The 112808-nt window shown below is 38.5% G+C and overlaps 11 protein-coding genes across 21 annotated transcripts in view; 6 read left to right on the top strand and 5 right to left on the bottom strand.

Annotated features, from left to right (window-relative positions):
- Positions 1 to 3104: 3104 nt before the first annotated feature.
- Positions 3105 to 26581, bottom strand: myo5b (myosin VB). Of its 2 annotated transcripts, none has more exons than XM_020926173.2 (39): positions 26460 to 26581; positions 20705 to 20815; positions 20464 to 20635; positions 20250 to 20394; positions 19445 to 19601; positions 19207 to 19350; positions 19037 to 19118; positions 18840 to 18947; positions 18628 to 18737; positions 17997 to 18262; positions 17839 to 17920; positions 17617 to 17757; positions 17272 to 17394; positions 16530 to 16613; positions 13003 to 13137; positions 12825 to 12922; positions 11934 to 12020; positions 11441 to 11552; positions 11037 to 11248; positions 10802 to 10958; positions 10463 to 10702; positions 10151 to 10387; positions 9182 to 9275; positions 8626 to 8762; positions 8421 to 8540; positions 8214 to 8348; positions 8034 to 8099; positions 7689 to 7928; positions 7513 to 7607; positions 6906 to 7104; positions 6724 to 6817; positions 6512 to 6655; positions 6280 to 6431; positions 6114 to 6203; positions 5888 to 6038; positions 5347 to 5641; positions 4750 to 4924; positions 4592 to 4672; positions 3105 to 4454 (listed from the first exon to the last, which is right to left on the bottom strand). In XM_020926173.2, exons 1-39 carry the CDS (start codon positions 26487 to 26489, stop codon positions 4302 to 4304), a joined length of 5454 nt encoding a protein of 1817 aa, XP_020781832.1. In that variant the 5' UTR covers positions 26490 to 26581; the 3' UTR covers positions 3105 to 4301. The 2 variants fall into 2 exon arrangements, with proteins under 2 accessions (XP_020781832.1, XP_055009754.1); XM_055153779.1 differs by lacking the exon at positions 26460 to 26581 and adding an exon at positions 25028 to 25439.
- Positions 26582 to 27053: 472 nt separating this feature from the next.
- On the bottom strand, positions 27054 to 36330 carry cfap53 (cilia and flagella associated protein 53). Its single transcript, XM_020926389.2, has 24 exons — positions 36091 to 36330; positions 35826 to 35974; positions 35602 to 35752; positions 34995 to 35264; positions 34803 to 34923; positions 34589 to 34719; positions 34355 to 34500; positions 34132 to 34276; positions 33857 to 33918; positions 33557 to 33779; positions 33303 to 33482; positions 32933 to 33034; positions 32706 to 32864; positions 32502 to 32630; positions 31861 to 31954; positions 31716 to 31782; positions 31158 to 31361; positions 29406 to 29635; positions 29157 to 29330; positions 28771 to 29077; positions 28435 to 28653; positions 27728 to 27944; positions 27421 to 27523; positions 27054 to 27353 (listed from the first exon to the last, which is right to left on the bottom strand). Exons 1-24 carry the CDS (start codon positions 36215 to 36217, stop codon positions 27104 to 27106), a joined length of 3960 nt encoding a protein of 1319 aa, XP_020782048.2. The 5' UTR covers positions 36218 to 36330; the 3' UTR covers positions 27054 to 27103.
- Positions 36331 to 37409: 1079 nt separating this feature from the next.
- LOC110161782 (rapamycin-insensitive companion of mTOR-like) lies at positions 37410 to 47251 on the bottom strand. Of its 4 annotated transcripts, none has more exons than XR_008632239.1 (37): positions 47158 to 47251; positions 47030 to 47094; positions 46829 to 46960; positions 46677 to 46740; positions 46446 to 46572; positions 46197 to 46366; positions 45553 to 45620; positions 45418 to 45485; positions 45247 to 45329; positions 45084 to 45171; positions 44922 to 45012; positions 44780 to 44846; positions 44591 to 44671; positions 44417 to 44517; positions 44180 to 44345; positions 43599 to 43700; positions 43488 to 43534; positions 43276 to 43411; positions 43000 to 43199; positions 42803 to 42929; positions 42555 to 42719; positions 42306 to 42382; positions 42159 to 42237; positions 41973 to 42082; positions 41751 to 41838; positions 41473 to 41565; positions 41284 to 41390; positions 41013 to 41212; positions 40211 to 40949; positions 39925 to 40090; positions 39768 to 39849; positions 39489 to 39671; positions 39262 to 39420; positions 39046 to 39172; positions 38835 to 38973; positions 38359 to 38750; positions 37410 to 38255 (listed from the first exon to the last, which is right to left on the bottom strand). XR_008632239.1 is itself a non-coding variant. In XM_020926611.2 (37 exons), the coding sequence occupies exons 1-37, from the start codon at positions 47191 to 47193 to the stop codon at positions 38700 to 38702; spliced, it is 4374 nt and encodes a 1457-aa protein (XP_020782270.2). In that variant the 5' UTR covers positions 47194 to 47251; the 3' UTR covers positions 37410 to 38699. The 4 variants fall into 4 exon arrangements, 3 of the variants coding, with proteins under 3 accessions (XP_020782270.2, XP_020782271.2, XP_055010153.1); XM_020926611.2 differs by having other exon boundaries at positions 37410 to 38750; positions 40211 to 40496; positions 40707 to 40949; XM_020926612.2 differs by having other exon boundaries at positions 37410 to 38750.
- Positions 47252 to 50285: 3034 nt separating this feature from the next.
- Positions 50286 to 53081, top strand: derl2 (derlin 2). The gene is made up of 7 exons (XM_020926299.2): positions 50286 to 50389; positions 51257 to 51322; positions 51399 to 51472; positions 51590 to 51683; positions 52117 to 52312; positions 52380 to 52470; positions 52558 to 53081. The coding sequence occupies exons 1-7, from the start codon at positions 50297 to 50299 to the stop codon at positions 52661 to 52663; spliced, it is 720 nt and encodes a 239-aa protein (XP_020781958.2). The 5' UTR covers positions 50286 to 50296; the 3' UTR covers positions 52664 to 53081.
- A 265-nt stretch (positions 53082 to 53346) lies between these two features.
- Positions 53347 to 56531, top strand: smarcb1b (SWI/SNF related, matrix associated, actin dependent regulator of chromatin, subfamily b, member 1b). Its single transcript, XM_020926464.2, has 9 exons — positions 53347 to 53675; positions 53993 to 54104; positions 54182 to 54290; positions 54363 to 54500; positions 54583 to 54710; positions 54790 to 54956; positions 55083 to 55273; positions 55354 to 55485; positions 55560 to 56531. The coding sequence occupies exons 1-9, from the start codon at positions 53583 to 53585 to the stop codon at positions 55597 to 55599; spliced, it is 1110 nt and encodes a 369-aa protein (XP_020782123.1). The 5' UTR covers positions 53347 to 53582; the 3' UTR covers positions 55600 to 56531.
- Positions 56532 to 56658: 127 nt separating this feature from the next.
- LOC110161862 (stromelysin-3-like) lies at positions 56659 to 65945 on the bottom strand. Its single transcript, XM_020926699.2, has 8 exons — positions 65767 to 65945; positions 63384 to 63667; positions 62890 to 63033; positions 62235 to 62368; positions 59188 to 59402; positions 58910 to 59114; positions 58129 to 58389; positions 56659 to 58054 (listed from the first exon to the last, which is right to left on the bottom strand). Exons 1-8 carry the CDS (start codon positions 65860 to 65862, stop codon positions 57939 to 57941), a joined length of 1455 nt encoding a protein of 484 aa, XP_020782358.1. The 5' UTR covers positions 65863 to 65945; the 3' UTR covers positions 56659 to 57938.
- A 1569-nt stretch (positions 65946 to 67514) lies between these two features.
- On the top strand, positions 67515 to 70385 carry ppp6c (protein phosphatase 6, catalytic subunit). Its single transcript, XM_020926137.2, has 7 exons — positions 67515 to 67677; positions 68129 to 68224; positions 68295 to 68360; positions 68642 to 68783; positions 68863 to 68942; positions 69203 to 69412; positions 69526 to 70385. The coding sequence occupies exons 1-7, from the start codon at positions 67603 to 67605 to the stop codon at positions 69772 to 69774; spliced, it is 918 nt and encodes a 305-aa protein (XP_020781796.1). The 5' UTR covers positions 67515 to 67602; the 3' UTR covers positions 69775 to 70385.
- A 97-nt stretch (positions 70386 to 70482) lies between these two features.
- scai (suppressor of cancer cell invasion) lies at positions 70483 to 79997 on the top strand. Of its 2 annotated transcripts, none has more exons than XM_055153460.1 (17): positions 70483 to 70719; positions 71678 to 71799; positions 72353 to 72448; positions 72566 to 72652; positions 72728 to 72826; positions 72894 to 72990; positions 73879 to 73977; positions 74064 to 74216; positions 74690 to 74791; positions 74961 to 75062; positions 75138 to 75216; positions 75292 to 75391; positions 75507 to 75588; positions 75675 to 75747; positions 75811 to 75984; positions 76564 to 76664; positions 77270 to 79997. In XM_055153460.1, the coding sequence occupies exons 2-17, from the start codon at positions 71693 to 71695 to the stop codon at positions 77414 to 77416; spliced, it is 1698 nt and encodes a 565-aa protein (XP_055009435.1). In that variant the 5' UTR covers positions 70483 to 70719; positions 71678 to 71692; the 3' UTR covers positions 77417 to 79997. The 2 variants fall into 2 exon arrangements, with proteins under 2 accessions (XP_055009435.1, XP_020782311.1); XM_020926652.2 differs by having other exon boundaries at positions 70483 to 70758.
- A 1250-nt stretch (positions 79998 to 81247) lies between these two features.
- On the top strand, positions 81248 to 88039 carry odf2a (outer dense fiber of sperm tails 2a). Of its 3 annotated transcripts, none has more exons than XM_055153597.1 (19): positions 81248 to 81389; positions 81657 to 81773; positions 81890 to 82003; positions 82075 to 82251; positions 82386 to 82549; positions 82653 to 82788; positions 83079 to 83204; positions 83404 to 83478; positions 83550 to 83621; positions 83708 to 83824; positions 83932 to 84117; positions 84184 to 84293; positions 84387 to 84522; positions 84797 to 84907; positions 84988 to 85251; positions 85956 to 86056; positions 86197 to 86359; positions 87228 to 87353; positions 87473 to 88039. In XM_055153597.1, exons 2-19 carry the CDS (start codon positions 81669 to 81671, stop codon positions 87638 to 87640), a joined length of 2451 nt encoding a protein of 816 aa, XP_055009572.1. In that variant the 5' UTR covers positions 81248 to 81389; positions 81657 to 81668; the 3' UTR covers positions 87641 to 88039. The 3 variants fall into 3 exon arrangements, with proteins under 3 accessions (XP_055009572.1, XP_055009573.1, XP_055009571.1); XM_055153598.1 differs by having other exon boundaries at positions 82386 to 82567; positions 84988 to 85092; XM_055153596.1 differs by having other exon boundaries at positions 82386 to 82567.
- Positions 88040 to 90290: 2251 nt separating this feature from the next.
- sptan1 (spectrin alpha, non-erythrocytic 1) lies at positions 90291 to 110650 on the top strand. 4 transcript variants are annotated; one of them, XM_055153580.1, is made up of 55 exons: positions 90291 to 90420; positions 92013 to 92249; positions 92329 to 92454; positions 92816 to 92956; positions 93044 to 93324; positions 93414 to 93558; positions 93631 to 93785; positions 93873 to 94008; positions 94085 to 94186; positions 94377 to 94514; positions 94609 to 94719; positions 94814 to 94891; positions 95005 to 95160; positions 95246 to 95450; positions 95587 to 95768; positions 95850 to 96099; positions 96329 to 96445; positions 96514 to 96731; positions 96850 to 96942; positions 97054 to 97188; positions 97409 to 97557; positions 98497 to 98695; positions 99029 to 99133; positions 99201 to 99233; positions 99323 to 99358; positions 99584 to 99631; positions 100011 to 100102; positions 100444 to 100588; positions 100663 to 100844; positions 100926 to 101025; positions 101102 to 101299; positions 101371 to 101517; positions 103045 to 103148; positions 103253 to 103415; positions 103562 to 103576; positions 104201 to 104332; positions 104419 to 104556; positions 104644 to 104748; positions 105093 to 105301; positions 105405 to 105525; positions 105639 to 105760; positions 106091 to 106223; positions 106330 to 106428; positions 106517 to 106676; positions 106760 to 106836; positions 106906 to 107115; positions 107193 to 107489; positions 107577 to 107689; positions 107832 to 107849; positions 108466 to 108520; positions 108605 to 108801; positions 109695 to 109748; positions 109822 to 109968; positions 110037 to 110184; positions 110255 to 110650. In XM_055153580.1, exons 1-55 carry the CDS (start codon positions 90367 to 90369, stop codon positions 110378 to 110380), a joined length of 7437 nt encoding a protein of 2478 aa, XP_055009555.1. In that variant the 5' UTR covers positions 90291 to 90366; the 3' UTR covers positions 110381 to 110650. The 4 variants fall into 4 exon arrangements, with proteins under 4 accessions (XP_055009555.1, XP_055009556.1, XP_055009557.1 ...); XM_055153581.1 differs by lacking the exon at positions 103562 to 103576; XM_055153582.1 differs by lacking the exon at positions 107832 to 107849.
- dync2i2 (dynein 2 intermediate chain 2) overlaps positions 110186 to 112808 on the bottom strand; it is a 3803-nt gene continuing 1180 nt past the window's right edge. The window contains exons 5-10 of the mRNA XM_020926135.2: positions 112567 to 112724; positions 112171 to 112280; positions 111926 to 112090; positions 111618 to 111850; positions 111141 to 111298; positions 110186 to 110948 (exon numbers count right to left, since the gene is read on the bottom strand). Of these exons, the coding sequence (XP_020781794.1) occupies positions 110710 to 110948; positions 111141 to 111298; positions 111618 to 111850; positions 111926 to 112090; positions 112171 to 112280; positions 112567 to 112724 (1063 nt within the window). The 3' untranslated portion in view covers positions 110186 to 110709. The remainder of the gene's footprint in view (positions 110949 to 111140; positions 111299 to 111617; positions 111851 to 111925; positions 112091 to 112170; positions 112281 to 112566; positions 112725 to 112808) is intronic.

Below are 112808 nucleotides of genomic sequence, written 5' to 3'. Positions count from 1 at the left end.
TTTATATTTCATATTTTTATTGAGAGTTCTTCACATGCTAGGGGAGGAAAATCCTGCAGTTTTACAAAGCAGACAAGAAGGTTATCTCTTGATATATAGTGTGTTGGCAGTACTTGGGCAGTATGTTTGACAACTTTGTGACGATGGATACTGCTGTGAAGTGAACTCTGGTTCAAAATAGATCAGCCACATTCATTATACTGGAAATTGAGGAAAGATCATTATAGTTGTATTGCAAAACATTTATAAATTATCTTATATTCTATTCCTGCTACAATAGTAGACACTCTGAATGTCTTCTCATCACAATACAGGCAAGAGTGCTGCTGCAGACAAGTCTCCCTCTCATCAACAATAACATCACAGTACCTAAACCAGTGCCTCCAAACCACTTCCCGTATAGAGTGATCTACTTTGCTTTGGGGCCAGAGTGTTTACCATGAGTACACTGAACTCCACGCGGGGACAGCGGCCACGACTGTCACCTTTGCATAAAGCTTCCCACCCGCATAAATAAACTTCAGTAAAGAGGAAATCACAATATCTACACTTACTATGTTATGTTGGTATTTCTTATGCACAAAACAACAAACTGTTTTGTTCAATAATATCAATGTGTTTTACAATAGCCATTCAAAATCAGACCCACGGCTATGTCCTTTAGTTGCTCTTGAGTATTCATTACAGTAGTTCTGTTAGGTTCTTCACTTAGGCAATTGTTGTTGGTAACAAATGTATATTTTTCTTCAATTCTACCAGTATCTGTTATGTAAGTTACATCCTTGTAAAACCCATAATGAGCTGAAATACTGTGTGTAAAACAATTTCAACGATTGTATAATATGTTCATTGATAATACATTTCAGCTGTTCTGTTACTGCTTCAAAGAGTTAGGGTTCAAGTCTTTGGTTTCCCCTGTCTAAATTCTTTCATAATAAATAATAATATAATAATAAAATTGATTTTTTTTATTTCAGAGTAACCCGCATTTTCAAGAAATGTGGTTTATTGGTATTACTTCGTTACTCCTTTAACGATAGCATGCACCTGTTTTCTGTTTTGGACAGTATCCTTATGTGCTATAGATAGAGGCTCAGCAGAGAGGCACCCGTGGGTGGGAGCAGGGCTCAGTGGGAATGAGGGGTGTTTTAGCACTCGAATGCGTGTGTGGGTGACACTTGTGGTTCACTTGCAAACAGAAAGTTTAGTTTGGCAGAATTATGTATGTTGCACAAGTGCCTTTAATTACATGTGACTGTGCCTAATACATACACAGTAATTGATTGTTTCTTTAATATAGTTCTGAACAGAATTGAAGAAGCCACTTGGATGACTGAGATTATACAGACATATTTCTTTAATATAACTTTATATATATATATATATATATATATATATATATATATATATATATATATATATATATATATTTTTTTTTTTTTTTTTTTTTTCACTTTATTCAACTTTATAAAATTTATTGACATCAACCTTTCAAATTATAAAAGAACAATGAATATATCAGTATAACATAGAATTTTTTTGCTCTAGAGATGACTGGAATGTTTTCTGTATCACCTCGTGTTTCTTTTGGCCCTGAATTTAATATTATATAAATATAAAATTTGAATAGTGATTTAAAGAATGATGTTTTGAAGATACACTGTGACTGCTTTAGACCGCATAGCTGAGGTTGTATCTCTGCTCACATCTCATAACACTTTCTGTGGTTCAGATTGGTATGGTTGACTCCCGCTGAAGCAGAGATGGGAATTCATATTACCACCTTTTAGCAGAGTAAGTTCACTCAGAGTTATAGTGTGTCTTGTGCATTAAGTCCTACGACGTAAATGCAGACTCAGGATGTCCTTACTATACTGATAAGTTCCCATATCTGCCTGGAGCATCTATTTATGTCAGATGTCTTGACACCTACGCCCGAACCATCAAACCACAGCGTAAAATCTTGTAGTGATGAATGCGAGCAAAGCCACACCAAATGAGGGCACCTTTAAAGCTGCCACATGAATGTTTTCCCTCTCTGTCTTCTGAAAGTGTGCATGGAGGGTCTGTACTCAGCTCGTTTCAGCCCAGTACAATCCACGTCTTCAAAACTCTACACAGCATCTTAACAGTACTAAGCATTGCAGATGCATCTTCATTTCTATAGAAAGGTGTTGCAGGTTTTGCAAATGCTTCAGAAATGACTTGTCACCACATCCTCTTCCTTGAGTCATATTATTTATCATCATCCTTTAAAAACACCTAAAACTCCACATCACCTTCATTTTAACATCTGGTCCTATTAGTTTATACGATTTTAGCAAAATTAACCCTTTGTTTGGGCCCAGTGTATGTAGCTATAGTAGTTAAACCAAGCTGACTCAGGTGCAGATGGCACAGAGGGAGTGCATTAGTTTCTGTTTGTGGCCTTGTGGAAGTGTCCTAAAGCGCCTGCCACCTGAACAAACCACGGCCTGCCTCACAAACGGCTCTGTCTCACTCACCCTGGGAAGCACCCTCCAAACCTGCTCACACTACACACTGTAATGGGAAATACTGCTGAGTTTCATATGATATCACACCGTTCTAGGTTAATATTATTTAATACAGATGGGGGACACCTAAAATTTATATTGTTCAGCTGCAGATTTTTGTTGTAATTTCGCATAGTTTTGGGTCTAGTCAATAATAGAAATGATCAGGTTTGATATTTGTGAATTTACCTTTCTGATATTTCATGGCAAAATAGAATGTAATTAATAGGAAACACTGGCTCTTGCCCCCCATCTGGAAGTATGACATCGGCACATGCATGAATCTGAAAACCACCAACAGAGGCTACCACTCGTACTTCTAGATGACTGAAAATTATTCTTACGTTTTGATTTTCAAATACCTTAAAAAAGCATTGATATTTTTCTTTTAAAAGTGCACTACATAATTTTTCTGGTGAAAGAACCTGCTTATCTCTATAGAAATGTTATAGCTATGTCTGGAATTTACAACAGTATCGCATTTAGCATGTCTATAGCCATAAAGTCAAGCAGGTGACACCACAAGGCCAAATTACAGGTAAGATATTGGAGAGATGACAGTACTCCCAGTAAGAACATGATATTCAGGTTGTTTTATTGAAAAAATAAAATCAAAGAAAAAGAAAGAAAAACACTTGTATTAATAAAGGCACTATGTCATATTGTGTAACATTCCAGACTGTCAGGTGTCGGTCCCTCCACCACAAAAGTTACGTAGTGCACGTTAAAATATTAAAATATAAACAATCTACAAATCGACCAATAAAGTAGAGGCTGTACTCATCCGATTTATTTTCACAATTTTAAGGCAGCTGTAAAGATTCCTTGATTTCTGAACAGCAAAGTATTAGTACAGAGATGACAGCATGACATAAGTAATTATTTAAAAAGCATTTTTGCAAATATACAGGTACTTAATTTAATCACATTACTATTAAGATTACCCGTATTGCCTCTGATGACATGCAAACATTTTGAAAGACCTTCTTTGCAAAAACTGACAGAAAAATCTGTGTTAAATTATAGAAACTACATTACTGATGGATGCAGGCATGCATTTTATAAAGTAGTTTAAATATTTCTATAAAAGACATCTGTACAGCAACACTATTCCACACACATCTAGCTTTGTTATTTTACTGAAAATAAAGTTATTCGAGTACCATGTACATGTGCATGTCCTCACAGAATTCAATGTCTGAGAGGTGAAAACCATTAGGACTGGGCAGCAATTCTAAAACATGCCAGCAGAGGGCACTTTATCATAGAGGCAGTCAAACAGATTTGTATCATTGTATCAAGCAAAAGTCACAAATGTATGTAATTGGCATTTTAAAGAGATTATAACTATTCTTGGACAAGGCAAGACAACAAAGAAAACTGGGAAATGTGCCTTAGATTTGTTTTTGCATATAAATGGCCACAACGTATCACTACATCATACACCTGCCTTGATCAAACATACAGCTTTCATTCATTATTCTTTCTCCTATATGTCTCTTTTTCATTTGTGGTTTAAAAAAAAAAAAAAAAAAAAAAAAAAACTTTTCGGAAGCAATTATCAACCTTCTTTCCATGCATTTCACCTGCCCTTTCTTTCTGGTATAGCGTCCAACTGTTTGTTTAGGCCACCTTGTACCTTTTACACTGGAGACTCAACAGCACTGAACATACCTAGTGATGTAAACTTGTTAGTCCACTCCACAGGAGCATATGACATACTTTCTCTCTGTATCTACGGTTGTGTCCACTTCAGTTCAGCTTGGGTCAGACTCGGTTGATGAAGTCCAAACCAAGGGATGCAGGGATGTGCAGAGAGTCCAGGCTGAGAGCAGAGGGCGTGTACGGGAAGAGTACTGGGAAAATGTGTTTGGTGTCCACCAGGAGCTGCTGAGGGTCATTCCTCTCCTGTAGACGACTCTGTACATAGGTGTTCGTCACATGTTAAAAGTGTAACTTGCTGTCCTACTTTGTGTAACACTGTCCTACACTGTCCTGCACTCTCATACATTGTGTAACATGGTGGTGCAAACTTTAATAGACTGATAGACTCTTACCTGGATGTCACGGATGAATGACACAGTGACTCTTTCTTCGAACTCATTTAGTGGTGTATACAGGTTCAAGATTTTTACAATCTGTGAAAATAAGAAGATGTTAGTATATTAGAAACTTAGTTTTAATCAAATTTTTTATATGGTTTATCATCGTGAACCTGTTGTGTGGTGAGGGCAGTGCAGAGAGAACAGATAGCCTCTGCGTCCTGGGACGTCTTCTTCTTGACCTGCAGTAACTGAGCAGCCTGAATGATGGCCTCCAGCGTGGCAGCAGCTTTACTCTGGTACAAGTTATTTGCTCTGAGCCACTCCTCCATCTGACTGGTGTTATACCTACACAAATCAAAACATGAGCACTATGTCTGTCTGTGGGACTATTAAATGATCGTTTCACCTCTTTATGTCCAGGTCTAGCCCCAGTCACTATAATGACATTTTGGCAGATTTTAACAGGAGGCGTTGCTGTCTGAAGCTTTGCTGCTCAAGTTATTTCGAGCTGATGTATGCTGTTAAACAAGTCTCTCTTAAATAACACTGAAGATACAAGCTAGCAGTAGCTAACATCTTTTTTTTGTTGAACACACCGAAAAGGGACCATGACTGAAAATATGTGGTTTAGAACCATATTGTTAGTTTGTTTTTAGATGACCTAAACACTGGTTTAATAATGCATGCATTGAGTCGTTACCATAATAAATGGGAAACTGCCCCCTTCCCCCCATAATGTCACACTTAGGAGCTCCATTTTCAAGTACCTGAGCTGCATGCCCGTACTCCAGGAGCACACGTCTTTGCGCAGCAGCAGGTTGTTGAGTGTGACGGCATTGATGCAGTGGAACAGCTGTCGGACCACCTGCCCAACAATCTCTGGGTCCAGGCCGTGATCCCCCATGATGCTGTGGAACTGGCCCAGCTGCCGGATCAGGGCGTCCAGAGTGTAGCTACTGGGTCCAGTCCCGTCATTATCCATACTTGAGGATCGGTTCCTGTATCCCGTGGGCTTCACAGCAGCCAGGCTCGGGATGCTTTCACTTTCCAACATGGCCGACACTGAATAGAAAAATGACAGTAATGACATCAGTAAAAAAAACTTACAGAAAAAATTATTAAATTAAAATAAATTAAACCGTATGCAATAATATTCAAAGCCACAAACTAACTAAATTAATAAATCAATCAATTTAAAAAATTCAACCATAAATTACAAAAAAATGTATTATTAGTGGAGCAGGGTTAACAGTTCATATTTTAGTATTTCATACAATGATCAGTAAAACATGGTGATAATAAACCTACCGATCATAGGTTGAATGATGCCCTCAGCCACTTTGACGAGCTGCTGGTAGATCTGAATCGAGAGGTCGCTTAGCACCTGTCTATACTCGGCCAGGTCAAAGTTTTTCAAACAGTGCTCGTTTTGTTTTGGAGAATTCTGGGTCATGAAAGCCTGGATGACAAAAGACAAATTATTAAAAGTGTGATTGAAACCTCATTAGTTCCAGTTTAACTTTCTTAAGCTTACTTCATCACCACTGTACTGCTTCAGACAATGGAGAAGGCGACTTGTGTTGGCCAGCCAGAAGGATGTCATTTCAAAATCATCATTGTTTTTCTACAGTATATACACAATGGTTAAATTCTAGAATACATTATGATAACAAATAAACAAGAGTCTTGTTTCTCTTTACCTTAAGGACTTTCTTGATTGCATTAATAGTTGAGGTGAGCAGAGACTCCACTTTCTGGTCATCATTAATGTAATCTGCATGTCGAATGCACATGAAGAGAATATATGCAGGCAAACAAGGAACTGTGGCTGACACAACACTTGGTCTGATATCTGAAAATATGCATATAACACCAGAGTTGAAGCAAAAAAGCTCTTTTACTAAATGGTAAATTACTCACAGTGTTACTCACCAGTGATGAGAGACTTGATTAGAAGAGCCTCGTCATCTTTGCTGTACTCCAGCATCCCCTCAAAGTCTTTCTCCTTACGCTGCACTGTCACCTGTCGACTCAGCTGAGGTTTAGCTCTGCTAGCCTGAGCCGCTGCCTGCAATGCTGTACAAAACAGTGACATGCAATGTGAACTGTTGTCCAAAATCACATTTTCACACTCTCACTCGTACCTTCAAGCTCCTGCACTTTCTTCATGTAGATCCTCAGTTGCTTTTTCAGCTTCTTTTCGTTCTTTTCCAACTTTTCAACAAGCTCTTTGAGATCCTACAACAACAAGAGAGACCACACAATGAAAGGTGTGTCTTACAGTCTATTCAGTGCGGAGTGTCCTGGGACAGGGCGATGACCTCACCAGGTTGTCATTGGTGAGACGAGTGATTTCTTGTTGGACGCTGTACTCCACCTGTGCCTCAGGGGACAAAGACATGGTGTAGTTCAGCATTTCCTGTTTCTTCTCAATGTCATCCTTTAGCAATTCAATCTGAGTGTGTAGCGCCTCCAGCTCATCTTTGTGCTGCCTGGACTGAGACTGGAGCTGAGCCTCCAAGAGTCTGATGGAGAACATAAGACAAGGCAGGTGTACCAAACTTGGTCACAACATTGAAATATAACATGCAGGATAAAAGTACTAGTTTCTGTATATAATTGCTATTTTGTGCAATAGAAATTGTAATGAAAAGTGAAAAGAAGACGGCACACAGCATCAGGCAAACAGCAGAGACCTTGCTACTTGCTTTAGGCCCTGGTAAGCCAAACCGAGCTCCCCATCTTCATTCAAATAACACCAGTCTTGTGCTTTACTGAAGTCCCAGCAGAGAAGCAAGAAAAACAGCAGCACCAGATAAAATTAATTAAGAATGATTCATGAGTGTGTAATCACAAGAAACAGGCATTAAGAAGCTCTTAGAATTACTACGACTACGAAGTACTATCACTACTGCATCAGTTTGTGCACTTACTTTTTAGACTCACACAATCCCTGATAAGCTTTCATTGCCTCCTCTTTGTCAATGGGCTCTTTACTGTTGTTTAGTTCAGGCATTTCAGTGCACTCCTGTAAAAGAATAAAACATTTTTTGTTGAATTAATTTATTCCCACTGTGCACCTTTGGTAACATTATAACTACAAACGTACAATATGCCCGTTCTTCTCCAGCTGCTGGGCATTGCTGACGATCTGTGTGCGGAGAATGAGCACTTCTTCCTTTCGTGCATCCAGTTCCTCGTTGGCGGCCTTTAACTGACTGAGCAGTACATTGTAGCCATCTTGTAGCTCATTGGATGAGTTGTTTTGTGAGGCCTTCTCTGCTACGGTCTTCCTCAGCTCATTCAGGTCATTCTTCAGTTTTTTGTTCTCAGACTCCAACTCTTGTCTCTGCAGCAGCAAGATAAAAAACAAAGATGAGGAAAAAATATTATAGTTATTAATGTTGTGTTATTTTAAAGAGGACAAAGCTGAAGAAGTGATACTGGACTGTACCTTCAGATTATTATAGGCCAGATCAGCATTTTCCTGCTCAGTTGTTGGGCTTCTTGGCTCCGGGCCCTTTTGACAGAAATAAAAAAAACACAACAATATAACCATTACATAAAATATAAGAACAAAAGTGAAGAGTACAAAAATATAAAAAGGTGGCTCTGTAGTATTCTGTATTTTCACCTTGCGTTTGTTAAGTTCCTCCATCTTGTCAATGTGAGTTTGAAGTCTCTTCCTCTCCTGCTCCAGCTCTCGCACTCTTTTCTGCAGCTTCATAAAGAGACTGATGTCCATTGCAGCTTTTTCTATTCCCATGTCCTGCACAGACACACAAGGTCAGCTTCTGCCTTATCTGTCACCATGATAATTATCTAATTACTAAAAGCCTACCTCCATTTGTTGGATGGCATCCTCTGTGTCCCCAACCTCTGAGGTGGAAATAGACGGATAATTACTGTCTGACTCTAAGCTGCTCTGATTGGACGGGTTCCTTCTGTGGCCTGGCTGAAACTGAAACAAAAGCAAAGATTTAGCAGTAGAAATAATGATGTTATAGAGGTGCACAGTTCAAATGCTAAAATGGTTGATAATAAACCTTAGATAGTGACATCTCCTCTTTGAGGTTGTCATATCTCTGCTCCAGTCTTGAATACTCCTTCACAAGATTCTGGTATCGCTGTCTCTCAGCATCAAGCTCAGACTGTAGCACGCTTTCTCTGGTATTTTGACCCTCTGGAAAAAGAGAATATGTGTAATTAATTTAAAAAAATATATTTTAAAAAATGTATTGCTCATTATCCAATACAGATATTGATGACCACAATGATAATATAATAATTATAATATATAAAATAAATAAAACAATTTATCAGACTAAAAATAAATAAATAAATAAATAAATAAAAAAATTAATTAATTAATTAATTAAAATAGACAGGTAATTACTGTCTGACACTAAGGTCTAAGCTATATTTACAAAAAAATTAACTTGATAATTTCCTCTGTGCTCACAAAATCAGTGTTTTCAGAAAAAACAAACACAAAAGACCACTGTCAAGAAACCTGATTTAGTCCATACTTTAAAACAGAGGAACGTTTGTTCAGGAGGACAAACCTTCACTGTACAAGCCTAAGTAACCAGCTATACTCACCTTCAGTGCTCTTTGAGTACAGCAAAATTCTCTGGTTCATATCTTCCTTTTCACGTTTTAACATAGCATTTTCCTTCTCCAGCTCCACAACTCTCTAAAGTCAGACAAAACAACAATTGGGTTCATTTACAGGGGCAGTCAAAATCAGATAACCCAATAATCAGATACAACTATTGCTGCCCAAGAAGAAAACATCTGATGATATCTGATAGTTAATTAGTAGATTTTTAGAGTAACTGCAACTGGAAGACAACATATAATGAATGATTTAAAATTACTACCTCTTTCAGTCTTTCACATGTTTAGGTGTGTCACCATAAATACTATATCGACTTATAATTAAATATATGAAAGCTGGAACAATATTTTTTGGGGATCAGTATTTATCATGAAAAAATAAGAACCCAAGAAGTTAATGTACATAAGAAGACAAAATGAAAGTTTTTGGATTGGCTAATTTGTGGCTATTTTTTGGCAATACAATAATATTTAAAGCATAAAAGGTTGAATTAATCTATGATCTTCTATGACTCATTAGTACTTTAGTTTGCATCTGTAAAGTGTTTCATTGTGCTGTTTATTTATTGCAGCTCATGATTTTTTAACAATATTGCACATTTAGAATAGTTTTGTGGTATAAATGTGCTCTTGGGTTATTGTGTCAGTAACATGTATTGTGTATTGTCTATATTTTCTGCAGCAATATATCGCACTTCAAAATTTGTTATAGTGACAGGCCTACACATGTTCTCTTTCATGTTTGTCTTTGCCATTTTTGCATAATTTTCCTTATGTTTACATGTGCATCTATAATCTGAGTTTTCAAGAGTTGTTAAAGTGACAAATCTAAATTTGATGTAGGTGTGATGTACACACTCACCCATACTCAGATCTCTAGTTGTGTGATTTAACTGGGCACAGATTGCAGTCAGAGTAAGGTGAAAACATTCAAATCAGATTCCCCCTCACCTGCTCCAACCCCATCTTTTCTGTGCTGTGTTCCTCCTCCATCATCTTCCTCTGGGCATAGGCCTCCTGCAGAGCAGCCCTCAGTCGCTCCAGTTCATCTTGTAGCGAGGTCACCTGACCACTGTCGCTCTTTTGACTTCTGATCTGCTCCAGCTCCTTCTGTAGCTTGGTAACTTCTGTGCCCAAAGATGTATTGACTATAACAAGCTGCTCATTCTGCTGTTTGTAGTCTTTACTCTAAAATATAAGAAAGACAAAATTACTTTAATGAAAATTTTAAAAGCTCCTGTCTCATTTTTAGAAATGTTTTACCTGTTCATCCATTTTCCTCTGTAGTTGAACAATTTTATTTTCCATTCCTGTGTTGAGCTTCTTCAGATGCTGAGCAGACTTTGCGTCGATCTTGAGATGTTTAAGTTGTCGTTTAGCGCGTACGCGCCTGAAAGCACATTGTATGATGATGGCAGCATTACGCGCACGTCGGAATTTCTTTCTCTGCAGCCAGCCACGGACATGTTTCTGGATAATCATTGCCTTGTGGTGCAACATGAACTGAAAAGTAGTGCAAGTTGTCAATGCCAAGCAAATTATATTTAACAAAATCTCAACAATATGGCTAAACTTTAGAAGTCATTAAAGCTTTTTACACACCTCCCTGAAGATACGTCGCGTGTACATGCCTCTTGTGTAGGCCTGTATAGTGACCACGGCCCTTCTCACTCTCAAAAACGCCCGTCGCTCTCTGACCATACGATATCGTTTCTGGCAGATGATGGCAGCACGCGTGAGGCGCAGGTATTCTGCATATCTAAACAACACAAGAGTGTGTTAAGAGTGGAATCATAGAAGTACTTTAATGAAAAAAGTATTCTGTCCATGAACTTACCGTCGAGCCAAGTATCCTCGCCCGAATCTCTGAAGGAGGATGGCAGATTTGCGGATCTTTCTGTACCGCACTCGCCCGAGCCACCCACGCACTGTCTTCTGGATCTTGATACATGCCGCGCGAAACTTGTCTGCTCTAAGTTTCTCCAGATAAGCCACTTGTCCCGCACGAAAGAAGATTTTACTCTTACCAAACTGAAACATGTCAGGCTCCTGGCAAGAGAAAATTGACATGTTAACAGTACTTGAAATAAGTCTTCTAAAACATTTCTAAGAAAGAGCTTAAAATTCTGTATAGGACTGTATTGGATTATGATATTCACGGGCCTGTACAAAGTTTTTTACCTTTTTAGTTTCACTTAAGTTTTATATGTGTGTGTGTGTGTGTGTGTGTCAGTAATTTACCTTTATTAAAGTCTCAAGGAGGTTTTTGCATGACACCTTTTTGTCTGCTACTGACAAGTCTGACTTTTTCATCAGAACTCTGTATCTGCTGAAGAAATCTGGGTATGTCCATCTGTTGATATAGAAAAAGCCACATTATATAACTGCAAGCGTTGTGTCAAATTAATATTTCAACTAAAACTCTGTATTTACTGTGCATCTTTTTAAAGCATCTAAACTTTCTGACTGTCAACAGCAAATTAAATAAATGTTTTCATGTCCCTTTATCTAATACTAATTTAATAACTTGTGAGACTTGGGGGAGTTAACAGTGATGAACAAATTGGATCACTGAAATGTACAGAGCTTTAAAAAAGTAAAAAAAAAAAAAAATTGGTTAAGCTTTCTCAAATCAGATATTATAATAACTAAGTATACAACAGTCAATATCAAATCTTATTTCTCTACTCTTGAAATACATAGAGCTCATGAATGGGGCTGTCAGGCGACTCACCGTGAGGGATATCCAGCAGCACTAATGCGAATCGTCTCCAAAACTCCACACGCCCTGAGCTGCTGCACAGCCCGCCGTGAGTCGAACCTGGACAATAACACAAAAATAGGAATGTAACAGTTTTAAAACCAACCAACAACAGTGAGTGTGGACACATACCTTATCTTTTTTCTTGGCATCGCACCCACACGCAACACACTCACAATGCATTCAGCTAGTAATGCTAGCTGTGACTGACTGTGACCTCAGAAAACATGTGACTCTGACCAATCACTTAACTTGACCAACTTCAGACTGGCCTTTGTATAAAATGTCTCTTCAGATTTCAGTACTACACACTCATCACAAGTCTATATTCTTATTCCTTCCAATTTTAAAATTAAATAAGGGGACAAATTAGGTAAAATAGTAAAGACATTTATGAGCTTTCAACTATGTTGTAACGCTGAGTAAGTGAATGATGAGAGAAACTTGTTATATTTAGTTACATGCATTGCCCTGCACTTGAGGCCTGAGTGCTCAGAAAATGTGAATATTCTCCTACACCTCATCTGCACCTACAGCTCTGTACTTGCTCCAAAATGTCAGCCTAAGGGTCAATGCTAATTTTAATTGATTAATTTAATTAAATTGATTCCTCAGTTAAGGTTAAGATGAGAGTTAAGTTTAGGAACAGATGTTTTGTTTAAAATAAGGGCTTTAATGGGGATCGGTTTAGGAACTGCCATTCACAAATATAAAAAACTTTAAGTAAAGAGATTTTAGGTGAACTAAATGCAATACAATGATCTACGTGTGTTATATTTAAATATCCACAAAACTAACAACTGTCTTGTGTGCCACCAGTGTTGAAATGCTATATGCTTTTGACATAAACAGAGAAGGACTTACGAGAATGCCTCTTTCAAGTCATTGGGTTTGATGCAGCGCACATAATGAGGGGTGGTGGCATTGAGCGTGTCCATCAAGAGGTGCAGCGAGCTACGAAACTAAACAAACAAAAAACAAATATATTAGTACAACAGCAAGGAGCAAGGACACATGTGGGTTAGCCTGGAACAGGGCAGACCTGGTGTCCAACTGTTTTCTTGTGTTCCCTGTTGGGGGCTTTTGGGGCGGTCTTTGCTGCTCGAACATTCACTCTGGATGACTTCGAGACAGGAGCGGCGTCTTTGTCATGGAATAAATCTGCCACAAGCTGAACCTAAATAAAAAAAACAACAACATAATTTTAGCTATTTTTAGATCAGATCAAACCTGCTCCCATTTACGTAATATGAAATTGGCCTAAATCATTTTAACAGCAAAGGCACAAAACCAAGTAGTAATTTAACCCTGAATTTATTAAGTAGCCTTTATCTTGAAACCTAAACATGACAAAATATATAGAAATAATATTAGGCACTCACTCCTTGAACCGTCACCTTATCGTGGTGGAGGGGTTTGAGTGCCTGAATGATCCCAAGAGCTATGCTGTCAGGGGCTTTATGCCCCTGGTAGGGTCACCCAAGGCAAACAGGTCCTGGCGGATGGGTCAGATGAAGAAAGGTTCAGAAGCCCCTTATGATGAGTGACATACGGAGGCCAGTTTCGTCACCCAGAATGGAGTTACCAGGGCCCCACCCTGGAGCCAGGTCTGGGGTGGGTGCTCGACGGCGAGTGTCTGGTGGCCTTCCCCCATGGGACCCGGCCGGGCACAGCCCGAACAAGCAATGTGGGGCCACCCTTAAGTGGGCTCACCACCTGCGAGAGGAGCCATATGGGGCTGGTGCGAAGAGATCTGGGCAGCAGTCAAAGGCGGGGCCCTCAACGACCAGATCTCCGGACATGGAGACTAGCTCTGGGGACATGGAATGTCACCTTGCTGGGGGGGAAGGAACCTGATCTTGTGCAGGAGGTTGAGCGTTACCGACTAGATATAGTTGGCCTCACCTCCACGCACAATTTGGGCTCTGGAACCCAACTCCTTGAGAGGGGCTGGACTCTTTATTTCTCTGGCACTGGCCGCGGGAAGCGGCAGCGGGCTGGTGTGGGCCTGCTCATTGCCCCACAGCTCAGCTGCCGTGTGCTGGAGTGTCTTGGACACTCAGATGAAGAGGGGTGCTGAGCAGTCAACTGATCACCACCTGGTTGTGAGTTGGGTTCGCTGACAGAGGAGGAAGCCGGAAAAACCTGGAAGGCCCAAGCGTGTAGTGAGGGTCTGTTGGGAACGTCTGGCGGAGCCCTCTGTCAGAGGGACTTTCAACTCGCACCTCCGGGAGGGCTTCTCACAGTTTCTGGGGGAGGCTGGGGACATGGAGTCCAAGTGGGATTCGTTCTCGGGCTCTATTGTCAATGCAGCCACTCATAGCTGTGGCCATAAAGTCTGTGGTGCCTGTTGCGGCAGCAATCCCCGAACCTGGTGGTGGACACCGGAAGTAAGCGATGCCGTCAGGCTGAAGAAGGAGTCCTATCGGGCCTTGTTGGCTCGTGGGACTCCTGAGGCAGCTGATGGGTACCGGTGGGACAGGCGTGCTGCAGCTCGTGCGGTTGCTGAGGCAAAAACTCAGAGCTGGGAGGAGTTCGAGGAGGCCATGGAGGAGGACTATCAGATGGCTTCAAAGAGATTCTGGCAAACCGTCCGGTATCTTAGGAGGGGGAAGCAGTTCTTCACCAACACTGTTTACATTGCGGGGGGAGAGCTGTTGACATCGTCTGGGGACGTTGTCCGGCGGTGGAAGGAATACTTTGAGGATCTCCTCAATGCCACCGTCACGTCTTCCGAGGAGGAAGCAGAGGCTGGGGACTCGGAGGTGGACTCATCCATCATCCTGGCTGAAGTTACTGAAGTGGTTGGCAAGCTCCTTGGTGGCAAGGCTCCAGGGGTGGATGAGATCCATCCTGAGTATCTTAAGTCTCTGGATATTGTGGGGATGTCTTGGCTGACACGCCTCTTCAACATCGCGTGGCGATCGGGGACGGTACCCTTGGACTGGCAAACCGGGGTGGTGGTCCCTCTGTATAAGAAGGGGGACCAGAGGGTGTGTTCCAACTACAGGGGAATCACACTTCTCAGCCTTCCCGATAAGGTCTATGCCAGGGTACTGGACAGGAGAATCCGGCCGATAGTCAAACCTCGGATCCAGGAGGAGCAGTGTGGTTTTCGTCCTGGCCGTGGAACACTGGACCAGCTCTACACTCTCCATCGGGTGCTTGAGGGTTCATGGAGTTTGCCCAACCAGTCCACATGTGCTTTGTGGATCTGGAGAAGGCATTTGACCGTGTCCCTCGTGGTGTCCTGTGGGGGGTGCTCTGGGAGTATGGAGTCCGGGGCCCTTTGCTAAGGGCTGTCCGGTCCCTGTATGACCGGAGCAGGAGCTTTGTTCGCATTGCCGGCAGTAAGTCAGACCTGTTCCTGTTGCATGTTGGACTCCGCCAGGGCTGCCCTTTGTCACCGGTTCTGTTCATTGTATTTATGGACAGAATTTCTAGGCGCAGTCAGGGGCCGGAGGGGGTCCGGTTTGGGGACCACAGGATCTCATCTCTGCTGTTCGCAGATGATGTTGTCTTGTTGACTCCATCAAACCAGGACCTGCAATGTGCACTGGGGCGATTTGCAGCCGAGTGTGAAGCAGCTGGGATGAGGATCAGCTCTTCCAAGTCCATGGCAATGGTTCTCGACAGGAAAAAAGTGGCTTGTCCTCTCCAGGTGGGTGGAGAGTCCTTGCCTGAAGTGGAGGAGTTCAAGTATCTAGGGCTCTTGTTCACAAGTGAGGGGAGAACAAGGCAAGATTGCTAGACGAATCGGTGCAGCGTCTGCAGTAATGCGGTTGCTGTATCAGACCGTTGTGTTGAAGAGGGGGCTGAGTCGAAAGGCGAAGCTCTCAATTTACCGGTCAGTCTTCGTTCTTACTCTCACCTATGGTCATGAGCTCTGGGTAATGACCGAAAGGACGAGATCGCGGATACAAGCACTTGAAATGAGTTTCCTCCGCAGGGTGGCTGGGCGCTCCCTTAGAGATAGGGTGAGGAGCTCAGTCACACAGGAGGAGCTCGGAGTAGAGCCTCCCTCGGGAGGTGTTCCGGGCATGTCCCACCGGGAGGACATGCTGGAGGGACTATGTCTCTCAGCTGGCCTGGGAATGCCTAGGTCTTCCCCCGGAGGAGCTGGAGGACATGTCTGGGGTGAAGGAAGTCTGGGAGTCCCTGCTTAGACTGCTGCCCCCGCGACCCGGCCCCGAGTAAGTGGAAGAAAATGGATGGTTGGATGGATAATATTAGGTACAAAGAAGATGTGGTAGACATAACTCAGATTAAGATGACCCATATGTCTTAACAGAGGCCACTTGTACTTTGACATCCCCATTAAGTTTCATTACTGTTACACCAGATAATAAACTAAGCTGGAGAAGGTCATGTAAGCCTTAGCCTATTTTGAGCAATAATAATTAAGCAATGAGAGCGTGAGAGTGTGATTACAGCCTCTGTTTGATCTCTGTGTAATGCTGATAATCTCATCTTAAAAAAACTTCATTGACAGTCAAGCATACAAGTAAAATATTTACTAAAGAAAAATACAAATAGCATTGTTATGTTGTTTTTGGAGTGTGGTCTTACCTCACTGGCTTTGAGAATGTTTATCTGCTCCTCATAGACAGTATCTCTGTTTTTTTCCAGAAATCCCTCACACTGATACTCAACCTAGAAACCGATAAAACATAATTGAAAACAATACATTTATTACATTTTCATCTGTAAAGTGAAATGGATTGAGCCATTATAAAAGAGTGGATATACAGATCTACATTAAATCTAAATAATCTGTTATAGATCAAAGTACAGTGCTGTCTACAGTTAAGTGTTGTGAATCTATAATACAATAACATAATGACATGAAACCCATTTATGGAGCAGAGGTTTTGTATTTAACCAGGACACACTCCTTTATACAGAAAAATGCATGAACCCCCGAGGCCATGAGAACTGAACTAAGACTGCATTGAATGAGTTAATACAATGATGTAAGAACAGTGTCAGTCTGCTTGTGTCAGTCAAATAGTGTGATGGATATGTAAATAAATTATATTGAATTGAATTATAATTATAATTATAAGGAGCCAATGTATGAGTTTCAGAATGATATACGACTGTACGACTGTTGCCACAGCAATTAACAATTTAAAACAAAATATGTAACTGCATTTAACAACCATTTTAGCATCATATGGATGTTACTGGCCATTATCTTAACTATCATCAGTACCATTATTAAAACTATCATATGTAAATAATCACTAACATTCCAATTAGTTAGCAATTAATATTTGGTTCCAAACCACTTTAAGAGGATTTTTATCACCTTGTCGGCAAAGTGTATGATGATGAAGGAGATATTGGACATGCGTGGTTTCTGAAAATGAGCACTGTTGTTGTGTTGTTTGTACAACTTCTGAGCCCAATTTTGGTCTGTTCCCTTCGGCACCTGAAGAAAACACAAAGAGCAAAATGTTTTGTTTTTATTCAGGTTAAGAGCATTGAGAAATGCAAATACAAACCCTAAAGATTACTGCTAGTGACTTCAAAGTGGATGGAAGATGTGAAAATAAATCTACCAACTAAACAATCATGATGTATGGCAGGTAAACAAGGTCATTGTTGATTATCTGGAACTATACAATGAAGTTACATATGTTATTCCCCCTACTTTGCATTCTTCATCCAGCAGATCCAAGATACCCAGTTTTGCTTCAATCAGATCAATGCAAGGCTGGTTATCATAAAAATCTATCAACGTCCAAGGGATCAGCTCCTTCATGTACTCCTCCTGCTCCAACTTGAACACGTGCTACAGGGACACAAAATTATTAAGTATGCTTTAATTTTCAACTCACTTAAAACTCATTCCTGACTTAAATTTTATACTTACTGAGTTGAATTGTTGTTGGAGTTTTTCATTGGCATAATTGATGCAGAACTGCTCGAAACTGTTCACTTCAAATGTTTCAAAGCTGTCAGGGAATATATAGGAATAGTCATAAGCTTCATGTGATCACAAATTGGTTCATAATACACTTTTGTACACACCCATAAATGTCCAGGACACCGATGAAGGAGTGCTGTTTAGAGGATGTCTGCAGGGATTTGTTGATATGCTCCACGATCCAGTCGAACATGCGTGCATAGATGTGTTTCGACAGGGCATCCCGGGCATTGACAGCCTGTTTCAAGGACATGGTCTTCACGTACGTCTCTGACGCTGTGACCAACTTCCGGTGACAGAGCCAGTGCTCCATCTGCTGCTGCTCCACCCCGAGAAGTCTGCAGAAATGTTTCAGGTGCGGGTCATCTTTCTGGAAAAGAAACACCATCAACACAAATGTGGGTAAAATTATAACGTAGCAATTGTACTTTAAGGGGCATTGTTTTGTGGTGAAGGCAATGCCTTCTGCTTGTAGATGTTATTGCTGGGCCAAGAATGTTTCATAGTATTGAGGTAAGCTAATATCTCCATGAAGACAAGTAGGCAGTGCCAACAGCACAAGCTACATGTCACAGCTGTAGAGAAACAAGCAACCCCACTCAAGAGATGTGTGCATTTCAAGGTATTTTTGTACAATATTAAAATCTGCTATGCTACATGGATGCATGGAAACAAGCAGAAGGCAGACCCTCAATTAGAAAAGCTCCATAGTGCAGCTATAAAATTAAAATGTACCAAGATGCGACAGGAGTCACCGTCCCTCTCTGAGCAGATCTCAATATTTCCTAGATGCAGGATTGATGCCATAATTTTAAAAATACCACTTTGAGAGCTCTCTTTTACACCTGTGAAAAAACAAGGTCAGTGTGTGTTTAATACAAGCAATATATGTATTAACAATTAACCATGTATTTACACCTAACACTAAGAAGAATTGTTAATTTTACCCAATAGTGTAAATGCTTCTCTTGTCTTTTTAAAATCTTCTGCATCATCAACCCCTTCAATGAAAATATTTTCCCCTAATGAAGTGTAGGTGAAGTCTTCTGCACTCCCTGAAGAACACACATCATTTTGCTGAATAATTTAAAACAGAAAAAACATGGGTAAAATAATACTGTATAATATTGAACTGCAAACTCACCAAGTCCTAGATCTTTGAATTCCGGTAAACTGGAGGAGGCACACAGCTGGTAGAAAATGTGGTAATTTCTCTCATCCTCTGCCTACAACACAAAATATAATGAAATCTAAATCACAAAACTGGCCTGTCACACATTTTAGCTTGTTTTACTTTCATGATTATATTTTTACCTGAAAGACCACTCGAGACTTCTCAAGCAGATATGTTCGCATATTAGCCCCAATTATATGGTAATGTTTGCTGAAACCAATCTGAATGTATTTTCCAAAACGACTGCTGTTGTCATTTCGAGTCGTTTTTGCATTTCCAATAGCCTGAATTTAAAAACATACAACTGAGCTACTTCTTATAACACATTAGTTTATGTTTATATTTATGTATTATTTAACTATAGATTTGAATTCTCACCTCCATGATTGGACTGGAAGCCATCACTTTCTCCTCAACATTTGTGTCACTGGCCGACCCCCCAACAGTGGCAAAGTACCTCATGGCGTACTTAGCAGAGACAGTTTTTCCAGCTCCAGACTCACCACTCACTATAATGGACTGGTTCCTCTCATCTCTGTAAATGTACACAAGAGGAAGATAGTGTTTAGTACAATCATTGAGGTCAAATCACATATTACTTCATGTTCAATATTTAAACAAGAGGAACACTGCATGGCAAAATAAGGAAACTAAATGTGCATATTAGGCTTAGTGCATGGGTTGCGTTCACATTCTACATTCTACATCTGATGATAATAGGGATTTACTTTTACTTTTTTTACTTTTTGAAAGAAATATCCACATTCTTATTGCTAGTATTATTATTTCACTTTTTTTCCTTTCTGTTCTCCATTCAATTCAATAAAAAAAAAGTTGGGGAAAAAAAAAAAGAAATATTCAGATTCAGTATTGAGCTATAGGCCTTCTACAATGTTCTGATCTCATCTATGACTCCAAGCTGAGTTGTGATGCGTAGGCTGCACTGTAATTAGAGTTTGGCTGATTAACCGTTTCCAACTGTTATAAAGAGAAGAGGGATGTGCTTGTGTCATGGTGAGGACATGAGCATGGCAATTATCAACCTACATCCCAAATAACAGTCACTTTCAAAAGTGGTTAGTATCAGTAAAACAAGTGAATTATTTTTAACATATTTGGCCATACTTGACATAAATTTAGGGTAATTATAACATGATATAGTTTAAAAATCTGTTGTTTCAACCTGGCCATTTGCTTGTATGCCTCTTCAGCTACTGCAAATATATGTGGGTCCATGTCGCCCATGTTTTGGCCACTATAGGCATCGATGACCTCCTCTCCATAAATGTGAAGCTGCTCATACGGGTTTATAGCAACAAGCACAATTCCTGTAAACGATAAAAATGTTTTAGGATTCATTTTGGGTAATAAAGGTAATTTTGTAATTACACACTTACCACAGTACGTGTAGATGTGGTTGGACTCAAGGAAGCGCACTCGCAGGTTGTGCAGGACTGCCGGCTCATGCAGGTAGCTGAGAGCCGTGAGGTCATTCTCTCCGACCAGGATGTCTGGGTTACGCAGGAACGGGAGGGGGGTTTTGGGGGGATTAACAGCATACTCCAGTGGCTAAGAAAGACAGAGCAACAAAATATCAGCATGAACTGATAATCTAAACAGTAAATCTTGTGGTCAGACCGTTTCATCCTCTAGTTTGAGGTGCAGAATGGTGTCTCCTTCTTTGAAGTCTTTTGTGATCTCTGCGGCCTTCCACACCTCGTCTGGGTCTGGGATCCATACCCGAGTATACTGCAGCAAGCAAATATAAGATACAATTAGGCACTGAAAACATCACCCTCAGGTAATGATGGCACAGAGGTGGTTTCTTTTATTGTTATGTTATGTGAACACCCACAAAACAGATTTTTTTTTTTCAATCTCTGAGCTAAGTATAAAAGTACTGACGTAATGTCAGTGCCTTGTGTTGAATTCATGCAAATTGGCTTCATTGGACCTCGAATCATTTGCATAGTAGTCATAGCACACATACTCACTGTTCACCTTAGATGGGAAATACCGGAAGTCACATGACACGAATGTGGACAACCTAAGACATGCTAAATTTGCATTTATGTCTGTACTTGCGTAACAAAGTTCTAACTGAAATATTAATGAGCACAATATGATTGTAAGTTGCTCAAAAATGTAAATAATATACCTCTCCCACCTGCAAAACACATGCTTGAGTTGGGTGAGCTAAACTGCATCTTTGGAATGAATTGTTCTGCGTGCAGCTCCAGTGAAGCCCAAACACACATAGGAGGATGAATTAATGAGAGAATAAATACACTGGACACACTGATAGTGATGTGGTTTAGCTGTGACGTTAGCAGGCACAAAGGCAGACCTGATGTAATACAGAAACTGGACTTTGTCTGTGAGGGTTGGGCATACGCCTGTTGTGTTCATGAGAGGTTACAGCAGAGCACTAAGTTCTACTTAATATCATCGTGGAACGAGTTTGTACATAAAAATACCAGGCATTTCTGTCAATGAATGGAAAACTGCATCAATGGGGGTCCCCACGGCTCTTGTGTGTTTATCTGGGACACTACTATGAGCGGTTCAATGGCTGCATATGGCTTAATATAGAGCATCTCAGGAAACACAATCAGGCTGAAAATAGGACAAACTGAAAGGCCGTCACCACAGAGTGTACTCAAATCAGTTTTGTGAGTTTTAAGTTTGATGTTATGTGCTTTTGAGGGAAAGCAAAATTATGACAAGGCCAAATGCTAAACAGCTCAAATTTGACCTAAATTTATGAAAAAATGTTTTTTATATCTACATTGTGCAAATATTACACCAATTTGAACTGAGTGTTTTCTTGCCCACAGTTGTCTTAATGGCAGTAACACAAACTCCAGATCAGCAGGAACCTGCCTGGTCCAGATCAGGGAGCACAACAGGTACAACAGGTTTAGTATGAAACCAGTGCCGGTGAATTGGTGCTACTTAGAAACTGTGAATCTCTCTCAAATAACAGCTTGTTTCATGTATTAAATGTTCATTTGTGGATCATGTCTGTTGTTTTGTAGTAACACTACAGGTAGTTGCTAAACACAAGTAGAAATTTGAAAGATGTGCTTTTTCAGTGAGTCTGCCAGTTACAAGGAGAAACTGTATCATTTGTCTCGAGTGTCCTCTTTGCTCCTCACTAAAAACACAGTAAGCTGCTTCGGTCAGGTGTTGAGTTCACCTCACAACAAGGCCCCACCCCCTCATGTGTGTGCACAGTGGGCTCTGACACAGGCCAAAACTGGGTGTGTCAACACACAGGAAGTACGGCCTCTCCAGGAACTTTGATCTGTCTCACTGTTTTACACCAGCTCCGTCAGAGAAACCCTTGAAGAGGGATAGGCAGACTGGTCTTCTGACCACTAAAAATAACACCTCTTATGTTTTTAAGTGATGTGGCATTAAAAACATGCTTGTAAATACACACACTTAAATCCAATATTCAAATGAGTAATCACTTTTCAAAGCTATTTTCCCACAGCCTATAGCCAGTGTGCTCGATGTGATGTGTCCTCTGAGACCTCTATGGGTCCTACATGAACACAGCAGCAGCACCTCCCAACAATAGACAGACCATGTTTGTTGCAGCTCAGATTACAGCTGCACTATCACAAAAAAACAACATTTCTATTGATATTTGAAATCCACAATAAGAATAATCGTGGCATTGTGCAAATGTAACATGGTGTTAGATTAGAGTCTTATCTTTGCAGTACAAAGTGAAAACGGTTATGGACAGATATTGGATAGTGTATAACCATTAAAATCAGGTTCACTCAATGTTTACAATAGGCTGCTAAAACTCTAATTACTGAACTTTTTTGTATCATAATCACATAATCATGAGGCTGTATATTTTTTGCACTAGCATATGAACCACAAATAATCAATATGTATCCAGTAAAGAACAAGACAAAGAACTGACAGCCTTGACCAGCACAGAGAGGCTCAGGCTAATCCTAAACACAAAGTCTGTCTCAGTCTAGTGACATGTTCAAAACATGATGTCATTTTAACTTCATGATCAACGGCAAAGAAAACAACACAGACAAAAGTGCATCTCTAACACATGCCAACACCTTGGACCAAACAGGCTCAGACTGACTCTATATAAGCAGATGGAGATGCAGGGGATTATTTGGTGGTAGCAGGCAGCAGGTGGCCCTACTTACTGCATCCAAGTCCACTTTTGTGTCTTCTGGATTATAGAAGGCTTCAACTGTAAACATGCACTGACATAACCATATTGCTGTTGAATTATTGATCACTATTCCTTTCCTGAGCAATACATTTTTAATCTTTTTATAATTTAACACTAAACATTCAAATTTCTAACTCCTAATTCTGCTCTAAACCACAAGCTTTTCTGACAGACTGGCTCTAGACCTCTTAATTAAAAAGATGAGCATTAACAATAAGAACTGATTGAAGGTCGATTCAAATTTGATTAATTGCTCGGCCATATGTGAATTTTTAAATTAGCAAATAAATGACAATGTATTAGAGTTTCACATATAATCAATTGAATTTATGGAAACATTTTGCATTGGTAGATTAGGCAGACTATGAAAACGAACACCACACCACAAATCAGGGCTGAGTGATACTGGAAAAAATGAGCACACTTCTTTTTTGTTTGCATTATCTTAGTAACAGTATTCAGATAATACTATGAATGGACTGTTCTACACTTAAAGTTTTTGCTCTTTTTTTTTTTTCATCAGCTTTTTGAAGCCTTTTCAATTTGTTTTTACTGTAGACCATGAATATACCTAATTATGATTTTCCATAACTCTAAAATAATAGCAATACCGTTTTCCGGTACATCTCTCACCTCTAACAAATACACAGTACATATACATACCATAAAAACTGTTCAAATATTTCTCTCATATATAATTTTGCCTGAACTACCACTGTACACTTAGGGCTATTAAACACACATAGATTTTCTGGTTTGGCATTTAAACTATAGGCTACTTCCTCAATATGACCTGGCTAGTAGGTATGTAAGGCTTGGCGCAATTTTTTTTGCTCACAGCTGATTAAGCCTAAAGTTTTGGTGTATACTTTTCCTTTGCTTGTGGTTACAAATGAAATACTGGAAGATCCCAAATGGTGTGGCAGACTTAAGTGTCTCATTTTGGAAAGACTTTTGCATATTCCTATTGTGACTGTTGTGATGGTAAAAAAAAACAAAAAAAAACAACTATATGATGAGATACCCAAGCAGCAATTCTACTACCATTTGGCTAGTGTCAAAACAAACTGCCAAGTTTTATTAATACCTTTTGACAACAACATTATTAAGGCTTAATTCAAGAGGCAATGGCAGGACAATGTCCTTCAAACACACACCACATAAATCTGGCTCAATGGTTTTATCACCAGAAAAGAGTGAACGGTAAAAGGGCATGCTGGCTTACATATTCAAAAATTAACTACTAGCTGATTCTGACCTGGTCATAAAGAAAAATAAATCTGATTCAAAGTGTAGGTAGATAAACTGGTGCCAGATTTATAGTGTGACAAACCTCAGTAATCACCACACCACTACTACACTTCTTACTTGATTAAATATTTATATTTACTGAAGTTTAAAATGCTTAGAGAGCTCTTGTTACAGTCTGGCAGAGAAAGACTACGTCACCTGGCCAGTAGGGAACAGGTGAATCACTCTGAAGGATCACTGTATTTGATAGGTAGTATGTTCCAAATAAACTCAAATATACATATATGAGTCTAATTCATATTGATTGATTAATAAGATTTAAAACATATCCCAACCACTGACTATCCCAAAGGATTAGCGTGAACTAACAATGATCAACAGCCCCTCTCTTTCCCTCTCTCTATGAAATCCATGGACAATTAAAACAATATTATTTTGGGTTAAAGGAAAATGTATCCAAAGTGTAGGCACAGCTGTGGGTCTCTACTCACCTTTGTGTACAACTCGTGGACAGACATGCCCTGGTAGGATATGTCCCTCTTTAATGAAAATAAAAACTACAGAACTGTGGCAGACCGCATCATATTTTCAGTGTGATCACGCCTTTTACATGGTGTATAATAAGTTGTCCACCACAAGAACAGGTGTCCGTCCGGAGGAGTTTGTCAGATCTCTCTCTCTGTGCCCCTTTTCCTGGTGGCGGCAGGTGTTTTCCGATTATTAGGAGACGTCGTTGTTATTATTATTATTTTTTTTTGCGCAGGTAAGCCCAAAGGAAAGGAAAACTTGAAAAAAGTGCTTAATATCCCAGGAATGTGTTTCCAAATGTGAAATATAAAAGTATCCCACTTCCTGACAGGGCTATTATCCAGAGCCCGGTGAAGTGTGGCTTCCTGGGGCACGGCCAGGTTTGTCCTGCACACACGCGCTCCAACTGGCCTGAGAGAGAACTGCAGCGAGCAGAGCCAGGAGACAGGCTCAACAATAAATAACTAACATCAAACATGAAGGGGAAAGGCCAAAAATAAAAATAATCTAAAATAAAGGTGAAATGATACAAACAAATAAAAAACACATAATATTGTTGCTTGTTTCTATCATCTATATATATGTATATATATAGATGTGTATATATATATAGATGTGTGTGTATATATATATATATATTATATATATATATATATATATATATATAAATATATATATATATATATATATATATATATATATATATATATATATATATATTATATATATATATATATATATATATATATATATTCCATACTGTAAATGCTATTTGTTGCTCAACACATCACAGAAACCTTATTTCAGTCTTTTTGTTTTAAATCATATTTACATTTTTGGTACCACAGTGCCTAAATAAGTGATCGCCTCACGCATATTCATCACCTGACCTATCAAAACAGTTGAAACAGCTCATAATGCCACAGTTTTGCCTTATTGTAAACACCTTATAGGCAGAAGAGTGATGCCACTTCAGTGTCATTAAGCCCATTTCCCCTAATTTCACCACATGAAGATGGGCAATACATTTAAAGTAGAACGTGCTATTACTGCCTGGTTTTCTGTTTACATTTAATATTAAATTTGTTAATACTATTATGAAACCATCTATCATTAAATATTTTTGTAGACATTAAGTATTTTTAAAGTGCCAGTTATTTGGTTGTTGGAGCTAGAAAATACTTAACTCACTGGCACTCACTCATTAAGCCATAGTCACCCTACTTTACTTTGTAAAGCTGTATAGCTATAGAGCCTCATGTACACTTGAATAGTAATCCACTTATAATTTTGTCTTATTTTATAGAATTTATGGTAGGGATAATGGTTACAACTTAAGAATTTAACCAATAACATAACTCAATACCAGGTACATGATTTACAAAAAGCCTTTACCTTTGAATATGGATAGTAGTTGGTTGCCATCTTTTTGTATAAGTGGACGCTTTATGTAGTTTATCCAAGATAAGTCCGGAGCATGTTTCAGTCTTATGCCATATTCAGTTTGGTGTGGAGTGTGTTAACATACCTCAAACTTGTCTGAGTTAAAACCATTATTCTTACATCAGTGACTGAGTCCACTCCCAAACCACTCCTTGAGTTGGAATGAGTTAACCTGCCTGTGAAATTGATGTTGATCCACCCATGATAGACATTGTCTTTGTTACAACTAAATAGGTTTAAAAATACTCGACCTTAGTGACACTAAACACCGTCTTTACTTAGACGTCTGTAGTAGGTTGCTCATTTTTCTCTTTTGAATGTTGATGTGATGTAATGCTTACAACTCCCATTATAGCACCTATTGGCCAACATTTTCTCATAGTCTCTCAGAGCACCACAAAAACTGTTGCTGCATCAAGTAGTATTTACTTATGTTATTAGCATATCAACACTATGAATCAGAGGCTACTATCACTCTTTACCCTCAACTATTAGAATTGTGTGTTTCTCCATTGATATTTATTGACAGCATTCAACATTCCTATGTTTTTGCATAACATTTATTAAACAGATAGGTGTTTGGTCAGACCTCCAAGTTATTCTCTCTGACATCGGTGTGATGAAGCAGACTTAGCACCCTCAGTGCGTCTAAATGGGTGAGCCACAGTGGTGTGAGAGGACGGTCTGGACAGAATCTTCTCTTTCATCCTGTCGTACTCCTGCTGCACAGCCAGACCGTACTGAACCTCTCTCTCCTCCAGAGCCTTCTCATTTCGCCTCAGCTGCTGCTTGTGCTGCATCTGGGCCTGAAGGTCGGCCTGGTAGGCTCGGCATAACTCCTTATGTCTGCAGGCAAGAATATAATACAGTAAAATGCCTCTTGTAAACAAATTAGCATAATGTGAACTATTACCGTCTTTTCTCCTCCAGATCTAATAATTTTATTTCTTCTGTCATTTGGGTGAGTTCTTCCTTGTCTCTGGCCAGCTGATCCTGTTTCAGCTTGTTCAGTTCCACTGAAACACATGTCAGAGACATGTCAGATATAGATATAGATATATATATGTATATGTATATATGTATGTGTTTATATGTGTGTGTGTGTGTGTGTGTGTATATATATATATATATATATATATATATATATATATATATATATATATATATATATATATCATACATACTACTATATATGAAACATTGCTTTTGTCTTGTCTTACATTTGTGCTGTATTTGCAGACTGCGGGCCTCCAGTACATCTTTCATGAGTCTGTTCCTGGCATCTCTCTCCATTTCACTTTGTTTTTCACGTTTGGCCCAAGTTTCTCTCAGTTTTTCTTCAATGAGCTTCTCTGTCTCCTGCTCCAGTTGCTTCTGCTTCTCCAGCTCATCAGCCAAGAACTGTCTGTACCTCTGCTGCTCCTCATGCAACTCCATCTAGAGAAAATACAGAAATTTTTAATACAAGCTTGTTTTTACAATTAGTTAAATGTAACTCGCTAAAGCCATCTAGTGTTTTAAATTCAATACTGCTAGTGGTTTCCCCATCTAGTCAAAAGAAATTTGCCAGCTGAGTTTTAAGACATCCAGGTGTAATTCATTCATTCATTCATTCATTCATGGTCAAAGAAGAATGACAAATGATGATATTCTTTCCTTTTTTGAATCATAATTGATATATTGAAAAAAATACTTAAGTTATCAAATAAACATTTATTTTAATTTGAATTTATTGATGTTGACATTAATGGGTTTCAGAATGGTGAAAATTTACAGATGCCAGAGCAATTAACAATTTAAAACAAAATATGGTGGTGAAATGGTGAAACGCTCTCAAAATGTCTCCCATAAGAGGAAGCTGAAATTAATATGTTGCGAATTATAGTTAGGCCTTATTTGATTACTGATACAAACATTTCTGTCTTACTTTTCTTTGGACAGCCTCCTGTTTCTCATCTCTATCCTGGCTGAGAACCTGTTGGAGGATGCTCATATCCAGAGCCAGCTCCTCCTGCTGCTCCTTTGCGAGACGCTTCATCTTCATCCTGTAACTCTGGTCAAGCTGCCTCCTTCTCGTCTGTTGAGCTTTGAGCCTTTGGTGCTTCTCTCGTTGTTCTTGGAGCATTAGCATTTCTTTGTGTTTGCGCTGACAGATCAACACAATCATTTAGAATTCAGATATGCATAAATGTAGATAAAATTATGTGATAGATTAAATATATAATTAAACAGATAAAATAACATAAGAAGTGCTGCCACCCACCAGTAGCTGTGCTGCCTCCTCCTCTTTGAGCTCTTTTGCCTGTTGTTTTTGTTGCTCTGCAGCATCTATTTGAGCTCTCAGGTGAGTCAGGTACTCATTGGATTTCTGCTGTTGCCTTTCAATGCGTTCACTCTCTTTCTTCTCCTCTCTTTGACAAATGGTTTCCCACATCTCTGCAAACTGTCTGCCCTTCATCTGCTCCTCTTGCTGCTGCTCCTGCTTTGACCGCACCAGAGCCATACAGTCCAGACGGGCCTTCTCTTCTCTGCGCTTGGACAGGACAGTTCGGAGTTCCTCACACTGGTTTCTGTGAACACAACATGGATCCCTCAGTCTTCATATGCTCCATACACAAATGTTATTAATACATGAATTTGGACATTTACATAAAAAGCTGTTCCATTTTTTCAGAAACCATTTGCTGTCTTTTGGTCTCTCTTATATCCCTCAGAACTTTAGCTCTCGCTCGCATCTTGGTTTGTCTTTCCAGAGCGGTCTCCCTTCGCTCCTCTGTTTCTTTGAGGAGCTGTTGTTCTTCTGTCTCCAACATAATACGTAGCCTTAAAATAGTAAACATAAATATTAGGAATTTTAGTTTGACACATCAATGTGGATCTATGCTGTAGCAGTCAGACCTCGCTCTCCTCTCTTCAATGCTCAGCTCATACTGGTTAATAGCAGCCTTAACTTGTCTCTCTGTGGTGTTTCTGACATAGTTCCGATCTGAACTCTTGATCCATGAGTTTTTAATATCCCATGACCGCTGATACTTTGTGAACTCTGCAAAGTTTTCTCTCTCAGTCTCCTGTTTCTTTCTCTCCAGAGTCAGGTAATCTGGGGGCTTCAAGGAGGGGAATTTTGCCCTCTTTGGCAAAAGACAAAACAAAACACTTAACATTTAAGTACAATTATTTAATGCTGTGTTAGTTACCAGTTGAGGAGGGTACATACTCTACCTGCTTTTCTCCATGGAAAGGGTTAATGCTTGTTCCACAGTATTCATTAGGGTTTTTTATTGTTAAAAAATACCTTAAAAACAATGCATTCTTACCTTGAGCAGGAATGCTTTTTCACTGATCCGACCTAGCTTACTTATCTTCATGGAGTTAGACCATTTTAATACTATACTGTGGAACATTCCAGGGATCTCCATGCAGACAAACAGGTAGAGTACACACAAAGTTACATAGTACACCTTAAACAACCACAGGATGGAAGTAAAAGTAACACTACTTGGCAATCGCTACAGACCTATTAAGTCCTATTTTTTTAGGCTTCTATTATTAGTTTCACAGAACAAACACAGCCAGACACAACCATAGTTTGGGCTATAGTTTATAGTTAAATTTTTCAGCAACCTTGTGGAATATTTATGTATAAACAAACAACATTAACATTACCTACAATATACGCGGCTAGCTATACAGGCCTCCCAAAGTCACTATTTGCCTTTAGCTTCAGATAAACAGCGCTAAAGTCCCTGAACGAAAGATAAGTCTTTTGTCTTACCACAGCCACAGAATGCGGAGTTGGGCCTCTGAATTCCCGGCATCTGGCTTTATGAGTAACAATCATTTTGATGATAAATATTAAAATGGCCCTAAAGTGTGATTGAAATGCCTTTGTAATAAACTACATCGCCATGCAAATACAGTAGCTGAATTACCATGGCAACGGTAAACACACGTTGAGCCGGGCGAGCAAAAGGGGGCAGGTTTAAGTGTCATTATCACGACAACATAGCTATTTGTGGTTTGGTCATAAAATAATAAGAAATACGGTGAAGACAAAAGAAAAGTTATATTTTCCTGCACTAAACGGTGTTGTTTTTATTTACATTTTTTCTATAGCCTACAGCAAAACAGCGTCATCTACTGGTAGTCTACTGGTAAAGTGAACTCTAGAGATAGCCTTTATCCACTTTATCTGTCCAGATCACATTATGTGCACATTATTACAATAAAAGAGGAAGTGTTTCAGTGTGTTAATTCAGAAGAAGATGAGAAATGCATTAGCTGTTTTGTAATATTGGTGAGTGACTCATATTATCGGAAATCTGCATTTCATTTACATTCGATTGTGGGTTTCATAGTTTGTTCTCAAGTACAATGCCAGCTCATTGTCATCATTAAGAAATGACTACATGACAACAGTTACTGTAAAAATATAACATATTTTGTCAAAAATGCATAGTTTTAGGGTGAACATGGTAAAACAATATACGTTGATACACATGACATATTGTCTGCATTATTTTCAGTAAAGTCTTGAGGCTGATAATTGTTTGAGACCTCTTCTTCAAAATCCTGAAATTTAGTTTCCAACTCAGTTTGGGTATTGTTCCCCAGAAATACCAAATTGTATACTGGGTTAGGAAACATACTTACTTTTGAACATATGGTGCTAGAAGCTGGGGGTAAAATAACTTCACAGGGTATGTATTTTTTAAGAGTTTGATTTTGTGCTAAAATTGTGCTGTAACTAGTGCACTTGTCCTGCAGGATGTAATCGTCCTTATATGATGGATATTTACAGCGAAGCTCTGGGACGGCCATGATGAGCTCTTCACTGGGACAATATAGTGCCACACGCTGATGACAAAATGAACAGACACAGAAAACAATAGTCAAGCAACAATACTGGCAAAGTGGTGGACTAAAGTCCCATAATAATATAATTAAAGGTACACTTTATAAGTTGTCTGGCAGGGGTTCTGCTACTTGCTTGTCTCCATGAAAATGTTTAATGCTCTACTGTGAAACATTGTAGATAAAGAAATAACATCTCCATAGAGACTTGTGGGTAGTGGATGCACCATGGGAAAAGTTACACAATACACTTTTAGTGTGCAATAATTAATAATAATATAATTAAAAGTTTGGGCATTACTGAAATAAATTTTAAGCATAAAATTCCAAACATTGGTTCAAATGTAACATACACACCTGAGAAGGTAACCACTTTCCCGACAGCATTGGTTCAGGGATGGGGGGATATACTTTCTGTTTGATGCTGTAAAAATATAACATTAGATATTACATTTAGCTCTCTGCTTCATGTTCAAACTAATCTCAAGGAAAAAAAACATACCAAGCCCAGTGCCTGTAGCAAATCACAGTGATGACCAAAAGTAAAGCGGATGCCGTAAACAGAGAAATCAGGAAAGCACTGACCAAACTATCAGCTGAAAAACATTAATTATTGCTTAGTTTAAAGGTCCTATAATATGCAAAATTTACTCTTGTGAGCTTTAAGCCATGTTAGCACATTGTTATCTCATCAAATGTACCTGGAATTGTGTTTTGTTTCATTCACACATGACTAATCCTTTATTATTAGTCTGTCTACATCTTCAAAGCTCAAAATGCTCTGTTCTTGCAGTGTTCATGTAGTGGTAGTTTTCATGTTAACAGCTTCCTTTTATCTTTTGTTCAGTAGAGACTGGCAATAACAGGTCTGAAACCATCCAAATTATTCTAATGAAGGTGTATGCACAGTGGAGCACTTTCTGTATAACGGTATGACATCACAAGGTGAAAACAAGTATTTGTTTGAGAGAAAAACTCAGCCTAAATATGGAGGGTTTGTGTGTTAAAAATATATGAATGAAGCAAAACCCAACTACAGGTATACTGTATTTGTGATGAGGACACAACATTATAACATAGAGGAGAAAATCGTGTATTATGGGTCCTTTAATATAATGTAATATTATAGTGAATGATACGTACAATGTGAATTTAAGGTAGCGCGTAAAGTTGTCAGACCACATTCTCCAACTGCAGTCAGCGCATAGACAGAAAATGCATATGTACCAATAGTGAGATTTCTTGCAGTCAGACTAGTGGCCTCAGGATCAGCTGTACAGAGTATTTTGAGCACGTTTCAAAGTTTGCTGAAATGTTGTTTGTCAAAATTTTTTGATTTATTAATACCTGTGCGGATCTTAATGGCTGAACTTTCTTTTGTGCAATGCAGGACATAGCCTTCAATAAAAGCACTCTGTTCTTTTAAGTTGATTTTGTCCCATGATATTTTCACATCTGATGCATGCTGCTCCCACCTCAAGTTTTTAAACAGGTCATCTGGTATCCCTGATAAAACATGACATAAGTTAGAGACTAACACATCTGAAAATAATCAACATTAAACCTCAGCATACTTTGTTCCCTCACATATCCTTCTTTCACGTTGAGCAGCACCGGAGCATCCACTGTGCAGATGAATATTGATACTTTGTATCTAACACCATCTTTTAAGTTCTCTGTAATGGTAAAAAAAAATATATATATATGGTGACTATTTGTATACATGTATAACAAAATATATAACAGGGGTGTCCAAACAGTACCCAGGGTTAAAGCCTGAGAGCTTTTTGGTGAATTGAACCAATTATCATGAATAATACTTTTGATTGCAAATTTAAATTATAACCTCAATATGAAACATTTTAGTGTGATATAGGCAGTCTACAAGTTTACAGCCCATGACAAAATTAGACATCCCCGATAGACCTTTTTAGAGAAGCATACTTGAGTATATGGTGGCACTGGTTTTACTAGGTGGCACTTTGAGCCAGTCCAGATTACAGGCTCCAGACACGGGACACCAATCCAAAATGTACCCACAGCTTGCATTGGGACTAGCTGCCCACGACAACCTAAAGCCACCTTCAATGCCACTAACCCGCGTAGTGTTGCATTTTGGTGTAGCTACGAACAACACAAAACACCATTCATTATCAAGTTACAACAATGCCACATAAAAAATACAGAAAATATCATACCTTGAGCTTGACTGGGAATAATAATTTGTGAGGGGACAGAGCTTCCACATGCATTTCTGACAATCACGTGGATAATGTACTTTTTAAATGAGTTGAGGTTTAGTGCAACGCTGTGATTGGGATGAACAATGCGCCGTGTATTCATTTGTTCTTTCGCCACTGAGTCTGTCCACATCACTTCATAGTCTATAATGTGACCATGGCTTTGGTGGTCTTCAAGCAACTACAAATGTGAGCACGCATTAGACAAGGTTATTCTTTAAAAACCTCAATGTAAAACATTGCTGTTTTTAAACTTACTTTCCATAAGATAAGAGTTTGGTTGCCTTCTTTGTGCATCCACACATCTAGAGCATCAGGAACTGTGGGACAAATATAACTGATATTTTACCCCCGAAAAAACACATATTATCATGTATGTATTAAATAGGGAGTGAGTGTCTTGTTGTAAGTTTGAAGCATAATTGATATAACATTGGCTAATGATGACTAAAAAATATTATATATTTAAATGTCATAAAGACATATATGAATGCGTGTTTGCAAAATATAACATTAACAGCATCCATGCTCACCGTCTCCTTTTGTGGAAAATGAAGTTTGTTGGCTCCAGTCGCCCCATTTCCAAAAATCTGACATTGTTGCACATCGCACCATTACAGTGTAAGTCCAATTAGGTGTCAGGTCATTTAACACAACTGATGTAAGGCCAGTGCCATTCTTTTCATGTTTCAAAGAAAGAAATGTAAAAATGTGTAGAGAACTTATTTTTTCAATGTAGAAAATGTAGAAACGTACTTGGATTTTGGTTTCTCTATTAGTGATATTTATTTGACAAGTCAGATTCAGTAGTTTGTACCTCTGGACAGTCCAAAACCATCTTACACTTGCATTTCTTGCATAGAGAGGGGATATCGTCACATTCTGTGGTGCATACATGTACACTGAAAGGTAATTATATTTAATTTTAATTTTAATGAAGTTTAAAATATGTCTTCATATTGTAAATATAAAGCTTTTTAGAGATGATACCTCTCTTTGTTAGATCAGCTTCATAATTAAGTTCAATGGTGCCAAGAACATTACTTGCAGTTAATGTCCAGTTCCTCTCGCCACAGTCTACTTCAACTTTCTGTGAACATTTGCCATTAGTCGGACATGATCTGAAAAGTAAATACCAAGAAATGTTGAGACAATTATGTTCAGAAATAATATTAAACAAATATTAACTAACTAGACACATAACTGTTCAAGCAGCCTGTAGTTAGTAGTCAGTCTTTTGAAGACTTGGAGGCCAACTCTCCAAAAACATTCAATGGACAGGAAATCTCGAGTTTCACATGTAAGGTTACTGTCAATAGGTCGGTCTAAAACAATGATTTGTTGTTTAGATTTTTATTTCTTTTTCTTTTACTCAAATTTATGACAATATACTCACAGCCAATGACTGCAGATGCTCCAGTCTCATCCGTGTATGTTTTACATATGACATCAGCATCAGACATTAGAGTGGGCTGCAGCAGCTCCATGGTCAGGGCGTATGTGTGATAGTTAAGCATTGAGGTGTTGAAAGGGGCTTCATAGTTACCTAGAGACATTTCCCTGAATGTTTCCCCCACTGGGATAATGCAGCAGAAACTGGCTCTACTTCCCACCTCAAATATATGGTCCTGAGGAAACACCTGTATCTCATCTGAGGGCTTCTGACCTGAACAAAAAATGGGCAGACACTGGTTAAGGGGAATTCTGGCTTAGTGACTCCTTCTCCTGATGGTTTAAACTGCCATAGTATTATCCAAAGGCAGGGCATCCTCCTTGAGTATGAGGTGGAGATTTTGAGCACAACTCACTATCACCAGATATTGCAACATGCAGGGGATTACCACTGAATGTGACTAAATGGAGTAATTCCTCTACCATAGCAAAACCTCTTAATAAAGCTAGATTAATAACCACTACGGCACTAGTTGAACAACTTATACACAATATATAATATCATAATGTATAATGTAATATCAAAAATATATATAATATATACTTTTTACCTGGCAGAATCTCAGTTGTCCACAGACTTGTTTGTTTTTTGCATCTGGACCTAATTTTGACAGAATGAGACGCACACTCAAGTGGTAAGAACGACCTCCAGCTCCACCAATGACTAGACCCCATGTGGTCAGCCATCACTGCAACCTCTTCCTAAACATTTAACCAACAGCATTTTAGCATTTGTTTGGGTTTCTTTTACAAGAAGATTCGTTGTGGCTCTTACATGGTGCACTTGTTTGTCTTCGACTAGCACTACCAGCTCATAGATCAGGTTTTTCTCACACAAACATGATGGGTGGCTGTCCCATGTGAGCTGAAGCTCCTGACTCACATTAGAAAGCTGCATATTCTGTGGTTCACAGTGCAGTGTGCCTGCATTAGGGCAAATCACAATAGTTTAGTAATTGTAATGGTATTTTTCATTTTAGTTTTAAGTTTTAATCTAAATAGGAAATGCATATTTGAACTATACACTGTGCTGCACTCACCGTGTTTGTCTCCTGTCCCAGGTTTGGCAAACATTAGAAAAACAAGTATTATCCCTCTAAGAAGTCCAATCATTGTCTTGGGGAAAACTCTCACAGCCACATTATTTGTTGAAATAAAGTTTAGCATTGCATACAGACGTCTTGAATGAAAACAGGTCCTTACGTGCAAAACTGTGTGAGAGAGATGTGAAGAGCAGACCTAGAAGCAGTTCCTTAGAAGGGGTAAGCTCTCTGTGTAGGCAATGATCAGTGGCTTAGAAATCCATTAGCCACAAAGTTATTATGAAATCCATGTTTGGATGAAGCAGGAAGTGTGTGTGTTTCTGGTAAGAGTGACTCATAGCTGAGCTCTTCCAGACAAGTGAATTGGACCATTTTAATGTGCCTGGACTGTTAAGATAATATTCATTACATATCATTAAAGGCTGTGCAGTTTTTTTTAGTTTTTTGTAGATTTGTTTGGTTTAAGTTTAGTTTCTAATCAATAATATCACAGTGGTTTGTTACATTATACTAAACTGAAACAGCAGCAAGAAAGCAAATACCAGCAGAAGCTGTGTCTGCCAGGAAAGGTCAGAAGTTCAGGAGTGCCTGCTTACACGCAAGCAAAATATATTCAGCATTAACAGGGAGATTGTGACAACTGCAAAACGTGTTACATAATTCAATTTAAAAAAAATAAAATATACACATAAAATATAATACATATTAGGGCTGGGCGATATGGATCAAAAAATATATCTCAATATATTTTGCTATATCTCGAAGAAAAAATAACCCCCTAAAACTGAAAACTGCAAAAACAAATCTGCCAAATTCCACAAGGTCTTTTTTTTTTTTTATTGAAGTGTCAGAGGTCAGCAGTTCATATAGGAACATTTAAGATTACAAAAAACCCTAAGTACATAAATAATAATTTAACTGTAAAATAAAAGAAATAATACATATTTCCTTCTTTTCATTCATAAATAAAACAACTCAACACAAGTTTATCTTTGCATTAACTCTGTTATCCAAACCAGAACCAGAACCATGAGCTCATTTAGCAGAAGAAGCTCAGGATGTTCCTTATTTCAATAGATCGATGTTATTATCCAGCAGTGAGGAGCTCTGAGGTTTAATCCCACAACCCACTGCAGATCAAACCCAACGTTTCCAAACAATATTGTACAAGTGACACTGCAGCAGATTATTAATTAAAATATTCTGCATAAATAAACTTTACATTGCTAAACTTTACAATATATAAAACATAACGACTCTAGAGCCACATCAGCTCGTTTGCGATGTTTAATGCAGTTTTGCTCACGTGTGTTTATATTTTACAGAAACGAAACTTAAGCGAATGGCTCATTTGCATAAACAGCGGACTTCTCACGCAGCTCAGCTCGTTTAGCTTCTTTCGGGCTAAAGGACGAGACTCGGTGGAATATGAGGATGTGCTGCTGATGGTTTTGTCTGTAAATGGTGGAAAAGGTTCGTGGTGCTTGAAGCTTTTCACTGGCACCAACTTTCGGTGTTCACGGCGATAGTGACGAGTGAAGGAGACACGAGCGAACAAAATCAGGGAGGCGGGGGCGCGGAGTCAAGAGAGAGAAGGTAAACAAGTGAAGCGGCGAAATCAGAATTTAATACAAGCTTTATATCGATATATACGATATGTCAGAATTCATATCGAGTTTAAAAACTATCTCGATATATTTAAAATATCGATATATCGCCCACCCCTAATACATGTATTTTAAAAATGATAATACTAAGACCTTTGATTTATTATCCTTTCTTTACACTGCACTGGGGTAGACAGACACGGCTGCCAATGTATGCAACTGTCATCATTAATTAACAAACAATCACTTGCCCACCCTAAATTCTGAAATTATTTTTTATTAGCAGTATATCCAATCAGTTCACTGATGTTAAAAATATAGATTTATCAAAAGTCTATAAAATAAACATCTGCTGCAACAGTTTAGAAAAGCAGTGAAGTATAAAACACTAGTAAATGTCCTGAATGTTAGCAGAGGAAAAAGAATAACGTGACAAACTACTTAGTAACAAGCTCTGTCATAAAAAGTTACCTGTTGATTCTTGACAGTTCCATACAGTATCAGTACTTGTTTCAGTGAATATTTGTTCCATCATATGAAGCTTGTGTTTTAAATCTTTTTAAATTAAAAAAGCTAAATGTTAAAGCCCCATTTCATAATACTGCAGTCAATGAATGAATTACATTTCATTACAGGTGTTTTTAATGCTCATGCATACCTTCACAAACATCCACAAAGCTGACTTCTAACTTGACCTGCTTGTCCCCATCAAGATCTTGTTTCTTTGTCAAGAAGGTTCCAATAAATATCCATGAAGAAAAGAAGGTAGTAGGCCCACCACCAAAAATGTTATGTAATCTTACATTATCTGTGACATTAAGGCACAAAACATTTGAAAATCACTTGAAAGGCTGAATTTGATATGGAGATCATATGCTTCTCTGTTATTACTTATATTTAACTTAAAATTGCTTTGTAAAAGGTCTTCATGTTTGGGACATGTGTTGTGTGACGTTGACTCAAGAATAAGTAAAATTATTATTATTCAGAACATGGGTTTTATGTCCTCTGCTGTGATGTGGACAGGACACTCTCAGCAGCTGCATACATCTGACAAAGAGGGCAAAAATTTGTAACTTTAAAAAAATTATAATAATAAATCAATCACTTAAAAATATCAGATTGTTTTCTCACAGGCACAAATGGCACATCTTGAAAGAGCTCCTGTATGAATCGGCGAGATGGCAGTCGGAATGTGCAGTGAGCAAGCAGGTGTGACACCTCTGAGTACAGACAGATGTCATCAAAGGCACATGGGAACTTCTCCTTTATCCTACAAAGACACATCAACAACATTCAGAAGATGACAGGGATGAACAGAAAATAATGATAATAGGATGCTTACGTTAAGAGGTTGGACTCATGGTTTTTGGTTCCCACAGATGAGCTGAGGTTTATAATTAGACGCAGAATCTCTTTCCTGTGGAGGACCCTACAGGCTGGAGTGTCTGTGGACATAGACTTTCCTCCATCTTAAGATCAACAAGTCCAAGTGAAATATTTAGTCTAGAGTACATGCAAGTTTGTTTGGAAAGAAGAATGCTATGCTAAGCACTTATACCTAAAACAATTTCTGTGCTATGTCCACTGCCAGTGGATCCATGGGAGAACCTATCACTGCAAATTGACTCTTCTGTCAGGTTGATTCGGGTCAAGGTGTCTATGTGGTTTGCTGGAGGTGGAGTGGCCCTCTCTGCAACAGAAGTCTCTTCAGATAGCTCTGAATAATACACTGAAAATTACACTTAACTTCAAACATTAATTTCAAATTCATAAAAAGTGTCCCACCTGGGTAACTGCGGCGAGAGTTAGAGCCAAGCTTGCAGAAGGCAGCACAATACAGACAATTGTTATCATTGTGTTCTTGGAGACCAGTGTCCTCTGAGCTCAGCATCTTAAGTGGGTCTGATAGACTCATTGCCACTAGCTCAGCGAAGTGGGGCCTCGCTGGCTGAAGTCCATTGGTGAACCCTGAGAAAGCAAAGAAAGAAATGGAGAAATAGAGAATGAACAGTGAGCTACCGAGGGCCTACTTTGGGCACTGCTCATGTCCATGCTGGCTCTCACCACTGTCACCAGAGGAATGTTTGGCAGAGAAAGCTTCAGAAGAAGGGCTTGACATTTTTTGGAAGTATGGAGTTTCTCTGACCTGAGCCCCAGAAAACAGCTTTTAGAGATAATGATACTGTATATGTTATTCAAATATAAAGGAAGTCATGGTTACCTGGAACATACAGTTTATATCAACAGGTAAGGCAAGCCCAATGTAATCTTCAGAGGAGGTGGACACTAAAGAACGAACAGAGGAGGAACGCTGCAGTGTGCTTTGGTTAATTGGACTTAGTAGTTTCTCCTTGTCATGAGATGCAAAACTCATAGCTTTTAAGAATCTGAAAACATAAAACAGCATCTGATTATGCACCAGGAAATATTAATTTATTACAAACATATTTGTACACTAGAACTACATTCATCATGTTCATTTTATCTTACTTAAATCTGGGTCATACCTCTTTGAGGTGAGCTTGGAGTCCAGGCTGCCTGTGTTCATGGTGATGGCATCAGCGTATAGTATGTCTTTGGCTGGTGACACCAGTGCCTCATTATGGGACAAAGAAGGCTGGATGCGCTGGTGCTGCAACCTCCTGAGGGTAGCATATCCCAGAGCATCCCGGGGACTTGTGTAGGCATAATGGGCACTACGGAATCGAAGGCTGCAGCTGCTCAGAGGGGTAACAGAAGGGGACCTGAGAGACTGGGCCCTGCGTGGCAGAGTATGGGATGCTCCAGGAGGAACTAGAGAAATGGAGCAGGACTTGAGAAGGGTCAGAGGCTGTGGGTGTAAGACAATCTGGTTGTTTGTTATGCTGTTTGGGCAGAGACAGTCAGTGCTAGACACCAAGGTTTCTCTTGACTCACTGAAGGAGCTAACGTGGCTGGTGGCAGCACCTATGTTCAGACTCTGACTGCGTATCTTCAAACAATCAATATCCGAAACATCCTTACTCTGCTCAGCTGACTGAACTTCTGTCTCTCCACTGCAATGAGTGCGTTCATTTGATACATCGATCTCATCATTTGAGCCATCTTGAGATTCATTCCCATTTCTGTACAAAAGAAGAGAGTGGTCTCCAAACGAGTGGTGGCAACTCAGTGTCTGGGGATTGTCTGAAGTTGGGTCCACCAGTCTGTACAAGGCTTTTTCAAGAAACTCTCTACTTTCCACTTTCTCTCCATTAAGTCCGATATCTGAAAGTCATTAGATGAAATTAGCTCCATATCTTTTTTACTTTTCCAATAGTTAATTCCTACCTGGATGCCCAGTCTGTGTGCCATTGTGCACAGAGCTGGTGTGGTGTAGAGTGATGGGTTTGAGATGTGCCTCAAACTCCTCTGGGACCACCGGCCACAAGGTGCTGCGACTGTGACGCACCGAGTCCCAGCCCTCCTGCTTCAGCGTCTCACAGCCGTGTTTAGTTTTACTCATCAACCCCAGCACATACACACATGTCCTACAGAGGGGAATGAAGGGGCTGTCACTGAGGTTTTTACAATATGATGAGACATAATTGAAGAGCTTTACCCTCTGATTGAGAGGACCTCACAATGATACGCCAGGGCTACAATGTCAGGAATCACGCTCTCCTCCAACAGCAGGTTCAGACCCCAGTTTGTGGAGCCAATATTGCCCTGTTGGGGAATTAATAATAGATTTTTAAATTGTTTTCAAAATAATTAATTTGAATGATTATAATTTTTAAATGTTTCTCACCAAAGCCCAGAGGGCAGCCTTCAGTTGTTTGATTCCATCCCAATGATCCAAGTTTGGAGATCGTACATGGCAGCTTAGATCATACACAACATTCTGCGGTGAATAAAATAAACGGAATTAGTAAGTAGACCTAGACCTAAAAACTAAAGATCTGGATTCTGGTCTCTGAGTGGTGCACTGCAGGCTGCCTCAGTAGCATGGGTCTAATGCAGCAAACTAATTTGCACATATGATAATATCTTATACGACCTGTAAAATCTAAATTACATTTAAAGTACCTGAGATTCCAGAAGCTGGCAGCCAGATTTACTGTGAACAAGCTGTCCATACAAATGCACAGGGAGATAAACATGAGGCTTAGGTTTCCTGACAGACACAAATAATAAAGATCCCAAAACATGAATGATTCAATCTTCTAAAAGTCACAATGGTCCAAGAATCTGCAATTAATATTACAACACATAACATAAATATGTTATTATAAATAAATATGTTGTTACCTTTGACTGCTGCGCCGGACATAGTTATCCCCATTTACAGGCTTTCGATAGGTGGTCAGAGCCTCATTGAGTTGTTCCTCAATGATGTCCACATACCTTAGGTTATAGGACTGTGGCAAAGCACAAGGACATGCATAAAACAATATGCACAATATATAAGATATTAACATTTACTCTACTGTTCACCTTTTGCCACTTTTCCATCTGGTATGTAACAAATTCTTTGTCATTGAGATACGCAAAGCCCTTAGGAATTGACAAAAATCTGATGGACAGAAGGAGCTGTACAACAACTGTAACCTTCAATAGACATTTTGAATAAAGTAAGTGTACCTCAGCAACAATAGAAGACCTTTGTCCCCCAGATGAGTGAGTGCAGGTTTCATCTCAATCAGAGCATGGAGGTTTGCCTGGAAAAACACAGTAAAACAACACAATACTTAAACCAATCTAGTGGTTATAGACACATATACACATCACTCAGTCAATCTTTATTTATAGAGCCCTTTACATCACTCAAGTGCTTTACATTAAAATCAACACAACATAATGGCATAATATGAAGATTATATTTCCTGTCACCTTGTCTCCACAAGCTTCATCCAATATGTCCAAGGCCTCCACTGAAACAGCCCTACTGCGGTCATGAAGTTGGGTGACCAGCAGCTCAATGCCCCAGCTACTGAAGAACTCCACATTTGCTCTCAGAAGCACACGCAGATGTTTAGTGGCATATAACCTACAGGACTATATAATGACACAAAATAAAGGTCCAAAGACATGCAAATGTGATTTTAAGGCCTATTAATTTTTAATATTCATCATCCTACATCTGCAGCAGCTGTGAGTATTTTGGACAGAATAACACGAGAAAGTCCATCGCGACTGTAGTTCAAAGAGGTGACTGTCAGCTTCAGGAGGTGCTCTTGGTCCTTCACAGTACATAGATTGAGCAAACTAAGGCAAAGGACACCATATTAAAAAAAACAACATATTTTGAGTTTTAAATGCAACATCAGATATTAACCATTGGAAGACACTGCATTTTTCAAGCATTTTGACCCCACATGGATAAGATGACAAGGTGCCCAAGAAGAGGAGGTAGTACTGACTGAGTGTAGTTAAAAGACTACTGCTCTGCATGCATTGATCGGATCTAGGGCCAAGGTAGGAGACCAACCACTGGACAATGTCTCTCACCAAATCTTCCAGAAAGCCCTGGCCCTCCTTGTAATTGAAAAAGTTATTTAGTAAATTTGATAAATTAAGAATGTAAGAAGAATGAATGTATCAGTTACTATACCTCTTCAGATTGCATGAGGAACTCGATGAACTGGCAGCCAACAACAGTAATCTGTCTCGCCTTGGGGTTGTCCAGTTCAAGACTGCAGAAAATATTGCTACTGGGCTTGTAGAAAAACAGCAGTCGACGCACAAATCTGACAAAACACAAACAATTTCAAGAAAACTCAGCGGTAAAGCTCTTATTTTTAGTTCAGTGGTAAATCTACTTACATGTGCATCTGTTCACCTTTATTGCTTCGAAGACTGGCATTTGGCCACTTTAACAAGGGAAAAGGTGTCAGCAAACTTTTAATAACACAGTTTAAAATCAAAAGTAAAAACCTTCAAAATTGTTCCAATCAGGCTCCAGTCCCAGTCAAGACTCTCCTTGTGGTTAAGGATATGGCTTTCCTTTAGTGTGGTCATCAAAGCATCCTCAGTGTCCTACAGCAAACAAAAAAACAAAACAAAGATACAAAGAAAATAATACATTTTGTACTTATAATTTATGTAAGTATATGTGATCGCATATGCATCATCATTTTGAGATTTTGTCTCAATAGCTTATTCCACAACAACAATATAAAAGGAGTTATAATACGCCTTTTTTCAGTGACATTTAGAAAACTTTGTCAGAAGAGACCCAGTTTTTTCTGCCTGAACAGTAACCGTGTTATTGGTGGTAGAAGGGGTAAGATTACAAATACCATAGGATCAAATTCACTTAGAGGAGAATAATGCCTTTGATTTGTCTGCTGGCTCCACATAATTATTGTCATGGTCAGCTAGGCATCTGTGACAAAGCAAAAACCCTTTTACATCATTTAAACTTAATCTAATAATTACATAACAGAACACACTATCCGTGGAACAACTTCATAACAATTCAAAACAAAAGCAGTTTGATTTAAAATGAATGGTACCTTGATAATGAAAATGTCTTTCTGAAGTCTGCAGTGCTGGTCACGAGTGTAGTGTGATGCGCCTGATGTACGCAGGATGTGATCCAAATACAGACTACAGGGTTTAGGTTGAACTTTCTTCTTTTCATGGAAGCATTTCATATTATTGACTGCGGCACTTGCTCGCCTTCAGTTGGAAAAGCTGTATTTTGACATATTGTTTGAATGACTATACGGAGGTTAAAATATTTTACTTACAGGCGCTTGTCATGTGGGATATCAAAAGAGGCAGCGACGTTGACAAGGGTGGGTAAGCAGTGCAGATGGAGACTTTGACTGTGTGGAAGTATACGGTTGGCCTAAATTAAGAAAAATTCACACATTTTAAAATACATCTTTTTGTAATAAGATTACCTATAATATGGTTCTTACCATATTAAGCAGCTCTTTCAATAAAATGGTAGCCCGTATAGATATAATATCATCACTGCTTGCAATCACTTCCACCAAACCCTGGGCAGTTCACAATGCATTTTAAATAATAAATCCAAACATGTATATGTCTATTACCTATTATGTACTATAATATTTATTCTTAATTAGGTTGGTTACTATTCACACCTCTAACAAACCACTCTTGATGAAAGCTGAAAGTACAAAAGCCAGGTAGTTGTGCATCAGGTCTGGCCTACAAAAATATTTTGAAGCAAATTATGTTACTACAATAACAAATAAATATATTTCATTTAGTAGTGTAGTTTACCTTGAGCATGATCTGTGTGGAAGAAGTGCTGTTGCTTCAGAAGCCACAAACCCATCAGACAACCTCCAGCTGTCCTGAAATCTGCTCGGGTCTTACAAAAAACAAACAATAATTAATTTTACTTTAGGACAGGACAAGTTATGGTCTCGTTAGTGTACTGACCTACACTACTAAGAGCTTCCATAAAGTTCATGCTGGGGATAGGTATTGTTAAATGAAAAATGTCATATAAAACTTCTAACAAAGCTTTCTGAAAAACAAACAGTATAGTTTTAATACAATAATAACAGATGACAGAGTACCAATGAAAATCAAGAAATTATACCCGCACTTCCATGTTTGGTATACACAAGAGCCCAATCAGGGACTGAATCCCAGTACTGCCTGACTTACAGAGGTTAATGATACCTAGAAGGACAAAATGACAGGAGAAGTTAACTCAATGACAGCCAATCAATGACCAGGACTATGAGCTAATGTAAACCAAGTAATTTACCTGACCAGGAACGAAATGAAGCCACTATAGACATTTTGCTGGCCATAAATCGAGTCTCTCTGTCTTCCCTGTTCAAAAAAAGGATTAATTGCTGTAAATGTTTTTTCAAAGAAAAATTCACACTCACTCACTCACTTTGACTGCCCTTCCTCCACGTCTGGGTTGTGTTTGTAGTGAAAATCTGTATATGGAGCCAGGATTTGCTAAAATGCCCCAAAACAAAAGTGTGAATTGCACAATACACAATAAAGTAGCTGATCCACTTAAAGTACCCATATTACACTGTCTTCTGATCTATAATATAATGTTATTTCCTCATCACAAACATACCTGGAGTTGTGTTTTGTTTCATTCGCAAATGTTTAACACACAAACCCTGCGTATTTAAGATGAGTTCTTTAAAACAGAAAACACCTTGTCACCTTTTGATGCCATGTGGCAATACAGGAAGTGCTCCACTGTGTTTTTAAACTGCATGCACTTTCACCAGAATCATTTGGATGATTTCAGCCTTGGAAATACCAATCTCTACTGAACTTAAGGTAACTTAAGGTAAAAGGTAGCTGTTAACTTGAAAACTATTGCTTGATGACATCACAAGGTAGAACACGGCATTTTGAGCTTTGGAGATGTAGACCGACTAATAATAAATTAGTACTCAAATACGTGTAAATGAAACAAAACACAACTCCGGTTATGTTTTTGATGAGGTAATCACAATTCAACATGGCAAAGAAGTCTCAAGAGTCAATTTTGCATAATATAGGACCTTTAAATACCTCAAACTCTACGTCAGAGCGCACAAACTGGCGTGTGTGTGGGTGGTTGAGGAGGTGGAGGATGGTAGTGATCAGAGCCTCATTGATACGACTCAGCTGACAGTCAGTCACGCTCTTCAGGATGGTGCTGAGGCCACCCGCCTGCGCGACCACAACAGGGTTTTTCAGTGCTGCACAAAAAAAGGCCCACACAAGATTTACCACAACGTCCCTCTGATGGACACCAATGTTTATGTCATTCGTACTCACCGAGTTCACAAATGATCGCCACACAGGCACGAGACAGACGGTCACGCTCATTGTGTCCATCATTGCCTACGGCGATTAGTGAGTTGGTGATAGATGAAGGAAACAGCAGTGGATTTACAGTGATCATCTGTGAGACAGGAGGAAAAGGGTTTTGTTCAGTCCCCATATCTATCCTGTGTGTAACTAATTCTCCATAAGAAAAGAAATGCACTTTATTTAGGCCAATCTCACCTTTCGAACCAGTCTGAGGGCCTGTGTCCTTTCTCCTTCATTATTTTGCTGAATGTCAATGCACCTTCCCAAAATATTTCAAAAAGTAAGTTCAAGTGCAAAATATAAAAAAATATTAGTGAACAAGTGACCAACATCACTTTACCATTTACCTTGCTATGAGATAATCGACCTTGAGATGCAGCACCTTCTCCAGTGTGCTGCTGTCAGTGATGAGGTAGCGTAGGGCTCGCAGTCCTGCAGCCCGCACTTCTTTAGCTTCATGCAGGAAGACTAGGCGCAAACTTACAGAGGAACAAAGACATTACAAAGCATACTCTAAATATTTTTCTTTATATAATGTTCAGACTCACCAAATAATTATCTGCTCCTGTGTAAAGCCAAGCTTCTCTTCAGAAAGACCAACACTGCAAAGAAGCTGAAGCAACATATCAAGAATCTTGTATGTAAAAAATTATGTTTTTTACTTCTAAGATGTTACCTTTACAAAGTTGTTTAAGTGAGCAAGCTTACACATGGGAGAAACTCCTTTCTGCTTTGTGACATTTTTAAGAATTTCAAGAATATTGTCTGCTGGGTCTGAAACAATAAAAAAGCAGCAGCATTATCATTCCTGGTTAGTTCATAGATAGATAGATAGATAGATAGATAGATAGATAGATAATTAGATAGTTCATTATGGATTGCATGTTTCACTTTATGTTGTCATGTTGCATGCTTGTTGTCCTCTTTGACCCCTGGGGTTCCTTTACATGAACTAGTGACCACAAAGTTTAGTGTCAAACAGAAACAAAGTCACATCATGGGGTAAATAATGGCACCATCACAGAAATATCAAAGCTGAAGGTACTGCACGCTATTCAGTACATGTAATTTATAATAATAATAATTTAACACATAGCATAAACTAAATATAGAAAAATATCTATTTGATTTATTTGATTTATCTTAAATAAAATGGTTGATTCAACATGTTAAGTTCAAAATATGCTCATAAAGAAAAATTTGTGAAATCTTGTAAATTTCTGCTCTAACATGCAGACACGGTTCCCCAAGTAAGTTTGTTTCTTGGTGTTATAGGCTCATTAAGTAAATGTGTCTCCAATTGATCATTGACCACACACTCAAGCAGATTACTCCAAAGGACTTTACACTGCAGGAAATAAAAAAATTAAAAAAGGCAATAGGACATCGCGTACACATCAAACGTTGGTCATTTTATGATATGGAGTTTGACTTCCCATAACAAAGGTGACAAAATTACATCTTGGACGTACCTTTGCAAAGATCCAGTGTGACGTTTTCCTCGCCGCCGTCATCGCGACCTGTCAGCAAAAATAACAGCCAAGAATGAAGTCTACTCAGTATTTCGGGAAGCGTAAACAACAAACTTGGTATAACTTAAATGTGTCTCTCACATCTCATCCGAGCGCTCCGCGGCGTGCGGCTCCGGATGCTGCTCACCGCCATCTGTGCTGCTGACACCGGTAAACTGTTGAAAGTCTACACACCAAGAAGGTGCGCTGAGTGTCGCACCACTTACCAGACTGGACAAACACTATCGCGAGAACCTGGCTTGCATCTTACTTTAATAGGCCGCTAAACTGTAATGTGACCAAACCGCCAAACCCTAGCTATGACACGGCTTAAAGGTGCACTATGTAACTTTTCTGGAGGAGGGTCCCTCACCTGCCTATTTCCTTAAAAATGTCATTACATTGCCTGGCATGTTCAACAGTATGGCATTGGACGTATATTCCATGTAGATAAGCATGGCGAAACCAGGGAAAGTTTCAGGTCAGATTTGTGAAGAGGCAAGTCACCACCCCACTTGCAGTAAGAATAAATGCAAGATAGAAAACTTTAATGCCATACTGTGGAACATGCCAGGAAAGTCAATAACATATGCATATCAACACAATAAGAAAAACGTTCTGGTAGGTCATCCACAAGAAAGATTGCACGATGTACCTTTAGTAACTTTTGATGAAAAAATTTCACAGAGGTTGTACATTTTGACTACAATACCTAAATAAATTTTAAAATGTCATTTTTAAACTACAACATTATTATCTTGATTTGTCTTTGAGTGGGAATTTAAATGCAGTATCTGAACATTTCTAGCAGTGCTCGCTTCTTTGCTGATAATATCACCATTCTGTTATCATGATATCAAAAGTTACATATCTCCACTCTGTTTAATTGTGTTATTGTATCAAACCATTTGCCCTGTAGATGCACTGTTAACATTAGATATTACTCACCAAGTTGTTTTAAATGTTAACCTACTAAGAGGTTTATGTGACTTGTAAAATGTATGTATGTATTTCAGCTCTTAATACAGAATGTAGGCCAGGGGTGTCCAAACTTTTTTCTTCAAGGGCCACATATCTAAACACAGATGAAACAGAGGGCCGATCGAGGGCTGTAGACTGGAGCTCAGTACAGTGAATAAATTAAATATGTGCATGTTTAACACATTAGAATGAACCATCAGTCTTTATTCATGCTGAGATCCTTAAAATCACACACTAAATATTAAATATTAGCTTTATCAAGGTAGATTTTCAGAAAAAACAAGTATTTTTATTTGATGCAAGGTAATTTGGGCCATTTCACCTGGATGTCTGAGGGCCAAGAAAAATTTGTCTGAGGGCCACATTTGGCTCCTGGGCCATAGTTTGGACATGCCTGATGTAGGCTATCTAAACCAATGAGAAGATAACTGAAAATGCAGGAACTATGCATAGTTGCATTGAAAATACAAAATACTACTTGTTATTTGGTCGGGAGAGTGCCTGTTAATAAGCATATGTATTAAATGCAGGGGCCCATAGACTAGTGTAGAGTCTTTGCATGGGACCAGATTGGCACCAGTAAAAGGGCCAGTTGGCATCTATAAAAGGGACATTGGGCAGATTGACAAACTGAGCTGTAAAGCTGGTCACGTGACTGGCTGTGAGCTGGAGACATTTGTCACAGTGAGGGACAGGAGGACACTGGACAAACTGCTCTCCATCATGGACACTCCTGCTCACCCACTGCACCAGACTATAGAGGCACAGAGGAGCTCATTCTCCAACAAGCTCCCACAGCTCTTCTCAAACAGTGAGAGATACAGGACTACATTCATACTATACTCAGTAGAACTGTACAACAACTCACCCTTATGTAACAGATAATACTCCCTACAACTGTACAACTCACCGTTATGTAACAGATAACCATATGTCCTGTCCATTATCATACTATTGTTTGCACAGTCTTCCTATGACCTCTTGTGTATAACTGAGATTTTATATTTGACTTATGTTTCTATTTTATTTTGACTTGTACATATACACTTATACAATTATGCCTTATTTGACACACGTTTCTTGCTATCTTTTTTGATAATTGTTTAGAATTTATTATTATCATTTATATTTTTTACTCTTTGTTATAATATTATATTGTGATGTGTGACCCATTGTGTCCAAATCATTTCCCTTGTGCATCAATAAAGCTTGTCTAAGTCTAAGTCAGAGTTAGATCAGATCCGCCCCTGACCCCGCCCCCTAAATGGCTCTCTGAAATGACGTGTCATGAAAGTCCGGAAGTGCTCTCTGTTTCAGTCCAAAATGGCTTACCAAACCCTACAGCAGGAATATTTACAGATTCCTGTTGTGACTAGGGCTTATACCACAGCCTGTGTCCTCACTACAGCAGCGGTGGTAAGATTTTGTGTTTGTACAAGATTTTTAATACAGCTGTTTATTAGTGTTGAATCTTATTGGAGAGAAGGTTTATTTTGAGGATAGCTAGGAAGGTTAGCTACAGCAACAGAGGGGTAATGTTACGTGTCCAAAACATGATCAAAAATCTCTGTGTATGAGGGGGGAGAGCTACCTGGATGTCGAAAATAGAGAGTGCTTTTAGAACATTATTAACGGTAATCAAAATTGCATTCAAGCTAGCAACGTGAAGTGAAAGTTTCTGCTGTGAAATGACACCTATCATCTGTGTGTTATCATAACTCATAGAAAAAATCATAGTGATAACTCAGCTTCACTCAGCATCAATAACGCTACGTTACACTACAGTTTAATGTATTTTTATTGCTGTAGACTTCAGTGGGGTGAGTCCAAGTTACGGTTCAAACCAGCGTTTATTTTAGTGACGTTTGAATAAAGTTTGGTTATCAAGATTCACTGTCATTACATTGTTATATTTAAAACAGGCAATCCTGTGTGTAACTCTTGCAAAAGTTTTGTTTTTGTGAGTCACATTCATTATATTCAGGATATTTTTTTTAATCAAAAAACAGTGCTGGTAGTTTGATGTACAGATAATTTTGCATCAGTGACAGGTGCTGTAGGTCCATTGGCTGGTTTGCACTTTCAGATGCAGTGGCGTGCGCTGAGTGGTTCTCCATTTGACTAACGCCCATTTGTAATACTTTGATTTAATTGTTATTTTATACATGAACAAACTGTTATTTTCCATTCATATATTGTTAGAAATATTTTACCATGGCGTGTCTTTCAATTTAGTGTGAATTGGGGGTGATAATAAAGTTTTTTTGGTTTGTTTGTTTGCAGCAATTAGAGATCATTACACCCTTTCAGTTATACTTCAATCCAGATTTGATTTTAAGGAATTATCAAGTAAGTAACTGCTATGTATTACTTATCACAACATTGAATCTAGCACGTTGTATAAGTGAATTATTTGTTTTCACAGGTATGGCGACTAATAACCAACTTCCTCTTTTTCGGTCCTGTTGGCTTCAATTTTCTATTCAACATGATATTTTTGTATCCTTTTGTAATTCAATACATTTAGTCAAGAAGTATTTATTGCAATTTAAACTTTATGTAAGCAGCTGAATATGAGTATTGTTTGGAATATTTTATCTTAACATCTCTTTTTAGATACAGATATTGTCGAATGCTCGAAGAAGGATCTTTCAGGGGGCGGACCGCTGACTTCGTCTTTATGTTCCTTTTTGGTGGCCTACTGATGACTGTATCCTTTTCAGTAAAATATATTTATTTAATACAACTAATATTTCAAAACTAGCATCTGTAACTTTTTTCTGTTTTTTTTTTAACCAATAGATGACAATTGTGAATCTTGCCCCCCCACCCCCCCACCCCCCACCTGGCCTTTGTTCAGGTTCACCTGTGCACTCTGGTCTTCTTCTGTCACACCAAAGCTGGCACACAGTCAGGCAGCACTAACATAGGTAGCATCAGGTGGTGTTATGTACAGCAGGGCTTAATTACAAATGGTAGCTTTAATCATGATTATGAATAATAATACATATATCATTGTTTCTTTGTAAAGCCTCTTTCAAATAACTCAATGATTGTTTTTGACATGCATGTTGTGATATCTATATTACACAGAAAAGTATGTAGCAGCTGTTCAGTAGCATTGTTCCTTAACAAAACATTAGATCTTTGGCACATTTGTGAGCTTGGTTTTCCTGGGCCAAGCCTTTACTATTATGCTGGTTTATGTGTGGAGCAGAAGAAACCCTAATGTTCGCATGAATTTCTTTGGCCTGCTGAATTTCCAGGCTCCTTTTCTGCCCTGGGTTTTGATGGGATTTTCACTTCTGCTGGGGAACTCAATTATTGTGGATCTTTTAGGTATGCATAATTGTCAATAGTGCTTGTATTTCAATAGTGCTTGTATTTCAGATGTTCTACATTCTAGGTATTGCTGTTGGACATGTGTACTTTTTCCTGGAAGATGTTTTTCCAAACCAGCCTGGAGGTGGACGTTTGCTTAAGACACCATCTATCATGTAAGCTTCAAAAACAACAACAATAGCTTACAACAAAATAAAAAACAAAACAAGAAAAGACAGACACATTATTTATTTATTTTGCAGAAAGATGCTTTTTGACACTCCTGAGGAAGATGCCAACTATAATCCTCTGCCTGAAGAGCGTCCTGGAGGATTTGCCTGGGGAGAAGGACAGCGACTTGGAGGCTAACAGGCCTCTGTGCCATCCCTGGTTTTAGGGGCACTGCGGACATTCCCTCAAGATGAAGGGACGAACATGGTCTTATGACATGTTTGTGAAGTTCTGGACTATGAATGCCAAACCAACCAGAACTTATTTGGGAGTAACCGTCTGTTGTTTTTGTAAATGGGCCCAAAATCATCCCGAGAAACTCTTCTTGAAGCCAGATTGATGCTCCATGAATATTAGAAAGAATGCAAGCTTCTCTGAACTGTGAATGGTGACTCTTTAGCTTGGTGATGTTTGGTCTTCATCAAAAGTGTTGATGAAAAAAACGAAGGATGGCAGCAACTAAAATAATTCAGGATTACTTGTCCTGTTCATATGGCAAAGTGCTTTTTTTTTTCCATTTCACTTTTATAAATAATAAATCTCTGTGGCAAGTGAAGGTCTCTTTTTTTTTGACTGTGTGGTTTATGGATGGGGGTCGGTAGGCACAGTGGAATAAAGTAGGATATAAAGAAAGATCTAATTTATATTTTGTTTAATTCCAACTCCTACATCCATGATGCATACTAACCTCGCTATATCAAGTTTGTGGACTTTTGTAGTGCATTTGCGCAGGTCAGCAGTAGGGGGCAAGCATGAGCTGTATTGCATGTCCGACCACAACGAGAGCGCGCTGTTGCATTTATAAAAATTGGATAAACGGAGTGTTCAATTACCTCAACTTTTAGCCTTTTTTGAACAATATTTTGGCGCACGAGTTATTTAAACACAGTGATTTATTACTTATTTTTAGAGGCTAAACGAAATAAAATGGTCGTAGTGGGTTCTATAGTAAATGGAAATCAAACATAGCACCGTATTTTCCCATTTTGTTCCGGACATAAACACAACAGAAAGGAAACAGGCTATTGCTCTCGGTTAACTCGTTGGCACGATCAAAATGATGCCATTAGCTCTTAGTAAAACATTTGGGCAAAAGCCAGTCAAATTTCAACTTGAAGAAGATGGAGATTTTTACATGGTTGGCTCTGAAGTAAGTGTACTTCAATCCATGTTTCTGTTTTGCCTTGCGTATGCTAACTGGCTAGCCACATGGCATCCCATTGATCTAACTGTGCCCATTGATAAACAAAGAAATGTCCAGACAACAACAGACACCAAAGGGGGGAAAGTACTGTTTGGAAGTTTTTTTGTTTGTTTGTTGTTTGTTTGTTTACAGAAAAGAGAAGCTTGCTATACAAACCTTTTAAAATGTATTTATTTGTTTGCAAATTGACACAATTGTTACCATGAAATGCAACGCTTCTATGCATACAGTGTTTTAACATTTGGACCTGTGGTGTTCTTCAGGTTGGAAACTATCTGCGTATGTTTAGAGGCTCCCTGTATAAAAGATATCCGTCTTTGTGGAGAAGACTTGCGTCAGTAGAGGAGAGGAAAAAGATAGTTGCATCTTCACATGGCAAGTAAAACATTATACATAAGTATTTAAAAAATCAGCTTAACATACTGCTTAATTTGTATTTATTACATTGATAGCCACCAGTGTAACTCTTCTGAAAGCATCAGAGTGTGAAGAGATCTTTGAAGGGAATGATGAGAAGTATAAAGCCGTGTCTATCAGTACTGAGCCCCCAGCCTATCTCAGGTTAATACAAATTATTTGCAGCTTACTTTCACGTAACATAATTGTTTAATATATTGTTATATGCTTTCATAGGGAACAAAAGGCAAAGCGTAGCAGCCAATGGGTGCCTACATTACCCAACAGTTCCCACCACCTTGATGCAGTGCCTTGCTCCACCACGATTAACCGCAACCGAATTGGTAAAGACAAGAAAAGGACATTCCCTTTGTGGTATGTTTACTCAAAATTTGGAAAAGCAACTCTTGTGTTGCAGTACTTACTAACCACACTTAAATGCCATGATCAAATTTAGCTTTGATGACCATGATCCAGCAGTCATTCACGAGAATGCAGCTCAAACTGAGATGCTGGTTCCCATTCGTCTGGACATGGAGATCGATGGTCAGAAGCTGAGAGATACCTTCACCTGGAATATGAATGGTGCAGATCTGTAATCTTACACGTGTACATGTGATGTACTTGAATGTAATGACCACTGTTGTTTGTCCATCTCCTACAGAAAAACTTATGACACCAGAGATGTTTGCAGAGATCTTATGTGATGACCTTGATCTAAATCCATTGGCGTTTGTTCCTGCCATTGCATCGGCCATTCGTCAGCAGATAGAGTCTTATCCTACTGACAGTATACTAGAAGAACAGGCAGACCAGAGAGTCATTATAAAGGTGAGTGACTGTAATATAACAATTAAACACTCCTTCTAAAATACAAAACACCCAAGGAAGTCAAAGTTACTGAAATTTGACAAGCCTTTGTACATAAACATTGTTTTCATATTGTTTATTTTACAGCTGAATATTCACGTAGGAAACATCTCTTTGGTGGACCAGTTTGAGTGGGACATGTCTGAAAAAGAGAACTCTCCAGAGTCTTTTGCTTTGAAACTGTGTTCTGAGCTTGGCCTGGGTGGTGAGTTTGTAACAACTATTGCATACAGCATCCGTGGTCAGCTTAGTTGGCACCAGAGGACCTATGCCTTCAGGTATCCACAAACTATTACTTTAGAATCATTTTTAAGATGGATTTTTTTAGAAAACTTTACATTCCTGTTTTTTTCTCCAGTGAAAATCCACTTCCTACAGTGGAAATTGCTATTCGAAATACAGGGGATGCAGACCAGTGGTGTCCTCTGCTGGAAACACTCACAGATGCAGAAATGGAAAAGAAAATCCGAGATCAAGATCGCAATACAAGGTAAGTGTAGTTCATCAAAAGGGCAGTGGAGAAAAAATAATATATGTAACCTTATACCTTACAATGTTTTACAGACGGATGAGGCGATTGGCCAACACTGCTCCTTCGTGGTAGGTGGTGTATTGAAGTTTACCTGGAGCCTGCTGTTACTATATCACAATATTCCCATAGTGTTATTGAAGCACAGTTGATTAAAGTTGAACCTGTTGTCAGACACTAACATCACTTGCATCATCTGCATCATCCTTCATGGAAAACACATTCATTCTTTTAACATAGATTCCAACAACAACATATTACCTTGTATTTACTGAGAATGTAATTTTTGTAAAATAACATTAAGTAGGAACTACAAATTATGATGTAGTGAATTTCTTTCTACTTTGTTGAAAACATTTAAATGCAGTGTGTTTGAACTTCTTTAAATGAATGAAGACAAAATTTATGTAAACTGCCCTTTGCTCTGTATCACTAATATAAAATTTACCCAGGCACAAGGTCATGCATGGAGGTTATTAAGTTGAAATTGTTCTTTAAATGTATAATTTTTTAGGATAATGTTTTCATTTTCTTTGCCCTGACAAATGAACAAAGATTTTATCTAAATAATAGTAAATTACCACAAGAGCTTATAATGTAGTTTATTAAATAATTTACTAGTCCAGGGCTACATAATCCACTTCCATTTTGTTTGTTTGGTGGGCTTGTACGATGTTCAAGGGGGTTCAAAACTATTAATTTCAGTCTGCCAAATTCAAGTCCACAGGCTCCTAAAATATTTGCTCTAAATAGTCAGATATTTCAGTTTGAATTTGTTTTGTTCAGTTTGAAGTTGTGCCTCATTACATTGTTGTTAGTGATCATGGGTAGATTTCACTTCACTGCTGAACTGTAGCAGGCTGTACAATACCAAAAGATTCCTCTGTTGTACCATGTAAGGCAATTGAAGCAATGGATCAGTGTGTATTATGAAGTTCTCTTTGTATGCTTGTGTATTAGTGGGGTCTTTTATACACAAATGAAATAAAAGATTACAAACAAGGTCATCTATTTTGGATGAAGCCACAAAAAGTTTTGGATGTTGCAGAATGTTAGGGACAGATATAGTTACTAAAATTTTAGTCTGAATAAATGATTAAAGCTACACAAAATTACTTTATTTTCTTGGAAGAGAGCTATACATAAAAAAATACATACAACAAGTTATCAATGTGACACATCACAGTGTTATTGACATATTCAGTGTCCTGCACTGAGCTTTTACAGTAGCACTCTGTACACAATAATATTGAGAATATTTAACATGTTTCTTATAAAAAAATATCCAATTGTATGGCTGAAAGACACAAATGACTCTTTCAGCCATGCCTTAAAAATACTAAAACATTTAAAACTGACAAAAATCTGGAGTAAGAAAAAAGGCACCAAATGTAATCACTGAGAACTGGAGTGTTAAAGGTTGTATGGAGGATTTTTTTTTGTTTCAAATTGTCAGTGATAGATTATAGAGGTGCAGTAGCCTTGTAATTATGATGACCAAAAAAGAGAATAAAAATTCATCAACTCTGGACGTGGTGGGGCCAGATAAAAATTTGCCAATAGATAACGACACTGCCTCGTTATCTGTGAGCTGATAGGCTGTCAATCAAACAAAGAAAGAGTCCGCTTGCTGCTGCGTGTTGTAGCTAGTTCATTCGCACTGAATCTCCGCGCACCCTTCTCTGCACCCCTTACTGCTCCTCTCCCCGCTGCCCGTTCCGCTCTTCCCCCTCCTCCTCACTTCTCCGGGCACGGAATCTCCGCGCACCACTCCCCCCGCTCCTCACTTCTCCGTCTTGACTAACCAACACTGTAGTTAGTTGTTCACAAGTCATGTGCAGCGCACCGGCTGTAAACAAACCTGTTTCTGGCGTAAGGAGGAGGAGGGAGGAGGCGTTTCTATGTAGGGAGCTGTAGGGGAGGGGGGGTGGTTTCACGCATGCGCAACATTTGAAAAAGGACAAACAGTCGCTGGATTTCTCGTTCCTTAGAAAATCCTCTATACAACCTTTAATTGAGACGTGGGATACTAATAGAGGTTTAGGAGAGTTATTTGCTGGTGAAGTAACCAAACCTTCATTCAAACCTATATTGTTTGCCTGTTATTCATTAACAATTTGTAACCTGAGTATCCATGTCAGCTGCCCACATTGGACCAATTCTTTAATAGTGTGTGAGTGGCACTAGATGCTCAATTTCCTCAAATGCTGGCTCAGAAGCAAATTGATTCTTTCTGAAAAGTATTTTGGACATCTAACAAAACAAAAAAGAAAAAAACAATTAAGAACATTGTCTGGCATACTTACATACAAGGTCATTGGATTTATATTAATAAACATAATGCATGATTAATAAAAGACTTTGGACCAGAATTAATAAATGTCAGGATATATGTTTTACACTCATATGTATGCTTAACTGGAGCAGCCAAAGAAATCAGTGCCAATATATCGAGGGTAGCCATCTAACACCTTCAGCGCTACAGGGTCAAACTTCCAATATTGTATCCCACTCAGGAAATTGACATACCCTGTGAAAAGACAAACCTTTTATATTTTTTAAGCAGGTAATGCATTAATCGAAGCATGTGGCTCCTGCCCTTACCATATCTGTCTTGAAATGCTGCATCTATATGTTTGGGTATGCCGCTCCATTCAGGCATGGTCTGTGGGTGGACACTGTCAACTCGGTTCTCCAGTGGACTGAAGGACCAGTAAGACAAGGACTTGAAGAAGAAGACTTTCTGTATATTACCCACTTCCCATTTTAAAGCAGCTTGGATATCTGATACAGGTAGACCCAGCCTCCACACTGAATCTGGCCCAGTTATCTTCCTCTCAGCATCAAACACCCAGTAACTCTCGCCTATCAAAAAGACAACATTAATAAACTGATCAGCATTGTTGGGAAGAAATGCATTTTGTTATAGAATACTGAATATGTGCATCAAATATGTTTTCCGTTACAGGTTGCGATCCGTACCATATCCTGAACTGAATTTATTAATTTGATCAAGGACAATGCACAAAAGACATTAACAAAAATGCTAGTTTCCACCTCTAGTCCCTGAACAGGTTGATGTCACAATTGCAATACATTAAAAATATGTATTTATTAAACAGTTCAGCATTACATCACATTCATCAGTCACGTGTGATATATATCTTTATTTTTTCTTTTTTAAATAGCCATATTTGTTTTGGTATATATACAGATCATGCGTGTCCCTAATCCACCTATCAATTGTGCCTACCTGAAAAGAGGGAGATTCACCAGTGACCAGACTCATATTTTCATAAAGTATTAAAGAAGTGTCTATTCTGGATCCCAGGCAAGTGAACTACAAGTAAAGTGTATCTGTAGTGAAGGGATTTGATGTACAAACCTTGGAAGAACCAGATGTTCCCAGAGTTGTCCTCATAGACTGCATCAATGTAGTTAGGGATACCTCTCCAGTGACGGGAGGCCAAAGCCGGGTAACCAGCCTCAAGTCGCCCATCCCTAATGCGCCAAACATACTGGGACTTAAAGAAGAAGAGCTCTCCTCTGATCACAGACACAGCATCATAGTTGGTTCGGCAGGTGTCAGGCTGAGGTAGTCATAATTGAATGTCAATTTTGCTATAAACAGTGATACAGTTAGTCACGTATTACAGCCCTTACCATTCCTATGTCAAGCTCATTAGTCTCTGCAAGGTCCGGTGTTGTGGGCCTGGGGGGGCCATACAAATACTGAATGCCTCTCTTGTCGTCTTCACTGAGCTGCAGAGGGTATGAATCACTGTAGAACGGGCACATAACAGCGTCTGGTTCAAGGGAGTGTTGGAGTCCAAGGGCATGGCCAAACTCATGCGCTGCCACTTGAAGGAGATCTGTGCCTAAGGACAGCACAACATTTATCTGCACATGTGTAATACATCTGCAGCAATCACGTGCAATACTGTATTAAATGTAAGTAAGTAAGTCTTTATTTATATAGCGCTTTTCACAGACATTTTCTGTCCCCAAAGACGATTTACAGAGCATTATTCAGCATTATTCATTCACTCTATACCCTGGTGATGGTAAGCTACTATTGTAGCCACAGCTGCCCTGGGGCACACTGACAGAAGCGCAGCTGTCATGCCATTCGGTGCCATCGGTCCCTCCGACCACCACCATCACTCACACACACACCACTTTCATACTAGGCAATGTGGGTGAAGTGTCTTGCCTAAGGACACACAGTGATTGAATTGACTGTATTTTAATTGACCTTGACTATCAACTGTTTATGGAGACCTATGTAGCATGTTTTGGGTTGATGGGGGAAACGTGAAATCAAACCAGTGCAATGTTCTGTGGCTACTTTACCTAGCACTTATTGTTGTCTGTATACAGTACTGTACATAGTAACTGATTGTACAATAGTTTTGCACTGGACTGTTCTATTTCATCGGTTCGATGTAAGGCCTATTTTATCTTGCATACCTTCACCTTGCATACTATTTATTCTACCACGGTTCCATTGCGAGAATAAAATCCCCCCACTGTGAGAGTGGGAGAAGAGAAGGTGCTTTCTCTGCCACTTGCGAATCTCGTCCTCAAAGTTTAGAGAGATGCATGCGCTGATCTCAGAGCAGACACCTGTCTGTACTTATAGAGCAGTTCAAAAAGCATGTGTTTTCAGCCACGGTGGCGCATCTAAGTTCAACAAGTTCCAATGATGGCAGTTGGTCGAGTGCAGTGGAGTGCAGGCAGTGTGTGCAAGCTCATAGAATATTATGGAGGCGCCTTTTTTTACGTGCATCTCAAAGCACCCCAGTGTGCGCAGGCCTTAACCTTGCCTTCACCCGCTTGTCTCCATGGAGATAGATAAGTTAAATGCTTTACTGTGGAACATTCTTGGCAAAGCAATGACATTTCTTTGGAGACAAGCAGGTGGCACACCCTCCCCTGGGGATATATATACAGATGTGAACTAAATTGTTGGTACCCCTCTGCTAATGAAAAAAAAATCAACAGTTTTCACTGAAATAACTTGAAACTAAGAAAAGCAATAATAAATAAAAAATTCTTGAAAAATAGCCAATGAAAATCAGACACTGTTTTTGAATTGTTGTTCAACAGAATTATTTAAAAAAACAAACTAATGAAACTGGCCGGGACAAAAATGATGGTACCTCTAGAAAAGATTGTAAATAATTGGACAACAGGGACATGTTAAATTTAGGTGTGTCCTCTAATTGGCATAACAGGTGTCTTCAAACTTGTCCTCAGTCAAGTCTGCCTGTTTGAAGGGTGACATGTGTCATTGTGCTCTTTGGAGACATGATGGAGACAACACTGAACATGGACCAGAGAAAGAGAAGAAGAGAACTGTGTCAGGACACTAGAAAGAAAATGATAGACAAGCAGGTTAAAGATAAAGGCCATAAGACCATCTCAAAGCAGTTTGATGTTCCTGTGATTACAGCTGCACATGTTATTCAGTAGTTTAAGGTCCACAGGGCTGTAGCCAATCTCCCTGGACATGGCCACAAGAGGAAAACTGATGACAAATTGAAGAGATGGATCATACGAATGGTAACCAAAGAGCCCAGAACAACCTCCGAACAAATTAAATGTGAACTTGAAAGGCAAGGTACATCAGTGTCAGATCGCACCATCCGTCACTGTTTGAGCCAATGTGGACTTCATGTGAGGACACCACTGTTGAGAGCAAATCATAAAAAAGTGAGACTTTAATTTGCCATAATGCATATTAACAAGCCACAAAGCTTCTGGGAGAATGTCCTTTGGACAGATGAGGCAAAACTGGAGCTCACATCAGCCCTATATGTTCACAGATGCAAAAATGAAGCACACCAAGAAAAGAACACTGCCCCTGCAGTGAAGCACAGAGGAGGCTTGGTTATGTTCTGGGGCTGTTTTGCTGCATCTGGCACAGGGTGTCTTGAATCTGTGCAAGGTACAATGAAATCTCAAAACTATCAAGGAATTTTGGAATGAAATGTATTGACCAGTGTCAGAAAGCTTGGTCTCAGTCATAGGTCATGGGACTTCCAACAGGATAATGACCCAAAACACACAGCTAAAAACACACAAGAACAGCTAAGAACAAAACTTTGGACTGTTCTGGAGTGGTATTCTGTGAGCCCAGATCTCAGTCCTACTGAACATCTGTGGAAGCAGCTGAAACATGCTGTCTGGAGAAAGCGCCCTTCAAACCTAAGGCAACTAGAGCATTTTGCTTATGAGAAATGGGTCAAAATACCTGTTGACCAGAAGTCTCACTGACAGTTACAGAAATCGTCTGCTTGCAGAGTTTGCCTCAAAAGGTTTTGTCCAGGCCAGTTTCATTATTTAGTTTTTTCTAATAATTCTGTTTAACCACAGGTGAAAAGCAGTGTTTGATTGGGCAGTTTTCAGTAATTTTTTCTTTTATCAGTTTCAAGTTATTTCAGTGATGATTGTTGATTTTTCTTTCATTGCCATTGCCAACAAATATATATATGTATGTGTGTGTGTGTGTGTGTATATATATATATATATGTGTGTGTGTGTGTGTGTGTATATATATGTATATATATATATATATATATATATATATATATATATATATATATATATATATATATATATATATATACATATATATTATATATATACATATACACACACACACACACATTTTTAATCAAACATTTTGTTTATATTTTTATACTTACCAACATCATTCCCCACAGTCCAGTGCTCATCATAATCAAAGTGGACCTCTCCTTCTCTGTGTGTTCGTGGGAAAAAGGCATGGGCAAGGATTCCCCCAGGACCGTCAAAGGGTAAACTGTCACCATGCCAGTATCTGATTTAAAACAAATGGTTTAGTGTGCTGTAACACTATTGGGTGATGCCATAACACTATTGCCTATAGTTTAAAACTGAACATGAGGGCAGAACATAATAAGATGCATTCAGTGTGATGTCATCATTTCAAATGGAGAGAAAGAGGCAGTCATAAATGTAATCTGGAAAGTTTGTGGACTCAATCTGTAAATAATATGGTTCTGCATTTTATGAGATTCATGAGGAAACAGATTGCCACATGTTTATGAGTGAAAACTCAATATAGAAAATTGTTGTAGTTGCAACGAAGTCAGTTCTTTGGTAGGACATCATTGGATGGGATATAGATAGTTTATAATGTCATGTGAAATATTTCTCAATATTTTTGAGTATCCCACTAACGATATTCAGATTATAGTATGTTAATCCAACAAAAAATGTTAAATATAGTTAAGTATAGTTAGAGAATAGTTCTAATAATAATGAGATCTTTAATTATTGGGCCTATCAACATGAAACAAAAAAACTGGTAACTCTCACCTGTTGAAGTCAATGACAATGTCGGCTTTCTCTGACATGACTTCAGTGAAGGTCAAAGGTGTCACTTCGCCCCAGACTCTGAAGGCCTGGTCCAAAACATGACGCACTTTAGCCTCACTCATCTGCCAGGGAAAGCGCACAATCCTACACAAAAATGTACATTCAAAACACATTATAACACATGTTTATTCCTCTGAGAAGGTTAGAAAAGCTTGTTGAATTTAGAGGTACTACACTTGGTTAATGCTCACATAAACTACACATTATTGCGTAAGTACTGACTTGTGTGAGTTTGCTAATGTTCCCCTGAATACAAGATGAATAATAAACTCTTCTGCCTATTGGAGATCCTACAACTGTTTACTTAAATTGTAAACACATTTAATGGTATGCAACTTCTCTGTTAACACTAAGACAGCTTGTTTGGCTCAATTAAGTCATTCTTAATCCTAAATGTTTTGTGTTAAATTGTGATTTATGGTCATTTTTTTTACCTGTATGTGAGATCAGTCTTTTCCCAACGCCCCCCAAAAAGTGCAAATCGTTTCTTGCGCTGCTGCCGGCTCTGTCCTTCCTTCTTTTTTTTCTTCATGTTGTAGTACGACAGGTCTACTTTCAACAGCGTGTGATAATCTGGTACTCCACAGCGAGGCCTTTTCCACTTTGTGTCATTACTGGGGAATACTAATGACATCAAATTATGTTTGTCATTTAGTGTTGGCTGTTCATGCCTTTCCCTCTTTTTCTGACCCACATTTTTGTGGCTGTGAGGCCCTCCCTGTAAAACAACAAAGCATTTGATAAACAATAAGAAGTCAAGTGTATGCATAATCCTTGTTTAAATTACGCCTTAATACACACAAGATATTCGTCATCTAAATGTCATTTTGTACAAAATAGTGCAATGACCTGAGGTAATTCTGAATCAGGACTGCATTTTTGGGCCAATATGGGACTAAAAACTAAATCAGGATCACATTTCTCTAAACATATTGAATGCATACTGCGGCGATTCCATAGAGGTCCCATAATACTGTTGGGTGCAGCCTATTTTGCTGAGATGACAGCAACATGACAGTAACGTGGTCAGCTGTGCCTCTTGTAGCCTATGATTGTTGTTAGTTATGCTTACGTTCAAAGTCGCTGAGTGGACTGTTTTAATTCTTGCACAGGCAACATTATGGGTTGCAAATAATTTAAATTTAAGCATTGTAAGCCTGAAATGCTTCAAATGACTGACAAATATAATCATAGAACAACTGTTTTTCATCTAGTCATTTTAGTATCTGTTTTAAGTTCATTTATTATGAGACCACCAGCAGTTTATCTTGTTTTACTGAGAGACAGATACACAAGGTCTATGAAGTGTGATCCAACCAGTGAACTGTGTGCCAAAAAATAACTCACTCTGCATAATGTACACAATGTGGACCCTGCATACAACCAACAAACAATGGCACATGTCTTAGATTATACTTAATGAACTCCTTTAAGTGAACATAGCCAACAAATAATGTAGACGTATTTCCTTGCCTCAGCAAAAAGTGTTTCCCCAGGCTATGCTGATTTAACAAACTAACTTTAAGGTGAGTGACAGTCCAAGTCAGTAACCATTTTTCATATCTGCTGAAACAAAGCTTTGTGTTTGATGGGAATTCTGAGGCACGGGCAAACATGTTACAACAGGTCTCTGACTCTCATCCAAACACTTCTGCCCAACCATCAGCAAGGTGGTCCACAAAGCACACCATTGTTGTATCTTTTAAAATGGATTTGCAGGTCAGGCACTATGTTTTTATGTCAGCCAACTTTTTAAATTCAAGTATTAACATGCAGACTGGGGTAGGCTAATAACAAACATTCATATGTTTTCTCAGTTCTTCGTAAAAGTGGTAGACAGGGTAAGCTGATGTCTGGAAATCCCCTGTTTGGGCATGACATCACAATGTCTGCAACTATAACCTGTGGATGCTGAGGTGACAGTAGGTGGCTAATTACTAAGTGTACATCAATGACTACAATCACTAAAGGTAATATAAGCATGTCCCATGCATGAAATAAAGAGGGGTTAAAATTAAATTTGATAAGCATTATTTCAATTGTGGCAGCATATGGTGCCATAACAGTTCAAGCATCTGCTTAACACTAGCAGGAAGAAAACAACCATAAATCATTTGCTTTTGTTCGTAAAGTTGGTCTATTTTCCATTGGGTGGCCTTATAACCACAATAACGTATTCATAGTTAGGGCATGACTGTATGCATTGGAGATTAAGCTGTCAACAATTAATTTGATGGACTTTATTAAACATTAAGAACTCCATTATCTGGGATTATAACATGGAGAGTTGTTCCCATACGTTGTCCCATTTGGCAGGACTCAGTGTTTTTCATCAAAACATTGTAGAACATTGTTGTGAGCTTGCTCCATGCCTTACTCAACTTAAAATTTCCTTAATCAGCAAAGTTTCTATACGGCTCCAGATGCCAGATGACTTGTTTCTGCCTGTAAAAATCTATTCACTGCAGTTGTTGACAGCAATATCTGTAACACATCTGACTTCCATCAAGAACCAATAGACATAAATGCCCGGTTCTAAATATAGATAGATATTTATGTCCTTTCATCCATCGCTACAAAACCAAAGCATCCATTTCTGAAAGACATCAAATAGGGTAAAGTCTTACGATAAAGAAGTCAGGCTATTAGGACATGTTTTTTGTATAACCTATATTAATGCAGATAAACACCATTATAATTTGGCTGAACACTAACGCAATATAACCTGAAGTGTAATCTTGTGACATTGTGTTTAGCCTGCTTCACTCATAACTCATTATAAAAGCATCTGTTTTTAATAATTGTATTTGCACTCACCTGTTGCTCAGACTTGAGTTCGTATAGCGGCAAAGAGTGAATAAAGACAAAAAGTTGCAGTGGCAAGATGCTACAGCACAACAGGAAAGTCTGCATCTCGCTCGTTTTCTCGAGCGGTAAATCAAGTTAGCGGCTCAACACACGCTGCTGATCTAAAGCTCGCAGTGCATAAAGCAGCATCCACCACTTGCAGTGAAATGAATGAATTCAGGACTCAAGCCCTCCTTAAATGCTGTCACCCAGCATGTGCAACTACGCCACGGTCACTTAACCCTTTATAATCCATTTAGTCTACATATAAAAAATATACCCATGCAAATAAATTATATGTGTTATATTGGCTGGACCAACCTATAATGGCTTCAACTTTGCATTAACCCTATAGCTTCATATACTATGTTATTTTCATTTTTGGAACGTCTTTATAAACCATTTGAATACATTTAAGGACTTTAGTTCCATTATATGTGTTATGTGCTTTTAGTGTGGTTCTTGAAAGTGCACGGAAATGAATAATAGGTTATCTGAATTAAATGACTGACATGAAAATCTCAGATCTTTAGCTGTTCATGTTTTGTTAAAACTCCATAGGCTAAGACAAGGCTATATCTGAAGGTGTATTCCTTTGATGGTTTAGTAGTGCAATCCTAGGGTGCTATTTGGAGAAATACAACACAGCTAAAATTGTTGATCCATTCTCTTTCTCACATGAGATGGTGGAACTGAAACAGAGGTGCAACAATTTGACAACAATATGTACTTGTTTTTAGTTGCCTGACTAATTTAGAATGATATCTCTCTATCTTTTACATTTTACTAAGTACCGGAGAAGTGAAAAAGAAGTAATCTATTCTGGATCCCAAGCAAGTGTTCTGCTCAAAAGCATAAAGGGAACATTTTGTTCTCTCTCTTTCTCTCTCTCTCTCTCTCTTTTTTTTCTTTCTTTTTTTTTTTTTTTTTTTTTTTTGGATAAATTGAGAATCCCATTGATTTCCACAATGTTCAAAAGAATAAAGGGAACAAAGTACTCCAGCAGGGGGACAAAGATAGAAATATTTGGGATCAGAAGGCTGGTGGGATTACTATAAAATGGACAACATGGAAAGATGCATGTTTCTGTTTTTTATACAGAGTGTCCAGAAATTTGCCGTAGTCATATAGTTGTTAAAAATCAAATCAGACACACACAAATGACGATGTGAGGACAGTTTGTGAGCTTGTTCTCGCAGACACTGCAAACCACACGCTCAGGGGAGTGAGATAGTTCAGTAAGGACCACCAATGACGTTTAACCCATTGGTCTAACCAGATGTGGCAAATCAAACACATTGATGATCAATAAATAATTAGCATAAACAACTTGTTTTTGTTTGTCACCCCCAGTTTGTTACTCTGCAGCCTTCTAGGTTTTATGCCATCATAATTTTGTTCTTTGTCTTTTCTTGTGCGTCTCTGTTTGTGGTGTAGTCTGCTTTTGTAATTAGATTTTTATTTTGGTAGATTAACACCTCAACTTTCAATCAAAATGAATGGCTTAATATGTGAAGAAAAAATAAACTAGTTCTCCGTTTTTGGCTTTCATTAAAAGTTTTTTTTTTTTTTTTTTACTTATTTATATTGCTATAATTTTTTGTTTACGATAGTCATTGATCATATGTGTGACCCAGTAAAGTAATGTTTTATTCTTTAGGTAAATACAGGATGTTTAAATGGTGATTTCACTTGACTCGACTTGGTCAATAGTGAAACAAGAAGTAATGGTAAAGGAAGAAGAGAGGCGCTCATGAGCAAGCTGCTAGCCGCATTAGCATTAGCCTATGTTGTAGCCTTTCCATAATGGCGCCTCTGGACCTAGATAAGTATGTCGAAATAGCAAGACACTGCAAATACCTACCAGAAAATGATCTCAAGGTGGGTTTATACTCAATGCACACTACGACTGGCAGTAACGTTACATTTCTTAGTCCCACTTCTGTCTAGGATAGTGCGTTTTTAGTTAGCCTAAGTAGCATGACCGACAACAAGCTAGCAAAAGTGGAAGAACGGTGTATTATTTTTGCTTTCTTTAATCCAACAGTTTTTACGTAATTTGTCTAAATTGCTGACTTTCCTTATTTTAGTATTTGGTACAGCCATATACAAAGTGTGAAAATATTATTTTAAAAATCGTACGTTGTGTCACGTTCTTTGCTCGTTTGCATCAGACTATTAGAAAAAATAAGAAACAAAACGACAATAAACAAGCAAAAAAAAAACAAAAAAAACAGTCATAAACTTTTCACTGGACAAACATCAGAAAACAATAAGTTAGGAAAGCCTTATAAAACCATGGCATGTTAAATAACTGGCATATCTTTTGCAGAGATTATGTGATTATGTATGTGATCTACTTTTGGAAGAATCCAATGTACAGCCAGTTTCTACACCGGTTACAGTGTGCGGAGACATCCATGGACAGGTAGCATTTACTTTAATTTAAACCAAATTATCCATAATGTGTAAATAATTATAATTTATTTGTTCTTTAGTTTTATGACCTGTGTGAGCTCTTCAGAACCGGGGGGCAGGTTCCAGATACAAACTACATTTTTATGGTAATTTATTATTGTATCTGCGATTTGCAGTGGCATGCAGTTAGTCTTATGCAGCATATTTTTCAAAACATTATAATTAAAATCAGAATTATCTTTTGTTGGGGATATTTTTACATACATGCACAAAACATCTTGTTTTTGGAGTATCCTATTAACAATAATTGGAAGGTATTTTAGCAATGTAACAGATATCTGATAGTCAAAATTTGCATATCTTTAAAACTTCTTTCATAGTATTATTGCCCACCTCTAATTAAATTAATGCTTTTTTGTTTTTTTAGGGGGATTTTGTAGACAGAGGATATTACAGTTTGGAGACATTTACACATCTTCTTGCTTTAAAAGCAAAGTGGCCTGATCGCATCACTTTACTTCGAGGAAATCATGAAAGCAGACAAATAACACAAGTGTATGGGTTTTATGGTAAGAAATGGTTGTAATGTAACAATTGTACTATTTGGTTACAGTAACATTTAATTGCATTTTTGTTATGACTTTTTAGATGAATGCCAAACAAAATATGGCAATGCCAATGCCTGGCGATATTGTACCAAAGTTTTTGACATGCTAACTGTTGCAGCTGTAAGTATTCTTTTCATTTAAGTGACGTGCGTAATACTGAGATGCAATATGAGTTTAAAAATTAGGCCCATTATGTGGTATAGTAATGTGAAGAATGCTGTTTACATGATGTTCAGTATTTCACTTTGTTTAAAAATGTAAAACAAGGGAAATTTACATGACTTATATTATTTAAATATAGAAATTCTCAAGTGCTAAAGTACTCTCTGATTTATTTGACATGAGGCTGTCAAGCATGTTTTAATAATGTTTTTGTTTAGTTGATAGATGAGCAGGTCCTGTGTGTTCATGGTGGGCTTTCACCTGACATTAAAACTTTGGACCAGATTCGTACAATAGAACGCAACCAAGAGATTCCACACAAGGGTGCCTTCTGTGATCTTGTGTGGTCAGATCCTGAAGATGTTGACACCTGGGCTATCAGTCCACGAGGTGCAGGGTGGCTATTTGGCTCCAAAGTCACAAATGAGGTATTTAAAAAAAAAAAATACTTTCATGCCATGTTGAATGTGGGGCAAATTGCCAAACCCCCTGGCTATCAATTACTAACCAAAGCTTGTTGTTTTTTTGTTTTTTGTTTTAGTTTGTGCATATCAACAACTTAAAGCTCATCTGCCGGGCACATCAGCTGGTTCATGAAGGGTACAAGTTCATGTTCGATGAAAAATTGGTAACGGTGTGGTCAGCACCAAACTACTGCTACCGCTGTGGAAACATTGCTTCGATTATGGTTTTTAAAGACGTAAATAGACGAGAGCCGAAGCTGTTTCGGGCTGTCCCTGACTCTGAAAGGGTTATACCGCCTCGAACCACTACACCTTACTTCCTTTAATTAACACATCCTCTGTTGTCCTGAAATTTTATTTATATGCAACAGATTTTACTAAATATAACTGTTTTCAGGTTAAAGTATCTTGATGGCTGTTTTTGCTCCTTCAATTCATTTTAATTCAAATATGTCTAATTATGTCACACGTTGTGTCGTAAAGATGCATTTTAACATTTTGATCCAAATTATAATAAAATCTTTATATATTTCTAGCTTAGCGTGGTGTATATTGAACACAGTTTTGTTGCTGACCACAATTTAGGGAGAAAATTCTCCGGGTATCTGTATCTGCCTTTTCTGGAGGTCTCATTTACATTGAGAAGATTTTAAATGAATGGTAAGCTAAAAAGTACTGGAAATGATGTGCATTTCATTTATTTCTGCTTCTATTGTCACTTGGCTTAATGCAGAGGTTCAGAAATGTGCATTTAGAAAAGTATTCTAAACATGGTAACAGAAATTGTTGCAGCTCAGTGTGCCTAATTTTAATGCAATACCCTTACACTGAACTGTGCCGGTAAATGCCTGCATACCTCATTTCATTTGTTATGTGTATTGCGGATAATGTTTTTTTTTTCTGTTTTGTAAGCTTAATAAACACATTCATGGTGAAAGTCGTCGTATCTTAAAGTCATAGTAGCAAATTATACACAATTCAGGGCCTTATTGTGAAATCTCTGACCCGGAAATAGCTAGCTTGCGCGGGTGGAACAGAGCCAGCTGTCTGGTCTCACCTCAGCCTCCTTGATTGCCTCACAGTCTGTCATCTCGTCCTACCGAGCTACAGTCCTGTGCATACAGTGGTGGTTCTGTGCAGGCTGGGGAACGATGTGCGCTTTACACTGGTCCAGGGTCAAACGCTCTCTCTGAGATGCCCGCAAAGCCGCCTTTCACCGAAAGAAAGCGAGCCTGTGGTGGCTTTTGCTCTGATCTGTGAGCATCTCCGAGGTACTCATCCTTTTACATTTTGGATTTTCTGCTGCTGAGGTAAGACATGTGATGGACTCAAGCTGACATTAATATTGCTGCTTTAGCCAAGCTCTATGACCTTTTTTCGAGCAAAGCATAGAAAGGCAGCAATATGAGTGAAGGTTACAGTTTAGTCACTGAGGAAATCTAACTATGGTTGTTAGAATCATCAGGAACATGGCACATTTTGTGTAGTTGTCGTTAGTTGCCGTGGTCATTATAATAATTTATATGTGGCAATAATAAAATGAATTATTTGTCTTGGAAAACTGAAGGTTCAGAGATTTTATAAGGGATATGCATACATATGTCATTTCATGCCAAGCAGATGTATGTCTAGTTGACACTATTCATTGTGACGTGCCTTTTTAAATGTTCACAGTATTTCCAGTATATTTGATGTCTTTTAATGCAGTCATTGTATAATTGTGACCTGGTGTGTATAGCTCCGACCTGATTGCACATCTACCAGCTCTGGTTGCAGCCTTTGCGAACATGAATCTGGGACATCCCAGGTCACCCTAAAAAGATGGCCATGTGATGCATTTTCTCCATAGTTTCGCACGTCTGTTCACATTAAAGTAGGGCAATTGTAATATAGCAATCAGCGGCTGTTAACCCGTTCTGTACCTATTTTAAATGTGCTCTGGGAATGAAACCAGCACTGTACAACATCATGTTCAAATTTTCAAATTATGCTCAATCAAAAATATACCTAACATTAAAAATGATTCATAATTTTTTTTTCTTTCTTTTTCTTTTTTTTTTCAATAAATACAGCTACAGTGTTATAACATAGTATATGTAATATTATCTGTAGTTTGTTGCATGTCCAGACTGAATGGATGCATTGCCTTCACATACAAATGTGTATCCTTTTTGTATTTATTATACTATAAATATTTTTTTTTACAATCAGTGTATTTATTTGAACCAGATTAAGAAGACTGTCATGACTGGAGCTGAGACTGATGATGATATTCCCTTAGGGGAACGAAAAACTGTCACTGATTTCTGCTATCTCCTGGACAAATCCAAACAACTCTTCAATGGCTTGAGGTCAGATTTTTATGTATTTCTAGTTCTGATTACTTGTGCGTCACTGACCCCTTTATACCGATGGGCTTTTTGTACTTGGCTTTTTATAAATGAGTTTAATATTTTCCATTAATAGCATCTGCTTAAATGGTTTATTACTGTAATAGCTCTAAAACATTTACATCCTTTTAAGAAATTATTTTACAACAATATCTATAAAATACATCATTCACAAAGCCCAATTATTGGTAAGAAGTTCTTTCTTCAAGTAAGTTCAAGAGTAAATGTGGAAAAGGTTCAAGTAAATTCTCAAGACTGACTGTAATATCCCAAATGAAAAATGACAGCCTACTCTGGTTTACCAAAACACCAAATTTAAAGCACAAATAACTTGATCATCATGTCCACTGTTTTTGTAATTAAGAATATATCCAGTATTACAGTGGCTACCAGTAAGAGCTGTATTTAATTCTGACATGTTTACCCTGTATCTGAGGACACAGCTGTTAATGAAAATTTAAACTCTTAATCTTACATACTATTTCTTAAAGTAAACTGTCTATGTCTTGTGCAGAGATCTTCCTCAATATGGACACAAGCAGTGGCAGTCGTACTTTGGTCGAACCTTTGATGTCTATACAAAGTTGTGGAAATTTCAGCAGCAACATAGGTATTCATTGCCAGCGACAGATGTATATTATTGTATTTATTTATTTCTGTTGACTTTCTTGTCTAAATTTTGACTTTCTGTTGTTCGCATCCTCTAATATTATGTATTGTATGACAGACAGGTTTTGGACACGCGTTATGGGTTAAAAAGATGGCAAATTGGAGAAGTTGCATCCAAAATAGGGCAGCTGTACTATCATTATTAGTAAGTCGTATTAATGATACTTAATTTCAGTATATTTTCATAATACCAAAAGTGTTACATTTGTTTCCTTTACAGCCTTCGTACCTCAGAAACAAGTTACCTGAATGAGGCCTTTTCATTTTACTCAGCCATACGACAGCGGTCCTACTATTATCAAGTAAACAAAGAGGGCAGGTATGCTCCAACCTTTCTTGTTTAGAAGTCATGATTCATGTTTTCAACACATTCTCTTTTTTTTCAGGCCAGAATTGGTAGTGAAAAAGCTACGTTACTATGCCCGTTACATTGTTGTCTGTTTACTGCTGAACAAAATGGACCTAGTTAAAATTTTGGTGAAGGTATGGAGCATTTGCACAAACCCTTTGCCATATATGTACATAAGCAATTGAAAAGATTTAACTTGCTTAAACTCACAGACCTCCCCAAATGTACCGGTATTGAATAATTATCAGAGTATATCACATAATGTCCATTCAGTTTTACATAAGCATTGGACATTCACTCTTAAAATCCATATGACAGATTAGCTCATTTCACTAAAACATAGTCAGCATAATTATTTGAAAGATTATATTAAACGCTTACTTAAGGCCAAGTGATTTTGCCTGAAAATAAAAGTGTTGATTTTTTGGCCACTGGGGCAATCTTTTGTCAATGAGTTAAAACAAACTATTGCATTAAATATGCACCCCCCATTTAATTTGACTTCACTGATTTCAAAGCAGTAATTCTACATTCTGGGTGGACAGGCAGCAAATTTGGTCCTTAGGAACTTAAAAAATTCCAATGATTGCTTACATAAGTCAGAGAGTTGTCACCTGCTTTGTGGAGATGACAGTATCAGCCCATTTGATAATTCATCTATAAACGCTACTACTTTTGGGGATTATTGTGAGCTGTCCAAATCATAAAAGCAGCAAGAGAAAGCAAAGACATAACTGTTCATTAACCATGAAAGGGTTATTAATGTAAAATTTTGTGTATTTTCCCAAAACAAATATTTAACTTGATTAAAATTTTGCTTGATTAAACACTATCAGAGGCTCTAGATATATCATCACATCAGTATGTTTTACAACTTAGCTCTGCTCCCTGCCACTTAACTTGTGTAAAACTATATAAATAGTATAATGATGACATAATTCTCCGCCACATTCTTGTAACGCAAAAGAGGCCTGACTGGCCAAACTACTGAATTAATGAGTGGCTCTGTTGCTCACCTGAAGGAGCTATCTGATGAAATTGAGGATTATACTCAACGGTTCAACACAGAGGATCAACTTGAGTGGAACTTGGTGCTACAAGAAGTTGCCGCTTTTATAGAGGTATATGATATAGAGTTTTCTGAAAAGAAATTTGAAACAAAGATCCAACATGTGGTGAATCCTGTCATGTTTTTCTCTCCATATAGGCTGACCCAGTTGTGATACTGAATGACAACAATTCTGTTATTGTCACCAGCAATCGACTGCAAGAAGGAGGGGTGCCACCCCTAGAACAAGGCATGGTGGTTGGGCAGCTCGTCCTGGCCGATGCACTGATCATCGGCAACTGTAACAATCAGGTTTTAACACACTAATAGCATTTCCATAATTAACCTAAGATCTATGGCTCGCTTATTTGTGGTTTATCTTTAAGCCAATTATTTGTTGTTTCACAGCATGTAGTGCATGATTGATCTGATGGTTAGTTTATTACCCTAACTTGGTCTGCTAGCCCTCTTTACTTCTGAGAAAGCAGGAGCATTCAGCTCAAAGTGAGTTCTTGACGTAGTTTGAGGCAGAGATGCACTGATACAGCTTTTTTGTGTTTTATTTATATAGTAAAACAAATATCATTTCACTGTATATGGAGTTGTTGGTATCATAAAAGTATCTTCTGTTCATTTGGACTGTACTACTGTACTATGGGCTTAATGTCTCTGTATATTGTCCCCTCCAATAAAGACTAAACTTAACTAAAGTACCAGAGCTAATTTGGCTAAATTGGTCTTTCCTGTTTCCGTTTATATAAATTGCTCATATTTGTCTGTTCCAGGTAAAATTTAGTGAGTTAACCATTGATATGTTCCGGATGCTTCAAGCTTTGGAAAGGGAGCCTGTAAATTTAGCTACACAAACCTCCAAACAGGGGACACTGGTAAGCGAAGAAATGAAAGCCATGATTACATTTAAAATATATAAATAAATAAATAAATAGATAGATTTGTATATGTATATTATATATATATATATATATAGAGAGAGAGAGAGAGAGAGAGATTTGTAAAGCAACTAAAATGTCTTTTCATTACTTTTACATTTCACAGGAACCGATTGAAAAACCTGCAAAAAGAGAGAACCCTCACAAATATCTTCTTTACAAACCAACATTTAGCCAGCTGTTTACTTTCCTGTCTGCTTCTTTTAAGGTATGTTTCATTTGTGTATGCATACTTGTATATAATCCTCAACATCCATTTAAAAAGTAGTTATATTTTCTCAAGGAATTGCCTGCAAACAGTGTTCTGCTGATTTATCTTTCTGCCACTGGAGTCTTCCCTGCTGGTCATTCAGTTTATGAAGGTAAAGCACTGAAATCCCATGTTATTCTTTTTTTTTTTCTTATATACCAGTGATAACACGTCCTATTGCCATTAGGACCGTTTGATTTCGGAGGAGTTCTCACGAATACGAATCGAGATGTTGTCAATGGTGAGACAATGCAAAAAAGAAATCAAGCCCAAAAAGAAATGCACTGGTGGGTAAAATCATATTAATTTATGCTACACATTTTGATAATATATTGGAAAAAGGTAACTGCTTTTTACTTATAACCAGTCAGATCTAATTATTGGCTATATATTTATCTCCAGTCTTCATCCAGGAGACTTGTTTCCTTTTACTCGTAAGCCTCTTTTTGTCATTGTCGATTCTTCCAACAGTACAGCCTACAAGGTATGCAACTCGTCATAGTATAATCATTTTTCCAGCCATAAACATATGTAAAATAACAGTTATTTTTAATTTTTTAACTTCATAAGAATTTCACAAATATGTTTGGCCAACCATTGGTGTGCCTGTTGTCACCTACTGTGTATCCTAGTAGTGTCCAAGGTAAGAATGGTTTGAAAATTATGTGCACGTCTGTATGTCTTTTAACCCTCTGATCGTCTCTAGATCAGTCTCAGCGTGGGAGTCTGTTCACACTGTTCCTCTACAGCCCACTTCTGGCCTTCTCCTCAGTGTGTGGCCTAAACAGTGTGCGCCAAGGGTTGTGGGAGCGTGCGCAAGAATTCCTCTGTAAGGTCTATCGTGACATTGGACAGCTGATTACCCGGTCAAGATCTATAGGTACTACCCCTCTCTCTTTATCCTTTATATTAGCTTGTCCTACTCGTTAAAAGTTCTATATTATGCGAATTAGATTCTTTGTGAGCTTTAAGCAATTTTGGACGTCGCTACCTCCTCAAAAACATTCCTGCAGTTCTGTTTTATTCACCCATGTTAGAGTAATCCTTTAGTATTAGTTTGACTACATCTCCCAAGCTCCCACCTTGTGGTGTCATGTAGTGGTAGTTTTCAAGATAACAGCTATCCTTTACATTTGCTTCAGTAGAGACTGGCAATTCCAGGGTTCATTTGTCATCCAAATTATTCTAGTGAAGATGCAGGGTTTGTGTGTTTAAGCATGTGCGAATGAAACAAAACACAACTCCAGGTATGTTTATGATTAAGAAAAAACTTCACGACAGATCAGAAAATAACATAATATATATAATAATATCCTTTATATATTTTCTGGAAAATTGTACAAAAAGGGCCATTTGGAAATACCTTAAAGCATTCACAATAAATGTAGTTATCATGTCCATTCTCTTACAGAAACAATCAAAATTATATTAGCCTTTTTTTTATATTTACATTTTACAGATCAAGCCTTTTTGCAGTTCTTTGGTGATGAGTTCCTTCGACTGCTTCTCATCCGCTTTGTGTTTTGCTCAGCTGCATTGAGACTACATAAACTCTTCCGGGTAAGAATGAGCCTAAATTATTGTTGTCTTCTTACCTGGCCGGCCACAACTACATGCTTTGACAAAACGTTACAAAGACTGGTGGATCAGAAGCCATATCCTGCTCCCTGATTTCATAGGGCGTGATTGACAGGCAGATTAATCAATCAGAGAGAGAGACATTACTTATTCTCATCAAAAACAAACACGGCTTCTTACACATAAAAAAAGGAGGAAAAACATGATAAAGGACTTAAAAACCATATGGATTTTCTCAGAATTATACTTATCTCAAGTAAAATAAGTTATATATTTTGTTCTGAATATTATGAGAATTTTCAAGAAGAGACGTCTTCCACATTTGAGAGACACATGCTACAAATTAGCAGCTTTGGTTGGATCATTTCAAGTTTGGATGGAGGTTTTTCAGGCTCGATGGTCTGATTCCAGACCCTTCTGGATTCGAACAGAATGCAGAAGGGACTGGCTGGCCAGGCAAGTTGTCCACTGGGCTTTGTAAAAATAGCCCTTGTATTTTTGGGCAGTTTTGTTGTTGTTGTTGTTCCCCTTACCCTAAACTGTTTTAGTATGATATTTTTTCATGCTATTGTGTCATTTTTTTTCAGGAGTGTAGGAGCTTCCCAGAATCGTACCCAGAGCTGCCTAGACAGGAGACGGTGGAGAGCAGCCTATTACAAAAGCATATAATAGAGCTGGCTACAATGCTGGAAGTGCAAAACTTATTTTGGGATGATGGTTTGGAAACCTACTAATTGTGGGCTGTCATATTAAATATTGGCACACTGATTCAGAGCCCAGGTGTGTTATACACCATTCCACTTTGTCTTTAATGTAAGTACTGTGCCACGTCCAACCCATAGATGAGCCAGAACGTTCAGTGTAAATGTTGCTTTAGCATTACAGGCTAAATAAAAGGTCCAACATTGTTCAAATGAAGGATGAACAGCAGCTTGTCATTGGATTTATGTTTGATAGAAAATTCTATTATATTTAATGTTTTCTGAGATATAAAGACGATGAGCTTTACACATTAGTGCAAAGGCAAGTTTTTTGTGGTGCTATCATAACTAAAATTACATAAGGTTAACACCTACCTATTTTTAAAAGGTAAAAAAAAAACAAAAAACATTATATGTTTGCATCTGCCAAACAGTGCTTGCTGTAAAACAGCTTAAATGTAGCAGACTAAGATGCATGAGGTTTAACCTATGTGGTATGTTGCTTGTTGCTGCACATCTCATTGATGTATTCATTTCACAATGTCAAGTAATACTTCTACTTGGAAAAAAAAATTTAAAGTAGTTTTTATGTCACTGTGGTGTATATTTGCATGCTAAATTTATTTGTTAATATCATTCTTGTAGGGCCCAAAAGGCTGATACACAATGATAATGTCCTATTAAAAGAAACACACACAAGAAAAGCACATAATATTTAAAGGGTAGCATGAACTGACATTAAACTGACTAATTAGGACAACCTATAATATTTGGACATAAATTATTTTCTCCATTGGTATGTTTTTCTTATATCACCTGATGGCTGCAGACTAGAAGGATTGGCCTGTTTTGGGATCTTCTAATCCTGCTTTCTCTCGACTGACAGTGTAGTCTAAACATGACTGAGGCATTATTGCAATCAGTGATGCAGTATATCAGGCATGTTATGTTTCCTCTGACAGTCTTCTCTTACACAATGTCAAGCTGCTGAAAACAAGTCGTGGGAAGTACAGTTGCTGTTAACTGAGTATAAATGCATTTTAGCTGTATCAGGTGTCTATTGAACAACTGCAAGATATTGTCACACTTTTATGATAAATAATGTGGGACATTTATTTATATTTACTTGGGAGTAGAATACTAACTTTGTTAGTTATCTAAAGTTAGACAAAGCACAATTTTTCCATTCACTATTTAGTTTTTCTCTGTGGATATGAAAAGCGGTCCAGCATCTTCCAAGGTGCTTTACTGTTACTTTACATTTTTGCGGACCTAAGGTTTTAAATGTATGATTTCTTTTGACTCAGTGGAAGAGACACTTTACAAGAACAGCAGGTCATTGATTTATCCATGTGTTCGAATCATTGGTAGTCAGTGGGTAAAAATATGCTGCTTACCAAATGTTTATAATAGATTAAATTAAATTAAGCCAACCAACAAAAAATACACAAAATTTATATTCTAGGTTAAAATAGCTCTGCTAGTCACAATTACTTTCATTGTGTTAACTCAACAGATAGTAGTGAGACCAAATTGTTTGCTCTAGTATTATGTTTCTTATGTTGGAAAGATCCATTGGGACAGCTTTTTGAGGGGTTAGCATTGGCTGACTTTGTAATGCTGAACCAGCTGATCATTAACTGCCCTTGACCAAACTACTGCAGTTTGAGGATGTAGCAAAGTCTCAAGGACATGATAATTGAACACTGTTATGGTGTATACAATATGAATTGATTGAGTTTGATTATATGTGCAGATGATGTTAAGTGATGTAAGGACAGGGATATTGTTTGTCTTGTATTCATTCAGTGTAAGGAAAAAAAAAAGAATGAGCAGCCCAACTGTTTGTGGCCAGTTTTGTTGTTGGCCTTTTAAAAATGTTACATTCCAGCTCTTCAAGGACTTAAAGAGAAACAGTAGAATGTATCTACTTCTCGCTTTTCTCCATTTTCTGTCAGAAACACTGAGCCTTTTTTCTATTTTAATGTAAATATCAGTGTTCATTGTTTGTTTGCTAGCAAGTTGGATTATGATACCACAGCCTTGCACTTTAATATGACATTTTGTTTTGGTTGTGTTCGTACTGCCTGGGTAAAACAGTGAAAAAAAAAAAAAAACAGATTGTGTATTGGCATACTTTACACCACATACTTGTTTCATTCATTATGTTTGCCTCCTCAACTGCGTAAATTCTAAAAACAACTGTAGCAATAACATGTATTGTGAATCTGTTTTTAAGCATTTATTCATAAGTAAACATGGAATTACTTTTTGTACAGGAGGTGTAAATATTAAGTAAACTCCTGCATGAAAAAGTATACAGTTCTGTATACAGTTTTAATCTGATACATTATACAAGTGCAATCAGTTACTAAAGACCAAGCTTTCTTCATCTGTCCGTTGTGTGTGTTGAAAATATTTAAATTTAATGTTCTACATTTTGCATCTACTAAATATGAGTTGTTTAATGTATAAATGTGTATTTTTTTTATTCCATTAAGCATTTTAATGTCTTGGCAGGCTCCTTTGAGTTTGTTTGGCAGTATCACTTTATATACAAGAATTATTTTGAACCGTAACATACTAATAACAACCATAAAACAAGTTAACTAAACATTACATTCTCAACCTTATTCACAGATGTGTCTTGTAATTATAAACTGAAATATATGGGTTATCTTAAAATTTTCTGTAATTTACATATGAAACATAAATTATTTTATCATTCTGGCTGGTTTTCCTTAAAACCAAAAAGGTTATATAAAATACTTGGCTATTAAATTCCCCTGTGGTAAAATTGTTTCTGAACCATTTGGAGTATAATCAGATTTAATCCTGTCTAGTTGCTGTTGGGAAATATAGACAAGACAGCTGACCCCAAACAATTGATACTTTGCTGTCGATGTCATCAACATTCCCTGGGGGTGTGATGCTAACAGTAGGTTCTGTTCTCTCTGAGACTTTATTAGACATCTCTTTGTGCTTTATTCTGACCCTAAAATAAATGACTTAGCTGGAACTATAACTGGTGAACTGATTTGTGCTGTTAAACAAGTCTATAAAGTCATAAACATTAGCCAACAGTTTTTCAGTTACTCACCATCAAACTCTTAAACTCTACCTTGAACACTGGTATTGATCACAAACTCCTGGAAAAAAGTAACTCAACAGTCCACCGTTACATGATATCACTGCAAATTATCATTAAGACATGAAAGTCTTCTTTTTTATTTGAGGGTTTGGTGTACAAATTGATCATGATTCTTCATATAATGAATGTGACAAGATAATAGCTCATATTCCATAGGCCAGTTATATTTAATTAATACAGATGGGGGTGAGCTAAAATTAATTAATTTTTGCTAAAATGCAAATTTTTGTTGTAAGACAGTGAAATCTTTTGTCTTGTTACTATGATCAGGTTCAACATTTGTGAATGTACCTTTTGGATATTTTATGGAAAATAAAATGTAATTTGGCAGTATGACATCATCACATCTGAAACCACCAATAGATTTCCAATGAAGTTTTACATGCTCTTTTTTGGTTTTGTTTTGATTTGTTTTTTTGTTTTGTTTTTGTTTTTTGTTTTTTGTCATATCATTGATAAAAGAAAATAAATGAGGTTCAAAAAAGTAAATAATTATTATGATAATTTTGGACACTGTGTGTGTGTGTGTGTGTGTGTGTGTGTGCCTGTGTGTTTGTATATTTATATGTTAAGCTATGTTATTCATTTAAATGTTTACAGTTCGTGGAAATAGCATAGCAATGTAGCCAGTCACCATAGTCTGTAGCCAACGTTGTCATGGGACGTTGCTAGGTAACGTAAACCTACGGGAGGGGGGGACTGTCCAATCACAATTGAAAATATTACGAGGTGGTTCAAAACTGGCCTATGAAGAGCATTTTAACTAAGGCGAATTAGTACTGTCTTCGCTAGAAGCAACAGATTCTTCATGATACTTTGAGTTGTGTTGTTTGCGGAGTTTATGTATTTTATGGGGTAAGTAATAAGTACGTTTTGGATTTACAAGTCAAAAGAGATGTGTGATGTATAACATACTTAAAACTAAGCGTCAAAATAGTGCACGTACTGCTAGCCGTAGTACTTTTTTTTTTTTTTTTAAACAACAGTCTGTCAAACTGTCTAACAGTTTTGTTAAATGTAGAAGAACTATGTAGTTAGCGTTTTTTTTTTTTGTTTTTTTGTTTTTTTTAAGGTGCCCACTAAATAAATTGCACTTCTGTTCTATTACTTTTATTATTACAGATTGACGCAAGCATGAAGAACCGATCAAATTCTCCTCTGATTCATGTACATGTCAGCAAGAGCACTCCAGTCCACGTTCACTTAAAGAGTCAAAAAAGTCCAACAGAAACACCTCAGGTAAGACATATATGCAAATACAAACTGCAAAACTAACAACACTTTTGATTTGAGCAAAAACTGTTTAATTAAAGGAACCTGTCAAAACAGTTGTAAGTTGTGTATTTGCTTTAAAGGGGAAAATAAAGCAAGAAAAAGGAACTCTTCGGTCCACAGCAAAAGTCAAAACCAGAGTGCCATGGATTCCTCCCAGAAAGACTACTCTCAGAGATGCTTCCTTAAAATTTGAGGTCAAGAATAAAATATTTTTTACCCGAGATGACGTGTTTTTGTGGTGCTTAATATTGTATTTGTGAAAAAGGGGCCTACACACTACCTTGAAATAATTCCACAAAGCACACAAGAACCAGAAGAACTCCAGTCAGCTTTATGTTTGGCAGACTTGACAGCTGATGAGGATGAAATTCATGGACGAATCAACCGATATGAACAGAAAATTGACAGTTTAATGACAGAAGTCAGCTCGCTGAAGAATGAGGTTAGTTTATTTGCACTTAACTTTATGAATTCTTATTCTTTTTATGCCACAATATGAACCTTTCATCAATGTTGACCTGCTTTTTTTCTGACTTTGTAAGTTTTCTGACCATAATATTTTTTGCTGTTACATAGGTGGAACTGAAAAAGAAAGAGCAGCAGTTGCAACGTCAGTCAGAACAGCTAAGTCTCTCCCAGCGAGTTGTTGCTGAGCAGGAGGAAGAGCTGGCTGTAGTGGCCAAGAAACTACAGCAAACAGAGCAAGAAAACACACTTTTACGGTGCTCAATAGAAAACATGTCAGTGGAAAGTGCCAGGCAAAAAGACTCTCACTTGTAATCTAAATGTTCTTTATAATTTCTTTGTCTGATCTAATGGATGAGTCCTGTTGTTTTCCTGCAGTGATGGGAGTTATCTTCCTGAAAAAGATGCTTTGCTCACTAAGTTGATTGAAGCTGAAGTGGATGGCAGAGCAGCTTCCAAACAAGTGGCGACCCTCAGTGAATGTGTTTGCAAAATGAGTGCAACTAGTGGTGGCGTAAGTATGCCGTTTTCTACACCAGGAGACACCACTCCTACATGATAAAACTATACTGCATACAGTGCCAGGACTCAAGTCAAATGCATTTATGTTACTGTATGAAACTACCTACTACTTAAAACTACTAAACTTGCTCGAGCTGACAGTTTCTGATTACCAGTAACAATGCTTTTCTTTTCATGATTTTATTGATTGATACTGATTGACTAATCAAATTTAGCGAATGCTATATTATATTAAATGTTGCTGCTGTTATCAACACCTCCTTTGTCTTTCTTTTGTTTCAGAGGCTGTCTAGTTATGAGTCCTCACATCTGGCTCATCATAAAGAGCTACTGCTGCAAAAACTGGAGACGTTTGAAGCCACAAATAGAGTACTGCGACAGCTTCTTAGAGAGCATCAAAAATCCCATGTACTTAAAATAATATTTTAATTACCACAGTTATTAAATTTTTGGAATAGCAACAAAAGAGATACTTATCCTACTTTTAAAACCTTGTCCAGATGAATACTTTTAGAAAACTATATTTGTTGTTTGTAAAATATTAAAACACAGTATTAGAGGTAGATCATATTAATCTAGAGTAACAAATGTTAATCTTTTTAAATAGATGGACTCAGCACAAGTATCAGCGCAGAAGGAAACATTGCTTAAGAAGCTTTCCTATATAGAAGCAGAAAATGCAGTAAGTTATATCTGAACTCTTTCTCTCTTTTTTTTTTTTTTTTTAGTTACTGATTTTTTTTCCATTTACAGAATCTGGTGATAAAGCTTCAAGATACACAAAACCAAGTTTATGACCTGTGTAAAGCTTTGGATAATGAGAAAGTATGTGATTTTTTATTTTTTTCATTTACATTATGTTTTGGTTAAGTCTTGATTATATTAATGATCATATATTAACAAAATTTTAGGTAAATGCCAAGAGTGTGTCTGATTTTTCTAAAAGTTTAGAGTCCACAAGAGGTCATTTACAAGGTCAGCTGCATAGCAAAGAAGCAGAGAACAATCGTCTTACTGTACAGATAAAGGTGTGTCATGAAAATAAAGCCCAATAGCAATTATACAAGATAATTTCACCACAACAATATGAATGTGTCCATAGTACCTTCCAATAATTAACTATGTTTATTAAAAGAACTTGGAGCACTCAGGAAATGAACAAAAGACAGAAATGGAGCATTTGACTCTACAGCTGATGAGGCTGAAACAACAGACGGTTGCAGACAAGGAGACATTGAAACGAGTTGCCAAGGCCCAGAAACAGAGAGCTGAACGTTGTGAAGATACCACAGCCCAGCTGCAGCTTCAGCTACTGAAAATGGTAAGACTTTGATTGCATCTTTATGTGGTTATACCTACATTTTCACAATTCAATGATTCATCACAGGAAAATCAAGTTATTGAAGCACTTTCAGCTGCTGAAACTTGGAAAAAATGTCATAAAGAAGATGTCAAAGACAAAACTCAGTTGGAGCTAGAAATTTCATCATTAAACAGGTAAATGCATATAGAATACATATATAATATGCGTTTGATGTGAAATTGTTGTTTGTAAGAGGTTAATGTGATGACACATCTAATGCCTTTCAGTCGTATCATGGAGCTGTCAGAACAGCTCAAAGGTGCTGAGGATAAAAGGCGAGCAGACAGAGATTCTCTGGTAGAACATCTGCATGGATTAACTTCAGAAGGCACAGCTGCAAAACTGGAGAATCAGTCTCTCAAGGTGTGACACCACAGCTACCCAGACCAAATAATGGTCAGTTATATAGAGTATATAGCTCCAGACCAAACTGATTTTCTGTTGTGAAAATGAGTCATTTTGGTAGTAGGAGATGTGGCTGAACAGAGCTCTTTGTCTTTGATAATTCTGATTTGGTCGAGACTAGGCTAAGAAAGCTTTTATTTGCCACTTATATCTTCTTCAGTATGCTGTGTCCTTTTATTCCATATTGCATCATGTCTTTATAAATATTGACAGAATATGACTGTGATTCCAGGCTACAGTATCCACTCTAGAGGAGAAGCTGTCCTTATCTCAGACAGAGCTACAGCACGTCAAATCTACCATAAAGCAATATGAACGTTTAATTGACAGTTACAAGATACAGGTGAGCTTATCAGCAACGAACACATTACTCTGGTCTAAATTATTCCCAATCATAGTCAAAGCTGCCCCTTTTACGTACAGGTTGGTAAAACCCGGGCTGAGGTGGACGAGTATTGTGCTCATCTAGCTAAAGCTGAGCAGGATGCTTTAACTGTGCGAGAAGAACTGGACCAGGAGGTACAGCAGGTGCGCAGGGACCTGCTGAGAAAACTGGCAGAACTCGAACCACTTCCTGAAGCTTTATGTCACACTGAGCTGAAGCTCCAGGAGGCTCAGGAACGAGAGCTCCACCAGGAAATGTGCAGAAAGGAACTTGAGACAACAATAAATGAACTTCACTTAAAGGTGCAGCTGCTACTAAAATAATGCATATACCACGTTCAGTGAGAATTATAGCGCTTATTTCTGTATGGAATTGTTAAACGTAACATCTGGGTTTGGACCCTGCTGTTACACTCTTACAAACAGCAGAAACTGGAACTATGTCTACACCCCTGATGAACTAAACAGAAATCACTGGTCAGTGAAAATGTTTCACATTGTTTACGTACAAAATATATTAAAGGATTTTTATTTTTGTGACTCAAATCATAGTCACTAAATTATTTTATAATTTATGTCTGGAAAGCTGAAAACTTAATTTGATCTGGCAGTGGACAGAAGTTAAATCTCCACTATAGACCCTTAAATTCAAAGAACTTTATGTCAAAGAACTGTGGTCTGGCACATTCAAACAATTCATACTTAAAAACCAGAATTCATGCCACTGATTTAAAGGAGACAATATATTGTAAGTATATGTAAGGTAAAGTAGTAAAAGTTAAAAGAGGTCCATATACTCCTTCCTTTTAGTGCTTGTTCAAAAGTCTGTTGCTATCACATTGCTAGCTTGGTTTTCAGAACGAGAGAGGCAAACATCCTGCCAGATGGGAACAGTCTTCAGACTGCCCCTTTTAATGCCAAAGTTTGGAAGATAGATCCTAGATGATCTTATTCAGGGGGTTAAAATTTAAACAAGGATTTGTTTTTTCATCTTCTTCATTGTATAGGTTGAGAGTGAGGGTAACCAAGCAGAACTTCTAAAGCAGAAAAATAAGACACTTCTAGAGGAGAACAGGAAGCTCCAGCACAATGTGGAGTTCGTGGAAAGGTATGCGATTTTTCTGCTTTACAGTATGCTCAACTGATGTAGACAGCTAACTATATTTTGTCTTTGTGTGAACCTTATTTAGTATTTTGGGTTAGATATGTTGATTCATCTTGTTTTTTTGTTTTGTTTTTTTTCTCAAGAAAACTGGAGGAAGCCACAAATCAAAACAGTGAACTCCTGACTGTTGTTGCAAAATGGGAAAACTCCCTTCATTGCAATCAGCTTCGTTTGGAGGAAAAAAATCGAGAATGTAGCTTACTCAACCAAAAACTAGAGGAGGCTTTGAATGATGCACAGCAACAGGTAAGAGTGTGTGATAAATGTATTCCCTTCCTCTACAAAAACATATATTATCTTGCTATTCACTACTACGATTTATGCCTAGAATTCTACAAAGGTTACTCTACTATAGGAAATTAAAAACATAATTTTAGGAAGTTTTGCTAAAATGTAAAAAATAAATCCTACAATTCCACACAGGTGTGGAATATAGCCCCTACACAGCAACTCAAAAAAATAATAATTATGGCAGTGATGGTTCTGCTGATTTTAGGTTGGTCCTGGTCCTTGAATAGAGCTTGTTCTCAAAGTGATCCATCAAAGAAGACTAGCGTTGGGAGCTGAGCTCCTAACAGTCCATGTGCAGATGGGAGGCAAATACAGAAGGACAAACATCATTACACTGTTATGTTTTTTCAGATTTTTTTTTTTTTTAAAGGTTCTTGGTGTCAAATACCTCTATTTCAAAACAAAATCTCCCACAATGGTTTAAGGCACTCTGAGCAGTTTTTTCGTTCCACAGCATATACATTTAGATCTGAACATTGATGTTCCACCCAGTTCCTGGTTGTGTAAAGTTTGTTCCAGTGGGAAATAAAAAGCTTTTATAATGCAAATATTGATCTAGTCACAGGTGAACTTTTAAGAAGGTGCAGAACCATCACAACCGTGTGTAGGGTACAATTTTATCACTGTGAAATTGAAATTAATTTTAGGAAGTTTTGGAAAGACATATAAAAGAATATGTTATTTTTTTTATAGGAGAGTAACCATTGTAAAATTACACAGATTTGGCATCTGACAACATCATAATAAAATTGAAATATGATTAAAGGGATTAAAAGGTGTGAAAAATCTAGCATTTTGTATTAATTTTACGTTATTCTTCTAGGTTTCAGGAATCAAAGAGTGTGCTGCTAATAAAGAGAGAGCTACACAATCAAAAATATTGGAGCTTGAAACACAGCTCGGTAGAACTACCTCTGAAATACACCAACTGCGGCACACTAAGGAGGAGGTGAGCCCCTTCACCTTCTTACATTACATTGTTTATATATTACATTACATTAGTACTTGTGTGTATATTTGTAGTCTTTAGGAAAGCCTTTGTTTTTATTAAGTGTATATATCGCACAGACAGAGCAACGATACCAAAGTCGACTGCAAGATGTCAAGGACCGCTTGGAGCAATCAGACAGCACCAACAGGAGCCTGCAGAACTATGTTCAGTTTCTTAAAGCCTCTTACACCAATGTTTTTGGAGACCTGTCCCTCAGCAACTCCTTTTGTGCTCCCCCAGTATAACATTAGGCATTTGACTTACAGCAAAAAACACTTTCCTCTGTAGTATTGTTATTCTGTTGAAAGTTGACATACTGGCAACAAATTACTTTAGTGTTGTATGGGATGAGTCAGTGAAGATGCTGAAGATGAAATAAATAGCACTGAAGAATCTTCTCAGGAGAATGTAGGCTACCAATGTTGATAGATAAATACAGGCATGTTGGGGCATTTACAACAATAGATATTTGAACTATTTAAATCGCTGGACTAAATATTATAATGTACATGTACGTACATGTAAAATGTTTGTATTACAATTAATTAATGTTCTATAACCTATTTATTTTGTTACCTGAATACAGAAAACATTGACTGTGTCGCACAGTAGCTTGATCCATGCACCATAGTGATTATAACTTATATGTTCATAATAAAGCTTCATCATCGACCATCAGTTTACACTGTAGATCCATGAGCTTCCCACATAGCCCAGCTTTACTTTATTTTTTATTTTATTTAAACTCCAAATGTTCAAAACACCACGTTTTCACAGTTCATTGTCACTCGTGTGTTCTCGGCATTTCTCGACACTTTCCGTGAAGCTGCGGGGAATGACGTCACCTTGAGGGCAGCAAAAATCAGCCATCGGTAAAACGAGAGCAGCTCATCCTCCATCGTCGATCGACCTCAACAACCGAATTATTACAATCTACTCTGATATATACCAAGGTAGGATGAATTTTGTTACTGATATTTAATGACACGAGCATCAGTTTCTTGCAAGTTTTCAACTCGGAATCGTGTAATTTTATTTGCGATCCTGTTTTTTCTCCGCGTTGGGCTGGTTAGCTTAGCCAGCGCAAGCTTTAACCGTAAGCCTGTCTTTTGCATTAAAAAAAACCAAACAAAAAACCTAAAACAAAATACTATGGTTGTTAACAAATAAAAGGATTAAACTGGGAAATGGTTTACTTTTGCGGAAAGCTATTTTGAAATTCAATTGCTTTGCGAACAGTATGGGGTTACCCATGCGACCGCTCTTTCTAAATTGTTGACGACTAGTTATTTAATTAACGAAGTGTACTAAAATGAAATGCCATTATAAATGTTCTTTTGTCTCAGTGTGGTCAGATTAAGAAAATTGCAAAGACTAAATGACTTGGTCTTGCAGTCGACTGCAGCAGCTTGTCGGCCTTAGCTGAGTGGGATCCGCCCAGTCCAGCAGAAAACCTTTGGACACAGGGCGTCAGCTGTTGTGTCCTCATGTGCTCATGCATTTCCTAGGTTCATTATAAATAATTTACAGTGTTTCATCTGTGTACATTTTACAAGAATGAAACTCCGTGACTTGGAAGCCATTTTTTCTTTAAGTTCTCGTTCAAATGGGCAAAAAATACCAAGTGTAAACTATTCTCATTAAACTGTTTAGTTTGGGCTAATTGGCAAAATGTATTTGTTTTGTTTGTCATTTTGACAAGGTACTGGCAAGTGTCTCACATACCAACTACTGCTGCACTAACACAGACAAGGCTGCAGCATTTACAGTAGGCAACACATTTCAACGGTAATAATAGTGCAGTATTTAATTGTTTTGGGTATATTGCATATGAAATTGCATTAGTATAGATACCGCTTACGACAATACATTTTACAGCATATTGTTAAGCTATCAATAATAATGTCATTTCTGCTGGTGAGATGGGACCATAACTTGACCTACTTACAAATGGGCCAGGCATCTCCTGTGGCAAGTGTCTTATTATATTCCATTTTGTCCTTTCCGTTTTCATGCATTAACACACACACACGTTAATGGATGGAGTTGATAAAAGCAAGTTCATTTGTAACTCTGATAATTTTAACTTCAGATCCATTATGTCGACTTTTACTAAACCCAAACTTAAGGTACAGACTCTGTGTGTCTCCCTGTGTGTTTCTGCATGTTTGAGGGTAGATGGTATTAGGGATGCACCAATACGATACTGGTATCAAATATCAACACTGAAAATTTTGATGGATTGGATATCAATTCATGGATATTGGTTCAATCGATATCCCATTTTGGCCTGAAAATTGGGATAATAAGAAAATTTAATGGCCAGTGTTGGTGCAAAACACCTCATAATATTCACATTAAATGATAAATAACAGTTACAAAAATAATGTTTTCAGTCTGCCCTAGTATTGGTAGATACTGGTATTGGCAGATACTTATAGCCAAAATATGGACATAAGTATCTGAAGAGAAAAAGCTGTATTGGTGCATCCCTAGATGCATTAGAGATGATTTGCTAAATCTTTAGATCATGGAGGTAAATTTTTTTGTTGTTTCAGAAGGGAAATCTGTCCTCTTCATTAAATTAATTTGACTCAAAATATTTCGATGGCATTCTGTCCGCAGTGCAGCACCCAGATACCTATCTCCAGTTTTTGATTTGGAGTACCTAGCTGGAGGAATAGCCTATTTAGAAAACTGGAGTACTTGAAAGAAACCAGCCCAAATGCAGCTTGTTTTCTACGAGCCATCGTGCCGCCATGATGCTTTGTTTTGCTGTGTAATGTGCTGTCGATGTCTTTGGGCTGGGCCACATCTTCGCTCTCTCAAACAGCAAAGTCATTGCAGGTACACTGCGTCTGTCTGCACTACAGAGGGCATTTCTGTAAACTTCTGTGTGTTGGACTCTGATTCTCTCCCCTTTTGGTTGCTGACATGAGAGGAACCTTAGGTTTTGTTTAGTAATTTTTGTATGCTGTCTTATGTAAGCTATAATGCTTACTTAAGTAGTCAGATGTATTTACAGGTAAGTATACTGCAATCTAATCCATGCATGGCTTTGTTCAGCATGCTTTATGTTTGATGTGAATTTGCTTGGATTTGCATTTTAAAGTTAAAAGGAAATTAGTTTGCCCTTTTGCCCTCTTTATTGTTATATAATGATGCTTGTGCCATAACATTACAGTATCTTTCTCATAAAAGATGCATGTGATGCTAGTGTTAAGTCACATGTCCAATTTTATAAATTAAATGTGAGCTGTCATTCTGTTGTGTTGTGCTCCATTCTGTGGAGCTTGTATCAGTGTGTGGGTGGGTAACGCTGCAGTGAAGTTAAGGTTTCGTCCATCTTGTGCGAATAGATAACGCCTTCCTATCAGCTTCTTTGGTCCGGTTTATAGTGACGTCTTCTATCTTTACACACAGTACACATGCAGTAATGACAGATATGAACTTTACTGAAATATTGAACATATGATTATTGAAACCTTTTGACAATATGCAAAAAAAAAAAAAAAAATTATAAATTAGCATGCAGTTCTGTGTTGCAGACCGTTGTTGCATGTGTCACTTGATTAATGATTGACAGAACAAGACTGAGGTCAGATAAACCCGGATGAACTAGGACAGCTTCCCCTGAGGGGGAGGGGCTTTTGATTTATCTGCTAATTTACTCTGTGATGCTTTGGTTGTCATATGTTGGTTTGGGGGTATCCATGCATCTGTGAAGCTAATGCTATCCTTGGGGCAGGATGTGGTGTCTGTTGTCCAGCTGCAGTACAGCCCCACTTCACTGCTGACGCCACTAATCCTCATTTTGTGTGTGAACCTGAACCATTGTAGTATCTGATATGAGATAATGCCTTTAAAACATGCATTGTCAACACAAATAAACTGTGCTGTTACATATAGGCTTCACTTTGTGGGACCCATTTAGGACTTGCTAATACTACATCCTATTCACTTCTTTTCCATGTCTGTGTATTGTTTCTGATGACCTTGAATTAACCAGTCAGTATCCCTCTTCCGCTTTTTTCAAGGGTGGAGTTACAGGAAGCATGTCTGTTAAGGCCTTCCCAAATTTTGGCAGTGGAATCTAGAGTTTATTAGCACTTACAGATAACCAAAAACGTTCCTCTTTCTACTTAATTGGAATTGTTCATACTGTGGTTTTGCTTTTTTGTTGGTCCCGAACTCTGAGGCCCACTGGTCAGAGGCTGACTGCAGTGGTGTCTTTGTGGAGCAATGCCTGGTGACTGTTCACATGAGTGTGGAATTTCCGCCCCCACCCACTCCCCCCTCTTTGGCATTTTACTGATTCAGCTGCTAGCCTCTTTTGACAAGATGAGGGGGGTGTTTGTATTAACAATTGTTCAAATATTATTATTCTGCTTAAGACAAGTCTGTGGGTGTTCTCTTTCACTCCTAGATACAGATCACATTGATCACAAGATTGACCAATGTTATCTATTTATTTATTGACATTTTATTTAATCAGGAATGCCCCACTGAGATTTATAATCTTTATCAGGAGATCATAAACAGCTATTGTACATATTATAGTCACAAATAGATAAGGGTGGTCATGAAACCAAATTGTAATTTCATTGTGTTTTTCAGAAAATGGATGCATCAGGAAAAGTTCTGGAAACAGCTGAGGACATCCAGGAGCGCCGGCAGCAGGTTCTTGACCGCTATCGCCGCTTCAAGGAGCTGTCACTTGTGCGTCGGCAAAAGCTTGAGGACTCCTACCGCTTCCAGTTTTTTCGCAGAGATGCTGATGAGTTGGAGAAATGGATCCAAGAAAAGCTGCAAATTGCCTCTGATGAAAATTACAAGGACCCCTCCAACTTGCAGGTTTGTTGGCACAGATGGATCATGTCTCTTTAAGCCAGTATATGCTCTGTTAACCTTTGTGTCATGTTTGGATTCTTAGGGTAAGCTGCAGAAACATCAAGCGTTTGAAGCTGAAGTTCAAGCCAATGCTGGGGCCATTATCAAACTGGACGAAACTGGAAGCCTCATGATCAATGAAGGCCACTTTTCCTCTGAGACTATTCGAGTAAGTCTATTGAAATCAGACCGCCATAGCTTATGTACTGTAACAAAACTTTTATATGATTTAGTCTTACACGCCTTACCGGACACAACAAATACCCATAGTTACAAGTCTCAATATGGCCGAGTATATTAAAGTAGGTTTTACCCTGCTCTGACTCTTGAGTGCTGTGAATTTGCTTTTGAAATCTTAATTTAAAGGATTCCTTATTTTTCAAATTACTTTTCTATTACATGTTCTTTTAACTACTCTACTGCCTATTCATTATAATGTGAACTTCAGTGTATTAACTTCTCCTTTTTGATGTAACATTTGACTTTTTTTTTTCATTTTTATCATTAATGTTGTCTATATGACCAACTAGACACGACTTGAAGAACTCCATCGCCTTTGGGATCTTCTTTTGCAAAAAACTAAGGAGAAAGGAATGCGCCTCCTGCAAGCCCAAAAACTAGTCCAGTATTTGCGTGAATGTGAGGATGCCCTTGACTGGATCAGTGATAAGGTATATAAATTACATATGCAATGTGCAATGTTACTGGTCACTCTAGTTTTCCATCCTTGTAAATGTACCTACTGAACTGTTGTATAGGAGACCATTGTCACCTCTGAAGAGCTGGGTCAGGATCTGGAGCATGTGGAGCTTCTGCAGAAGAAGTTTGAGGAGTTTCAGACTGACCTGGCAGCTCACGAGGAGCGAGTTAATGAAGTCAATCAACTGGCGGCAAAACTGATCCAAGAGTCTCACCCAGAGGCTGAACTCATAGTCCGCAAACAGGAGGAGGTCAACGCTGCTTGGCAACGCCTCAAAGGCCTGGCTCAGCAGAGGCAGGGCAAGCTGTTTGGAGCTGCCGAAGTACAGCGATTCAACAGGTAAGTGCTGACCATATGAGTAATCTATTACTCAACTAGTCTTATAGCACTTTTGTAGTGATAACTGAGGATATGTTTATCACAAACAGAGATGTAGATGAGACAATCAGTTGGATCAAAGAAAAAGAGCAGCTTATGGCCTCTGATGACTTTGGCCGTGATCTGGCGAGTGTACAAGCTCTCCTCCGCAAGCATGAAGGACTGGAGCGAGATTTGGCTGCTCTGGAGGACAAGGTATAATGTATTAATATTGAAACCTCCGTATGAGGGACATTTGATATTTGACTATATGTTCTCTTCTGTCAGGTCAATACACTTGGTGGTGATGCAGAGAGGCTTCAGCAGACACATCCCCAAAATGCCTCCCAGATTCACCTGAAGAAGGATGAACTTGTGACCAACTGGGAGCAGATCCGCACTCTGGCTGCTGAGCGCCATGCTCGTCTGGATGACTCCTACAGGTCATTTCAGTGTTGCTGAGATATATGTTGTCTTTTATCACTGGTTTTCACGTTTAAATGGTTTTCATGCTTATATGTACTTTGTAGACTCCAGCGTTTCACTGCAGACTTTCGGGATCTGACCAGCTGGGTGACTGAAATGAAGGCCTTGATCAATGCTGACGAACTTGCTAATGATGTGGCTGGGGCTGAGGCTTTGCTGGACCGCCACCAGGAGCATAAGGTAAATTACTTAAGCACCTTAGCAAACTATTAGTTGACAATCTTTTACAAAATAAAAGGTCTCGTTGTGCTGACAGGGAGAGATTGATGCCCATGAGGATAGCTTTCGAACAACTGATGAAGCTGGCAAAGCTTTGCTCAATTCAGGGCACTATGCCTCTGATGAGGTCAAAGAAAAGGTAAGAGTTAAAGCTTTCGGTTCATGGTTTTGCTAGCATGAGTTTTGTTTCATTGCCCTGGACCACCAGAGGGCTGTGCAGAAAAAACTGAACGTTCACTGCGTATGTTTCTCTGGAGGTCATCCAGGATTCATAGAACCGTAGTTACATACGTAACTTTTTAAAATTTTTTACATGGCTTCTTTTACAGTTGACCATACTGACTGAGGAGAAGGACTCTCTGCTGGAGTTGTGGGAGCTTCGTCGGCAACAGTATGAGCAGTGCATGGACCTCCAGCTGTTCTACAGAGACACGGAGCAGGTTGACAACTGGATGAGTAAACAGGAGGTAAACATCTTACCAGAACCAGAATCACACATCGCATAAAATATGTAAAGGTTAAAATTATGATAATTTTAACCTTTTTTTTTTTTTTTTTTAGGCTTTTCTTCTAAATGAAGACCTTGGAGATTCTCTGGACAGTGTTGAAGCACTCCTGAAGAAACACGAGGACTTTGAGAAGTCATTGAGTGCACAGGAAGAGAAGATCACTGTACATCATGCTTATTCATTATTTTATCTTAATTAAAATTAGTCGTTATTGGAGCAGGAAGGATGTGAATATCAAAATGATTGTGTTTTTTCAGGCCCTGGATGAATTTGCCACCAAACTAATCCAGAACAATCACTATGCCAAAGATGACGTGGCTACTCGTAGAGATGCTGTAAGTACCAGTGCAGTGTCCTTTACTTAATGTATGTTTTTGCGGGGGGAAAAAATTTGGCAAAAAAGAATATGGCTTCTTTCTCTATTAAAACACCTTTTACGTACTTACAGCTGCTTAGCCGCCGCAATGCACTCCATGCCCGTGCTCAGTCTCGACGGGCTGCTCTGGAGGACTCTTTCCACCTGCAACAGTTCTTCAGGGATTCTGATGAGCTCAAAAGCTGGATCAACGAGAAGATGAAAACCGCTACTGATGAGGCCTACAAGGTTTGCTGGTCAACAGTGTTGTAAATTGGTGTTTTTTTAATGGCTACCTGTAATTTTGCTTATAATTCTGTGTTTACTTTATTAGGATCCATCCAACCTGCAGGGCAAGGTGCAGAAACACCAGGCCTTTGAGGCTGAACTCTCAGCCAACCAGAGCCGTATCGATGCACTGCAGAAGTCTGGGCAGGAGCTGCTTGATGGAAAACACTACGCCTCTGCAGAGGTAGCTGGACGCATGGAGGAGGTCAGTTCCCAGTGGAAAAAACTGCTCGAGGCTACAGAGCTCAAAGGTAAGACAGTACACACATTCATTCAATTGAATTAATATACTATAAAATATATATAAATATGTTATATTATATTATGATATAATATATATATACTACTCACATATACATACATATAAAATAAATCATTGTTTATCAGGCATCAAGCTTCGTGAGGCCAATCAGCAGCAGCAATTTAACAGAAATGTTGAGGACATTGAGTTGTGGCTATATGAGGTGGAGGGTCACCTAGCCTCTGATGACTATGGGAAAGACCTGACCAGTGTTCAGAACCTGCAGAAGAAGCATGCTCTTTTGGAGGCTGATGTGGCTGCCCATCAGGTACATATGACTGTGTGCTGTAGCATTTATTTGGCTAATGAGTTTGGAATAAAAATCCTTGTAATTTTGCTCCTCCTTTAGGATCGCATCGATGGTATAACCATTCAGGCTCGCCAGTTTCAGGAAGCCGGACACTTTGACGCAGAAAATATTCGCAAGAAGCAGGAGGCTTTGGTTGTCCGATATGAGGCCCTGCGTGAGCCTATGGCAGCCCGTAAACAGAAGCTCTCCGACTCTCTCCGTCTTCAGCAGCTCTTCCGAGACGTGGAGGATGAGGAGACATGGATCCGCGAGAAAGAGCCCATTGCTGCCTCTACTAATCGAGGTAAAGGTGTAGAAACATGCAAAGTTTGGTTTAGATATTGTATAGTTGTAAAATCTGAAAACAGATTTTTTTGCAATGAATATGGCCACACACAAAAAATGTGCAATTTACCTTTGGTACAGCATTTCAAAAAGGCTCAGTGCAACTGTATTCCACACAAACCATACATTTAAGACAGAGCTTGGTTCCATGAGCTTGTAGATGAAATGGATGTCATTTTTGTGTACAGGTAAAGATTTGATTGGTGTTCAGAACCTACTCAAGAAGCACCAGGCTTTGCAGGCTGAGATCACTGGCCATGAACCTCGAATTAAGGCTGTCAGCCAGAAAGGAGAGGCTATGGTGGAGGAAGGTATGGTTTTCCATTATGAACATGTGATTATGTCATGGTCAGATTTCTAACTTAAATTAATTTTAAAGGCCACTTTGCTGGTGAGGAGGTGAAAGCCAAGTTGGCTGAGCTTCATGGACGATGGGATACCCTGAAAGCCAAGGCTTCTCAGCGCAGACAGGATCTGGAGGACTCGCTGCAGGCCCAGCAGTACTTTGCCGATGCAAATGAGGCAGAGTCCTGGATGAGGGAGAAGGAGCCAATTGTGGGGAGCACAGACTATGGCAAAGATGAAGACTCTGCAGAGGTACAACAAAATAGCTGATAAATTCCAAATGATCACCTAGGCTTGTATAAATGTGATGGTTCCTGCTCATCACTACATTGTGCCTTAAGATTGTTAAAGAGGTTTCTCTGATTAACAGGCTCTTTTGAAGAAGCATGAAGCTCTGATGTCTGACTTGAGTGCTTATGGTAGCAGCATCCAGGCCTTAAAGGAACAGGCCCAGTCTTGCAGGGTATGTTTTTCTTGAATTGCCAATTACATTTATCATGCTTTAATTACAAAAATGTTTACATATTTAAATAACATATATATTTTCTAATGTTTACAATGTCTTTATTTTCAGCAACAAGTGGCTCCAACTGATGATGAGACAGGCAAAGAGTTAGTTCTGGCTCTCTACGACTATCAGGAGAAGAGTCCACGTGAAGTGACCATGAAGAAGGGAGATATCCTTACTCTGCTCAATAGCACCAACAAGGTACAGTCCGGTTTAGCATTATAGGTATACATACATCACTGGTGTGAGGCGTCTCCAGTTAACATACTGTAGAAAGTGAAACAAACCCTGCACACTTACTCCCAAATTGCATTTAATGAATGACAATGTTTCGATTTGACTGATTGACTTTGTCTCACTTTCTACACACAAGCTGGTCTATACACATACAATGCTTTTATTTATTTATTTATTTTTGCAGGACTGGTGGAAGGTAGAGGTTAATGACCGCCAAGGCTTTGTTCCTGCTGCTTATGTCAAAAAGTTGGACCCAACGCAGTCATCCTCCCGGGAGAACCTGCTGGATGAACATGGTAGCATCGCTCTTCGCCAGGAGCAGATTGAGAATCAGTAAGAGTAAAATATTTCATTTAACTAAATATAATTTACCCTTTTGACTCTTGAATCTGAATCTGATAATCCTAAATTTTGTGTGTACTGGAAACATTCTACACGTTATTTTCTGCCTTGTTGAGCACTAATCACTAATAACAACCAACACATTAACTCTCTCGCCCTCGCCCCTTCTTTCTGTTCTGTCTCTCACTGTCCTTAACTAAACCTAAACCTGTCTGGCTGTGCCTTGGCCTTGCTTTGGGCAGGCTGGTCACCAAGGAAGCCTGCAGCGTGTCTGTGCGCATGAAGCAGGTGGAAGAGCTGTGAGTAGGAGCCAGGTTTACTCTGGGTGTTGTGATTGTCCTACACTTCTGCAGCCTTCAAACCATCTGCTCTGTCTACATTATCTCCTTCTATTCGGCAGATGAATAGAAGTGACCGCTCTACCTTTATCCATTCTTTCTTTTCCCAGGCTTACCCATAGAACCTCTTATAATTTGGTTAAAATAATAGCTGTACATCTGCTGTAACAGTACTCATAGCCAACTGCATAATGAGATAGTTTTATATGTTCAAGTCTGTGACAAAACCTCATTGTTCAAAGCCATGTAGATCCTGTAGTATTGTTGTATTGTTTTTTTGAAGATTGCTTTGTGTCCAGTTTCTGTCAGAATTCTTAAGCATTTGAATGTGGATTAAAAAGGAGTATAGGAGGAGAATAGCTCATAATACATCTTGTCGTCGTGTCATTGTTTTGTTCAATTATTTTGTTGCTTTGTCATGGTGCTATACCTTAAAGGACAAATTTTCATGAGTAAAGCATGACTTATTAAATGTTCAAAATTCAAAACCCATAAACCAGTCGTGGCTTCAGCCGCTAACTGCAGAATGCATGTATTTCTACAGTTATGTTCTTATGTTTTGTTGACTCAGTATTTCACCTTTGCTTGTCAGGTATGGCACTTTACAAGAACTGGGAGAAAAGCGCAAAGACATGTTGGAGAAGAGCTGCAAGAAGTTCATGTTGTTCAGAGAGGCCAATGAGCTACAGCAGTGGATCAATGAGAAGGAGAGTGCTCTGACCAGTGAGGAGGTGGGCTCTGACCTCGAGCAGGTGGAGGTCCTTCAGAAGAAGTTTGATGACTTCCAGAAGGTGATGTTTTTGTTAGTAGTTTAACATCTATGCATGTATACAATTTGGAACATTAAGTGTTCTTATTCTATTTGTGATAAGATCTGTGATTTTATGCAATTCTTAAAGTACATTTTAAATAAATACAAGAAGATTTAACTAAAAAAAGTAAAATATGAATTGCTAAACACATCACCAGCACAGCACTTACTTGCTGAGATCTAAGCTTCACAGATATTGCTGGTATATAATATAAGACACTGACATTTTACTGTTTGTAATAAACATATTACCTAAATAAATGGGTAATTTGCTTGAATCTGTTTCTAAATACTCTACAATAATGGTCTGCAGGATCTGAAGGCTAATGAGTCCCGTCTCAGAGACATCAACAAAGTGGCCTCTGAGCTAGAGTCTGAAGGGCTCATGGCTGAAGAGGCCCCGATGGTTCAAGCTCAGGTAAGCTCAAACTGGCCACTCAAATATTAAGTCTATCATTGTGACTCATGTTTTATCATTTTAACAGCAACAGGAAGTTCTTGGTGCAGCTCCTGGAAAGGTGCAGTTTGATTATTTTTAATAATTATTAAATATTTGTTGCAGTTGCATTGTAATTTGTGATAAATCTGTATGTTTTTTGCTGAACAGGACGAAGCTGATTCCAAGACTGCTTCTCCATGGAAGGTAAGCGTCATTCTTTTGTTTACCAAACTAAATTGTTTTGTTGTTTTGTTATTCTAGAGTTTAAATTGTGGCGACAGTTTGCACTGTGTTTAATCCCTTATACTGCATTATAGTCCCATTTACGTCATGAATGCCTTGAGATGAAGAGAATATTAACAGTCTTGACTGGTTTGGTGTTCTTGTCCTCTCCTTTTCTATTTGTTGTTTGTTTCCATCTGTAAATAGAATATACGCTTAGCTGTTCAAACAACGGCCAACTTTAATACTATCAAGGTAAGATGGATTAGTTTACCCCAGTAGTTTTGGGATGACTTCATGTTCCTATTGTTGTTTTCCATTACCATCTACCTGCCCGTGCTACTCGACTTCTCCCATCCCAGCCGTCTCTTCTTACATCCATTAATTTACAGTAGTGTTTGTCACAGCTTGAATTTGAATGTCGTCCCTTGCCTTTGTTTCTATAGTGCATCCACAGTTATTCAGCATTTTCTTGTATTTGTGAAATTATCTGATAAACATCAATATACATTTTATATCATCTTCACTGTCAAACATCCTCAGTTTAACTAACCATTTCATTTGAAAGTTCACTAAACCCATATAAAAAATTGCAGTTTTAACAATAAACTTCAACATTATATTTTCACTTCAGGAACTGAATAACCGGTGGAGGTCCCTGCAACAGTTGGCTGAGGAGAGGAGCAACATGCTGGGAAGTGCTCATGAGGTGCAGCGGTTCCACAGGTACAAGTTTACACGATATGTGCATCAATTAGAGGTACTTCATTCTGGATTTTTAAGGCAGATCACCAATATCAATCATCTGAATTTTTTAATGGCCAATACCGTTCATATAGACTTTGCCATAGAAAAAAAAATAGGCTTTTGATGATAGATTTTGATCAAACTTCATAACTAGCTATAGCAACAGTGGAATTTTGTTAAAAGCTGTGCCTCTAGCTGCCCCATCAATCACCTATATGGGTGATCCACTTTGCCTAGCACAATCACGTTATTTTTGCCTTGATCAGCGGCCAATTTGACTTTTTGTTCGTTTTTTGCTAAAAGGGGACTTTCTTTTTCAGAGACGCTGATGAAACCAAAGAATGGATTGAAGAGAAGAACCAGGCACTCAACACTGACAACTATGGACATGACTTGGCCAGTGTTCAGGCCCTACAGCGTAAACATGAAGGCTTTGAGAGGGACCTTGCTGCTCTTGGTGACAAAGTGCGATAACCTTTGTTTTAAGCTTACGTGCATCTTAAATGCATTTTGCCATTGTAACTGGTCCCCTTTTTTAGGTGAACTCTCTTGGGGAAACAGCAGAGCGTCTGATCCAGTCCCATCCAGAGGCAGTTGATGACATTCAGGAGAAGTGCACAGAGTTGAACACAGCCTGGAGCAGTCTGGTGGGACGTGCAGACCAGCGCAAAGACAAGCTCGGCAACTCTCATGACCTGCAGCGCTTCCTGTCTGACTTCAGGTGGGTTTGCGGTAATTGTACACATTTGCATATTGATAATACAATGTGATTGCATTTCTGTAACATATTGACGTTATTTAGAGATCTGATGTCCTGGATAAATGGCATCCGCGGCCTGGTGTCCTCAGAGGAGCTTGCGAAAGATGTGACAGGAGCTGAGGCACTTTTGGAAAGGCACCAGGTAATTTTTAACAACTTTATGTAAGGAACCTGTCAATTCACGGTAATAATGAATGAACAATGTGCTCCTTCATCAGGAGCACCGTACCGAAATCGATGCACGGGCTGGAACCTTCCAGGCATTTGAACAGTTCGGTCAGCAGTTACTGGCCCGAGGCCATTATGCGAGTCCTGAAATTCAGCAAAAACTTGAAGCTCTTGACCGCGAGCGAGCTGACCTGGAGAAAGCATGGGTGCAGCGTCGCATGATGCTGGACCAGTGCCTAGAGCTGCAGGTATTGTGTCCTTAAAATCAAGAGCACAAACACTTCACATGGGGATTCTGATGATCTGTTCTCCCCTGCAGCTGTTCAACAGGGACTGTGAGCAGGCGGAGAACTGGATGGCCGCTCGTGAAGCCTTCCTGGCCAGTGATGATAAGGGAGACTCCTTGGACAGTGTTGAAGCTCTGATCAAGAAGCATGAAGACTTTGACAAGGCCATCAATGTGCAGGTTTGTTTGGACATTATACATCTTTACTGGTTAAATTCTGTATTTTAATTAGTGCTGTCATGCGATTAAAAAAACTGAGAGATTAATTAATTATGATCTGTAATTAATTAATCTAATTAATCTCATTTTAATCTCACCTAAAAATTGCTGAGAAAAGCCTTCAATTTGAGGTATTTTCATTTAAATTCATTATTACATTATTGTGGCAGATCAAAAGACTGATATAGATTTTAAAAAGTGACTTTATAAAGTCATTTATTGTTTAACAAATCTCTCCAATTTGGCTGTTGAGCCCAAGTCTCCATGAATAAGAAACTGTTTGCTGTAAAGTAGCAAAGACGAGGAAATCTGAACATAATAACTTTTGTCTACTTAAAGACAATAAAAAGATCAGTCTTTCCTTAACCATATTAAAAATATTATTGATAGAGAAATACTTTATATATGAGATCACTGGTTTTAGTCCTGGTGTAGACCTGGTTTAGACCTGCTTTAGTCCTACTTTAGTCCTAGTTTAGTCCTGGAATGGATTAATCCTGGTTTTAGTCCTGGTGTTAGTTCTGGTTTAGTCCTGGTTTAGTCCTGGTTTAGTCCTGGTTTAGACCTGGTTTTAGTTCTGGTTTTAGTTCTGGTTTTAGTCCTGGTTTTAGTCCTGGTTTAGTCCTGGTTTTAGTCCTGGTTTTAGTTCTGGTTTTAGTCCTGGTTTAGTCCTGGTTTAGACCTGGTTTAGACCTGGTTTTAGTCCTGGTTTTAGTCCTGGTTTAGTCCTGGTTTAGTCCTGGTTTAGTCCTGGTTTAGACCTGGTTTAGTCCTGGTTTTAGTCTTGGTGTTAGTTCTGGTTTAGAGGCGCACAGCGTACGCGAGAAAACAAAGTCCACACGCGGCTCACGGGAGGACAGCGGTGTTCGCGCAGTGTCTACGGAAGGAAACGTGGTCCGCGCGTTCATCGTAATGACGATGATGAAGGTGTGTGTTTGTGTGTGTGTGTGTGTTTGTGTTTGTGTGTGTGTCCCCTCATGTGGCAGGTCACTATAGGACAGTAGTGCAGACATCATGAGCCTATGCAGGTTGTTTTCAGGCGATATTATATTTGTTATTTTCTTTTATATTTCACATCGGGAGAATAATTTCCAAGACACGAATGTGTTTTTACCTGTGCACTGCTGCCTCTGTTCTACTGGCTCTTCGACCTCGTCCATTGTGCGACTGACGCCGCCAACGTGAATATGACGTTTATATCTCTCTTACTGCGCGCGTTTTGTGTGGGTTTCCGGCAATGAGTGGAATTACCGAAATAAAAAAATGTATAAATGTGTTTCTGTGTGTGTGTGTGTTGTTGTTGTCCCAACAACACATAAAAACAGGTTTTATAATAAAGCAACTCACATACAGAAACACTAAAGTTAGAGATTAAAAATGAGATTAACGCGATTAAAAAACATAACGTGCTAAATATGACTGTAATTAATTAATCGCAATTAACGCGATAATTTGACACCCCTAATTTTAATTATAATTTTATTACAGGAAGAGAAGATTGCAGCGTTGCAGTCTTTTGCTGACCAATTAATTGGTGCTGACCATTATGCTAAACCAGAAATATTTGCCCGCCGCAATGAAGTGCTGGACAGGTACAAGACTTACAGGCTTACTATCCTTAAAGACCATACAGGGCTTAAGCAGTGGTCACTCACTGTGTTAAAGTTGCATAATGACGTCTCTGTCTTTGGTGAAGGTGGCGTCGTCTGAAGGCGCAGATGATTGAGAAGCGCTCTAAGCTTGGTGAGTCCCAGACGCTGCAGCAGTTCAGCAGAGATGTGGATGAGATTGAGGCCTGGATCAGCGAGAAGCTTCAAACTGCAACAGATGAGTCATACAAAGATCCAACAAACATCCAGGTACGAAGCTATAAATACATGAAATCATAAAAAATGCTAATACTTTCTGTCGTTGTTTTGCATTGACATGAAGTAACTCCCCTACTCTGTGTAAAGAGAGACTGAATTTTCGTCCCACTGTCTTTATTTTATTTTTTATTTTTTAGCTGTCCAAGCTGCTGGTAAGTTCAAGTAGTGTGTTAACTAACAACCGAGCAGATATCCTCCATTTGTCTGTGTCTGCCTTTTGTGTAGTCACCCTCTGTAGTAGAAAAAGCAGTGAGCTTTCTTAGCTAAGTGCAAGCTTCTTTTCCACTTGGGTTTAATTTGCTATTGTGTTAGAAATGCCTTAATTTTGTTTTATCATTTGTTAATTGGTAATTAGATGATGGTTGTGGCTTCTACTTTTTCATATTATTTGAGAACGTCATGTTTAAAGTTGCTAAAAAGTAAAATTTCTATCCATGGTAGACATCGGACTGTTGCTCATAATGATTTAAAAGCAGCTTTGCAGTGACCATTCTCATGTAGATGTATCTAAAATTAAGCATTTGTCCTCCACAGTAATTTTGTGCTTTGAATGTCTGTCATGTGTATCATTGTCCATTTGCTTTTATGGTTTGTGTTGTATGTATTTATTTTTTTTTATTAGTTTTTGTACCTAAACATAGATTGACTAACTCACCTTTGAGCTTCATCTTCACATTTTTCTTTTATCATTTGTGCAGAGAAGCACAATATTCTTTCATTCAAAAAATATAAGTTGAATATAAGCTGAAACCTGTCTGCTGTCCATCTCCTGTCAGAGTAAGCATCAGAAACACCAGGCCTTTGAGGCTGAGCTTCACGCCAATGCCGACCGTATCCGTGGGGTCATAGATACGGGTAATGCACTGATCCAGAGAGGAGCATGTGCTGGCAGTGAGGATGCCGTCAAGGTACACTGATCAACTATTTGACTAAAAATGAACCTTAACAAAATGTATATTTCAAAAATGGCTTCTCTTTTACCACATCACTTCAGGCCAGACTCAGTGCACTAGATGAACAATGGCAGTTCCTAGTCAACAAATCAGCAGAGAAGAGCCAGAAACTGAAGGAGGCCAACAAGCAACAGAACTTCAACACTGGCATCAAAGACTTTGACTTCTGGCTTTCTGAAGTAAGGCAGAATTATTTTACTGAAATAATGCCAAACAAAGATGCAACATTTAACAGATTTCATTGTTTATTGTATTGTTGTGTTAAGGTGGAGGCTCTGCTTGCCTCTGAGGATTATGGCAAAGATTTGGCCTCTGTCAACAACCTGCTGAAGAAACACCAGTTACTTGAAGCTGACATTTCTGCTCATGAGGTATGTAATTATGTTATACTTAAAAAAACAACAACGTTGATTTACATTTTTCTTTTTGTATAAAAAACACACTCTAACACAACGACTACCCCACTCTTTAACCATTATCCCATCCCTGTCATTTACCCTCCCCAACAACACTACTACTACTTTATTTAGTAGTTCATTTCAGTTGCAAAATGCTAAGTCTGCTAGTCCTCAAAATGGCAATAGCTAGTAAAATCAAGCATAATAAAAGGATGTCCATCATGCTCATTATTGTATACTTTATTTGTCCAATAATTTTCGTAATTACTGTAATTAAAAAATATTGTCCCTTTTTTTTTTTTTTTTTTTTTTTTTAGGATCGTCTCAAGGACCTGAATGGGCAGGCTGATGGCTTGATGGCCAGTAATGCATTTGACACCTCACAGGTGAAAGATAAGCGCGATGCTGTCAATGGTCGCTTTTCCAAGATCAAGAACATGGCTGCTGGTCGCCGTGCCAAACTCAACGAGTCCCATCGCCTGCATCAGTTCTTTAGGGATTTGGATGATGAGGAGTCTTGGATCAAGTAAGCATTAGAAATATACCTTATGTCGACCATGACATTTTTAATGGATTCAAGAAGTAATTGTATGGTTACATGTTTAATTAACTAAGCACACATTTCACAGGGAGAAGAAGTTGCTTGTAAGTTCGGAGGATTATGGACGTGATTTGACTGGAGTGCAGAATTTGAGGAAGAAACACAAAAGGCTAGAGGCTGAACTTGGAGCTCATGAGCCAGCCATTCAGGTGAGGGATATTCATTTAATGTGTCACTATCCCATTATTCAAATCCCTTTAAAGAGATGTTGGGGTTTAAATGCCGTTTTTCTTTACATTGTTAAATGTTTTGGTCCCTGCAGTCAGTGCTGGATACGGGGAAAAAGCTGTCTGATGACAATACAATAGGCCAAGAAGAGATCCAGCAGAGGCTTGCTCAGTTTGTTGATCATTGGAAGGAACTTAAAGACTTATCTGGTGCACGGTATGTGACTACTTACTACTGTAAATGAATGGAGAGATGCTAAATGTTTGGAGTGGCAGTGGTTTGAGCGTTTGCCCACCAGCCAACTGTGCCTACTGTCATTCTGTCACCTTGCCTTTGTTTGAATGTGTTCATTGAATTTATTCAGAACCCCATTAATTTCCACAATGTGTCTTTCTAGAGTCTATAAACTCCAGAACTGAATGAGCAAATAATTGGTGGTACTGTCAGTTTACTCTAGGCAGATGTGGATACAGATGTAGCAATTGTCAACGTGCCTTAGAGTCCATGGAAAAGCACCAAAGAAGACTAATTCATTATTATGTTCAGGGGCAAGAGGCTGGAGGAATCTTTGGAGTACCAGCAATTTGTTGCAAATGTGGAAGAGGAGGAGGCCTGGATTAATGAGAAGTTGAACCTTTTGGGAAGTGAGGATTATGGTGATACACTGGCAGCAGTGCAGGTACTTCATCTCTCCTGTCCTTCTGTCAAATAGTGATTTAAAGCATTGCTTTTGAATACTCACCATTGATACAGTAAATTATAGCAGTTGGGTAATTCTCTGACAGGGCTTACTAAAGAAGCATGAAGCCTTTGAGACTGATTTCACAGTGCACAGGGACAGAGTCAATGATGTGTGCGCGAATGGAGAGGAGCTTGTCAAGAAGGTTAAAAACAATCTATACAGCAAAAATTCATTCAGTTCATTCAGTGTTTTGGCTTAGTTGCTGATATTTGCTACTATATAATTAACAGAACAACCACCATGTTGACAACATTAGTGCAAAGATAACTGCTCTCCGAGGCAAAGTGTCAGAGCTGGAGAGAGCAGCGGCTCAGAGGAAAGCAAAGTTGGATGAAAACTCTGCTTTCTTACAATTCAACTGGAAAGCGGATGTTGTGGAGTCCTGGATTGGTATAAAGAGTTTCCATATTAGTTAATATACAACATTTTTTTTTTTTTTCTCAGACAGTCTTCAGTGCATGTGTTGTTTGCAGGTGAGAAGGAGAACAGCCTAAAGACTGACGACTATGGTAGAGACCTGTCCTCTGTGCAAACCCTGCTTACTAAACAAGTAATGCCTCTAATATAGTATTAGACTTTGTCACACTACTTAGTGTCTAACATCTCCTTTCTGTTGTAGGAGACATTTGATGCTGGCCTCCAGGCTTTCCAACAAGAAGGCATCACAAACATCACAGCTCTCAAAGACCAGCTGCTGGCAGCCAAGCACATCCAGTCAAAGGCTATTGAGGCCCGTCATGCAGCTCTGATGAAGCGCTGGAATCAGCTACTGTCCAACTCTGCTGCTCGCAAGAAGAAACTCTTGGAGGCTCAGGAGCACTTCCGAAAGGTTCACTACTGAAAGCAGAAGAATACTCAAGACTAAGCTGTATATTTATGCATGATTTTGTCTCCACTCTCAATAAGGTTGAAGATCTGTTCCTGACTTTCGCTAAGAAGGCATCTGCCTTCAACAGCTGGTTTGAGAATGCAGAGGAAGACCTCACAGACCCAGTTAGATGCAATTCTCTGGAGGAGATCCGTGCATTGCGTGAAGCTCATGAGGCCTTCCGCTCATCCCTCAGCTCTGCTCAGGCAGACTTCAACCAGTTGGCGGAACTGGACCAGCAGATCAAGAGTTATCAAGTGATGTCAAACCCCTACACCTGGTTTACCATGGAGGCTTTAGAAGAAACATGGAGAAATTTGCAAAAGATTATCAAGGTCTGAAAAGTTACAAACATTAAAGCCCAATATGTTTTTGTCACTCACAATTAGTGTAATTGTGTATTTTTGTTTTTTTTTGTGAAGGAGCGAGAGTTGGAGCTGCAGAAAGAACAGAGAAGGCAAGAGGAAAATGACAAGTTGCGACAGGAGTTTGCTCAGCATGCTAATGCTTTCCATCAATGGCTCCAGGAGACCAGGTAAAGCCTTCATCTCAAAACTGATCTTTGGATTGCATTGTTCTTATTGACATTTTTGATACAAATACTCATCGTATTGTCTTTTTTCTCCCCTCTTGTTCACTGCTTCCTCGCTGGTGCTTGGGATTTCTTTGCTAATCAGGACATATCTGCTGGACGGGTTATTATCACTTTTTTTCTTTATGGGTGTGTGTGTGTGTCTGAAGAATGTGCATCTAAAACTGTGTGGAAGTGGCTCTTTATAGAAGGTTGTTGATGATTTTACAGAATTATTTCTGATCCTCCTCCTCACCTTCTCTCTGAATAGCATAGCTTATCGACGAGTTATCTGTGTCTATCAGTACCAAGTTGCTGATGATCTTTCTGGAAGGTCAATCTCTTTCGAGCTTTTTTGGTTTTCCATTGCCTCTGATCTGTGCCCTGGCCAGCTTTACCTCACACACATCAGTTTTTACTAACAGTCACCAAATGTACAGTTGTCTCTGTAGACAGATTTATCCCACCTTTTATTCACATATAATACGTGCCATTAGCAAGTTCATTTTCATCATACTAATGCCACAGGGCCAGTGTGCTGTAGCCCTAACCAGAAAAATGCATGGATTGGGTTACCACTAGTTAAATGGCATGGATTAAATATTAAAATGGAAATAACGAGCAGTTTAGACATTGACAGAGCCTTAACATTTAATTGGTGTAATATAAAGTTTTACAATGGTATCTTAAGGTATTATTAACCATGTTACTTGGGATCTTAAGTTACTTTTGATCTCTAGATCTTGCATGGTGGAGGAATCTGGTACCTTGGAGTCCCAATTAGAAGCCACCAAGGTTAGTTTTTAATGTATGAGGATTTATTGCTAATGCAGTAGAAACTATTGTGATGGTATGGTTATTTGCCTATTTTGTTTATAGCGTAAACACCAGGAGATCCGAGCCATGCGGAGCCAGCTGAAGAAGATTGAAGACTTGGGTGCAGCAATGGAAGAAGCACTGATATTGGACAACAAATACACAGAACACAGCACAGTGGGTCTTGCACAGCAGTGGGACCAGCTGGATCAACTAGGAATGAGGATGCAACATAACCTGGAGCAGCAGATACAAGCCAGGTACACAAACATGCACACGAGGCAGAGTCTTGCACCATATCAAATAGTTTTTAACGTTCTGGAATTTTATGGGCGGATATGCCGGCGGGTACTGAATACACACTGGCGGATCAGGACTAAACCAGGACTAAACCAGGACTAAACCAGGACTAAACCAGGACTAAACCAGGACTAAACCAGGACTACACTAGGACTGATCTTGGACTTGAGAGAGAGAACCCTGAGCCCATGGAGCAGGGTGTCCGCAAAGCACGATCGGGTGAAGGTTGCGCGTACCTCCATAGGGCGCAGAGCTATGCGCCGGTCCTTTCGTGGTCACCCAACGGTCTACGCTGGCACGCCTCTGGGCTCGTTCCGACAGTTAGTCCTGGTTCAGTTCTGGTTTAGTCCTTCTGGTTCACTCCTGGGATCAGTCCTGGTTCAGTCCTGGTTCAGTCCGTGACATGTGTGGTGCAAAAATTCGGCATCCTGATCAATGTTTCTTCTGCTCAGTAAATAATGCCTGTGAAGTAAAGTAAAAGTAAGTAAAATATGACTATATTTTTGACAGTAAACTCAGGTCTTTGAATTTTATTCGTACTGATTTCCTGATTGTAATTCATGAAGTCGTAACTTTTCAATTTGTATTCTGATGGATGCTTCAGTTAGAATAGTTTTATTTTGTGTGTGATTTATTGCGGGCATTGCCGGGTAATGTTAACGGGTCCGGGCGGGTGGGGGTTTAACTTTGATATAATCATGGGTTAACAGGCGGGTGCGGTGCTGTACTGCGCGGGTGCAGGCAGGTGCGGGTCTCCAAAAATTTACCCATGCAGGACTCTGACACAAGGCCTCATCAAAACATTCTTTCACATTCACACACTGATGGTGAAATCCTGTCCCCCTGACTTTAGGAACACAACAGGCGTGACAGAAGAGGCTTTGAAGGAGTTCAGCATGATGTTCAAGTAAGAAACTCCCATCATTAACCAGCTACTCCAAGTATATGGACAAACCTGATCAGTTTACATGTTTTTGTAGACACTTCGACAAGGAAAAGTCGGGAAGGCTAAACCACCAGGAGTTCAAGTCCTGTTTGAGATCACTGGGCTATGACCTGCCGATGGTGGAAGAAGGAGAGCCAGATCCTGAGTTTGAAGCCATTCTTGACACAGTAGATCCCAACAGGTTTGCAATTAAAATCTGAATGTAGTGTATTCCCTTACTCTTGTTTAATATAAGTAACATGTTCACAGGGATGGAAATGTGTCTTTACAAGAATACATGGCCTTTATGATAAGCCGTGAGACAGAAAACGTCAAATCCAGTGAAGAGATTGAGAGCGCCTTCAGAGCACTCAGCACAGAGAACAAACCCTACGTCACAAAAGAGGAACTGTATCAGGTAAGATGTGTGCCTTTTATTAGAATACAGATTCAATGCAATGCAATGTCTAACTCTCTGTTTCTTTCAGAATTTAACCAAGGAGCAGGCAGACTACTGCCTGTCACACATGAAACCCTACTTAGACAGCAAGGGTCGCGAGATGCCCTCAGCATTCGACTTTGTTGAATTTACCCGCTCGCTTTTTGTTAACTGATTCATAGCTCCCCAGTGATCAATCGAGATGCGTTTGCTTCACACTCAGACACAAAGCTGAAACTGCATGAATGTGGCACTAGAAATACTCAGTGATAGCCATTTACCTTTGTCCTAACTATGTGCTTCTAATAATATAATAACTGTCTGTATCTGAACGTGAATGTTTAGCCGTTTTAGCATTTGCTTTCACTGAATAATACACTGTTAATGTAAACACCTTGAAAACTGCAGTGTGCTTTTATTAAACGCTTCTGGTTAGAACTGGAAACATGTTGTTTTGTGTATTTATTAAAGATTTTTTTCAGTTCATCCAAAGGTTAACACATCTCATTCTGCCACTTGTTTGGCTATGTGGTCTAGCTGACTGATTTCTCTAGGGCCCTGCTCTGTCAAGTCACCACTGAGCTGCCATATGCTGGCTGTGCCATCAGTTTTCCCCACAGCCAAGAGGTGAGTGTTCTGGGAGTTAAATGCCAAACACGTCGCAGCTTGACCACTGCCACCCTTCTCAATGGTGGCAGTAGGCTTCAAAGACCCATGTCCTAGATCAAAAATCTGCACCTCACCTAGAAAATGAAAGTATAGTATTAAGATTGTAGAGTCATCCCTCACTGTAGCAAGACGATAATAAATTAGCTGCAGTTAGTTTCAGTGTCATTAGTAGATCTATAACTCAAAAACTGTTCTAACTTTTTTTTTTTTACATTTTAATGCAAGCTAACTACATTTTATTCAGAGGGCGAATAATGAATGAATACCTTGACTACTTGCTGCAGCAAACACTAGAGGTCTGCTTGGGGACCATTGCACCTGGAAAATGTAAGAATCAGAAACTCTGACAGAAAGCACTGGGTTGGCCTGGAGCAGAGAGTGGATGTGCGCGAGTCCGTCCGTCCCAGCACTTACAAAGAGGTTTCTGAAATAAAACATTACAGACACATTGTCACTTCAGAAATATTATGTTTATGCAAGGGCTATCTAATTAATTACAATATTACATTGTAAAAGTACTATTTATCAAAAAACAACTTGATTTTAATACTCATAAGGCAAAAATCTATGTTTTTCTGTGAGTGTCAATAGTGTAAAACCCACAAAATTACTAAAGACAAACATTTCTAAATTATTTTTTTTTAAAAAGAGGTACTTTTCATTTCTTGAGAGAAAAATGTATTTAAACTATAGTCTACTTATTTATTGGATAGCACCTGTATGTAGTACATAAGACTGCCTACCTGTGGAAAGGAGAACAGTGTATAGAATGAATAGGACCACTGTGTTTTCTAAATGAAAAGACCGCTGGGGCTCTTAATGAGACACTCTGGCCCTCAGAAGCAACCATTGCCAGCTTCTGAGATGAGAAAGAGCATCTGAGGAGCCAGCCTCCCTCCGAACCAACCAAGAATGTGTCAGAATCCCAGAATGATCTAGCCAGAGCAGTGACCCCAATGTTACTACTGCCTTTTGTCTGACAAAAAAAATAAGGAGTAAGTGTTGTTCAAAAACAACATTGATGATTTAAGTGTTTGCTATAGTCTCTCACCTTAAAGCCAGCACTATTGCTATGAGGAACTTGTTGCAAAATTAACGCATAGCCTGTGCTGAGAATTAGGCTGCTTTGGTCCAAGTTCCACAGAAGGATTCTTCCTCCAGAACAAGCACTGAGAATCCCAAACACACCCTTCTTCTGAAGGGTCATCCATGACACCTAAGGACAAAAAAAAGCAGCTTTGTATAACATCAGCCTTTCTGTCCCAAAAGACAATCTATTGTAACGAAGATATGTGCCTTATAAACTGGCTCTCTGTGACTGTCTGCCAATATACTGGTTTGGGCCAACACTGTATCCTGAGTGCGGCTAGTGTCCCAAACTACCACTTCTCCACTGTAAAGACCCCCTGCAAGCAGACCACATATTTACAGGCATTAAAAAAGCAAAAGCTAGAATTTGACTTTTAAATACATCACAGATATAGGGGCAGACAAAAAAGTGCAGAAATATTACTATACCTATACCATATTTGAAAAAATACACATATTTGTTTTATTTTTAATCTGCTATTTTTGTTGCTTTAAAATGGTTTTAATTATAATCAAATCTGTTGCAATATTATACATACTGGTCTTGGATTTCTACTTTTGAAAACTATGCAAGTGTTACACATTAAAACAGTTCTTCCCTACCTGCTATGAGGGCTGGCTGGTCTGGGTGACAGCACAGAGCCGTTACTGCTGTTGGGACATCTATGACCATGTCAGCATGTGTGGGACTCAGGCCTTTTCTGTTCAGGTTCCATGTACAGACAAAAGATTTTTCTGTGCTCCAGTCCCCATCATCTATCCTATAGAAAAAGAAAACAAAAGTAACTAAATAAATGAATTGTGAATTATTCTTTCTGGTATTATTCTTTCTAACGGTTAAAATA

The sequence above is a fragment of the Boleophthalmus pectinirostris genome, unplaced genomic scaffold, assembly GCF_026225935.1.
Source record: "Boleophthalmus pectinirostris isolate CB_2022bp ecotype Guang Dong unplaced genomic scaffold, ASM2622593v1 HiC_scaffold_18, whole genome shotgun sequence".
NCBI lineage: Eukaryota > Metazoa > Chordata > Actinopteri > Gobiiformes > Gobiidae > Boleophthalmus > Boleophthalmus pectinirostris.
This window is presented reverse-complemented; position numbering and strand designations above follow the sequence as displayed.

Bases quoted from the DNA above. Each gene is read 5' to 3' on its own strand.
- myo5b (XM_020926173.2), bottom strand. From the start codon at position 26,489: ATGGCAACCAACTACTATCCATATTCAAAG. The intron at 11,553-11,933 runs GTGAGTCGCCTG...CTATATCAACAG, and splicing joins GCTGCTGGATATCCCTCACG to ATGGACATACCCAGATTTCT. The intron at 7,608-7,688 runs GTACGTTTGTAG...ATTCTTTTACAG, and splicing joins TGGAGAAGAACGGGCATATT to GAGTGCACTGAAATGCCTGA.
- cfap53 (XM_020926389.2), bottom strand. From the start codon at position 36,217: ATGCTAAACTTTATTTCAACAAATAATGTGGCTGTGAGAGTTTTCCCC. The intron at 29,078-29,156 runs GTAAATGTCCAA...TTGTGTTCACAG, and splicing joins AAAATGGAACAGCTTTTTAT to AAACCAGTGTGAGGAACTCC. The intron at 27,524-27,727 runs GTAAGACAAGAC...CATGTGTTTCAG, and splicing joins TCTGCAAATACAGCACAAAT to TGGAACTGAACAAGCTGAAA.
- LOC110161782 (XM_020926612.2), bottom strand. From the start codon at position 47,193: ATGTGTAAGCTTGCTCACTTAAACAACTTTGTAAAG. The intron at 43,701-44,179 runs GTACCATTCATT...TGTTTGCTGTAG, and splicing joins AAGACATTTTCATTATCAAG to GACACTGAGGATGCTTTGAT. The intron at 42,720-42,802 runs GTAGGATGATGA...GTCATTATATAG, and splicing joins TACTCACAGCTGCTGCAGAT to TCCTGTAGGTTATATGCCAC.
- derl2 (XM_020926299.2), top strand. From the start codon at position 50,297: ATGGCTTACCAAACCCTACAGCAGGAATATTTACAGATTCCTGTTGTG. The intron at 50,390-51,256 runs GTAAGATTTTGT...GTTTGTTTGCAG, and splicing joins TCCTCACTACAGCAGCGGTG to CAATTAGAGATCATTACACC. The intron at 51,323-51,398 runs GTAAGTAACTGC...TTGTTTTCACAG, and splicing joins TGATTTTAAGGAATTATCAA to GTATGGCGACTAATAACCAA.
- smarcb1b (XM_020926464.2), top strand. From the start codon at position 53,583: ATGATGCCATTAGCTCTTAGTAAAACATTTGGGCAAAAGCCAGTCAAA. The intron at 53,676-53,992 runs GTAAGTGTACTT...GGTGTTCTTCAG, and splicing joins TTTACATGGTTGGCTCTGAA to GTTGGAAACTATCTGCGTAT. The intron at 55,486-55,559 runs GTAAGTGTAGTT...AATGTTTTACAG, and splicing joins GATCAAGATCGCAATACAAG to ACGGATGAGGCGATTGGCCA.
- LOC110161862 (XM_020926699.2), bottom strand. From the start codon at position 65,862: ATGCAGACTTTCCTGTTGTGCTGTAGCATCTTGCCACTGCAACTTTTT. The intron at 63,034-63,383 runs GTAAAAAAAATG...ATTTTTGTGTAG, and splicing joins AAGACTGATCTCACATACAG to GATTGTGCGCTTTCCCTGGC. The intron at 59,115-59,187 runs GTAAGGGCTGTA...TGACTACCTCAG, and splicing joins ATGAGCTTGACATAGGAATG to CCTGACACCTGCCGAACCAA.
- ppp6c (XM_020926137.2), top strand. From the start codon at position 67,603: ATGGCGCCTCTGGACCTAGATAAGTATGTCGAAATAGCAAGACACTGC. The intron at 68,361-68,641 runs GTAATTTATTAT...TTGTTTTTTTAG, and splicing joins ATACAAACTACATTTTTATG to GGGGATTTTGTAGACAGAGG. The intron at 68,943-69,202 runs GTAAGTATTCTT...GTTTTTGTTTAG, and splicing joins ACATGCTAACTGTTGCAGCT to TTGATAGATGAGCAGGTCCT.
- scai (XM_055153460.1), top strand. From the start codon at position 71,693: ATGACTGGAGCTGAGACTGATGATGATATTCCCTTAGGGGAACGAAAA. The intron at 72,449-72,565 runs GTATTCATTGCC...ATTGTATGACAG, and splicing joins AAATTTCAGCAGCAACATAG to ACAGGTTTTGGACACGCGTT. The intron at 74,217-74,689 runs GTTTTAACACAC...TGTCTGTTCCAG, and splicing joins TCGGCAACTGTAACAATCAG to GTAAAATTTAGTGAGTTAAC.
- odf2a (XM_055153596.1), top strand. From the start codon at position 81,669: ATGAAGAACCGATCAAATTCTCCTCTGATTCATGTACATGTCAGCAAG. The intron at 82,252-82,385 runs GTTAGTTTATTT...GCTGTTACATAG, and splicing joins TCAGCTCGCTGAAGAATGAG to GTGGAACTGAAAAAGAAAGA. The intron at 85,252-85,955 runs GTGCAGCTGCTA...TTCATTGTATAG, and splicing joins TAAATGAACTTCACTTAAAG to GTTGAGAGTGAGGGTAACCA.
- sptan1 (XM_055153580.1), top strand. From the start codon at position 90,367: ATGCTGTCTTATGTAAGCTATAATGCTTACTTAAGTAGTCAGATGTAT. The intron at 94,515-94,608 runs GTAAACATCTTA...TTTTTTTTTTAG, and splicing joins ACTGGATGAGTAAACAGGAG to GCTTTTCTTCTAAATGAAGA. The intron at 99,134-99,200 runs GTAAGCTCAAAC...TCATTTTAACAG, and splicing joins CCCCGATGGTTCAAGCTCAG to CAACAGGAAGTTCTTGGTGC.